The 109,310-nt window shown below is 44.1% G+C and overlaps 2 protein-coding genes across 17 annotated transcripts; both read left to right on the top strand.

Moving 5' to 3' along the window:
- The first annotated feature begins 2,467 nt into the window (after positions 1 to 2,467).
- AAK1 (AP2 associated kinase 1) lies at positions 2,468 to 90,945 on the top strand. Of its 14 annotated transcripts, none has more exons than XM_054804374.1 (22): positions 2,474 to 2,795; positions 2,915 to 3,246; positions 28,654 to 28,772; positions 30,758 to 30,866; positions 32,928 to 33,070; positions 41,512 to 41,633; positions 43,092 to 43,173; positions 45,118 to 45,250; positions 46,255 to 46,358; positions 47,346 to 47,425; positions 48,900 to 49,054; positions 49,163 to 49,443; positions 50,277 to 50,480; positions 53,383 to 53,612; positions 54,235 to 54,392; positions 54,791 to 54,907; positions 56,688 to 56,783; positions 68,810 to 68,911; positions 70,592 to 70,693; positions 71,466 to 71,576; positions 74,739 to 74,843; positions 84,714 to 90,945. In XM_054804374.1, the coding sequence occupies exons 2-22, from the start codon at positions 3,084 to 3,086 to the stop codon at positions 85,871 to 85,873; spliced, it is 3,876 nt and encodes a 1,291-aa protein (XP_054660349.1). In that variant the 5' UTR covers positions 2,474 to 2,795; positions 2,915 to 3,083; the 3' UTR covers positions 85,874 to 90,945. The 14 variants fall into 14 exon arrangements, with proteins under 14 accessions (XP_054660351.1, XP_054660349.1, XP_054660350.1 ...); XM_054804383.1 differs by lacking the exon at positions 84,714 to 90,945 and adding an exon at positions 76,432 to 84,693 and having other exon boundaries at positions 2,486 to 2,795; XM_054804376.1 differs by lacking the exon at positions 50,277 to 50,480 and having other exon boundaries at positions 2,468 to 2,795.
- Positions 90,946 to 91,976: 1,031 nt separating this feature from the next.
- NFU1 (NFU1 iron-sulfur cluster scaffold) lies at positions 91,977 to 107,121 on the top strand. 3 transcript variants are annotated; one of them, XM_054804787.1, is made up of 9 exons: positions 92,239 to 92,304; positions 92,555 to 92,767; positions 94,274 to 94,380; positions 97,155 to 97,290; positions 99,876 to 99,942; positions 100,777 to 100,891; positions 102,066 to 102,129; positions 104,387 to 104,561; positions 105,337 to 107,121. In XM_054804787.1, exons 3-9 carry the CDS (start codon positions 94,284 to 94,286, stop codon positions 105,382 to 105,384), a joined length of 702 nt encoding a protein of 233 aa, XP_054660762.1. In that variant the 5' UTR covers positions 92,239 to 92,304; positions 92,555 to 92,767; positions 94,274 to 94,283; the 3' UTR covers positions 105,385 to 107,121. The 3 variants fall into 3 exon arrangements, with proteins under 3 accessions (XP_054660759.1, XP_054660761.1, XP_054660762.1); XM_054804784.1 differs by lacking the exons at positions 92,239 to 92,304; positions 92,555 to 92,767 and adding an exon at positions 91,977 to 92,000; XM_054804786.1 differs by lacking the exon at positions 92,555 to 92,767 and having other exon boundaries at positions 92,180 to 92,304.
- The last annotated feature ends 2,189 nt before the right edge of the window (positions 107,122 to 109,310 follow it).

The raw sequence follows: 109,310 nt of genomic DNA, 5'->3' as shown, positions 1-109,310 counted from the left end.
TGATCAGCTTTTTCACTTAAAGCTTTCAGGCTCGGTTCCCTCTGATCCCTATGAAGGTCACTGGGGTTGCAGCAGTGCAGCTGAGCCTCATGCCTTCTGGAATAAAGAATATCATGAGTGTCTGCAACTGAGGACCAGCCTCTGTTGTGCTCCCCAAAAGGGTCACCAATGGAGTTCTTGTGCCTGTGGCCAGAATGTCAGGGCTCCATAGTTGTATGTGGGTCTGATGCTTGCCTGCATTAGACCTTGGTGCTCCCAGGTACTTTTTAAAAGTATTTTTCTCAGTGCCTGGTTAGGATGTTCAGCAGTGCATCTGCAAGCTCTCTGCATGGCAGTGGGCTTTATCTGCTTTAGTTGGAAATGAGTCATTTCCCTGTACTGTACAGAGATGCCCAATTTCCTTGGAAATTGTTCAGTTCTGTGGAGTCCCCAGAAATCACTGGTTATTGGACCCTTTTTGCACTGGGTGTTTTATCTCAGTCTTAATAGGTGCCTGGGGATCTTTCACAGGTTAGAGTAATTAAAAAAATTTAATTGATAGAAGCAACTGACTTTACCCAGTTCATATTTAATCTGAAGGGCAAGTGAACCTTTTGTACTGACCACTGGCAAGTCATCACATCCCCAAACCACAGCTGAGCAAGGTTTAATGCAGATTAAAGCCTGTTAAATGAAAAAGGACTGCTTTCATACTTGTGTTAGCTGACTGGCTGAAATGATTGTAGTTCCAACTGTGTGGATTTAGGGTGTCTTGTACCTAAAATGAGGTGCAATAGGAGCTGCAGCACCCTACAAACTAGGGGTGAATGATGAGGATGACTTTGAGGTTGGCAAGGTGGGCTTGTAGACCCTTACCTACAAGAACTGCTGAGAACAAGGATGATGGAAGAGGTAATTAACCATAATGAAGAGGCACAGTGGCTCAGCAGAAAAGCAACTGTACAGTGATACACTTAGACCTGTGTATCCCACATGCTAAATATTATCATCAGCAATTTTACTTGTTTATTCTGAGAGCCATATGCATCTTAAAAGTCTTCAAACACTGGGGGGGGGGGGGAATGACAATGAGGTCTGTTTACAATGTGCTGATCCAGTCTTGTTGGCATTGCTGGAAGCCTGTGCCCAAAAGTGATGCAGGAAAAAGAAAAAGGGCTGTGTGAAGGGTAAACATTTTTGCCATCCCACAGTAACCAGGGCCTGCCTAACCTATCCGCTTGGGACAGGAGCTTGTCAGCAGGATGGCTGTAGTTCTTACCATAAGACAGGAAATAATAGTCATTGGGAAAACACAAGCGTGCTCTGGGTTCCTCTTGGGCCCCAGCTGAGGGGAGGAAGGAGCACGGTGCTGTTGAGGCATCCCTCTGGCAGCCGCACGCTTGTAGGGCTTCTGTATTCTGGGTCACAGGCTGGGAAAACTAATTTTTGCCATTTTAATGTTTCCCTCTGCTGTTTGAAATCCCAGCTCTGGCCTTTCCTGTTAATGCATGTGGAAAGGAAAGGAGCCAGCTGCTGCAGATGCTGTAAGCTGGAAAAATCTGATTTCTGAGGTGGGGGGGGAATCTGCAAAAACCCTCAAAGTGCATTTAAAGGAAATATCATGAGATTTTAGCTGAACTAAACTTCTCTGAAGCCTGACTTGAGGACTTTGGGCTCTTTGGATGAGTTGTATTGCTGCTCATGAGCATCTTGCTGCAAACAGCATGAGGTACTGGAATGGGGAGGGGGAGGATGTAATTTAATAGCAAATCTAAGGTGCAGGCTTTACAATACCAACTGCTAGGCTTAAAGGCTTAAACCCCACTGAGTTTTGAGGGCTGGGGATCTCTCTAGTTTTACTTGAGGCTCTCAACTCAAGTGCTTCCTAGCAGGGCCTGTGTGAAGACATGCCTTGTATTTCAGCTCAAGCCCAAGATGTCAGTCACAGCAGGGGACTTTTATTATTATGACACGAAAATGTCAAGTTTAAGCACACTATTTCGAAAACAAATGTAAAAAGCCGCTGTCAGGTGTGGTGCCAGTGTGGGCCACGGCTCCTTGCTGACAGGATTTCTGCACCCGTCCTAGTCAGCAAGGAGAAGAAATGGCCCACGGGCACCCTCCCACGGCCCTCTGGGGACCCCATCCCTGCCGGCCGGGCTGAGGGTCAGCCTCCCCACCGGGCTCTCTCTCCGCAGGCCCCGCCAAAACGTCGCCCCGCGCCCCCTCCTCTTCTTCCCCCCACCTAGCCCTGGCGGAGCCGCGCTGCATGCCGGGAGTTGTCGTCCCAGCCGCGGCGGTGTGGCGTCCACGGCAATTACCGCTTGGTGAAGGAGAACTACAATTCCCAGGGTGCCCCGCGGCCGGCTGCGGCCATTCCGCCTACTCCTACTCTCTCCCCCCCCCGCAAAGGGGCATTCGCCCCTCCACCGCTCTGTGGGGAGGAGGGTGACGGCCGCGCCCCCGGGTGGCTCTGCCAGTGGGGGGGGGGGGGGTGAACGACATCCTGGGGCGGCCGGGCCGAGCCCAGCCCTCTGGGCTGGCGGAGGCGCGGGGGCGGTGCTCCCGCCGGCAGCCGGGACTTCCTGTGACAGCCCATTTCCTGGTCGGATGGGGCCGGTGGGGGGCGGCGGTGGGGTCGGTCCCTGACGGGCTCGGTGGCCGCCGGGAGCTCCGCCAGGCAGCGATGCGGGCCCCGGGCCCTGCCGGCAGGCGGCCCCCGCCGTGACCCGCCGCGGGCAGCCGGTGGGGCTGCGGCAGGCCGGCCCCTGGGCGCCGCTGCGGGGTGCATGGAGGAACCCCCCGCCCGCAGAGAGGTACCGGGAGGGGGGCCCTGTCAGTCCGGGCTGTCCTGAGGGGACTGCGGTGGCCCAGGCCGTGCTGTGGGGGTAACCGCCTTTCCCCTCCTGTTGTCCCCCCCCCTCTGGTTTTGCAGGTGTGAATCCTCCGGAGAACAGCGCGCCTGCTTCGCTTGGCCCCACAAGGCGAGCGGCCCCGGGTCCCCCTCGCCGGCCTCGGCCGGGCTGCAAGAGGCACAAGGAGGGGGCTAGGGACCTTAAAAATAACATCGCCCCCATAATCAGGCAGCTGCTCCCTCCTGAGAAATGAAGAAGTTTTTCGACTCGCGTCGGGAGCAGGGTGGCTCTGGCCCTGGATCGGGCACCAGTGGTGGCGGTGGCGGCAGCGGTGGCCCGGGCAGCGGGTACATCGGCAGGGTGTTCAGCATCGGCCGGTACCAGGTGACGGTGGACGAGGTGCTGGCGGAAGGTAAGACCCCAGTGCCTTTTGAAGAGCGCTCTGCCTTTGCTTCTTTTCCCTCCCCCTTTCCCTCACAAAGCTGGGAAGGGAGGCTTTGGCCTTTCCCGTGCACTCCGCCTCCCCCTTTATCCCTAGCTCCCCTAATATTTCATTGTCCTTGACAGACTTGCGATCCAGTGGCATCTGCGAGCTGACATTTCTGGTCTTCCCATATGTAAACCCAGTGTGGGTGTGCTGGATTTGGTTTGGGGTTTTTTTTAAATGCTTTAGAAATTGAGGGGATTTCAGAAGTTAATTGTTTCCCACCTTCCCTAAACTGGGAGTTTAAAAAAAGCTAAAACCAACCAAACCCAAAATTGTCAAATGTGTTGATGCACAACAAGGTGCTGTAAATAATGGAAGCGGTGGTCTTCACTCTAACTTTCTTCAGCTGGTTGCTTCCTTTCCTACCTTAAGTAGAGAGGAATAAAACACAGGAGTAAATTCCTTGTAGATGCACATAGGTGGACTGAGTAGAGCTAGCTATGATCTGGGATGAGGGATTTCTGTTTGGGGTTTCTGCAGGGGAAGTGGTAATCCCAATTGCATTTGTTTTCAAAATACAACAATTAAAGAACTAAGAATGAACAGTAGGGGTTATAAAACTCTTTACATGTGCAGTCCTTGCAGTGCAGCAAGCTGCTGGTGGCATTTTTTTTAATTGTAACCCGCACTGCTGCTTTAACTATCATTTTACGTTTCATTTGTTTGGGCTATGAGGGACCTTATGAATGGCTTTGGCCAGTAACCTTAGCCTCGACCTTCAGAGAGATGTTGGCCTCCTTAGCCCTGGTCCGTCTTCTCCGCAGCATCCTTTGCAATTTCAGTCAAAACAGGGTTTTGTTTTGGTCTTGTAATTGCGAAGGAGAGGGCAGCTGCTGTATGAGAGCTGAGTAGGAGGACCTGTGTTGGCTTTTACAGAAAGAACCCTAAAATGGAAAAGGGACTCTGCGTACGCTGTGTGCATTCAGGTTTGTAAAAAGTCACCACAGTGTACAAGAAAATAGATCTGTGACCGTCTTCCAGACATGGTTTCTGATCTGCTGCATGCTGAGCACTGAAAACAGTCCTTCAGCTAGTAACTATAATGATTTTATTTTTATTTTTTTTCCCCGACTTGAAATTTGCAATATAGGTTTGCCTTGGCTGATATTTCCAAGGCCTTTTTGGCCTTAGGACCTTAGGAACTATATGAGCTAAACCTGAGAAGCTGTCACAGTCCTTTTTTAATGCAGACAGGCCTCATCCTGGTAATAGGGGAAAACAGAGGCTTTTTTTGCTGATGAATAATCTGTTGGCAGGTTCTGCTCCGGTGCTGACAGCACCAGGAAGCAAGCCTGTGTGTCACTAGGCTCTCTCCAGCCTAAGCTACAGCCACCAAAGGTGCAAGGTGGTAGCACAGACAGTGCGGGAGAAGTGCCCCCCCCCCTCCGTACCTTGCTATCCTGGAGGAACTCCTGCTTGTGAGGCCTTTTCCCTGTGAGTCCGGGGTTCTTGGCTGGTTTCTGGGATGGAACATGGCCTAGGGTTGGCTACAGCTCTTAGATCTGTGCACACAGGCCAAGTGGGGTGCAGCAGGCCTGTAAAATAGGTGCTATGTTCTTTTCCTGCCCATGCTGCAAGGCAAAGGAAGTTCTTTTGGTGAAATGTGCTATGCAAGTATTTTCCTTGCGGTTAAACTCCCAGTGTGGGCAATCCGAAATACCTCTGCATGGTGGGTGAAGTCTCCAAGGGGACGAGAGCAAGAGGACATGTAGGTTTGCAGGTTGTCACCTTTTGATGGGAATGGAGGGATGAAAATGGTGTTTCCCTTATAGAAAAGGTAGGTCATCTGGGGAGTCAATGTGGGTTGGAAGTGCTGCAGCTTTGGATACTTCTGGCCTTTTGGTGTAGCTGCGTGTTGCTCCCCAAGTGCTGGTAAACAGCAATTTTTCACTGACTCAGCTGGAGACCTAGTGAGCTCTCGGCAACCTGGTCCCTGTGCTACTGATGTTTGAATCTTCGTCTGGAAAACTTTTTTGTATCTGCAGTGAATTTTGGTGGTTCAGCAGTGTTGAAAAGGCAACTTGTGAAGTCCTGGCTATTTCTGCTAAAAGGAAAATTCCCCTGGGAAGCACTTTGTGGGAGGAGGAGGAGTATCCTGTCTGGGAAAGAAACATCTCTCATCCCTGTTGCTTTAGAAGGGAGAGGAGAGGCCTCTGTTTTGGTGCAGCATGTGAAGCCTAGAAAATAAATGAGATGTAAAAGTGGCTTAAAAGAAAGAGTCTCTCAAATGATCATGGATGGTGTCGGGGAGACTTGAGTTGCAAGCCTGAGGAACTGGTTGAACCAGAACTTTTGGAATTAAAGTGTTGGGATTTACCTCTCTGTTTGTCAAAGCTGTGACTGGTCATCTTCAATTCTGCTGAGCAACTCTGCTGAAGATGACTGCTCCCTGGCCCAGGCTGAGGCTCCTTAATGCAGGCCCTGTGAAGTGTGCCAGATAGCAGATGTCTGCATGTGCTCGCAGTCTCTTGCGTAGATCCCCCAAAATATCTACTGGGGTTAGGTACACCCTCCACCCCCTTAAAAATAGTTGTATTTGGATACTCGCTTTCCTGGGCAGGGAGGAACATTCCTTCCTTTTGGAAGGAAGTAGATGGGAATAATATAGAAGGAACTCAAAAGGTTGTTTGTCCGTGATATGGGTGAATCAGGTTTGGTTTTTTTTTTTTACAAATGGTACATTGTAATAGGTGATTCTTAGTTGAGTCTTTGTTGTTGTCTTGCTCTAATCCATATAATAGCACAAATAATCTCTTGAAAAATTCCCCTCAAAGTTTGCGTGAGGATTAACTGCTGTGGGAGGTCAGCACTGCTGGCCTTGGAGTTCTGCAAGGCCAGGGTTAAAGTCGGCCGCATCAGCATAGTGTTCCAGTATGGGCTGAGGGGGTTGTTACCGACTTTAAGGTGACTGGAGTTTCAGGGAGCTGAGGTGAATGCCCAGGAGGCATTTGAGTGTGTGGGTGAATCAGACTACTGTCTTACTGTTTTGTTTATGAAAAGAAACCAAAACAGTATGATCAAATTGGATGCTGCTTTTTGTTTCTGCCTCTGTGTGTGTGTGTGTGGGGGAACCAAACCCCAAAACCCCACGATGACTACTCTGTGATGAGGACCAGAGCAGCAGAAACATTTAGAAGGACGTTGCCAGAAATCAGAAATTTGCTAAGGAGTTTGTGGGATGTGCAGGTGTGGCAGAGTACCACGAGTCACCTGTACTCCTCTGAGCTAAAACAAACAAGGTGGGGATTGCCCCAGTGTCAGCTTTTCAGAGGGCTGTATTTTGCGTTACTCTGTGTACCTGCAGGATTGTAAGAGAGTGCTGAATTCATCCAAGGTATGTAAGCATTGATGGATGTGTGTTTGAGCTAGGATTTTGTTTGTCTTGGTCTACTTCTAGCAAAAGATACAGTCTCTGTTTCTTCAGGTCTGTGAAAAGTCACTCTTTCAATTAGTAGTATTTTTCTGAAGGTGCTACTTGTAGTCTTTTCCCCTTAAAACGTGTAAGCTAGGGGTTTCAGGTTTAATAATTGTCAGATACTTCACTGAATTTTTTTCAGATACATGTCTCTGTGCTGCTAGCTAATGAATGTGTACCACTTAATTGTAGACATTATAAACCAATGCAAAATCAGCTTAAATTTGCCAGCTGTAACTTTTTACTCCATTTTGAAAAAACAGCCATTGTGAGGTTTCATCATGATTTTCTCTAGCAGATGTGCAGGCCAACGTGCATATGAAGAGCTTGGTAAGGCTGAGAATGCACAACCTGTGCCCAGTGGGGGAAGGTGGCAATTGTGGGCTAATTGCAGAGGAGTTCTGCTGCCTGGCTTACCCCCAGAGCTTCCTTTCCCTGGAGCATGCAGCACCATAACCCGAAATCACTCAAATTACATGTGAGCATCTTCTGAAATAACTTCACTTTAAAATAAACACATTCTGAGGTAAATCTTGCAAATTTGCATGATCCTCAACCCAATTCTAGTGTGGTTGGGTTCAAGGTATCACGCTGAAGTGTATTTTGTCAGTTATTGCCTTCTAGCTTCTGCCAAGTGCCAGCTGCTAATCAGCTGACCAGTGACATTTGGATTAGGAATTAAACTATTTCCCCTCTTGGAATGGGATATGCGATGTTTACCTCTTTTTTTCCCCATTTTCCTGCGTACCTTGTGAGGCAGAGTGTGTACACTGCGCTCTGCACTGCTAGGTAGGATATTGGCTCCTCTGTGTTTTAGTAGTCTGTTTTTATGAGTGTACAAGCCAGGCAAACCAGTGAAGAATCCCAAGTGAGTTATTTGGTAAATGTTGAGTTATCCCAAGAGCTTTGGTGCTTTTAGCAGCACAGATTTTGCTGGGGCAGTGTGTGTGCCATGTCCCTAGACGTCATCAGGAAAGAAAGGAAGGTGTTAGTGGATTTAACTGCGTAAGAGGTTGTATGGCCCGGAGACTTGCATTATCTAGCCTCACGAGTAAGTTTTATGCAACGTGTCAGAGAATGGGTCTGGGATTGTACGTGGGGGTGGCTGGTTTCTTACGTAACAGCTATATTAGCTAAAAGCATATTTAATGGCAGTGTTAGCCCTGTGTAGTCATGGGAGGATGAGTTTTTTGCAGTCATCTTCCCAGGAAAGAGCCTTCCATGTTAAAACAAAATAGTGTCTAATTCAAGCAGTCCTGGGACAGGCTAATGAAGTTGTCAATTACTTAGTATAAGAAAGCTTAGTTCTGGGATTCTGGCTGGGGAAAATACAGGGTTTAACTATCCAACTCAGGTCCCGCAGAAGTGTTCTAGTAGTTATATATGAACAGATTACTAACCTCTGGTTGCGACACCAGCAGTGACATTTTGGATGTAAGGAGAACATGTACTGCCATAATGTTTTTATTGTTGTGGGCCTTCTCCCCTTTGTACGGGAGCTTGTCAGCAGTTGAAGAGAGCAGGTGGTAAGTTATAAATGTGCTGAAGACAAGCTGGAATCCACTTCGGGTTTAGCACTTGCTGTTTTCCAAGCTCACCCACCTGCATTAATCATGGCTAATAAGGGGGCAGAACTGGCCAGGTGCACACTTGCATTGAGGCTGGAAGCTGCTTCCTTTGAAGGGGACTTCTTTTTTCAGTGAAAATAGTGATTTGGACAGACTGAGGCTGTACCTGTTGGAACAGCAGTTTGCCAGCTGCAGGGCTTGCTGCAGCTCTTCTGGAAAGTCACAACCAGTTTGCCTTCGTTTGTACTAAGCAAGTGTTTACTCATGTTTCACATGTGGAAGGAGACAGGAAGTCTCTGAGGAGAAACATGCCATAATCAAACTCAGTTTACAGAGAAGTTCTCCTTTGATAACAAAAGGTAACTGAATAAGTTTTCCAAGAAAGGATGCCTTCTTTTGTGAGTGGGGGGAAGCGCAGGATGTCCTTGTGGTGGTATCGTATTGGAAACATACCTCCTTAAATCAGATACTAGCTGCTGTACTTTTTTGACTGTAGGAACAATACTGACAGTGATTTACAAGCACAAGGAAAAGATTTGGAAAGGCTTAAGTGAAATGCAGTTGCAAGGTAATTCTCTCTCATTTGTGGCTTTTTATCATGATGGAAACTTTCCTTTTCTCCTTTTGTGGGAGGTCCAGGAATGGCCACTAAATGAAATGAAGGTTATTGTTAGCTGCCTACAGTATGATGCAGTAGGAGAGCTGCTGCAGCTCCTCTAATGTGAGGAGCTCTCACTACAGTGTTGCCAGTATCTGAGCCCTGGCACAATCTATGAAAATGTCCTTGCAGTCCTTTCAGGGCTGTTGGGAAATAATATACTGAGATACGAAGGTGAAGCAATGCAATGTATGTGTGGCCAAGTCAGGATTGAGTGCTTTAATTGCAGTCTTGTTTTCTCTCAAATGCTGCCTCTGTGTGTTTTAAATGGGCATGCTCATGGCACACGTGATGTGGGCATAAATTTACGCTTGCTCTGTGGCAGAACCCATCAGGACCCCGGGCCGCGTGTCACAGGATTGGATTAAAGACTTTTTTGGAACAAGATGCTCATAGCATCTGGTTTGCTTCGTGATTTTGCAGAAACAAATTACGTACTGGTGGCGGATGATCTCATAGATTAAAAATAAAAAAAGCCATCAGCAGCTGAGTTCCCTAAGCAGAGACTTTGTGTGCATGTACATTCACCCCACAGTGGAGCTGGAAGCTACCTGGTGCTGTGATGAGGTCAGGTAGATCTGATCTTCATTGATTCGCTGTTGGGAACATGCTGGGTTTACTTCCTATTTGGTATTCATAGGGCTGTAATAGGGAGGTGACCCCAAAATGTGCCTGTGTGAACTTAAAAAAGCAGTCTGGCATGCTGTTCTCAAGGGTGTGAGAGTAAAATACATGGTCTCCTGAAGCTATCTAATTGCACAGCTGTTATTCAGATGAAATCTTAGCTTGTATCTCCTTTACTTCTGTAAGCTAAATGATGCTTGTAAGGTTGACATGTGCTTTTGCTGCACAAGTCTAATGGCAGCAGTAAAATAGACTGGGAGCTTGTCTCTTAAAGAAGTGCAGAATGCTCCATGAGAAGCACAGCGTGGCCTGGTTCGTGTGGGCTTTCCCTGAACATCAGTTTCTCTTCAAAGGAAGATGAGCCCTTGGTTTGATGTGGCATACCTGTTTTTGTGACTTTACTGCTATCCTGGATTGCGTGTGGAAGCTATTCAGGTGTTGCGGGAGTTAGAATGATATCAAACTCAGACTTTCAAAGTGTTTTAAAATTCTTAAAATGAACACAAATAATCAGTGCTGACGTGAGAGGAGCACAGAAGTGCGGACCTATTCCTTTATATGCCTTCTCTGTGTGACCTGCCTGCTAAGGCAGTGACACTTTAGTTACCTGTCATGAGCCTCTGAAGGATTAATTGCTTTTGACTTGTGAAGTGCTTCAGAAATAAAGACCTTCTCTCCAGTGTTTAGCTGCTGCTTTGGAGGAGTGAGCTGGATCGATAGGAAATCCTTGCCTTATGACTGCAGTGTGTTCTCATGAAGATATTTGTGGCTACTGTTGATCCTTGGGCTCTGAGCTAGTAACTCTCTTCATGACCTTTGGCAAGAAGTATCTAATACCAGAGGATATGCAAATGATTGGTGGCATGAAGGATACGGTGAAGTTCTTAAAGAAAACATCCTTTTAAGTTAGGAGAAGGACCTGTTAAAGCACATGTGTGTATGCCTATACTTGTGTGCCGACACACCTACTCTTCTTTTTGAGTCGGATATTGTAGCACCTCTCATTAGGCAGTCATACGCATGGTGTGCAGGCAGTAGATGAATAACCAGCCCTCTGGGATTCAGCACAAACAGGCAGGAGATGTTGGCTGGAGGGAGGAGGCAGTACCATCTTTGGGGAGAGAGTTGGAGTAAGGGCAGGACATAAGCAAGGATGGCTCAGGGGTTGGGATGGAAAGGTTCTCCCTTTGTAGGATCCCCGTTGCTTTGGCTAGAATTCTGCAAATGTCCCATTAGGCAACTTACACACTTGAGAGGTACCTGCTAAACTCATCTGACATCTCTGTGCCTTAGTTCCCCTCTGCAGTGCAGGTGGCTTCAGCAAGATGTTTGTAACTGTGTTGGGGAGCAGGTGATGTGGATGCTAGCTGATGTGGGCTGAATATTCCCTGGGAATTTTTGGCAAGCACTGCTTGCAAAGGTATGTTCTGACTTAAGCTCTGTGGTGGCTGCATATTAATTACACCCCTTTTACAAGTCAGTGTAAGATGACACAAGATGCCAGCCCTGGTTGTCAGCTTGTGAGATCCTGCTGGTTCTAGTGTTCAGGGCGTTTTTTTATTGGCTATGTTTGTAAGGAAATACAAAAATGCATTGCAGAGACTGATGTGTGGTTTGTGGGGTGGCAAAGGATGCAGGAGGGACAGTGTGGCAGAGAGAAAGGGAAAGGGCAGTACAGACTTGGTCCTGGGATGCCTTGAGTGCATGTTTCTGGCAAGAAAAATTCTGCTGGAATTCTTTTGGCCTTTATCTGTTGCTTTTGAGTTAGCAGATGTACTTACAGATATGTGAAATGAGCTTACCCTTCTGTTTCTATACATGATTACCAGTTGTAGTTTGAACTGTTGTGCTGTCTCTGCACTTCAGTGAACACAGACCCTGTGTACTAGGTGTCATACAACTTGTGGTTCTGTGCGTGTTTATTCCTCTTCCCCCTCTGCAAAGTAGACGTACAGATGGTGGAAGAAAGGTGTCTCAAATTATTTTACAACTGGGAAACTGAAGCCCATGAAGATGTAGTGATTTGATAAGGGCTATGTAGGAAAGCAGTGACGAAGCCTTGTATTAAATGCAAATGTAACTCCTTGTCTGGTGTTTTTAACTACTGTGTCATTAATATTCATGTCACCATAGTATCAAGGAACTTTTATCGTGGACTAGGGCCCTGTGTCACATAATGCAAACATGGAACAAAGACTGTCCATGCTCCTGGAAGATGCCTGGCTGCCCTTGCCTGTGCCTGCTGAGGCTCAACATTTGCGTTTGGTACCAAAATAACCTTGTGTGCTGCCACCTTAGGAGATGTATTCAGAAAGATGCATCGCTAGGTGCAAGCAGCTGTGATCTTAGAGCTGATCATGATGTGATTATTAACACACAGTATCTTTTGAGACCACAGGAAACACACAAACTCAACCTTGCTCACAGCGTTCAACAGAACATGTGACAGGATTAAACGTGTATTGGATTTTTTTAAAATAAAAATGACGCTATTTTTGGAGTGGGACAGATGGTGGTTTTCTACCTTTTGGTTTTGTTTTAAACTTAACAACAGAAGAAGCACTTGCGTTGTACCTTTGAAGCTTTTTCTGCTATGGAGCAGGCTAGAAATGCATATATTGCTATATTATGTGTTAAGTTAGGATTCTCAAGCAGTTACATAAGTTCATTTGAGCTGATGAATTAAATCCCTAATAATTATGAGGCTTGCGAGTAACGGTCACAAGACTGCAGGCTCTGGACCCCTGCAACCCATTCCTGTTTCTGGACATGTGACAAATGAACAGGCATATGCCTATTCATATCTCTGTCCTTCCTCACCTGTGTATATGGGGGGAAAAACTCAAAGCCTGGTTTCATGCAGGGCTGATTTTTCTTCAATTTTTATTATTTCCTGTGCTGAATGATGGATACTGTGTGCTCCTGGCTGTACCTAGTGGTTCGAATTCCCCAAGAGCTGCCTGATGGGATGGTAGATACCTCTCTCCATGCTTGGCATGTACTGAGGAGTTGAAAAGTTCATTGCTGTCTTCAGGGTTCAATTAGCATATCCTCTTCTAGAGGAATATTACATAGTCCTTAAGTTGTGTTTTCCTATTACTCAGTGAGATGGCACTTCTGTGGCTCAAGAGTATATGGGAGACCTGAAAAGGTTGAAATTCCTGGGTTTAAGCAGAAGAAACTTGTTTGACACAAACCTCTATACGCTGTCGCGAAGCTCTTAAAATATCGTGTTAGCTGTAAGCCTGAGCTTTTCCAAGAATGTATGTATTAGGGTTTCTCTTGTGTTTTTCATGCTGCTTTACTCAGTAGGGATGTCTGGGTGCTACCATAGTAATCAAAATTCCTAAATGTCTAACTTGTCTGTTGCCATGAGCTCTCTTTGGATCCCTGCATAATTGCTTCCCAGAGTTTGATGTTACCATAGCACTTAAGGGCTCCAGTAAGGCTGCTCTGGCTGGTCCTTGCAAGCAAGTCCAGTTAAAAACCAGTCCCAGTCTTGGCCAGCTTTGTCTTGCTTTCTCCTTCCTCCCCACCTCCAGCTACAACCTGCTCTCAGCTCAACTAGATTTGGTTTCTTTTCTCTCCTCTCCTGTCGATGTGATTCACTGCTTCCTTGTCTTTCCAGTGAAGCTTTTCAGCTGCATGCAGTTGCTGTAGCTTCTTGCTGGCTTTGCAGTTCCAGTCATGTTCACTCAAAACCAGTCACGCTCCGCAGCATGTTTATGCCATTGATAATTTCACTTGGAGATGAAGGAGGTCTCAGATGCTCTTAGCAGCTGCTTGGAATAATAGCAGCTGAAATGTGCTTTTTAGAGGACTGACTGATAACTAAACAAATGATTTTTTTTTTTTTTTTATTTAAGATATGGGTTATTGATGACCCATTAATTTCCCCTCCTCTTCCCCCCCCCCCCCCCGGTCTTACAGTGGTACTTCAGGGACTAAAATTCTTACAATAGAGAGGGACTGAGTCTGCTTTGCCAAGTAATTTACTTGGAGGCAGTGTATCTTGCTGCATAGTAATAACACACTGCTCCATCAGCTCTGGGTTTCCAAGTCTGCCTGTCAGGGAAGAATCGAGTGGATGTACAAGACTGTAAAGCAGAGCACATGCCTAGCAAATCTACCCACGTGAACATCTAAAGCGTGCTTCCTGCTGTGAAGGCCAGTACAGTTCCACAGCCTTTAGTGAGTTGCTATTTGTTATGAAATTGCTGTCACAAATACCGTGAGACTTTAATATGCCTAAATTAAGGTGTCCAGGCTGTGTTCTGATGGTGTTTTTGGAGGATGGGTATTGCTATTTCTGCCCTTGGACTAGAGATTTTGAAAAGGGAATGTGGAGTTAATGCACAGGATGAATCTTGCCCGCTGATTATTTTAGGCTTCTAATATGCTGTCCCATGGCAGTGATTAATTTCCTTTCCTTCCCCTGCCCCTTTCTCCTCTTCTTTCTCTGCTACCTTGTGATTTACAGCTTCCTTTTTTGACTTTCTCCATGGAACAGGCTGGGAGTTGAAGGGATATCATCTAGGGGAGAGGAGTGGCTCTTAAAAGATCTGTAATGAGACAGGGTCCTGAAAGATGGAAAGAAATGAAACTAAACAGCTTTAAATCAGACCTATCAAAATAAAAGCCAGAGAAGTGAGGAAGAGGCGGTTAAGCTTTTTCCATGTCATCAATGCAGCAACAATGTGACTATATAAATATCTTGCGGTTGTGAATGTCGTAGCTAATAAACTAAATGTTCACCCAAAAATACTGCAACAATCCTGAGCCAACCGGTCTTGCTCTCCTAAAATTAGGAGAGGTAAAGGCCGTGCTTCTGTTCTGTGTTGGATGACGTTTCTGGTTCTATTATTTTGCACAATTTAGGCACTCATGGCCATGACTGCCACACTAATGTTAACTATGATGTCCTGCCTATTTAAAAAGCACCTAGAAGAAGGTGGAGCCTGTAAATCTAAATCTGTCTTGTCATGGCCTAGATATTGCAGCAGTGACACTAAGTGAGGGCCCTATAATGATGTTGGTAATATTGGATAATCACATTAGGATTCTCAGCTATAGTAAATCTGTGTAGGGCTAACTATGTCCCTGCTTTATTCTTGCTGAGAATCTGACTCACGAGCTCTACGTGAACTTGAACCTTTGTTTTACCTGAGGATAAATCCTTTGCTCTGTTCGATATGCTAGATGCTCTATGAAGGTTTGTCTGGTGGTATTTAAAGACTAGAGCTTAAGCAGTGCTACAGCTGGAGCTGTGAGAGCTACTGTTTTCTTGAGTTGGTAGTGAGAGGAGTTTCTAAAAAGCAGGGCTTTGCCTGCACACCTTGGGCTTTTTTGCAGTCTTGACGGTGTGTTGTCTGATGGATGCACGTGACTCTGGAGATATCTTTGTAGCTGGGGTTTTTTGTTGTGTGTGTGGGTTTTTTATTTGTTGGTTTTTTTTTTTCCCCCTTTCCCGGCTCCCACTAAATCAGTTGTGCAGCAGTTGCATGTTGTATCCGGCACAAAGCTGACGCAGATGCTGGGCTTTCTGTGCCCAGCAAACTTGCTCAGCGTGAAGCTGCCTAACAGATTGTTGCTGGCCAGCAACGGACGCTCCTCTTCTTTTAAGCCAATAGAACATGCTCATATGTGCAAGTTTACTTTGTGGAGACCAGATTCTTTCCAGCTCAAATGTGAGCTGTGTGGAGAATTTATTGCTGTTTAAAATGGTTGTCATTGGTGGAAGAGTGCAGAGCCTCGTGCCTAAACCTTGACACCTTTGAGCGTAGGGCTGCATGTGTAATTCTCTCTGCCACAGGCTGTCTGTGTGAAACAAGAGGATTTGAATGTGAGTTTGACCTGCTCTGCTCAGAACTGGTGTTGATATGAATGTGAACCAGGTGAACTCAGAATCTACCTTGTTTTCCTCTGGCAGTAGGACCAAACCTGTGAAGCCTTAGCCTTTGCTTGGAGGAAGCGAGTTGTGTGTGTGCTTGTTCTGCAAGGAGGGAAAGTGGGTTGGTGATTTTATGGGGCTGCTGCCCAGCAAAGCTTGAATTTTCTGCAAGAGTCTGTCCTATGCCAGGAGGATGCTATCCTTGGATAGCTGGACACACGCATGACCTGTGTCCATGTTCCTTGTATAGTTTATTTAGTTAAAGTGACACTAGAAATATTTATAAAACAAGAAGCTGTATTTCCTGTAAATTCAGTTGAACTCAGAGCATTCTTGCTTTTTTTTTCAGTTGTGTCACTGTTACAGTCTTATTTTGAGTATAGTCACTATTAAATTCCTAACCTTGTTGCAAGTATACCTGCTTAGGTGATTTTTCCACCTGCTTAGTATGTCATCTGGGGACATGCTGATTCTCCTGATATTTGCGCCTGTTTCAGGTTTCCTGTCTTGAAATACTAGGTGTCCTTTATGCTTTGTCTAGGTGCTCTCTACTTTCCCCACAGTTCTGAAGCACTGATTTGCTCCTACAGCCACATAAAGTGGTCAGAACATGGATGAAATTTGAGTGATGGTGACCATTGCTATTTACAGAGACAAAGCTCTTTCAGTTGGAGTTAGTGGTTTGCTTTTTTTTCTTGCCCTCAAGATAAATGTTACATATTCAGACTATTTAATTGGCGGTTGATGTTTCATGATCTGATTTGATAAGTTTCCCAGCGCAGTTCTATCTCCACTCCAACATGAAGCCTCTTAAAGTGCTGTTAGGGGCAATTCAAGCAGCTCAAAGGGACAAACTAACCCACAACTGAAAGCTTAGTAAACTAACCAGAATCTACACTGATTTTTGTTTTAATGGTGTTTAACTCCTTGTACAGGTGAATTTGGTGAGGTCAGACATTGAGAGCTGGATCTTTCCTCTTGGAAGTGAGCATGGAGAGCTTCCCAGGGACTGCTCCTGGACATGAAAAGGAAGTGTGGTGCTTTGTTTTATGCAGCCTCATAGCTCTTAGGCCTGTGTGGACTATAAGGACTTGTAGCTTCATGTTTTAGAGCCCTTGAGCTGAGGGAGAACCCCTGCAGTACTGTGCAGAGACCCTACTTTCCACCCTGCACAGACCAGTGGTTTCTATTGCTGATATGTAGAGTTTATCTTAATAGCTTGCTCCAAACACTGCTCTAGGAGATGCTGGGGCAGGCCTTGTAGATTGAACTAGTCCCTTAAACTTGGCACTGTAATGCTTTAGCATAAGTCAAGTGACTTAAAACAAAATGAAACAAAAAACAACTAAGTAAAGCTTGTTATTTCCTTTGAGGTAGAAAATCTCAGCTGAGAGTAGACCTGTTTAGTTTAGCGTTATTATCTGCTGTTCTCAGCTGGAGAGGCTGTTGGCAGAGGATAAGGGTTTTTATTTTGTTCTTGTTCGGAACTGGACTCTTTGGTTTATAACACAAACACGCATGTTGCTTGGAGCTAGAGTAACTTGGGTGTAGTAAGACCAGGAGATCCATATTCGGGCCTTCCTGGTTCTGCAGAGACTACTGCTTGTTCTGTTGTCTATGCAGTGTGTCCTGCATTTCAAGTCTCTGTTCTCATTGCTGCCTTCAGAAAGTCATTCGAGTTGCATTTATATAGCTGTGGGTTTCTGTGTATGAGCCGTTTCTGTTTCAGCTGGTGGCTGGGCACATCTTGTCACTACTTTGTGCTTGAGTTTGCAAGCTGTTGATGCAGCTTAGCCTAAGTAAAGAAAATCCCAGTTTTGTAGCCTGGATTGTGGGAAACAAACACCAATTATGTCCACGTTCTCCTGAGATGTGATGCAAGCCTGGGCCTCTAGGATAGGCTATATGTTTTCTGTGTGTGCAACTTGAGGGTGAATAATCTTCACTTATACGGATATAAAATAATGTGTAAATACCCTAATGTAACCAAGGGATTATGGAATTGGATGGGAAGGTGAGTCATAGGCATTAATTAAATCCCAAACTCCCAAGTGTCATGATGAACGACACTCCAACATGTTGTACTAAATCAGAAAAATACAAACACAAAGGAGAACATGAGTACAACCACTGCTGGTTCAAGTCTTAAAATCTTTTTGTGCTAGGTAATCTGGAAAAGACACTCTGGATAGCATACCTCCAGCTGGGCAGGAGGTTGTGGAGAGAAGACTGGCAGTAGCTTGTTGATGTCTGTGGTGTGTGGGCTAAGAATCTGGGGTTGAAATCAAGTCAATGGAGAGTTTGGCGAGACTTATGATGATGAGGGTAACAACACCCAGAAATGAACCGCTCAAGAGTGTGTAAAGAATGTATAAGTAGAGTAGTTAAAGAAACAGGTTAGACAGATGTGTCAGGAGTGACTATGGGCATTGTCAGTCCTGCCTATAAGCGAGAGGCTGAGTCAGGTGAAATCCCATGCCAGACAGTGACATGGTGATGCAGGGCCATGGTTTTTCAGTGGGACAGTCCTGTGTTGCTTACCAGCATCCTATTGCAACTTGGAGAGGGTGAAATGGGGCTGGAGGAAGCCTCCTGTCCGTTAATCTTGTCATCGTCGACCTACCTGCATTTTGACTCCACTGGGGCAAGAATAAAAGCCTGGTTTTTCTAATGTAGATTTTGTGTATTAGTCATAAAGCTATAAAACCACCGGAGAGAGAGAAGCTTGAAAGCCCAAAGCGCTCACCTCTTTGGATGCTGCTTAGGTGGAAATGACCATGAAAAAAGAAGAAAATACTGGAGGCCATGCTAGTGATCCTGCAGTTATCTATTTAACTGCAGTGAGTCTGGTGTCTCTCCTCGGGGAATACTGAAGTGTCCCTTTGCCTGCAGGCTTTATAGTAGCAGACTACCTCCTACTGCCTTCTAAAAAAGCAGAGGGTGTAGGAAATGCTGTTTGACTGTATCAGCAATTAATCTTTCACCAGACTGAAGCAAGCTTGTGAGTAACAGATCTAATGTGCACTTTTAAGACTGGATTCTTGGCAACAGTCAGGGCCCCTTCTCAGTACTGCCAGGTATCACAAACCTATAAAAATGTTTCTTCCTGTTGGTAATACGTTGCGCCATACTCAAAATGTAATGGGAGGGGTTTCTGGGTTAACCTTCAGTCCCATGCTGTTAGGATGACTTGCTAATCTCTCTTACTATGAGATGCTGTGGTTTGAGGGGTCTTTTCTGGACTTTCCCTAGTTGGATACCTGAAGGTGCCCTTCCAGCACAAATTTGTTTTCAGGAGACCTCCTGCAGAGCTCAAGGGTGTGAGCTGTGTAAGCAGGACCTTTGGCTCATACTGCTGCTGAGAGTAGTATGTTGTCACGCTGACCCATGCATTCTTTGGTCAGGTTCTTAATTTTTTGCCTTTTTTGTTAATCACAGGTTTTCATACCCTAGTAGCATCCTTTTTAAGACCATGACTTAGAGAACAGAGGATTTACTTGTAAATTGCGTGTGTCCTGACGATCTCCATCTCAAGGAAGTAGGAGCGGAGGTAACATTCCAGGTTGAACTTGGTAAATCATAGATTGTACTAGTGTCATCTTTACTTTCTTTGATGTAGCTGTGATCTTGGATGTTACAGCCTTAACGCAAAGTCTGCCTCATTATTGTGGCTTCTTAATTAAACCTCAAACCACTTTAAAAACTAATCTTGAGGGAGGAGTTGTATTTTTTCTTTAAAGGTGTTAATGCTAACATCTCTGTCTAAATCTTAGGGTGTTGTAGGCGCTTCATACAGCGATCCTGACCATTCCAGTTCCTTGTTATGCATCAAAGCAGAACACAATACAGTTTGTGGTGCGTTTGGTAATAAAAAGGGGTAATATTGGATCAGAAAACTTATTTTGGGGTGAAATGTCCTGCTCTGGAAACAGAGGTCGGAAGTGATGGAGAAGTTCCATCAGAAGGGGAGAAATGGGATTTGAAATTGTATGTTTTTTAGCAGGTATGCTGCAGTAATACCCTCCTGCTGGGCAATGGAAGAGTGGAATAAAAGATAGCAGAAAGAATATATTAGTGCAGATTAATACTGACGAAAATAGCACTATAATCCTAATGCCCATCAAGTTGACTAGCAGAACTATAAAATAAAAAGCCCATATAAAAATTAACCGGCAAATACTCATGTGTGTGTGGAGGGTAACGCAAGATCATCACATGAGACATTACAGTAAGGGACTGTTGCCCTCTGCTTTCCTTCCTGTTATCGCCGTGTTCTTGGGACCAAGCGTGGTGCTTTTTATAGGAGCTACTGGGTGAGTCTCCTCTTGACAGCGAGACTCATATTGTGATGCACAGTAACGCTTTCTAGCAGTAATGGGAAGTTTTTCTGAAGGTCTCTGCAGCTCAGCAGCCCCAGTGTGGTCTGAGGAGAGAATCCCAGGGCACCTTGGTGGTTCTTTTTCCCCTCTCGTACAGATGAGTCACTTCATCTTCGGTTTATAGGTGGGGAGAAGTGAGACTGGGTTATTCTTCCACCTTTGTTGAAAACTGGCACTCAAAGCTGTAGGAGAGAAGCACTCGAATGTGCCAGTGCTTTTCCCTGATGTGCTTGCAGAGCTTGATGCTAATGTTAGCTGAACTTGGCTATTGTCTAAAATAATTACAGATGATTGTATTGCTTAACTCTGCCCAAAGTGTTTTCCTTGGCCTTTTTTCTTTGCGGTGAAGGGTAAGTGATTCCAAAGTTGAGGTTTGCTGAAGCTATCTCTGTCTCTGGAAAAGATGCCCCAATATCTTGGTGCTTTATGATCAAGAATGACCATTGTGTATATACAACTAGGGAAAAACTTTTGTGTTAAATGACTGCATGTTGTACCAGCTAGAGAGAGGTGTCAGAGGTGCAGGATGGCTTTCTCAGTACAGTAGCAGAGAGAAAATGCTCCTAGTGTTGCCAAGTGATGATGTCCAGTGATGGGTAATGTGCAATGTCTGTGTGTCAGCTGGTTGTGGCTATGCCCATGGGAAAAATAAGTGACGGGAACTATGTTTTAGTAAAGCTTTGGGAATGGTGAGCTGCAAACATCCCGTGTAAGGGAGTCGATATGATTTTCCTGTAACTGGATCACAGCATCCTGACTTTGGGGAGGGAGGAGGGAATTGAGTGAGCCTGCCCCTTGTACTTAGGAAAGTAAATGCTAAGGAAGTTCTTCTGGCTTGTGAGATAAGGCAAAATATGACATAATTCTTGATGGATAAGAATCAGTAAGTATTTGGATTGTGCAAATGAGGAGTGGCTTTGTGCCTGGTTCAGCAAAGCACTTAAAATTAAGTGCCTGATAGCATGACCGGAGCTTAAAATGCCTTGCTGGCTGTCCCTGGAGGCTAAATATTCCTAGGGCAGTTGTTGAGGACATCTGAAAAGCACTTGGCTGTCCCTCAGCTTCAGTACTAAAGCACGGTGGGCTGCCTTTCATGCAGAGCTTGGAGGTGGATGAGATAGAGCTAAAACACAGAACGCTGGAAACAATTCAGTGGAAAACCACATGCATTGTTTGTCCAGCTCCGAGGAGAATTTCACCCCTGAAAAACGAAGTTTTTAGTGGCACCCAGAACGTTTATCAGGAACTGTGGTAATTCCAGATATTGTTAATTTGTTTGTAGAAAGGTGATGGAGAAAATCCAAAATGAAGCAGTGATTTTTTTTTTTTTTAAGTGGGAATTGATGATTTGATAGTTGGCTCTTTTAAGCCCAGTGATTTGACTAACTTAACTGAAAAGAGGAGTGATTCCTCCTCCTCCAACCTAGCTGCTTTTGGGTTATCCAACATAGCCTTGGGGGGAAAAGAGAGATGTGATCAAAGACAAAACTTGAAAATATTTGCAGAGGGAAGACACATTTGTGCAGTGGAGATGTTTTTGTAGCTGTTATTGCAGAGCTCAAACATGCAGCTGGGAGATCGTCATGCTACAGGTCGTGTTTGCTCCTGTGCAAACAGCACTTAACATCTCTGGGAGGTACTTTCAGCGTGGATTTTAAAAGGAGGTGTTCTGCCTAATTGTGGTTGGATAAAAGCTATTTGGGGAAAACACAGTGTACCTGCTGTCTCTTGCAGAGGGTGGTGGATCAGCATGGCAGGGTAACAGAAAATGCAGTGTGTTTTGGGAACACTAATGGCTTGTGAAAAGGCCTGTGGTCCTGTAGATCTGTGAAATCTAACCTGCTTTACTTGTGTGTACAGGGCAGAGTGTAGCCAGTCCTCTTCTGGACTATAATTAACTTGGGTGAAACGATTTGTTGAGTTGGTGCTTCAAACGCTGACTGACTACGGTTGAACTTGCTTTATTTTGGCTCAGCATGAACAAAACAGGCTTGTTGTGGGGGCCTGTTGTCTGGTGGGCACAAAACCTGCCTGCAGTAATACTTTGTTTTCTTCTCTACTGTTTAAATATTATCTGATAGGGTGTGCGTGAAGATCTGGAGCAAGACTTAAATGCAGCTCAAACAGCTGAGTAAGTGATTATGTGTGAAGATACAGTAATTGTGGTGGTAGGAAGGGAGTTCTCAGGACAAGCTATTTCTGATGGCTTCCCTACCCCAGCAAGAAGGACAAGTGGGTCTAGGCTGTGCTGGAGGGCAGTTGTGTCCATCAAGAGTAAGGTGCGCACTGTTCAGCATACAGTTTGTCTGTTGTAGCAGCACTTATTGAGCTTGGGTGATGGAAGGAGCAGCCCTGCAAACTTCCTCACCATAACATTAGTTAGTACAACTTGCTTGGAAGCAGCATCTTGTGCTTGTTTGCAGATCGGCGCTACTGGCTGCCCGTGACTTGCTGGTTGCAAGAGGATTCCAGGCTTGCAGTACACGTGAATTGCTTAAATGCAGCAGAGTGCTATCTTCTTACCTTGTGAGGAGCTGAGAGAGGGGGATCATGTGCAGCTTTGTGCTGCTGGTTTTACCTAGTTTAGAAGTGCTTGTCTGGCTGTGAAGAGTTCTGCATCCTGCTGAAATTACAGAAGGGCTGAAAATATAACTACTAGTGCTGGAAACTGGCCAGTACACTGACACAAATCTGCATGGAAAACTGCTCTGGCATCTATTGATAATTGAACTTGCTTTCCCCCCTCCCCACCCACCCCCAACTTATCCTAAAACCAGCTAGCAAGAACAACAGTCAGGCCAGAAGAGTGTGGCAAGTCTTCCCATGCTGTTGTAGAGGTAGATGCAGGCCCAGGTGCAAAAGACAGTGGTGTTTCCCAAGAGACCTCTGGCTCTAAGCTGATGATGATCACAATACTGACTGTGCACCAGCTGTTGAACAAACAATGTTAATATGTCTTAATGATGAGCATATAAATGACTTTTTATGTCTTAGAATGAGAATGATATTTTAGCTTCTGGTGGCTTGTATGGGAAAAGATTTAAATTTCCTTCAGAACTTTAAATCACAGGCACTTGTTTATGAATGCAAGGGAGAACTGTCCTCTGAGCTGACTCTCAGGCTTAGTTCTTGCTTCTGTCCCTTCTGGTGTTCGCAAACTCTCTGGATTTATTTATCGCATCTGAAGCCTGGACTGGTCTCTTGCCTTTTGCTTTCCATACGTGTACTGGGGAAAAAAGGCTCTACCATCAGAGACGTGAGGACGTTCCTAGTGCCTGGATTACTTTGCTTCTAAGCTCTGCCTTGTGCGTGACCCAGCCTCCCTGGCCACGTGTGGCACAGCTATCTAACTTCACTTGAGGCAGCGCAGGCTCTTGAGCTGACCTTGGTTGGCTTGGAGTTACACAAATCCTGGCATGTGTATCTTTTGTATTGGAGCTGGCATAATGCATTAGAGCTGGCAGTTTCTGGCTGTTGGAAGGGTTGTCTTTGCCGTTCACTGAGAATAGAAGTAAATGGTCCTGTAATGTGCATCTGGCAGTGCTTCATAATAATTACATGTCAGTTTGTCTTTGATCTATTTCCTTTCAACTTTGCCCAGATTTAGCAAAGTTGGGGGTTGGACTGGGATAAGGAGGGAGAAATTGGTTGTGGTCCGAGGCTCTGGAAGCTGAAAGGAGTCCTTGAGGCTGACAAGGTGGTGATGTTGTAGATAGGTAGTGTACAAGGAAGAAGTTAACCACTGGAGAGCAGCTGTTAGCAAGATAGTTGAAAGCTACAGTAAATCTATTAATATCAGTATGATGCTGTGAAAAACCATCAGTTCAGATAGGCGCTGGGTGACTCGTCTAAGCAAAACCTGCTTGTTCCATGCAGTGGTGACCAGGCAGACAGCAAGAGCTGGGCAGCACCTGTCTTCACTGCTGCAACCCATAGGAGAAGACATCCATCAGCTTTTGTGAACAGGTCCCTCTTCTACTGTGTAATGCTGTGTGGTAGGTGAAAGAAAACTCTTAAATCCATTAGAAAGTCTTTGTTAGGCAGTGTTAGCTGCGGTCCAGGTGCTTGGTCCCTTCCTGGGCCGTGCTGAACAGCATTGCTGTTCTGGGCTGCCTGATGCTACCAAGTGAAAATTTCAGCCATCTATTGGGTCCTCCTTCCCCTCTTCTTTGTCATACCTGGCTGAAAAACATGAGCTGGATTTTGTCTGCTGCTAACAACAAAGTTGTTGCTTTTGAGGTAGCTGTAGGAGTACAGATCCTTCTGGAACCGCTCTTTTAGCATGAATCTGAAGTACTGGCCAAAGTTGCCAATAAAAAGGTTTCAAGTGCTTCAAAATGCTTCAAGTGTATTAGCTAGTAACCTGCTTATACACCTTAAGCCCTAACCTTAAAACGCTAATGTGGTATAACTGTTAACCTTTTTTTGCAATGTGACAGTTCTGAGCGAGTGCCATTTTCTTTAGCAAGATGTGCAGTTCATGAGCAGTCTGTAATAAGCGTGTGAGGGACTTGAGAGGTGAAGGATAGACCAGAGCTCCAAAATCCTCTCTCAAGCATAAGAAACTTAAAAGGATATCTCTCTAGCGGTCTGTACCTGAAGGCATCCCTGCCATTTTCAGACATTCAGATATGCAGCACTTGTTGCATGAGAAACCTATAAGCAGATATACCTATAGCTCTGACCTTGGTCTGGAAAGACCTGCAGCCCGAAACACTCCTGGAAGGAGCAGGATTCCTGTTGTAGCTTTGATTTGCTCTGGCGCATGGATGTGATCAAGTCCTGTTTCTGTAAATACGCACACAATGTGTGAAAGCTGGTGGCCTGATTTCTCTGCCCTGTCTTTGCACCTGCTGCTTACTCTAGAAGTCAATTTGTAGGTGTAGGTTCTCGGTATTCCTAAAGTTGGTCCGTATGTCCTGCTAATGGACTTGGATCTTGTATTTCTGGAGGCATTTGTGTATGAGGAGCGTGGTGAGAAGCTGCTGCTGTTTGTACTCTTTCTCCATCCCTTTCCGCTTCCCTCATCCTCCTGCTGTTTTACTGAATGTTTCACAGTCCCATTCTCTGCGTGCAAAACTGGGAGTGCTGAAGCCAATTAGCAGCGCGAGGTGTAATAAATGCAGAGAAATTAAAATTAGGGTGGCATTTTTCATGATTTAAATGTGGAATGACTACCTGAGGGAAGTTAGATGTTCTTGATTATGTTGTGCCTTTCTGGACTAAATGCTGGGTACAGTCAAAACCTGGGGTCAGTAAATTACAGTTTGGAAGGAATATCGTGGTAACTGAGGCAATCAGACGAGGTGACATATTAGTTGTTTAGAATGGAAAGCTTTGCGCGCGCTCTCTCTCTCGTGGATGTGGATCATCCAATTTTGCTTCTCTGATCCCGAAGTCGCTTACTTTAGATTGCTGTGTAAAAAATTGCTCTACGTACTCTGATTAAATCAATACTTGTTTTCTCTGGAGAGAAGCATGCTGCTCTTACTAGTAGCAAAATTGTCATGCTTTAAGCTGCAGTCAGTGGGAGTTTAATAATAAAGTAACCAAATTGGTAGGTGTATTTGCAGACAAAATAAGTTCAATGATTTTGCACAGCTTCCATGTGTGGTGTTGTCAACTGAAGTTTGCAGGAGTAAAGGTAAGGGAGAGAAGGACACAAGGACATAGTTTTTCTATGATTTGTATAAGTAGTGTGACAAGTCTGCAAATATTGCAGGCTCCCTTCCTCTTCCTTGGATGTGGCTCCACCTGACGCACTTGTCTCTTGCTGCTCTGTTTGGAAGATGCTTCGGGCCATACTTCTGTTGGGTCCCTATGTGTGTATGTTGCAGTCCTGTACCAGACAGCATTAACTTAATTTTTTTTATTTTATTTGTATTTTTTTTTTAGATTCAGAATGTCTGTTTCCTTTTGAGCTTTCAGAATGGTTTAACTATGTTCTCTGTTGCATACACTGTAATTTTCTTTGCCAGTTGGCCCTGGTTTCTTGTAAGCAAAATAGCGAGGCTGCTCTAGGAGTGACTTTGTTAATTAGCACAGGATCCAGACTAGAGGAAAGGAATCTTGCCCAAAACTTTGCTAATGAGACATTAGCAGTTGGTCTGAAGAGGTACCAGTCCCGCTTCAGCTGAAAGCAAAGATTTAGGAGATCCTTGAATTTAGTGGATCTGCTTTTTTTTTTTCCCCCAAGTTGAATTGATCTATTTTTGCTGCTCAGCTTGTGTTTCTTTCTGCTGAGCGTAGTACTGTAAACAGAGATTCAGTATCCTGCTGGACTTCAGGCCTGGTGGGAGGAGCTGCAAGAAGGGAACTGAACACCTAGAGAGGAGGAGAGGCTTCTGAGGGATGACTTACTCTCTGATTTGGAAAGGAAAAAAAAAAATTAAAAAAAAATCTTGTGATTCCCAAAAAGTTTTGATGATGACTGAGACTGTAATAAAAAAGAATTTTTGTTTGTTTGTTTAATGCTTTCTCTAGATTTTATCTGTGGTCCATGGAAATATTGTACAGAAACTAAAAAAAAAAAAAAAGTCCAAACCTGATCTCACCAATGTTTTTAAAAAGTGTAATGTGTTAAGAAAGTAGGGACTGGGGAAGTGATGCTGATTATGATCCCTTATTTTTTACTGGCTCCACTGTGGGTTATAAGAGCGGCGGGGGGGGAATCAGAGTGCTGTCTTGCTTTTTTTCAACGTAGACATCCTTTGGGCTAAAGATAGCACAGCGGGATGTGCTGATTTGTTCTCCAGAGACCAGCCAAATGTGGCTAGGGTAGAACAATAAGGCTACTGCTGCGGGTTTAGGAGTTCTTAAAAATTGCTTGTATTCTGAGATGCTCTGAAGCAGCTTAAGGGAGAGAGTTGGGGGTTATTTTTGTGTCTGAATTTAAACACTGTGAAGAAATTAGGCCCTCCAGAACTGCACGGGTTTTAAAACCCTCTCTGGCAGGAGCAAGCAGCATCTGTATGGGCCGTGTCCCATTTTTCTGAATTTGAATATCCATTTTGCAGTCTGCTTATAGTTTTTAAGATCTTTAATTGAAGTCATGACACTTTTTTCCTCTTTTTTTCTTTTTTTCTTTCTGTTGCATCTTTTTGCAACTTCTGTGGAGCTGCTACCCATAAGTTCTGCTCTTAAATGTCAATGGGGCTTCCTTGGAAAATCTGGTCTGGTTCCTATGGCAAATTATGATGTGTAAAACTAAGGTTTTTGCATGCTAAGAGATATTTTTGTTTAACAGCTCTGCTGACAGGCGTGTTACTCACATGTGGAACTTCTGTGGTAGTTTTGGAAGATGAGCTGTAATGGGTGCCATAAAAGCTGTTTGATAACAAATGGAGAGGGTTATACTTCGACCATAGCAGCATTGTCTGGTCATTTGCTCTTTTTCAATCTTTTCTTAGTAAAAATAAATCCCAGTTTTAGTAAAAGCTTCAGTGGGCCTTTTTGCTATGGTGTTTGATTTGTTAACAGCTTGTAAGCACCAATTGTTGCAAGACTGGCATTGTCAAATGCAACCTATTTTAATGCTAAATTTTACCCAAATGTGGCTGTCTTGCTTGTCACATTTTACACGATAGGGAGGAAGTCATTTAAGTGCCAAATAACCATTAGTAATAATTATGTACAAACATGTCAAATATAAGTAGATAAATATATTGTTGATCTGGTCGTTTCTAGCAGCTTGTAAAGAATGGGGACTCACCAAAGGGCTGGAACTTTTAAAATGAGAATTCTTTGGGATGTGACTGGCTTTTTGGGGTGTGTAACTACAGCTCTGGGCGTAGTGGGACTTCTGAAGGCTATGGCAGCACCAAATCGTAACTTTCTATTGAGCTGATTCTTTAGGAATCCTTAAGCAACAAAAGAATTATATGCTGTAATGTCAGATAACGGAGAGCAATAAAGTGCTGTTAGGTTGTGGCATCGACAATGTCATTGTGCTTCCCTTTTTACCGTTGTGCAGCACTTCTCAGCTACTTGGATCCAGGCAACTCTTTGTTCTGGTTCTTTCTGATCTCTGGGAGCCAGGTGCGAAACTTTGATGCTGATATACCTCCATCCTCAATCAGCTTGCTATTTCTGTCCAGAACTACAAATGTAAAATCCATATATTTTGATGGATTGCTAACAGAGATGAAAGGCTTTCAACCTAAACAAGTCAAGTATGTCCTGGGAGTCCTGACTTTACTAATAGCAATGACCACAAAATGAATTGTGGGTGTTTTGTTGTGTGGTTGTTTTTTGTTTGGTTTTTTCCCCTCTTGTTCTTCTGTCCTTTTAAAAGCACTGATATCAAACCATACGTGGGAGATGGGTTTCTTCTGCTTCTTGCACAAATCAGCTTTGTAATGTAACTTAGGCGCTTCAAAAGTTGGGAAGCCTTTTAAGTTTAGGCCTTTAGTAATTCAGTGGATGATCTGTAGCTCTGATTTCTGTCCAAGGCAACGTTGCTGTTTATACTTCAGCTTTCTTCATAATGGAAATTCATGGAGCAATGAAGGACAAGGAACCGGTGTAGTTGGTGGTTTGTATGGAGATATTTAAATGTTAACTTTGCTTCCATTAACTGAAGATTTGCCCCCTTGGATTCCTTTTTGTTCCTAGAACTCTAGATAGAGTTAGAAGCTATGGAGCAAAGCGGGATGCTCCTGCCATGGCTCTGTTGGTAGCTGCTGAGTGCCTTCCCTGTTCTGACTGTACTCTGAAGGCAGATGGAAGCAGGGACAGGGTCAGAAGCAAGGACCAAGAGGTTTCTTTGTTAATGAATAGGATGATTTTGTCTTCTGCAGGTGGATTTGCGATAGTGTTTCTTGTGAGGACTAACAATGGGATGAAATGCGCCCTGAAGCGGATGTACGTCAATAATGAGTACGACTTGCAAGTCTGCAAAAGAGAAATCCAAATCATGGTAAGTCACCACTTTGTACTGGGGCCTCAGACTGGGAGTGGAACGGTGTGAGAGCCTGGGCGCCTTCTGCCTGTGATCTGTGTAGCATCATGCCACAAACTGTGGGTTTTCTTAGCAAAGCTGTCTTTCTTTCAGAGAGACCTAACTCTGGAGTTGTGACCATGTGAAAATCTCATATTGAGTTAATTAAGATGTAAATAAAATCATAGAATGGTTTGAGTTGGAAGGGACCTCAGAGATCATCTAGTTCCAACCCCCCTGCCATGGGCAGGGACACCCTCCACTAGACTAAATTTGTCCGCTAAATAGTTTTAGTGGAAAAGAAAAACATAGGAGATGAAAAAGCAGAGGGAATTTCAGGAATATGAGGGGAGGAAAAAACTACTGTCAACCCCACAACTTAATGGGAAAGGGAAGAGCTGAAGAGGTGAGCATGGCTGTGGGTGTTAGACTTCAAAGTCTAACAATCTTCAGTTCAGGGCTAAAGTCTTCAGCTTTTTAGACTTCATCAGAAAAGGCTGATGATTCTGCTGTAACCGTCTTTGAACTCAATTCGCTTCATTTGCTTCAGTGCATGAATGGAAGATCTCCATCCTGAAATGAATTTGTATCAACAGTTTGTAATCTTTTGGATTGGGATGACGGCTATCTCTGTATCGGTGAGGTTGATAAGTTAAAAGCAATGTTTGTGGGGTAGTTACTGCCTGGGCTTTTGAAACAGGGAAGTGTTTGTAATAAGCATGGGGATCTTTTTCTAGATCTGTTGGATATGAGGAGTTGCATGATAGGATAGCTATTTTTAATAGCTGTTTTAAACATAGTGTCTCTAAACAAAGAAAAAAATTGAGATTATCCCAATAGATTTGCTTAGTCTTGTTTGGAGCCTGGTAAGTATGAGAAGTGCTGCTTTTGAAGTTGTATTCAAAGGCATTGACGAACATTTAGAGCAACTGCGAGGTAGGGAAGGAAATATAAACTCATCATTCTGCTCATTTATGACACGAGGTATAGGTTTGGGGGCAGATGATCTTCCTATCAGAGGCTCTTACCTGTAGCAATTCTGGGTGTGGTTTTTGAAGTAGCTTTTAATTAGGTTAATACCTTTAAAGCTAACTTCGGGAGTTTGTGCGATAGTGAGGCTTTTGGGTATGCTTTGTCATCACCATAGCTAATGCTACACGGGAAAAGCAGAGATTAGATCTTACATCAAAGGTTTTAGCTGTGCTCACAAAGCTTGTTTACTTGGATTTTACTTGCGGGTGCTTTCCATTGTCTCTGTGTCTTTGGTGCCTCTTTGAAATGTGTAGCTAACCTGGAAAGTGAGGGCGAGAAGCATCCTTCTTACACAGTAGGTCTGTTTGCTCCTGTACTGAATCTTATCATAAGCACTAATCTTTGTCCTGAAGAACCAGTACATCACTAAAAGGAAATATTTTCTTTCCTAACTTGACGCAATAAAGAAGTGTTTTAAACTTAACTGCACTTTTTGCAGCCCTGCAGCTTTACAGCAGAATGTGGCCAGCAGAATCTTGATTTCTTTTACTGGTGAAGGGGAACATTGAACTGGCTATCACACCTGGGAGGGTGTGTGAAGCTGGCAAAAGAAATTACTTTTCTCTGCAGGTTTAGCATGTGTCACAGATAAGTCATTGGGTTGGCCACCACGAAACATCTGCCTTGTTCTCCCCTCTACGTAAAAGGCCCAGGCCATCTAAGGGAACATGCAAAAATCCGGACTGATCCCTGAACAAGTTTGTTCAATAGGTTGGCTGTTTCTCTGCTGTTTGTCTCAAATCCTTCTGCAAGGAAAACAGGTAGAGACAGACCTCAGGTTTGTTCGAGTTGTGCATGACAGTTAACCCAAAGGGACAGAAGCTCGCGCCTATACAGAAGAGCTAGGAAAGCTGTTCAGTGTAGAGGAACCAGATTAAAATGTTGCTCACTCTGTATGGCTGGTTTGTACTTTGAATTTGTCTGTCTTGCAGCGGGACTTATCTGGCCACAAGAACATTGTTGGATACATTGATTCCAGTATAAACTCAGTAAGCAGTGGTGATGTCTGGGAAGTGCTGATACTAATGGACTTCTGTCGAGGTGAGTGTGGGCTCAACGTATTGTTCACTGGTAGATTTGTCCCTTTTTGGCACTTGCAGGAAACTTGCACAACACCTGCCTTTAAAACAACCAAACCTGTTCCTAGGCCCGTGGCCTGAAGGAGAACCCTTAAATATATATTGCTGTTTTCTGTAGGCTGGTCTATACAACAAGTGGCTCTTCTGAAGCTGCCAGGCTGTGGAATGAAATTCTTCTTCACTTTGTCATTTTGCAAGCTTTTTCCACTTCAGCCTTACTTAGGATTGTTCTGGAAGAAGGTTGAAATGGAAAATATGAAGCCAAAAAGTATTCCTTTTACCTCTGACCTTTTTGCTTGGCTGTCTCTAGCTGGACAGGCTCTTCCAGTCTTTTCCAGCTGTCCCAAAGCTTTGATCTCTTGTGGCTAGGATGTGATGTTTGGAAAATGACGTGTATGTTGTGCTCAAATGCCTCTTGCAGGAATAGTGTTAAGCAAAAATAATGTTCTGGCCAGGTGACTTCAGAAGTCTGTGGCTGGTTTGGATGGTGGCAGCTGATGGAAATAGGTATTCTTGGGACTGTTTGGCTTTTAACTGAAGCCAGGTGCATTGCAGCAAGTAGTAGTAGATGCTAAAATGCCTTTAAACATGTGATTCTACGTACAGTACAGCTTTCTGTTCTGCCGTGCCCTCTTTGTTGCTTTGTTTGGATGCAGGAATCTTGACTAAAACCAGGGTTTGTTTGCTGGTAAAAGGAAGAACTTTATGTGTAGTTTTGCTGAAGGAATCATTACGTAAGTCCTCTGTAAGCTTAAACCTAAACCTCACAAGGAGAGTTGTAAGAAATAGGCCTGGCAGTGCTAGTAAATCCATACTGAGCTCCACGTTGGAGACCCCACTGTGGAGGGAAGTGCAAACCATAGCAATTCAGAACACTCTCCCTCCAGCTGCATTAGCCTCTCCTTTATTCTGGATTTTGGGCTGATGAAGTAAAATCCATCTTTCTAAGGTGTTTCCTTCCATCTGAAAGGTGGAGAGCTGCAAGGTGGTATTTCTCATGTGGCTTGCTTGTGCCAGATGCTCAGCATGCGCCTGCCTCCATCTCCAGTGTTCAGACTGAAGCACAGGAATTGCTGTTATACATTGGATATTCCCTTGTTACTCTCCCATTGTGTCAAACAGCATCCACACCAAATCAACGTGTCTTTGTGTGCAGAACTGAACTTGCTTTGAGTGCAAAATGTTCACAGCTGTACTACTTATTAAGCTGAACATCTCTTTTATACTGTGAAAATAAATTTTTCCGACACTTGTGATATGAAATGATAGTATTGCTTTGCCAGTGGTTCAGAAAGGAGTTTTTTCTCTGTGTATGTAGGGTGTTTTGAGGTGGGGGAGAACCTCTGTGTGGATTTTTTTGAAAAGGCCTTGACAGCAACGAAACCTCAAAGTTGAGGCAAATTTGAGACGACTCATTCATGAAAACTTGCTTTTGTTTGTCTAGAGTTTCCTTGTTACAGATGGATTTTTTTTTTTTGCCAGTCTATTTTAGCCAAGCCATTCAGTAGTGTATGGGTTTTTTGAGTCTCTCTCTTTTTCTCCCTCCTCTTGCTTACATGTGGCAAACTATTTTGTGGAGTGTAGGTACCCCAAATTCAGTCTCTTATTCCTCTAGTCTGACAAAAAGGTTATTCTGAAGAAGAATTAAAAAAAAGTGGCTTAGTCAGAATTACATTTGAGTGTTAACACAGCCAGGTGATGTGGGCCTTAAAAGGTAACTTGCTGCTCTTGAAGCATTGTTCAAAGACAAGGTGAGATGTAACGCCTGCTTGCAGATATGTAAAATCCCCGGGGATTTAAGTGAGGAAACAAGAACGAAACCAGATGAGTAAGCATATTGCAAAAAGCCTCTGGGGAAGGCTTGGTGCGAATTTTGAATTTGAACTCATGAACTTCTTGTGCACTGAACTGTGCAGCCACAGTTTGATGGGGAGTTAAGAAAAGGTATGTCTGGTAGGACATACTTAGACCAGACCTGGATTTGTGTACCTGCTCTGATTCTTGGTGTTTATTTCTACCTCAGGAGGTCAGGTGGTGAACCTCATGAATCAACGCCTGCAGACGGGCTTCACAGAGAATGAGGTCCTGCAGATCTTCTGCGACACCTGCGAAGCTGTAGCCAGGTTGCATCAGTGTAAAACACCAATAATCCACAGGGATTTGAAGGTGAGTTGTGGACTCCAGTAATGCAGCAGGGAGTGTGCATTGAGTCCTTAACGTGTCTGCTGCCTACGCCATGGCAGACGGGCTTTGATTACCAGTACTGTGTTTCTGTTGTTAGTAATGAGGAAAAGTGGGCATTAATACTTCTCTCTATAGGAAGATAAAAAAAGAAATGAGCCTCTCATTGCTGCTTACCATATGTTTACCATCTATAGATCTACTTAAAAAAAATACAAATGTTTGTGAATAATTCTGTTTTGCACAGGAGATGTGCCAGAATGTGTCTGATGAATTATTCAGTGACTTTCTACCACCTGAAACACTATTGATGTTATAAGGTAGTTCACAAAAAGCATGCTGTAAATTTGTTTCCCGGACCCACATTCAAAGGATCCCTCCAGAGATGTTGGCCTTAGGGCAGGAGTCATTCAAAGCTTTTGAAACTGTCCTCTAACTCAGTTGACCATGAAAGTGCATTGTAAAACTCTGCGTTCTTAGTTGGGAACAGAGCTAGGCCAATGGGGAAAGCTTTTGAAAAATCCCATGCCCGTAATCAAACAAACAAAAATACATTCCCTTTCCTCTCAACTAGCTTGTAGAATGCCTGAATAATATATTCAGACAAGAAGGAGGCTCCTGTGTACATTTGAAATTCAGATGTGCTTTGTGGGTCAGGTTCTGTTTTCGGAGCCCTCAACAGATGTTTGGGTTTTTTTGCTGCTGGCCATTGTATTATAGGAGCAAAAGAAGCCACATGTGCCAACAAGAGCCAGGTAGTGCAGGGGGAAAAAAATCCTCAGGGTTTGGTATGCTTTAGTGTATTTCAGGTGATTGTGACTCCACTGCTCAGCTTAAATAAATGAGACAAGTCTGACATGTATTTCTCTAGAGTGAAATGGGTGGAGCCTTACAGATTTGAGGCGTGGATTTAAAGCTGTTAAGATCAATGGGCATCTTGGAGGAGTTTGTACAGGCAAGGAAAACTGGGGTGAGAGGATGCGGCTTGGGAACAGGAACCTCTACAGTTGATGTTAACCCTGCTGTTACCTTTTTGGTAAATCCCTGGGGTTTTATAAAAACAAACTTATTGTGTAGCACATGAATAAATTCTGGGACTGATGGATTACTGAGTTGATCTTGAGTGTTACTTTCTACACTGAGTTGCAATTGAAATGGACTGTTATGGTCTGATGTCCAGCCCATTATCATAGAATCATAGAATGGTTTGGGTTGGAAGGGACCTTAAAGATCATCTAGTTCCAACCCCCCTGCTGCGGGCAGGGACACCCTCCACTAGACCACGTTGCCCAAAGCCTCATCCAACCTGGTCTTAAACACTTCCAGGGATGGGGCCTCCACAACCTCTCTGGGCAACCTGTGCCAGTGCCTCACCACTCTAACAGTAAAGAATTTCTTTCTAACATCTAATCTAAATTGACCCTCCTTCAGCTTAAACCCATTACCCCTTGTCCTGTCACTACACTCCCTGATAAACAGTCCCTCACCATCTTTCCTGTAGGCCCCTTCAGGTACTGGTAAGCCGCAATTAGATCTCCCCGGAGCCGCCTTTTCTCCAGGCTGAACAACCCCAACTCTCTCAGCCTGTCCTCATAGGAGAGGTGCTCCATCCCTCCGATCAGCTTTGTGGCCCTCCTCTGGACTCGCTCCAACAGCTCAATGTCTCTCCTGTACTGGGGCCCCCAGAGCTGGACGCAGTACTCCAGGTGCAGTCTCACAAGAGCGGAGTAGAGGGGCAGGATCACCTCCCTCGACCTGCTGGTCACGCCTCTTTTGATGCAGCCCAGGACACGGTTGGCTTTCTGGGCTGCTAGTGCACACTGCCGGCTCATGTTGAGCTTTTCATCAATCAATACCCCCAAGTCCTTCTCCTCGGGGCTGCTTTCAATCCATTCCTCGCCCAGCCTATAGTCGTGCTTGGGATTGCGCCGACCCACATGCAGGACCTTGCACTTGGCCTTGTTGAACTTCATGCGGTTCGCACGGGCCCACCTCTCCAGCCTGTCAGGGTCCCTCTGGATGGCATCCCTTCCCTCCAGCGTGTCGACCACACCACACAGCTTGGTGTCGTTGGCAAACTTGCTGAGGGTGCGCTCGATCCCACTGTCCATGTTGCCGACAAAGATGTTGAACAGTGCCGGTCCCAGTACCGACCCCTGAGGAACCACCACTCGTCACTGTTCTCCACTTGGACATTGAGCTGTTGACCACAACTCTTTGAGTGTGACCATCCAGCCAATTCCTTATCCACCGAGTGGTCCATCCATCGAATCCATGTCTCTCCAATTTAGAGACAAGGATGTTGTGCGGGACAGCGTCAAATGCCTTGCACAAGTCCAGGTAGATGATGTCAGTTGCCCTTTCCTTATCCACGGACGCTGTGACCCCATCATAGAAGGCCACCAAGTTTGTCAGGCATGATTTGCCCTTAGTGAAGCCGTGTTGGCTGTCACCAGTCACCTCCTTATTTTCCATGTGCCTGAGCATAGTCTCCAGGAGGGTGTGCTCCATAATCTTGCCAGGCACGGAGGTGAGACTGACCGGCCTGTAGTTCCCTGGGTCTTCCTTTTTTCCCTTCTTAAAAATGGGGGTTATGTTTCCCCTCTTCCAGTCAGCAGGAACTTCACCCAACTGCCAGGACTTCTCAAATATGATGGAGAGTGGCCTGGCCACTTGATCCTCCAGTTCCCTCAAGACCCGTGGATGCAACTCATCAGGTCCCATGGACTTGTGCACCTTCAGGTTCCTTAGATGTTCTCGAACCTGATCTTCTCCTACAGTGGGCAGTTCTGCATTCTCCCAGTCCCTGCCTTCTGCAACCTGGGCAGTATGGCTCAAGTATTTGCCAGTGAAGACTGAGGTGAAGAAGTCATTGAGTACCTGAGCTTTCTCCATATCCTGGGTAACCACATCACCCATTTCATTCTGGAGGGGACCCACATTTTCCCTTGTCCTCCTTTTCTCACTGACATACCTATAGAAGCGTTTCTTGTTCTCCTTGACATCCCCGGCCAGACTAATTTCTGTCAGGGCTTTGGCTTTCCTAACCTGCTCCCTGGCTGCTCGGACAGTTTCTCTGTACTCCTCCCAGGCTACCTGCCCTTGCTTCCACCCTCTGTAGGCTTCCTTTTTTTGTTTTGACTTTGCTCAGGAGCTCCTTGTTCATCCATGGGGGCTGCTTGGTGTTTTTGCTTGACTTCCTCTTTGTTGGGATGCATTGCTCCTGAGCTTGGAGGAGGTGACCCTTGAATATTAGCCAGCTGTCTTGGGCCCCTCTTCCTTCCAGGGCTTTGTCCCATGGTATTCTACCAAGCAGATCCCTGAAGAGGCCAAAGTCTGCTCTGCTGAAGTCCAGGGTAGTGAGCTTGCTGCACGCCCTCCTCGCTGCCCCGAGGATCCTGAATTCCACCATTTTGTGGTCACTGCAGCCAAAGCTGCCCTTGAGCTTAACGTCCCCTACCAGGCCCTCCTTATTGGTGAGAATAAGGTCCAGCATGGCACCTCTCCTCGTGGGCTCCTATGTCACTTGGAGGAGAAAGTTGTCATCGACACATTCCAGGAACTTCCTGGATTGCTTGTGCTCAGCTGCATTGTTCCTCCAACAGATGTCGGCGTGGTTGAAGTCCCCCATAAGGACCAGGGCTTGTAAGCGTGAGGCTGCTCCTATCTGCCTATAGAGGGCTTCATCTGCTCAGTCCCCCTGGTCAGGTGGCCTGTAGCAGACCCCTGCTATGATGTCCCCTGCTCCAGCCCTCCCTTTAATCCTGACCCATAGGCTCTCGGTCGGCTCCTCGTCCATCCCCAGGTGGAACTCCATGCACTCCAGCTGGTCATTGATGTAGAGGGCGACACCGCCTCCTCGTCTGCCCTGCCTGTCCTTCCTAAAGAGCCTGTACCCTTCCATCCCAGTGCTCCAGTCATAGGAGCCATCCCACCATGTCTCTGTAATGCCAATAAGGTCATAGCGTTGCAGGCACACACATCTCCAGCTCCTCTTGTTTGTTCCCCATGCTCCGTGTGTTCGCGTAGAGGCGTTTCACTTGTGCCCCCAATGAGGCTGACATTGACTGGGGTGGCTGGAATTCTTTTTGATGTATCTTCCCAGTGTTACCCTGTTGGTTCCTGTTGCATCCGGAGCCCCTGGCTCATCTCCTCTAGGCTTCAAGCGTGCTGTAGTGCGTCCAGCACGTCTCTGAGCAGTAGGCCGAGGGCCCTCGCCAGTGCCTCGTCCCTCCAACCTGGGCACATCATCCCACAACATGTCGCTGGCAAGCCTGATGTTATCCCCCTCTCCCTTCGAGCCTAGTTTAAAGCTCTGTCAATGAGCCCCGCTAGTTCCTGGGCAAAGATCCTTGTCCCGCTTTGAGAGAGATGAATCCCATCAGGGTTCATCAGGCCTGGTGCACACTACTGTGTGCTTAGATCAGTAAAGTTTGCGAGGCCTGGCTCTTGGTTGGTAAGCCGTGCCCAAGGTCAGAGAGTTGGCTCCTCTCTGCTTTGAGACGTGTTTCCCAGTTGAATATTGTATTATTTCTGTCGTGATGACCTCTGGAGCTCCAGTCACGATTGGGGATCTAAATACTACCACAGAATTAATGATTTAGATATCATCTGCAATTCCAAGAGAGGTTAAGGGCCAGAAAGTTTTTGTGTAAGGAAAGACATGCATCAGGTAGGTGTTCTGTTGGGATGAACATAACCCTGTCGATGAGTGGGCAGATGTTGGCTTTGCAGACATGGGGGTTGGAGGCTTTTTTCTCTTCCAGCTCTTTGATGTTGCTCTAACACTGGAGGTTCCTGTCCAGAGAGTTCTGCCAGCAGAAGGGATCGTGTGAATAGTCTTTAAGCCTTTTCAGACAAACGCAGCTGGATTAGTTTCAGCGGCCTGCGGCTGTGATTTTGAGTTAACCCAACAGGCTTTGCCTGAAGCAGGACAACCTCCTGTTGGCACAATCTCCAGCTGGTGGGAAGTGACCAACAGCACCTTGAAGTAGCATGCCTATAGGCAAAAGTGGGCATCTCACTGCAAATAAAGGCCACGAGAAAGATAGTGTGTCACCCCTGTGTGTGTTTAAGATTTTCCTTCCTGATCTGCTGGTTAACTCTCAGGTGCTGTGTCAGTCGGTCCCTGTGTGCTTACAGCTGAATGATGTGCTGTACAGGGTGTGATAACTTTCACATGTTTTGACTGACTGCCACAAAAACAGGAATATATTGGTGCTGTTTTTTCCTAAAAATTAGGAAGCCCCTCGCGTGCAGCTGTGCCCTAGTTAGGACCCCCATAGAGGCAGTGTGAGCCTGCTGGTACTAGGCTTGCCTTGTGCGGTTACCTTTCCTTGTTCTTGCAGGTGTGTTCCTCACTCTCAGGGTTCATAGGCCATTGCTACTGCAGGGCATTCCCTAAAGAGTTTATTTTTGTTCTCCTCTCTCTGGAGTAAGAACACTTCCTATATCTTTAGATTAGGCCTTTTAACGGCAAAGAAGAAATGGCCGAGCCTTCTTATGGCTATCTGTTATATTACTCTGGCCATGAAGTCTCTGCTTCTAAGTTGGAATCTATGCAGAGAAACTAGAACTGTCTGACCTCAGAGGAGTAGGGTTTAGTGAGGTGGAGGGAGGGGAAAATCTATCTAGGGCTGATGATAACAATTTACACAACTACCCTATATCTAGTGGCAGTTGTTTGCGTAACTTGTTTTATGTTTAACCCTGTCTTTCCAGTCTCACACCCTATAATGCCTGGTGCTCAAAGCACCAGCTTAGAGCCAACTTTGATTTCTACAGCTCAGAGCTTTATGCAGTGAGAGATCTCCCACTTCTACCTGTGATGCTTGTGCTAGTCTGAACCTATTGGGTTCCAGGAGTAGATGACTGGCTTGCAGATGTGTGGCTGATTTTTCTTGTAGTAAACACACAGCAGGATACAGCAAAATACTATGTCAGTCAACCCAGAGGATGCTGTTGATCAAGATACCTGTCTCCTTTCCTTTCCCTGCTTTCTGAAATAACCAGAAGGTTGTGCTCTCATGTTAAGGATTTAGTTTCTTCTGCTTTCACTTTAGCAAGAGTCCTCCTAGTATTGCACTTGTTTGTGGTGTGACAAGACAGTCACTTTGTGCTGCTGTTATTGTTCTGCCTTCCATCACCCTTCTTTGCAATGCCAAGTCTTCCCCTGATGCCACCAACAAGCCTTGGCCTGGAATTTGTTTGGACAGATCTGTGTTCAGAGCGTGAGGTGTAAAATTGTTCAGTCCTCTAATGGTAAACCCTTGTATCGACTATGTTAAGAATATGCCTGTGCCAAAATCAGTTGGTGCTCTTGGATGTCACATTGCATTCCTTTCTTTGCTATGAAATACTAAATAGGCTTTCTGAAGTAAATAGTGAATGGTGCCAGGGGAGAAAGAGAAGTTGAAACATCTCTAGGGAGACCTGAAGGTGCTGGGAAGCAGTCAAAGTGTACCTGGGTTGTGCATCCCTCCCAAATTGCTACCTGAACTTAGAACCACGAGCCTTAGAAGCCATTGCTCTCAGGAGAGGATAACGTGGGTTGGTTTTGCTAGTTAGTCTCATTCCTCCCAGTATGTGTCTGTGCAGTGTTTCTATGACTTCTGGCTTTAGCAAAGAAAGGCATTTGTTTCAGAGAGTAAAGACAGAAGCTAGCTATGTTCTGTAACTAACAAAACTTAAGGCAGCTCATTGTTTCCCTTAAAGAATTTTGTTTGGGGTCTAAATCAGACTTTTTGGGCATGTCAAAGACTGCAGCCAGAGTTTAAGCACTCAGCAATGTTGGAAACTGGGTTGCAGCTTTCAGAGTCTTTGACTGGAAGAAGGCACCTCCATAGTCCTTTCGCAAGACAGTTTTCTCTGGCCTGGCAGTCAGTAGCAGTAATTCTCAGGTACTTTATTTTGCTCTTTTTAAAATTATTTTATTTTATTTTATTCTGGAAGTTACTGACCAAGCCTAGTGGCTGGATAGTCCAGTGCTGATGTTTAACACAACTTGGAGGATGCATCAGTGAGAAGTCTTGTCAGACTTCTCAGCCAGATAAAGTGGAAGGATTCTTCTGGAAATGTTTGACGAGTATTTGCAGGGAAAAGGGAATAAGGCTGTCAGTATTGATCTGCTAGGGAGAACATCTGTGTGCAATGCTTTATTCAAAGCAGATGGATAGCAGAGGGGGGAAGGGGTGTTGTTTAACCCTTGGTTTCAAGTCAGCGTTTCCCCCCTCAGCTGCTCTAATTTGGCTGTGTTTTCTGATGCTTAAAATGCTGACTCCTCCTTTTTCTTTTCTTCTTGTGAAGATCATCCCTGATGGGGAGGTCTACTTCCAAACGGTTTTGTTAGCGAATACATATGTGGTGATTTTTTTTTTTTTTTAAAAATGCAAGCAGTATGTTTTATCTCATCGTTGCATCTGAGCATTTGACATTGATTGAAGATAAATACGTTAAAAATTGTGTGTGTTCCCTTGAAAGAACATGCTGTTAACGCCACCGTGCAGATGAGGAACTGGGATACAGGGATGCTCTGCCAAAGCAAAGAACTGAACCCAGGTTTTTCCACATCTGATGTCAGTGTCATAACATTTAGCTTTCCTAGGTGAATGCAGGCTAGATTTTTGTTAGTGCACGATTAAGTGTGAGTATTTAGGGGAAAGGCAGTGACTCTGATTTAATTTATTTTTTTCTCAGCAATCCCAGGTGTTTGTTTCAGCATTTGTTTCAGTTGTCTGATTCAAGCTACCAACTAATACTTGAAAGAAAGGAGTCGTCTTCTCAGCAGCCTGGAGGAACCTCTCCTGATACAACCACTGTTTAGGGAATATGGGGTACCCAACACATTCTGATAACAAGCAACTAATGTGGGAGCATAAGCTGACGTTTGGTTTGAATGAGACCTGAAGCGACAGATGAAATGCAGGCAAAGAACTGGAGATGTATTATAATTCCATAAAGTATAGAAGTGTGTATGCTGTCATCCATTTGCCTCCTCTCTGCCCACTAGACAGCGAGGGGATATCCCCTGAATAAAGCTGTGGACAGCTGGTATTAGCTGTCTCAAATTCGGATGCCAGACTGTGGGTCATAGTAGCTCAGGGAAGTTGAGCACTAAAGACACCGGGACCCAGTTCTTCTCCTGAAGCACACAGTAGTCTTAGAGGCAAGGTCATGTGCTTGCAAAAGGAGAAAGGAGAGGTGGCAGGATGGAAGGCAGTGTTACAACTATGCTTCCATGATTTGACTTCTATTTTAGGAGATGTGACAGAGTTTTGATGCGTATTTTCTTTGCTATCATATTATGCTTTTATGTCAGACGTGTCTGACATGTCTTCAGGCACTAAAAACTCTGGCTCATTTAAAGAAAACAAATGATTTTTTTTTTTTTGTCTGAGCGATTTTGTATTTGTCTGTGATGCTTGTAGGTTGAAAACATTCTGCTCCACGATCGTGGCCACTATGTCCTGTGTGACTTTGGAAGTGCTACTAACAAATTCCAGAACCCTCAAACAGAAGGGGTGAATGCAGTAGAGGAGGAGATCAAAAAGTAAGTGTGCTTTTCCTTTTCAAATCAGAGTTTGTAGGATAATTTTTTCTTGTGCCAGGACTAAATTTTACTTGGGCCTGTTGCAACAGATTGGATGCTGCTGCACAGAAGTGTCTGCCACAGGTAAAAAGGTGCCTGGGGGAAGGTGAAACCATAAATTGAGCTTGATGTAATTGCTTTGGACCAGAAAGACTGAGTGTACTAATGCAGAGAAGTTGCCCACCTTGACAATGTAGTGACTTGCTCTGTTATGTAAGAGGTCAGTCCATCTCTGTCCCTCATCTATCTTGGCTTGAGCTCCAGTACAGCAGATGACAAAATCCCTGTCCTCCATGAGCCCCTCGTCATAAATCCTTGCAGTGACTAAGGGAATGCATGGCCTAACTCCTCAGCTCTTCACAAAATGTAAGAACTTTGAGATGTTTAATGGCTCCTTCTCTTGCCCTGTGCAGGACCAGCTGTAGTGGTAGCAACTAGGTGCACCTTGATGCCTTTTAAAAATGGTACTTAGCTGCTACTTAGCAGGACCTAGACCAGGAATGGAGCAGACTCCAGGTCCTTGGTCTTTCTTCAGTTTTAACATCATCACTGCTGCAAACTCTCCAGTTCTGTTAAAAAAATGTTCTGGCTAGAAAACAGCATGTTAGAAATGTGTGCAAATGCCTCCTTTTTGTTAGTCTTCAATCACACCTGCACAGATTTCCTGGACTTGTTTGACTGCAGGTTTTAGAGCAGTCCTAGTCTGGCTTTGCAGTCCCTTTGGAATGCCCTGTTTGTACACTTATTAACAAGCCTACAAAAACTTTGCCTTTAGCAATGCTTTCCTGTGATCAAGGTAAATAGCATGCAAGGTGCCACAGCAGAGATTATAGCCCTACTGATAGGAAATCTTATCATAAGAGTCTCTTAAACTCTGGTGCAGTTTTCAGCTTTTCTATTTGTAGTGATTTGTTAAAACGAGGCAGATTCTAGCTATAGTTTGAGATGGAAAATAACCTTTCCTTGTTTACAATGACTCTGAGCAGGAGTCCTAGTATGGGAGTCTATTTATTAGGAGCCACGTATCCAGTTACAATCTTTGTAATACAGTTGGCCGAGGCCCCAGCAGTGAGGACATCACAGAGGACATTCAACTACTGACCTTGTTAACGCTCTGAATCCTTGAATGTTTCTGTTCTTAAAGTGACTGTACTGTTTTGTGAGTAAATTGCTTGCTTTAGAAAGGATCTTGGTTACTGCTTTGGTTTCACCGGGGAGTTTGCAGTAGTTAGCAACTGCCATGCACCTCTAACAATAATCTACTGTTGTTAAAAGATTTTCCAATAGATTGTCATCTTTAGTATCCCTTTCCCTAAAACGAATAGGGAAAGAGTGAATTTTGAATTATTTGGGAATGTGACACAGTGAAAATGTATCCGATGTCCATTTTGAACTCACTGATTGATCTTTCTGCTACAGGTATACTACGTTATCCTATAGAGCACCAGAAATGGTCAACCTGTATAGTGGCAAACTTATAACTACAAAAGCAGACATATGGGTATGTATAAAAAACGGCTTAATGTCATACAGCCAGGTTGCAGCTTGCTTTCATTACCATAATGACAGGGTAACTTTCTGGCTGGGACTAACCTGGTTTCCATAAGAGACTGGACAGTTTCTGAATAAAGAAGTTCCTCTGCTTGGTGTTTGTGATGGGTGACTGCTGACCAGGGTGGCTTGTGGATAAAGCACTCATGCTTCTTTGCATGCTGCCTCCCATGTGGTTTTAATTTAGATACATATGAAATTCCAGGGTTGAACAGTGCAAACCTGATTTCGTATTTTAAGAGTTAAACCAGAAAATTCAGAGTATTGTGACTTCTTGTGCCTGGGTTGGGTAGCAAGCATGTGAAATCAAAGTTACTGGTCAGAATTTAGTAGAGAGCTCAGAAAAATAGACCTTCCCTCAGGAGCAGTCGTATGCCTATCCTGGACAGTGTAATGCAGGTCTGAATTGTCAAACCTGGCCCAAGACCAAGCTTTTGCACTGCTGTTTCTAATGATCAGTGTGATCTTGCCACACTTTTCATGTTGAGAGCAAAATGCAACTGTGGTGTAATTCATTACTGGCTAACCTGATCAAGGATGGAAGGCTTCCCTTTAGTTGGGATGGAGATGAAAAAAACTCTGTGCTGTTTGTAGTGTAGTGGCAATTCAGCAAATAGGATGTGCTTAAAATGCTAATTCAGAGCATGTTTGTATGGATTCTGAAGCCCTGAGCTAGGAAGTAACAAGGCAGAAGCAGTCTAAGGAGAGTTTTAATGTATTCTCAATAGCTCTGCATCTGCATATACAAGAGGGAAAACTGCTGCCGTGACATCTGCTGGGAAGAGTCCTCTGTCCTCCCTGTGAGCTCAGCTTGGAGTCAGGAATGCAGCAGCTCCTCTGGGGCTCTTGCACCGCTGAGTTCAGCAGGAGGTTTGTAGAACTGGGCCCTGTACCAGTGCCGGATCACTCGAGAGACCCGGAGAGGGAAGGCCACAGCTGTAACAGCATGAAAGGATTGTCAGGGCCTCGAATGTACACTCCTTCCTGTGATAATGTGGAAAGGCGGAGACCTGAAGGCTCGAACGGCTCTTTTCTTCCTGGTATGGAAGGGATTCTGTTCTGGTGACTCGCTGAGCATTTCCAAACGAGCCTGTGGTGATGTGCACCGTGGGGCCTCAACTTCAAGGCCTGGTGCAGCGTTTGTCCCACTTGTAACCTCCCTTTCCTTAAATCTCATCGAGGTTATTTTCAACTAGATTGCAATTTAATTGTGAAATCCTATGACAAAAGATAGAAGCTGATGATGAGTTGCTTAGAATTAGGAAACGTTTCCCCCTCTCCCCTCTGAGATGGTGGGAGCGTTTCATAACTAGCCCTTTGTGCAAAACTTGTATTTTCTTTTGAAATAGGTGGTGGTTCTTGCTGTCAAAAGCAGCACAGAAATAGATGGAAGGGTGATATAACCTAGCAGCCTGCAGACTTATCTGTGTATCTCTCCCTGGTACATATTTAAAACAGCTGAAAGGTTGTTTGAACTTAAGCTTGCAAACAGTTTGGATTTTTCTTTGGCAGAATAAATGTATTAGGGATGATAATTACCATTTATTTTTGCTATTACTTTGCTTTTTCCTTCCAGTATGTGGCAGAAACAGGCTTTGCTTTTGCAGGTTACACTGTGTGTAGCTCGGGGGGGGGTGTAGTGATACTCACACAGTCCCCCAGGTTACAGATTCTCAGCCTAGCAAGGGAGAGCTCTTCATGTGTTTATCTTCCCATATAAAGCTATACTTGTTTTCAAGTCGGTTGCAGGGATGTTAAAATATAGGCCTGGCGTCATGCAGGACCCCTGTAGTAGAACAAGCTAGAGCACTCTCCTCGTTATCTGTATTTAAATTGTGCCATTCCCTGCTTCACTTCAGTTTGTTAAATCCTTTGCTCTGTTCTCTCTCCTCAGGCCCTTGGCTGTTTACTGTACAAGCTGTGTTACTTCACCTTGCCATTTGGGGAGAGTCAGGTGGCAATCTGTGATGGCAATTTCACCATTCCAGATAATTCTCGGCACTCACAAGACATGCACTGCCTCATCCGTGAGTGTCTCCGACAGTGGCATAATCTACTTCCGCAGAACTAAATAAATTAACAGAGGTGTTTTGTTCTTATAGTCCCTGCTCCTACAGTAAAACTGTTGGTGTTTCTCCTCTTTTAAGAGACTTGCTTGCACACAGCGGTAGATGAAGTGATCTTTTAGTAGCTTAGGAGATCACTCTTTGAAAGAAATTGCGACGAAGAGATTTTTATTTAGCTAGGCTGTAGTGAACTCTGTGGAAAGGCAGGAAAACAGACAACCATTTGGTTTGAGTCCTACAGAAACTTGCACAATAAGCCTATTTATGCAGAAACTTATTTCTCCAGTAATAAATTTGTTTGGATAAGGAACTGAAAAGAACCACAGTGACTTAGACTGGCGATAAGAATTCATCTTCTGTGAACTGAGAAACAGAACTGAAATGATTTATAAATAACCTACTGACTAGAGTGAATGTGTAATTAAGGGTACAATGCACTACTCTTGGCAAAGCTCGGGTAGCTCTCTTGTTTTCAGCGCAGCATTTGATTTTTATTTTTTTTTTTCCTAGCCACAATCTTGAATAACACAGAGTTGGATGTGTTTGCAGAGCAGCCTGGTATTTTCTTTACTTAAGCCCGGGTGGTGGTATAGACGGCTGGTCTGTCTTACTGCCCCGCTGACACACCAGGGTTGGATCAAGCTCTTTTTCCTGCGGGTTCACTTGGAAATGCAGAAGTTGAAACCGATGCTAATCCCTGACCAGGCTGGCTGCATTTCCCGTCCTTGCCCAGAGCCTTCGATAGCAGCTACAAATTGTTCATAGCTGTGTTGGAAAATATCTCCTGTCTATCTTGTCCCTTTCTCTCTGACCCTGACGATGAGCTTGGCCCCACTGAGCACTGACTGGATGCTTTGAAGGAGGCAAGGCAGCCTCTGGTTATACCAAATGTAGCTCTGCCACAAATGGCTTGCATGAGTCTGTCTGTTCTATTGCTCTGATATCAGTGTCTCTGTCTTTTAAAGGGTATATGCTTGAGCCAGACCCTGATAAGAGACCTGATATTTATCAGGTCTCCTACTTTGCATTCAGATTGGCAAAGAAGGAATGCCCGGTCCAGAATGTGCAGGTGAGTAGCAAAGGAGTGGACTGATGTAGGGCATTGTGGGAGGAGACTGGGGGTGGCAATTGCTGAATATTGAGCATTCTGCCATATTCTGTTGGTTGTTCCATAGTTCTGTAATTAGGAGGATTTTTTTTATTTTTTTTTAAATTAGCAGTGCTGTTTGAGGTTTTTTTGGGAGGGCAGGGGCAGGAACCAGGGCTTTGTTTCATATGTTGTTTATTTCTGCTTGTCCCTGATTTACCTCCTCACCCAGTTACCATGTGAGGCCAACCAAGAGATCTTGTGCATGCGAACATGGAAAATTAGGCCGAGCTTGTGAAACCGATTTGATTTCCGGGCACATTCATCATAGCATGTGTAATTTGTGCTGCAGTTGGTTTTAAACATAGCGGTTTTGCGTCTGCCGTCTGGCTGGGACTAGCCAACTTGCGTTTGAACAACATCACACCTTACACAAGCATTTGCCCCTTCTTAGTGTGTCTTTGTAGACTTCAGTTGAAAAATAGAGGTGACAAGTAGTTTCTTACGGTGTTACGGACATCTGTGACACGATATTTTATTTTGTTGTTTCCAGGTAAGAAGAAACTTTTTTTTTTTCCCCATGTGCAGGTGGTTATTTATGGTCTTTATGAATAAGACGTGGCTTTGGTACTATTATGCCTGTATTTTTTTTATAGTAGTATTAATAAGTATTGTTGCTGTTCTCCCCAGGTTGTCTTTTAAAAATACCCAGGGTGTGCTGTGAAACTTTGTGTTCAGATTCCATGTGTAGCAAATGGTCAAAAAGCTGAACCATATTCTTCCCTTTTAAAGGTTCTCCCAAACTACTGTCCCTTCGTGACATGAACATTGAGCGGTTTGTCCAGCATGATGAATAATTGCTTTGGAGATCCTCTAATCTCCCCGTTTCATTGCGATACTTTTGCCAATTATTTCTGACTCTGTTTTCTGCCCTCAAAATACAAAATCCTGTGTTTTTGGGATCCACAGAACTCTCCAATCCCCGCTAAACTCCCAGACCCGGTTAAAGCAAGTGAAGCTGCTGCAAAGAAGAGTCAACCAAAGGCCAGGTAACAGCATCTGCATTAAGTTCAGCCCTCTCTCTCTTTATTGTCTGTTCTCTTTCTGCTCTTTATAAGGAAAGATGCTTGGTATATTTAGCCGCTTCCTTGCGGGCTTACATTTACACGTGGAGACAAACACTGCAGTCCTGAGGCTTCTGCCTCAATGACATAAATAACCATTGATCTGAAAGGCAGAAAATGCAGATATTAGGGGAAATTTCTCTGCATGGGGGGGTGGGAGTGGGGCTTGGGTGATACTCAGCATGACTCAACAGCTAGGCTTTTTGTAATGAAGACATTACTTGACAGCAGCACTTGAAGTTCGTGCACTTAGATGAATCTCCTGTGTCATCTATCTGGAGGCAGTACCCAGAGTACCTGAGAGCAAAGTCAGTAGAAAGACTGCAGCAGGCCTGGAAGTGGCCCAAAGAACGCAAATCTGCTGAGAAAACGCACTGGGGACTATTGCTGTTTCAGTCTGACCCTCGGCAGATGATAGCCTGACCCAGTAATTACTGTATGAAATTGCTGTGATTTCTGCAAGAGTCCTATAATTTCTTCTGGGATGGGGGGACGCACATGAAAGCCCAAGCAGTCTCCATCTGAGGAGCCCAATTAGTGGGGAAACCACTGTACTGCTGTGGGTTTTTTTTCTCTTCTGCTGCTGCTTACTCTGCTTACAATACTGTGAAGGAGACTTAGAAATATGGCTAGACAAAACTTGTACATTATTTTACTCCAAAGTGAGCAGAACAGCAGTGGGCACTCCAAAGCCAGCAGTTTTCTTCAGACTCTGAAATAGGGCATCCCTCCTCCTGTCTGTCAGTCCTGGGAGTCTGCTTTGTTTGTCTAATTGAGTGCGGTTACCCTTACATTGGTAGAAAACTTAATATCTAACAAGCAAACGTATCTGCAGAAGGGCAAGGGTGGTGTCTGGCTTCTTGGCTCTGTTGCTCTGCATTTTTGGAGTTCAGTAAATATTGAGCAGAGATCAGAAGAGGTGCAATGACTTGAGTCTGGGGTAGATGTACTAAAGTTAAGGTGCTTCTAAAAATGGCAATGTAGACAACTCTGCCCACAGGTACCAGGTTTTCTTAAGCTAATTTATGTCCTTCATCTGCTCATCCAGAACTCTAAGTGGATTTAAACAATATGTTGTAGCAAATATTTGAATGAGTTAAGTGATTTTTACAAGTTCCAGCTGTCCAACAGGAGAATATGCCACAATTGGCAAAGAAGTCAAAATGAGTGTGTTGGATTAATTGTTGTGAATGCATCCGTTAAGTTTTACTGTGCTTGCAGTTTTCTGGAAAGAGTAGATATGTGTCTGGATGCCCACAAGTGTTTCACGTTTATTGGTCACATACTGCTAAACTATGGATGAGTTTTTAAACCCCTACGTATTGCATGCACCAACTATCAGACGAACAAAGGTTGTGCTCTTACTTCTCTTCCTTGTATTCCTTACCTTATTTTATAGACTGACAGATCCCATCCCTACAACAGAAACTTCCATAGCACCCCGCCAGAGACCTAAAGCAGGACAGACGCAACCCAACCCTGGAATTTTACCCATTCAGCCAGCTCTGACGCCTAGGAAGAGACCCACCACTCAAGCAGCCATTCAGCCACAAGGTGAAACGCTGTTTTCTTCCTGCTGGGCACTGTGTACCACAGGGCTCTGGTTCACCTTGATCTAACAAGGCTGTATTTTTTTTTTTATTTATTTATTTTTCCTACCAGTTGCAGGACCTGCTGCCCTGGGCAGTGGTCAGCCTTCACTCCCTGCAAGTGTCCCCCAGCAAAAAGCAGCACCTCAACAGACTCCGGCACAGCCACAAGCCAAGCAGGTGCCAGCTCCGCAGCAGGCCTCTCAGGCGCAGCCCCAAGTCCCTTCTTCTCAGCCCCAAGCCACACCTCAGCATCAACAGCAACTTTTCTTGAAGCAGCAGCTTCTGCAACAGCAACAGCAGCAGCAGCAGGCTGCATATTACCAGCAGCAGCAGATGATGCAAGCTCAGCAGGTAAGGTGTACGTGGCTGTGCTTGTTGCATGCTTCCTGTGCTAGAGGCCTGCGAGGCTGTATCTTTGCATTTATGGTAAGTCCCCTGTTTGTTGTGGGGAGAGGTGCAGTTTTTATGCATTTTCCAATGCGTCTCCAGTTCGCTAGCAAGATTTTTTGCTGTGCAAGGCTGGCATTTTTAACTGTCAACGTGGAAGACCTTGAGAGAGTTTTGTCATCTACAAACATAAAATAAGCAGTGCTGGTTAAGATTTTACAGCTCCAAGAGTGTTTCAGGATCTTGAGGTCAACACTCAGCTGATGAGCAGAGGGGTACAATTTCTCTTCTGCTCTCTTTGTGACACAAAGAAGCCTGGCATGTAAGATTCAGGTCTGGTTTTGTGGTAGACTGTGGCGATAGGGAGGCTTGTGAACACACGATGTGTTAGACAGGATGTGTCTAGATGACAGAGTCATGTGCTTAACGGAGGTCTTTATAGCAGCACAGATCTCTGCTAAAGCATATTTAAGAGATGAAGCAAAAGGACAGTAAATCTTCCTATCGTGGGGAAAGGTTTAGAATTGATAAAAATGGAGAAAGGAGTTTGGGACCACAGGATGGTCTGTGCCATGGGAGCCCCATGTGGGCAGGCATAACACAGAAAGGACCTAATGACAGACCAGAAGGCCATTTTCCACCACTCCTTTGCAGATGGTCTCCGAGCCATCGCAACCTATTACTGCTTTGCCACTTGCAGTGGCTGTAATCATTCCTGTGGCTGGCCCCGAGTTCGGGCGGTGGCACTCCAGTTCCCAGCTGCGCAACAAGTGGCTCAACATCTGGTTGTTTCCCAGTTCCCAGTGATGCAGCAAGGAGCGCCAGCACAGCAGCAGCTGATGCAGAACTATTACCAGCAGCAGCAGATGATGGCCCAGCAGGCAGCAATGCAGCAGAAGACAGCAGTAACAGCAGTTCAGCAAAAGCAACAAGCCCCGGCACCGCCACAGCCCCAAGCCCAGCAAAGTGTGGCCCAGCCAGCACCACCACAGGAGCAAGTGGTAAGAGCCTTGGGAGAAGGAACAGGGCAGCAGGATTTGGAGTACTGGCAAGTGGTCTCCTGCCAGGTCCTTTGTGCCAGGAACACCCCAGCAGGGCAGCTGGCTTTTTGGAGCCAGAGAGCACAGGCAATAGGTGCTCTAGGGGCTGCTGGCTCATTATTACTGAGTGGCAGATGTCAGCACTAACCCTGCTGCCTCAGAAATGTGTGCAGTTGTTTTGGACTGCTCTTTGCAGTGGGTTGCTGGACTCTGGAGTTGTGCTCTAGGTCCATAGAAAGAAGATGAGTAGAGGATGAGTAGAAAGCAGATGAAAAGATATAAGTAGCTGCTTAATGCAGCTTGTCTCTATCCCTCCCCTGTCACACTGCCTTGGAAGACATGTGATTAAACTGTTTTAAAAATTATTTGTACTTCATACGTCAGGATGGGCACCAGGCAACAGAACTTTATGTTGCTGCTTGTTTGGAAAACTTCCATCTCGTATTCAGGGCTCCGATGCAGAGGAAGGTGCCAGCAACCTTACTGGTTGTTTCTGGCATTGGGATAACTTTTTTCCTTAATGAATACTACGGAAAGGAGACTTTTCAAAGCACCATATCTAAAAATAAATAAAGCATCCACTTTACTAATCATCTGAACGTGTGTCCAAAATAAATGCTCTTTACTTAATGGAAAATATGGCTGTCTGCAGCAGGGAAATAGCCAGCTGTCCGCAGTGTTAAAGGCAGGGGAGCTGGGCCAGAGGGCAGGATCCCTGTTGCCAAAGTGTCGCTGCAGTACATGTGGGAGGAAACTGTGCCTTTTGATTTCATTCCTGCGCAATCCCATCCGCTCTTGCTTGTTTTTGGGAACTCAAAGGGATGTCCCTAACTCTAGTTGTGTGTTGGAAAGAAAGCATGTGCAGGCACCAGGCAAGAGGAGGCTGCCTGTTATTTTGCTGCGCCAGGTTGCATGTGTGCAAAGCAAACGGTATCTGATAACAAACCACTTCAGGTACACAGTATTTGAGTCCAAACTAAGGGTCAATTTGTGCTGCTTGTTCATGAGTTGCCAGTCATTTGGGACCTAATTCATCTCTTGAGCATGCTCCCTTTGAAGTGACATCAGGAATTAATTTGACTAATAAACTCCGTCGGCCAGTGACCTGAGCAATGCTGGGGAAGCATTGTTTGCTTTACTGTCTGATGTGTCTTAAGGCTCTGTCAAATTCACCCCCTTTGCTTTTGTATTAATTTTCAGCACTAAGCTGGTCATTAGGGTAGGTGGCAAGCTTGGAACTGTCATGTTCCTGATCTTGTTACTGATTTGCTGAATGATCTGGGGCAAGTCAGTTTATAGAAGTTGGTGGGAGATTTTCAGTACATGCAGACAGGTCTTGTATGATGCCCATTATTACCCCGTTCCTTTTAGAGGAGAAATGCCTGAAAATGTAGTATTGAAGTGCACCTCTAAAGAGCTTTTGCTGTGATTCACTAGCACAAAAACAGTCTTAATTTTATTACATCAGCTGGATTGAAAACTAGCCTTATCCCCTTGGAAGGCTGATCAGAATGGACATGTCTGGACACTTTTCCACTCCTGCGGCAGTCAGGAGGGGAAAAGCAGTGGTCGGCTCATTTAGAAAATGATACTGAGACATGGTCTCTGCAGAGCAGAGTCTCTGAGGAGAAGATACCATGCCAGGACCCGTCAAAACCTTTTCACATTGCAAGACTTCAGCTTAATAAGCTCTGCATTCATTTCTGCGGAGATTTTGGTGCTGCCTTTTTATTTCTCAGCACCAAATGTACTGTTCTGCAGTGACCTATATAGCAAGATGTAAGGTAGGTGCATTAGAAGCAGTCAGGTCAGGTTGCTTCTCAGGTGCAGTGAATTAGTCTGCCTGAAAATGCCAGATGAAAAGCAAGACAGCTAACCACTTGCTTGCCTTGCCCCACTGTAGTTAAACACCACACTGGGGATGTAACTTTTTGTTCTCATTGCCCTCTTTAGGTCTTTCCAAGTCTTTCATCTGTCTTCCTTGGTTGAAAACGGCCTGGGATGATATGGGGTGGGGAACAGGGAGCCAGTGCCCAGGCAGTGGAGGTGACACGCACAGCTTTCTGCTCTTTGCATCCTGGTTTTCCTGCTTTTAAATCCCACCATGATATTTCACTGACAGATTTTGAAAAATCCCATAATTGGAGGTGATGCTGATATTTATCACTACAAAACAATATTTCAAGTATTTATGGGTTTGTGAGTTTAACACAAGACTGAGGTAATGGAAAAATAAGATCAGTTTGAGGAAACCCCTTGAAGTTTCCAAAGGGTTCGTAGCTGGGCTGTCTTGGCTTACACCTAAACCAAAGGTGCCTGTTTTTCTCCTCCAGATTTTAATGACAAATGTTGCTCCTGTGGTCCTTGCTTTCTTGTTTGTTTCTTTTTTATTTTCTCTTCCCTAAGAGAAAGCTAAGAAAGCTTCCTGCACAAGACTTCTGCAGGAGGCCTGTACTCCTTTAGGGATTTGACCTCAATCACACATTATCTGTTCTTCATCTTGCCCAACTCCGTGTATCCATATGAGAAGACTCATATTATCTGATTTCTTTTTTTACCTCTGCCCTGGATCTCAACCTCTTTACCCATGAGCAAGTTTCTGAGACCAGCTAGCCTTTAATAACAAGTGCCGATAGAGGCTTTGCCTCCAGAGCTGCACCATAGACAGGGGAGAAAGTCTCTGCTTGTGCATTTATACTAATCATGAAATACTATAGACCAGCAAATTCCCCCCTGTTTTATTCCCCCTCCCCCAACAATCCCCAGTCTGTGACTTGAAGGTCAGATCCTCCAGCATACAGCTGTGTTTTCATCATGGCTGCTGCTCACAAATAAGGACAGAACATTTTACTTTCTCTCCTAGATGCAGGCACAAATGAGGCAACAGCAAAAACCTCAAACTACACCCCCTGCAGCAGTGCAAGGGCAGAAGCTGGGTTCTCTCACCCCTCCGTCCTCCCCCAAGACACAGCGTGCAGGACACAGGAGGATTCTGAGTGATGTGACCCACAGCGTGGTTTTTGGGGTTCCAGCCAGCAAGTCAACCCAGCTCCTGCAGGCAGCTGCTGCTGAAGCCAGTCTCAACAAGTCCAAGTAAGCGGCTGCTCACTTGGTGTCACAGGGTGTGGAGGGAGGGAGTGGAGGAGAGGAGGCTCTTCACAGAGATTTCCTAGGTGAAGCTATGAGATGAAGGTAGGCAGCAAACTCTGTGGTCTAAATGAGTCCTTGCCTTCCCAAGGCCACAGTTTAGGGCTTGGCAGAAAGTTGCTGAAAAACTTTCCTAAGGGCAGAAGTCGTCCTGAGCGCTTGACTAAGCCAGCAGGGCCTTCCTCTGGGTTACACAAGCTAGTGTCATTTCGCTGTTCCACCGATAGCCCTGGTGCGTGCTTCACACTCACTGCTTAGCATCAACACTTCCCCAGGAGTACTTGCTGGGTCACTTTAGAGTGTCTACAGGCAGGAAGCCTCCACATGGGCACAGCAGAAGCTTATGATGCTTGTTTTAATCCCTGACACCAGGATGCTCAACCAGAGTATGAGTAGGTAAGGTTAACTGGTCCCAGCTTTCTGGGAATGCAAGTTCAATAACTTGTGCTGAGTGTTTTTAGGTAGGAAGTAATTATAACGCAGTAGCTTGGACCAGCTCATAGTGCTGTCCAGAGGATTTCAGATGGTTTATTAATGACTGATGTTTGGTTGGGATGATCACATCCAGATCTGCTTCCACCACACCCTCGGGCTCCCCACGGACCTCCCAGCAGAATGTCTATAACCCGCCCGACATCTCCACGTGGAATCCATTTGACGATGATAACTTCTCCAAACTCACAGCTGAGGAGCTGCTGAACAAGGACTTTGCAAAGCTAGGTGACGGTAGGTTCACAGAGGTGGTTTACTACCAGCCTGCTCTTGAAACGGAAGATGGCATGAAATGATGATGCTTTTGGTCAGATGCTGCTGGGGTGCTCCCATATTGTCGTGGTCCTCTGTGCCTGTAAGAGCTAAATCCTTCCAATTTTCCTTCTCAGTCCCTGTCCTCTTTGCCGAGCAATTGCAATTAAAGGAGCATGATCCTCAAAGGTGCTCAGTACTTTTAAAGTGACCTTGATTGGTTGGTTGCAGAAGCAGAGTTTAAACTCTGCTTCATCTGCAAGTTCTGATTTGCAGGAGGGGGCTTAAGTCACGTACTGAAATAGCATCCTAAAAATCTAGGTAAGTAAGCAATTTTCAGAATGGAAGTTTGTCCCCTGAATTTGTGTCTGGCATTTCAGGGAAAGCTCCAGAAAAGATGGGCAGTTCCACAGAGAACTTGATTCCAGGTTTCCAGCCGGCTTCATCTGCAGCCCAGGCAGATGCCTTTGGTGGCTCTTCCTTCACCGCTGGATCAGGTGAGTTCGTGAATACGTCCTACAGGGCAATGCCCTGGACAGCACTGCAGAAAAATGGCAGCTCTTTGTCATAGCCCCTTTAAAAGGAATGTAAAACTGACATAAATTGAGCTGGGCCTTGGCACTGAGAACTACAGGATGGGGCTGGCCCTTCAGCAAAGAAGGGAAAGTAGGAATGGCACAGCTACTTGTCACAGTTGAGTAGCAGAGATGGGACACACCATCTATAGGCAGAGGTGAGAATTTTGGTGAGGGAAGAAGCTAAGTGAACCCTTTAAGTTCACAAGAAAGCTTCTTAACGTGTTGAAGTTCCATGCAGCTCGTAATTAAAAGTACAATATGTAGTGTGCAATAAGGGAATTGGACTCGAACATGCTGGAGGGTGTTCCTTGCCTGCAGTTGTTCAGGCTGTGTGAAGGAGGAGCAGAGCAGAGATGATAATGTCTCTGCTGCAGAATGAGGAGGATAGCAGAGAGGAGAGAGCAGGGAAAATCCTTAGGAGACAGCGCAGTTAGTCTCATAATTGACATGTTAAATGGCGAAGGCAAGAAGTTTTGCACTGGCTATGCTGTCTGGGTCCGGAGGCCAGGAGTCCTTGGCTAGTCTGAGGAGCTTTTTTTGCAGAGGTCTCTGCATGTGTGACCTCATCTGGTGTCTCCTTTGGTACTCGGGTACCAAGGTACTGCCATGAGCAACCCCTTCTATGACAAAAAAACTTGGTGAGTGCTGCTGCTTGTTTCTAGTTCTTTGGCATCAATTCTCACTGAAAGCAGCAGAAATCTGCCAAGCACAGTAGTGGAAAACTGCTTCCAGGAGCCCTAAATGCAGGTAATCCTCTCCCCCACCTTATGCAGCCATTGTTACCACTGACAAATGCAACTGTTTGATGCTTCCTCACTGAAGCGCACCAACCCTTGGTGAGAGGAGTCCTGGGAAGACATTGAAGAATCCTTTGTGGGGCAAGAAGTGACAAATCCATTTACGCTTATTTCTATTTATAAAAAGAGATTTAGAGGAGCTTATAACTGAGCTTGGTATTGTTGGCTCTTACCTGAGAATTGAAGAGTTGAAGTCGTGATGCAAGAGTGCTCTAGGGGGTTGCTTTCTGAGTTTGTCCAGCTGTTCAGTGCTCTGCAAACACTTTATGATGTTCCATCAGCCTTTGTGGAGTGATGTTGAATAGCAGCAGTTCCAGATTCAGCTGTAATGTACCTTCTGCAAAGCCTGCAAAGCATCTGCGTGTTCTGGGTTTTCTGGATGCTGTAGCATGTTCAATTATTTTAGCGGTTGTCTTTAAAATGTGCCCCTTGACTCTCCTGTCCTGTGGTTTGGCGTAGGAAGGTGTCTTGGAAACTCTCTTGGTGCTGACGCTGGGCTGGGCACTTCTAGCCCTTTTTCTTTCCTCAGAGACATAAGCACGTCTGATGCAAGATGCTGTATCTTTTATTTCAGTCAGAGGCCCAACATGGGGGCTGGCCTGGTGTGTGTCCTTTGTTAAGACATTTCACCTTTTGTGCCGCTGTAAAGCGAGATAATAGTACTTCCCCCTCAAGGAGTGTTTTGAGATCTGTGGGCTAAATTGTGTTAGAGCACTATGTGGTAATAGTTGGTTTGGGTTTTTTTCCTTTTCACTAGCAACATAAACTTGTTCTGAGTGTGCATGTATGTGTTCTTGTCAGGCTGTAGCTCTGTAATATTGAGCTGTGCCTGTGCTGAGATTTTGCTTAATGCTTTCTGTTGTTCTCTCTGTTTCACTACCTTTTCTCTTCCTGGTTACCAGCTGAAAAAACGAAAGACATTCTGAGTTTGGACACTAGCCCTCCTCTTCTGACTGTGCCTGATCCTTTCATTCCTCTCCCGTTATCCGACACGCCAGGTAACCAGAACTAAGTTTATGGAGGGGGGCACATTTGTCATTTGTTTTTTATTCTTAATCTTCCAGTTCTATTTCTAGGCACACCTGACATCCTGGGCCTTAGTGGTGCTGGGTGCCGACATGCTCTACTGAACTCAGCGGTAGTAATGACGTGTAGTGCTTTCTGCCATTTAATACCTGCCTGATGTGGGAGTGGTGCTGAGCACAAGAGCCCTTGGTTTTCGTGGCAGACCCTAAGGTTATTGTATTGGTTCTAATGCCAACAATGTTGATGTCCTTAAAAGTTCAGTGTTCAAAGCCAAAAATAACCACTGGGTAATTATCTGTTCTGACCGAAGCCATTTTCAAATTGATCTCCAACTTTAACAATAATAAAAACTACAATTTCAATCTTTCTTTCCCGTAAGAGTCGGGTTTTTTGGCTTCCAAGGTCTATTGCAACTAACTTGTACTTCATGAAGTACAATTTAACATATAACCCTTTCTGATGTGGCAAAATTTTCTAGTGCAGTTGGTAGCTATTCCTATTTACTTTGCAGTGCTACTCGGAAGTCTTTCCCTGCATTCACGTTTCTGACTGCAGCAGCCAACACTTTTTAGCACAAGATTATGTAACTGCTTAGAAGCTTATTTGCAAATCAGTGGGATTTGGAATATGGGAATGTTTTTTATCTTGGAGTTTCTCTAAGCCCTCTGAATGTGTGTGATGGGTCCCTTCTTGTCAGCTAGCCCCAGAGGACAAGTGCTCGTTACAGCTCTCACCCTCGTCATGGAATCATAGAATGGGTTGGAAGGGACCTCAGAGTCCATCCAGTTCCACCTCCCTGCCATGGGCAGGGACACCCTCCACTAGCCCAGGTTGCCCAAAGCCCCATCCAACCTGGCCTTGAACACTGCCAGGGATCCAGCGCATCCACAGCTTTTCTGGGCAACCTGTGCCAGGGCCTCACCACCCTCACAGGGAAGAATTTCTTCCCAACATCTAATCTAAATCTACCTCTTTTTAGTTTAAACCCATTACCCCTTGTCCTATCACTATGTGCCCTGATGAACATTCCCTCTCCAGCTTTCCTGTAGCCCCTTTAGGTACTGGAAGGCCACAATTAGGTCTCCCTGGAGCCTTTTCTTCTCCAGGCTGAACAATCCCAACTCTCTTAGCCTGTCTTCATAGCAGAGGTGCTCCAGCCCTTTGATCATCTTCGTGGCCTTCTCTGGACTTGCTCCAACAGCTCCGTGTCCTTCTTTGTGCTGGGGACCCCTGAGCTGGATACAGTGCTCCGGGTGGGGTCTCACCAGAGCGAAGCAGAGGGGCAGAATCCCCTCCCTTGACCGCTGGTCACGCTGATGGTGATGCAGCTGAGGACACGGTTGGCTTTCTGGGCTGCAAGCACACATTGCCAGCTTGTGTTGAGCTTCTCATCCCCCAGCACCCCAAGTCCTTCTCCTCAGGACTGCTCTCAATCTGTTCTCCACCCAGCCTGGAGTTGTGCTTGGGATTGCCCTGACCCATGTGCAGGACTTTGCACTTGGCCTTGTTGAACTTCATGCGGTTTGCATGGGCCCACATCTCCAGCCTGTCAAGGTCCCTCTGGATGGCATCCCTTCCCTCCAGCGTGTCGACCCACCACACAGCTTGGTGTCGTTGGCAAACTTGCTGAGGGTGCGCTCGATCCCACTGTCCATGTTACCCACAAAGGTGTGAAACAGTGCTGGTCCCAGGACCGACCCCTGAGGAACCACCACTCGTCACTGTTCTCCACTTGGACATTGAGCTGTTGACCACAACTCTTTGAGTGTGACCATCCAGCCAATTCCTTATCCACCGAGTGGTCCATCCATCGAATCCATGTCTCTCCAATTTAGAGACAAGGATGTCCTCAGCTCAAGCTGTGGATCACTGATGGTTTGACAGTAGAGGACCCAAGCTGCAAAGGGATGTGCTTGTAAAGATGGCATCTCTCCATGGGAAGTTAAGCAGTTGGGGGGGGGGGAATCTTCCCCCCCCCCTCCCCGTAACTGTGTGGAGCTTGCTTCCTTCTGGTTGATGCTCAAAGAGCACAAGAAACGTGTTTTGGTTCTAAAGGGATTTTACTCATAAATGCTGCAGTTTGAGAAAAGAAGCAGAACTTAGAGGCTTTCTCCCCTATGTGAGCACTTGCCAGGAGCTGGCCTGCCCAGCTATAATTTGAAAATAACCTACAAAAGGCAGGCGACTGCATGTTCCCCGTCTGCCCCCCAAATGCTACTGAATGTTTTGGTTTTCCTGACTTGAAGCCTGTCAGCCCAGACTACTGTTTAATTCTCTGCCAGTGTGCTCAACGCATACAGTTGCACACCAAGATGGTTGTTTCCATTGTTGCCTATTGCGTTTTGATATAGCACAACCATAGGAAGCAGCAGTCACAGCCTTAGCTGCGGGAAGCTCTGAAATTCTTTATAGTACAGAAACCACTGCAGAGAAATTGCCTTTCAGCCCTGACCTTCGGTGCAAATAATCAGAGCAGCAGTTGTCTGCGGTTTTTGTGGTACCAGGTTGTTCGTCCCACAAATCTCTCCCTGACGGGTTGCGTATCTTTGCAGGCAGGTGCTAAACCTTCTTTTGCTAATCTCTCTGCCTGTGTGTGTCTGGCCCTATTGAGTTCCGTGGGTGTCCTTCCATGGGGGCAAAATGGGGGGGTAAGGACATGCAGGAGATCTGGCTTTGGCTTCCTGCAGGTTCCTGCAAAGACATCTCTGATTATTTTTATTTTTTTTACATAAAATTTGAGGCCAGGAGCTCATGAATGTTTTCAAGGACCAGAGCTACAGAATTATCCTTAGCTTTGAAAACTGAGAGGCGTTGTCTGTGCTTGTAAACTCAATAGAACAGATAAAAATCCTGGATTTGGACTCAGGTTTTCAATCTGTGTGTCTGTCGTGCAGAACAGAGGCATCTTTGTTCTTCTGCATCTGCATTACCTGTGCAGAAACATCCCCACAGCAAGCAGAGAGGTCTTGGACGTGAGGGATGTGCTGACTTGCATGTGAAAGGCATTCTTTTAGGTGTGCCCCTTGGGTCAGTAGAGCTTGGATTGACTTTACTTTCTTGGTATATCAGCATCTCCAGTTGCGCCATCCAGGCTGCCTTAGTTTTGTGCAGAAGCAGCTGAATTTCTTTGAATGCTTGCTAAATATTTACTTTCTGTTTGGAATATTTTTATTTCTGAGGAAACCTTGATAGCGAATCTCATTGCTTTGAAAACATTTTGCGTCTGTCTTTTTATAGACTGGGAGCATGCATAGTCCTTTCAGAAGTAGAAGCGGGAGCCTTTACCCCTTGGTTACAAGAGCAGTGTTGTTCAGGAGGGCTTTCAGTACAGACATAAGTGAGGCTTTGATTTGGTATTTTCCCTATTTGTCATACAGAGCCAGTTTTGTCAGCTTTCTGTGCTCTAAACCTGTGACAGCTGAGGGTCTGGCTGAGAGCTCAGCTGCTTTTTTTTTTTTTTTTTTTTTTTTTTTTTTTTTTTTTTTTGCTTAAGCCACAAACTTTCTCCCTTTGCTGGCACCTGAGGGTACACATGGCATTGCTTGAATGTTGACCAAAGACCTCCTTGGGCTTTCCCACCTTTCCTCTGTATGCTCAGAAGGACAGATGAGCCTTTCTATCGCAGATTCCAAAGAAAGAAGTAAATGATGCTTAACACACGACAAATAGCCATAGGGTGCATCCCCAGACAGCCCAGATATGTTCAGATGGAGGATCGCACTGCCATGGAGCTATGGCCACCAGATGTGGCTTTAAATATGACCGCTTGCTTGTAGGTTTTGGTTCTGTGTAGTCAGTTAAATGTTTACAGCAAATATAAACCTTGGACAGCAGGTTCTAGCAGACTATCTATCCTGTTTGCGTGGATCACGGCACTGGAGATGCGTAATATACTCTTAGTAAGTGCTTCTAGAGAAGGGGTAACATAGCACACCCTACAGAAGGCAGAAGTACCAGCTCTGGACAATAATCAAGTGGAAGCGGAATGGTTTTCAGTATATTCCTCCTTCTCCAATGCATAATGGCTGTAATTCTTAATGGCATTGTAACTAGTAAGAGGAGCTGGCAAGAGGGATGTAAAAATACGGCAAAACATCTGTTAAAATAAGGGAGAATTAAATATTCATGCTGAAAACATTTTTCCTTGTGCATATGTAGGAAAGTGAGCCAAGTTCTTCTTAATAAGCTTATTGCATGCTTCACTGCTGATTAATCATAATGGAGTATTTGATCAGAATGGTAATTTTTCTGCTACGTGTGGCTACTTAATGTCTTCAGTATGAATTTAGCTCATATGAGCATGGGAGGCTAAATTTTGAACGGGGCATTCTGGAGACCTGAAATTAAACTGCGTTGTGAAGCTTCAAGGCAGATCTTTCCCTTTGTTGTTGAGGCTTCGCTCCATGAATAGTGCCAAGTCTAGAGTTTTTAAGCCCGTTATGTACAGTAGGTTTGGTTGCTTTTGACTTCATGTCTATTGGCATGAATGGACTTTGGACTCAATCCTGAAAACCTGTTTTGCAGAAGTATTTAATGAGAGGTTTGACCAAGAGCATGTGAATACTTCTGCTTTAGCCCCTGTCCCTCATTAACCGCTGAAATGGAAATGCTTAAGTGCTGTCTTGACATAGTTACCCGCACTCTTCAGACATCGGTTAGTGTCTGGCAAGGTTTTAGATATATCCTCTTTACTCTAGAAACAACTGCTCAGATAAACAAATTTTTGAGTAAGCAAAGGGTGGCCCCAACAAAATGCCCTCTGAGATACTGCCAAAAATATTCCTTCCCAGTTGTTTGAGGGTTGGTTGGTTGGTTTGGGGTGAGACAGGGGTGTCTCCTTCTTGCTCTCATTCCAGATAAATGTCGTTCTCCCAGGTACTCTGTGTTATCAGCAGTCCTGGCTTATCCACTCCTCTCTGCAGAAGAGGAGAGAGATGAGGTGGTGGGTGTGGGTCCTTGGCAGCAGAGCAAGCAAGGAGAAGTTGTTGAGCAGCAGCACTGAGGTGTAAGAGCTGAGAAAGAGAAGTTCTGCTCCTCCCTGTTCCTGGATGGAGGACAAACTCCCCCGTACTGTGGATTGTGCTGCCCTGATTCATGTGCGGGCTGAGCCCTTGTGTGTGCAGAGTGGTGGTAGTGGCCTGTCTGCGTTGCTACTGAGGAGTACAATGCCGTATTTGCACAATGACTCAATCTTTTTTTTTTACCCCCTTTCAAAACAGACCAGATTATTTTTTGCGAATTTACGCAACCATTTACTCCCTGCAATAATTCAGCATCTTAGTTGCAGCTGGGAGACAAATGTGTCTTTAGCGTAGTTAGTTATTTGTTTGAAGAACAGCAACACCAAGCGGCCTCTTCGACATTGTCTTGGCCATAACAGAAAGAGAGATAAGAGGAATTCCATGTCCGGCACAGTTAAGGAAACATGCAGACGTAGCTGGGGAAGGAAACACGGGTCAAGAAAGCACACCTGTGCCATTTAGGCACACACTGGATTCTCATTTTTGAGAATTTTTGCTTATTAAAGAGTCATTATCATGTTGGAGTTCTCTGAAGCTTTTAAATAGCACTCTAAGGATGATTTTTGGTTTTTTATTTCCTTAAAATACCCATGGACTTGTGAGGTTTTTTATGTTAGCCCGAGAGGATGCTTATCTGGGCTAAGGAAGTGAATAACTTGCAGTGCAATTTCAAAACAAAATGTGTCCACGCCCTTGGCCTGTTCTTAGAGTTAGCTATCAAAAATACGTGGCCCTGATCACCATTCCAGCTCAAAACATAATTGGCTTCAAAAATAGGAGTTTTAAGCAAAACTGGATTTTTCTCATTGTGTTCTAATGTGTGGCCTTCAGGAACCGGGTTCTGCAGGGCACTAAGGCAGCGTTGCGAGCTGGAGGTAGTTTCAGGCTATTGCAACGATTGAAGAACTGGGGGAAGAATTGTGAAGTTCAAACACAAGTCAAAACACAAGTTCAGCTGCTTTAACCGGGCTGCTATTACTAATGTAGGAGGGCTCTTATTTTTTGGCACAAAATACTTGATGAAATGTTTTTAATCAGCATAACTCTGTCTATCCCAGGCCCATAAATTCTGAGAAGATAACTGTATGCCCACCTACGTCAGGGTGTTTTAACAACTGTAAAAGAAAAACTGTGTTTCTACTGAGAACTTGTATTTGTACCAAGATGATACGTTGGGATAAAGTAGTTGCAGACATGCACAAGCACATCTCGATGTGCACTAACGATTTGAATTTACATCTTGAGTTGGGAAAATGCAAAAGGGGAACTACTCATCTAGTAACTTGATGAATTAATTGCTGTATGAGCTGAGAGTACAAAATAGTGTTTTGATGATTTGGAGCAACAAAGCAAATAGACCACTGGAATCCCAACTAAATAAGTGTAAACAGTTTCTAGTGTTGTTTCTGTCTGGGTTTTGAGTTTGATCCAAATGGGTATTATTTTACAAATATTTGAGATCTTGAAAGTTAAACTAAAATTGTTTGATTTTTGATCTCTTAAGGAGCCACTGTTAAATATTGTCCTACTATTCTCTATGGTGTTTACAAACTCAATGTGCATGTGTATTTAAAGCATGCCAATTGCTATGTTTTTTCCTTCTCTATTGGTGCTATATAAGAAACAATTCCATTTCACAGAAACTCCATTAGGAAAATTAAAGTCCAGTGCCTTCCCTTGATTAGTCAAAGTCCTCTGTTGCCGAATAATGTGCAGGGCTTCCTTTAATCTTTAATATTTGATTAATCAATAGGCAGAAATCTTCCTGAGTGACTAATCTATACCTATCTTGGTAATTTGCCCTCCCACTCACAGCACAGTTGACTTGTCAGGATTTTTACAATCTTGTCTTTCTTTCTCAGTTGACATCCGAAGAAAAGAACTCTGCTGTGTGCTCTATTGAGTTGTCTTTCTTTTTACTATTCCTCCACAGTACATGAGTGAGTAACGTTCTTACTGTGTGCGGTGCCTGGCTGGTGGACTTCTTTGGCTTTGAGATGTTGCATCTTGATTGTTCAGTGTGTTACCAACTTATGACATATTTTTGCCCTCTGTTCCCTTTTTAACTTGCAAGTTTCTCAGGAATCTTTATTCTTTCTAATAGCCTGCTCTAACTGAAAACCCGTTTGTCTCCCTTGTCTCTTGATTTATATTTTTTTTTCATAACTCTAGTTCTTAAAATGCTTTCTGCATATCCTTTGTCGCTTAACGGGTATATCGCCAAGGATAAATGCAGCATGCCAACTTACAGTCTTTGGCAGTGGTGGTGTTGCAGATGCAAAGTCTGTGCGAGTTGACTAATTGTAAAACTGAAAAATCAGGTTTGTGCATGTGTTAGAAAAGAAGGGATCTAGAAAAAGGTCAAAATTTTCTCACTGGGCTGTCCAAAGCTGTGCTCTTCAACCTACGCATGGGGTTTGAACTTGTTTTCTTGTCCCATGATATAAATCCATAGTTAATTCTGCTGATGCTAAATGGCATTTCTTCCTTTTTGTGTTGGTGCAAATCAGAGGAAAGGCTCTTGCTTTCATTCCGGAGGAAGTGATTTGGTTTTCCAGTCTCTGAAGCTGCCAGCATCTGCCATTTGGGGATGCCTCTGAGAGCTGTTAGCTGTAAGGCTCTTGCTTTGCTTTTTCTGCAACGTGTTTTGCTTACTCTGACTATGATAGGAAACAGTAATTTCTTACTGTGAGGAACTGGGAACTGAGAAAGAAAGGGAAATATTTGTCTAAAGGCTGCACTATGTGTCTGGGCTTTAGCTCTGGAAAAGGTTGATAGGGCACTTTTTAATCTCCCTTGTATGCTTTTAAGCTAAGACATCATCTTAAGACTTGCTAATGAGTCCTGCTTAGCCAGCCAGCGTCCTTACTAGCTGATGCAAAGCCGTAGCAAATGTGCTGCCACCCTGTCAGGACTGAAAATGGGCAAAGTAGAAAGCCCAACAAACAATGAAATACCAGTGAACAGATCAATCCCAAACCTGCGTCAAGCTCGCTTTCCCAGTGACCTGGAAAGCATCGGGAAGACTTTTGGTAGGCTGTCTGGGGAAGAGGATGCCTCCAAGAGGCAGCCTCATGTGGGAGCACAGTTATCGATTAAAGCACATGCTTCCCAGCTGGAGTTTGATAAAAGCCCTTCCTGAGAGTCCTTCTGGAGCTGTATGATATAAAATATCTTTGTATTGGGTTACATTTTTCTTAACCTTGTTTATCCTCTGGCTTGTTCATATGTCTACATATGAATAATCTGGATATATCTATTGGATTGGAGGCAGAAGAACCTCTGATGCTGTAAAATCCTGAATTTAACTGCATGGTGATTGCAACAGAATGTGTTTTGTCCTCTCATGCTCCAGTCTGATCTCTAGACATGCACAAAATTAGTTGCAATAGGCCCTGAAACTGCAGCATAGAGGAAGCTTCTATTTGTTAATTTCTTGTTCCATTGCTGGTTGCTGCATAACTGATCTTCTTTGCCATCATGACCACTTCTAAAACACAGCTTGTGATTGTGTGCCCACAGGCCTGGAGAGTCAAAAGAAACTGGTACTAATACTGGCAAAACATTTCTCTTGTTTTTTCTCCAGTAGAAGATCTTTGCTAAGGGGATGGCAGATGGGAGGGAGTGTTCTGGAGAAGTCCGTACCCGAGGCTGTAGCCTGAATTCATCTCTTTCTGCAAACGGCAGATACGTTTGCCTGCTGTTTGCTTGATTGGCGGAGTCTGCTCTGCATTGATGATCACTTCACGTATGTGTGACTTGGGACTGCTGTGCTTGCACAGCTAACAGAAACGAGACTGGTTATCCCAGTTTTTCCTCTTCTTGCACTGCTGTATTTCTTACTCATTCAAATTACTTCACATTGCTGGCATCTCACCATCTCAACTTCACTTGCAGGTGAATTTCTCTTGGAAATTAAAATTAAACTTCTGCTAGAGAATTCCCTTGGTAGCAGGACCCAAAATGCAGTTCGTATCATGGCAGACTGTTTTTTCTTTCTAGGTCTGCATATAGTTAAACTGCAGCTGCTTATGTTCATGTATAGGGAAACAGTCTAGTGTGCAGAAGATACCCTCCTTGAGTTACTGCTTCCGTCTTTGGAGCTATGGTGAAGCAGAGGCTTCAGAGCTGAGTTTACTTGCCATTGCAAAGGCATGTAGCATTCTTGGTCTTGAATGTCTGATGTGGATTCAGAAAAACTTCCTTTAGCACATGTATGTTTTTTAATGTGTCGTGCTAAAGAGACCAAACAACTCTCGTAGAGAAGGTATTCCTGCTAACTAATGCATAACCATGGATTTCGCTGGGCCTTCGCTAACTTTTCCTTTGCTCCTAGTTGAATGTGAATTTCCCCACCACTTTAAAGTGACTGCTGTTCCTTTACTTTATCTCTTATTCCTACAGGTTAGTACAAGACGCAACACAAAACAAACCAGGGAAATAAACTGTGAGGCCTCAAAATACTGAGGCATCCAATTTTTGTTACTTTTGATATCTCCTTTCCCATTCCTCCTGACACCATGTTTTTGTTGAACTTCTCAGCCTCACTCAAAAGGGATAAAGTTCCTTTTAATCCTGCACTAAGAGATGCAGTGGGTACCTGTAACAGCGTTGGCAGGTCAGCACCAAAGATGAAGCAAACAAGAAAGGAGATCTCGTGAGACAAGTAACAAAATAAGACAAAGAACTGCTGACAGTCTAAAGCTTTACATAAAACCAATTGAGCCCAGAGGATAGAAGGGAAAACTAACATGTAGGGAGGATACCATCACATGAAAAAAAGCAGGAAACTGTTGGGAAAGGTAAGGTTGGAGGAGGGAGACTTCAAGGAGCCAGACACTTGGAAATGGGATCATAAAAGGAATGATGACTGTCTGTATGGGTTTGAAGATACGGGTCGATGCACATGCCTTGAGAAGAGCTGAGCATTGGCAGACAGGCCTTCTGTAAGACTCTGCTTTGAAAGGAGTATCTTAGGCCTGAATCTCTGAAACATGAATGTGTTCACAATGTACACGTGTGTACATAGCTTACAAACTTCATCTCAAAGGAGGAGCTAAACCCAATTTGAAACTGCCCAACTCTGAGACGATCCATAATTTCTCCTCCAATTGTGTCCTGTGCCTTACTCTCTGGATTAATTGATTTAAAGCGTTGCTTAAGCCAGCGGTACTCTGGGTGGATACCTGTTACCTCACCACTTCCCTTCCAGGAAAAGGAATGGAGCATGTTCCCTGCTGGCTTGTCCCCAAGTCTGTGTTGTGTTATGGTTTCCCAACACACTATAATCAGTCCCATCCTCCTTAGCTCCCTTTTGGTAGCATCAACACCTTTTTTGTTGCCAAGCCCTTCTCCCAGCCTCTCCATTCATCCAAGGAAAAAGCCCTTTGTTGTGCAGCTGAGAAGCCAAGGATGGTACCTCCGTAGCTGGGGGTGCATTTTCTTTGGCAAATCCGATCTTTAAAATTGAGTATTCTTCACAGAGGTGGGAGGGTTTCGAGTACATTCAAGGCTGCTGTTCCCATCAGGTTTTTCCTTTCAGTTGACCTTCCTCAGGCCTTTAATGGTGTAACAGCTGCCTCCTGGGTTGTGTTTTAGGTTTCCTTCCCCTCCTGGTTGCTTTAGGGTGTTGGCTTGTGAAGTTTTTTTCATGGGGAGTAGAATTTGTCCTGCATTGGACAGGTAGTTCCAAAGCCACTAGACTATTATTTATATAGGCCAATAAAAAAAGATTGATATTATTACCATATATGTAGCAGTGCAATTTCAGCTTTTCTTTGGCTTTCTCAGCATGGTAAGTCTTTTATATGGCAGTATTCCAGAGCCTGTGCTTCTGTGCAGTTCTGAGCACATTTTCTTTGAATAACAAATAATAACACCAGCTTTTGAACTCAAAACGTAAAATATAGACGTAAAAACTTTGTAAAGGTATAGCTGTGGCCCTGCCACAGCTCATTCTAGTGTTAGATTATAAGTGCAGTCATTCCAACAAGTTGAAATGGCCAGATTTGTCCATGCGGAGCAAATTTTATCAGTGCTGTTTTACTGAAGGTGATTACTTCTAACAAATCCTGAAAATGTTCTTTATCTTCTTGTTCTGCGAAGAAACCCTTGTGAAGGCTAAATAATTAAGCTCATTATTGAAAACCTGGTCAGTACAATTGCGAAATCACTCATCCACTAGATTAATAACTGAGATTAGCTTTTTGCCCAAGCTATCTAAATTTCTTTGTATGAAGCATAATGGGAACCACAGGAGTTGTGCTGCTGAGAATGACATGTCTGATTTGAAACCTGATAGTTGAAATAATTAATTGGTAACTAGACAGCTGTTTAACCCAGGGGCAAGGTCTGATGTCTGGCACTGTAGTGTCTCAATGATTTCTGGGTTTGCTTAAGCTTTTACGGGCTCTAAGTATTCCATTCTTGAGCAAATAGGTGTTGTATACCTAGCTCTAGCACCTTGAGCTTCTGAGCATCTCTTGATTTCTTCTCATTATACAAAGACTAACAAAGACCTCCCCAGCATAGAAAGGTGAGAGGGGAAAAATTGCAGGTGGTATTATTATTATTATTATTATTATTATTATTATTATTTTTATTATTATTATTTTTATTATTTTTATTTATTTATTTATAATTTGATTTTCAGTGGGTCATGCTAAGCTTTTTGTGCTTTAGGTAGGAATGAAAGAACTGCATGCTATTTTGCAGTGGCTCCTTAGGGAGAGCAGCACATAGTGGGCGAGGATGTCCTCAGTTGTCTTAAATGACCATGGCCTGCTGGTGAATAGTTGCCCTCTAACATCTCCAAGTGATGGTGTTATTTGCACACAATATTGTGCAGATGCTCTTTTGAGGATGACACACTGGAGTATGAGCTGCTGAACTGAGCACCTGAATAATGTTGTCTTCTTGTATTTCTTTTTGCTTTTTTTCTCTGTTGCCTGCCTTCCTCCTTTTCCCGCTTAACCCAGAAAAACTGATTGAGGGACTCAAATCTCCTGAGACTGCGCTTCTGCTCCCTGATATCCTGCCTCTCGCTGACCCCTTCGGTAGCACGTCAGATGCTGTGAATGGTAAAAATAAACTCAGGGTGCCTCCTCCCCTCTGTCTTACATGGCATGTCTTGTCCCGCATGATAACTGCGCGTTTACCCCCGCGGGGCTCAAAACAGCCGCTGATGTTGGTGAAACGCAGTGTGCTAGGAAGTTATGGATTATGCTGAGACAGATCTGCCTTTTCTCCATGAGATTAGCATCTGAACAGTGAAAACTTTGGTGTTTGCATTTAAAATCTGGGCTTACTGATTTGGCACAATGGTTGTGCCTTGCGTGTTCTTCTGGTCTTGGTAGAAGAAAGTTAATTGTTGACTGAAGAAGATGCAAAAAGTCCCTCCATTTCTGATAAACGCTTTGTGTGTAACCATGGCCCAGGCACTGAGCCTGCCTGTCTCTCCATGGACCCTCAGCAGGATGAGGACGACAGCATTGCCTTTGACCTGGGGCATAAACCTGCTAGGCTGCCATGAGCCCAGATGCAACAGGCTCCAGGCAGTATAAAGATCTGAGTGTTGCAGAATCATATTTTGATCTACTTGCCAAATGTACTAAAGACTAATAATTGCAGGCTGCAGTTGGCTGCAATCAGATGCTTTTGTGGTTTTGGGTCCCAGCCAGGGTCCCCTGGTTAGCTGGTTGCAACTTTGTTGCTTTGAATAGAAAGGTAGGAAATGAGTCACCTTACCTGAAGACTTTTTCTCCCTTTTGCAATTTTTGGCAGTTGTCTGAATGCTCTTAGGTAATGATCCTGCAAATCACAGACATGCACGCTGCTATGCAAACAAAAATATTCATTAATCTGTCTTAGGTTGACCAATTTCTGGTCCTAGCATTTAAGTGCATCCTTGTTCTTTTAATTTAACTTCTTGGTCATTACCTTGAAGTTGGTCCTTGAGGAAGAGACACAGATGAGCATTATACCTGGCCGGTACGACTGTGACCATTATCTTCCATGTCTCTCCCCCTCCCCTTTATAGTTTCTATAAACACAAAACTTTCTACCCAGCCTTTTTAAACATCTCCTTTTGTATGCACATAATGGCCATCACCTTTAGGTCATACTGGGCCCTGGTGTTTTCAGTAAGACGTTGAGTTCCAAAACTTTGTCACCTCTCTGCAATCTTTGCTCCACTGGGCACTCAAAGTGGGGGGGGAATAAATCCCATGTCTTGACTTTTTACAAGCTTGCCTGGGAGTATGCTAAGAGCTCCACAGTAGGTATTTTAATGATCTGTTATTTCCAATGCAAGGGGATCCTTAAAGGTCAGTGTTTTCCTTTTGCTGTGTGGTGGGTTGACCCTGGCTAGAGACCAAAACCTTGCCACACAAACCTGATACATTCTGGAAAAGGATTTTGCAAAAGCTTGTAGTTATTTGCCCAGCCCCAGGCCGCCTGCTCAGCTGCAAGGCAGGCATTATTAACCTCCCATCCCACCCCCTGGATATTTCAAATTGGGCTTGCACAAATTAAATAAGAAAAATCCCACAGAAAAACTCAAACCCAACAAACGCTAATGTGTTACAGTGTTCCCTCATGATTAAATTAATGTCAGTCAAACTTCAGCCTCTTGTGGCTGCCAGCATAGCTGACACGTACTAGAGGGTCACTAAAGGATTCAGACAACTGCTTCCTATGCTGTGTCCTGCAAACTAACCTCTGGCTTCATCTCTGCTCTTGTGTTTTGCACATTTGGAAAGGAAAACCTGACGTAGCTGTTGAGAGTCTCATACCGGGCCTCGAGGCTCCATTGCCCCAACGCCTTGTGTCACAGACTGAGTCGGTTGCCTCCAACAGAACAGGTTGGTGAGGCAGGAGGGTGTTGGGGGGGCAGGGATGCATTGTACTGGTGTGGGCTGTGTAAATTGGTAAGCACTGTCTGCTTCAACCTGAGCATCTCTGATGCTTTTTCCCACCAGTGTAAACTGGGCTTGCTTGTGTGTCTTGTAAGTGGATGCTGCATGGTTCCTTGAGGTCAATGTTACTTATCTCCCTGTGAAGAACGGTCCAGTATTCCTTCAGCCCACCCTTACAGACCTGTGGGTGCCAGAGTATTGCCCCGATGAAGTGCTCTTGAAATCTGGAGCAGTCACTGATTTTTACCTGTTCCACTGGGACATGGTAGTAAACGATTCATGTCCCTTTCTTATTGGGAAAGCCTTGATCTGGCCACTCTTGCAGCAGATGGACTCAACATCTTTTCAGAGGTCTCTTGTGAAAACTTAGTTTTGCCAGAGAGTCCTCACAACCCTCTTTCCCTCCCCTTCTTCTCACCCCCTACTTTAACCTGTCACTTGTGTGGGATTTTGTTGTGGTATCCTCTGCGTTAGAGGGCAGTTAGCCCCACAGAACGTGTTATATGTTGCTAAATATGTTGGGAATCCCTCTGCCCTTGCTGCAGAGGAGTAAGAAATGTTTTCCATCACAAAAAATGGTAGGTTTTGTGCTGGCTTTGCATGGAAGCTCTGTTTGTACACTAAGCAGACAGAACGGGAACGTGAGAACATGAGCTTAACAACATTTGTGTCCTGTTTAATGCTACCTTGTGGCCTTTGGATGGTAACCTGGATTCAGACTCTCTCACTGGGGAAGACTCTCTGCTTGACTGTTCTCTGCTTTCTAACCCTGCTGCTGACCTCTTGGATGAGTTTGCTCCCGTAGCTTTCGCAGCTCAACCTCACAAAGGTAAACTCTCCCTCTGTCTCTAACACCTGGGATGTGGTCTTTAGCTATTGTGAAGTGAAGCTGATAGGGGTTTGCACAAGCAGGTGCTCTGACCTGTGTTCTTGTGGTGGGTTTCCCCACCCCAAGCCATTGTTTTGTTTTCTTTTCTTCCCAAGCTGGTGAAACTTGGAATGCACATTGAAGTACTAAGGGAAAAACGTAGACAAAAGTATTCACCTTGACTGTAGAGACAAGGTTTGTCAAGACGGGACATCTTTCATGGAACAGGGATACAGCAGAAGGGGTACAGTAGGCTTACAGGATAGGGTAGGCTTTTGTGTGCAACAACAGATTTGAAAGTGAATGCACTCTCGTCTTGCTTTTTGCACGTGGGATTTAAGACCTGGTTTTATGCTGCATTACTAATTCTGGAAAGGAGCCTGATAATCATCTATACTGGTATCACAGGTTTTTGAAACAAAAGGAATTTCTTTTTTGTTTCTCAGAGTTAATGTCTGTTGCATGTGACTGAGCTCTTTCAGATCTGGAGAATGTTTTCCTTTTCAGAGGTTATCAAGGGAAGGTTCTTAAGTCAAACTATAGTGTCAAAGAAAAGATGAATGAAAGTCTAAGTGCAACATCCAATTGAAAAATGGAACAGTTTCACAGTAACACAAAAAAGCAGAGCTGCAGAAGAGAAGCAGAACGTGTGTGGTAATTCCTAAGAGCTGCAGATCAGCCCTTGCAGTAAATCAATATTTGAGCTTGAGCAGAGTTGTGGAAATTGTGATGAGAGTTCTGTTCTCTTTCCACTAACAAGCAAGAGTAGAGGGCCCTGGGAAGCTGGGTTCTAACTCGGATGGCTTTTTTTTTTTTCCCCAAGCTGCAGAGTATCCAGATGAAATCCGAAATTTATTGCCTTGAAAAGAGAGGCCCAGAGCACGAAAGCTAACTACTGGGTGCCCCTTGACGATGGGTTTTGCTTAGCTCGTTTGATAAGTATCCCTATAGCAACAGAAAATGATCTGTCCTCAGAGGAATCACTGTAAAAACAGTCTGTAATCAATTTTTACACTTGATGGCACTTCAAAATGAGTTTGTGTTTTTCATAGAGCTATTGGGTTTAAACAAGCAGTTGTTCTAATTGCTCATTGCTATAATACACCTTCATGCCACTTTATTTTGAGTAAATGGCTTGAAATGTATGTCGAGCAGTTATTACTCCATGTCTGGAACATAGCAAAGCCAAAACATTGTTGGTGTGACTTAATGAGAAAATGAATTATCAGACTCCTGCATGAGTTCTCCCAGGCTGCCCTGCTGATCCCTCCGGGATGAGAAAGGCTTACATTTGATGAGGAAAGTGAGACTTCCGTTAGCAGGAAGGGGGAGCGAAATATTAAAATCTTCCAAAACTCTTTTATGACTTGTTTTCAACCCCTGCTTTTATAGCTTTGGGTGTGGTCATTAAGAGTACATCTGTCTCAATCTTTTTTTTTTTGTTTGCTTTCTTTATCTGATCCTGGCTCTGGTGAGGTACAGCACCTGTGGGGCCGATGCTGCTGGCTATGGCTACAGTCAGCCTGTGGAACTGCAATGCTGCAAGTTATCAGTGGGACCAGGAGGCCTTGAAAAAACGGCATGGATTAATGCTCTGACCATGCGACACCATCCTTTCCCTTGTACTTTACCAGGCTGTTTTCTGGCCTCTGAATTTTTGCTCAGCCTTCAGGATTCCTTAACTCACTGCGTGCATGTGAGAGGGGAGAATTTTTTCTGCTTGTGGTGATACATAGTCACCGAGGCGAGCTCAAATGCCTTTGAAGGACTTTTGTCCAAATAGGGACACTCGCCAGCCTTTTGCTCTCCTTAGGGAAAGATAGTCCGTAATTGAGCAGTGCTCCTTCAGTAGCTTCTTGTACAGCAAACTCCAGAGCTATGAGCAATTGTATGTATGACTGAAGTGAAATGGAAATATGATGCTTGCAAAGGCACCCAGGTAGGTTAAGAACAGCCACACATAAATAACTCCAGAGACAGAGTGATGACAAGGTGAGACTTTCCATTAAGACGAAACATCTTTGGGTTTTTGATGCTTTACAGGGTAGTCTTCTATAAAAATTGTGGGGTTTTTTTCTGGGCCTGATTCTCCAGAGGACAGTGTACTTTCCAGAAGTGGTTTCTTGCATCATCTCACCCCAAACCTGTTAGTATATTTGTCAACTTTAGGTAGAGAGCTTTTATTCTTGGTAGGAGTCAAACAGGAATGTTCCTGTTCCTCGGAAACCATCGACTTGTACATGTCCTTGCTAGGCTTTCAGAAACATTTCATGTAGTAATTGAGGACCAGACTTTGGAAGGTATTTTAGGTGTCTAAAATAACAAGTAGTGATGCACAGCAAGTGTGTGAAAGTCCCTAAAGGTATGTAATTGCCTGATAAGGCAGATAAATGTCTCCTCTGCTGTGGAGATTGTTGAAAGTGCCTCCCGCCAAGTGTCTAACTGCAGTTGACGTGGTTTGAAATCAATGGAATTATGTGCTAGAACTGCTCTAGGGCCCTTTAAAAAAACCTCTGTATCTAGTTACATCTTCAGGCATTTAAACTTCTTGGAAATCTGACTTCATATTACATTTCTTGTTTTATCACTGTAGGTGAAAGCTCAGGGGTTTTGTCTCATGTAGATGACTGGAATTTCTTCTGTGTGGGGTTTGTTTTGTTTTTTTTTTCCTTAGCCCTTTTCTTCCCCCTGTACGTGAGAGCTGGTAACCAGAGAGCCAGATTGCTCTCTCAAACCGTTTAGTACAGTCTGACAGCCACTGGATGATGACAAAGAATACCTTCGGTCCTTGGGAGCTTAAGCCCCAGGCTTTTACCACAGCTTTGAACTCCGCCGATTGTTAAGCCTTCAGATTGGCCAAATGTTATTTTGGTTCTCAGGACTTGGCTTGCTTTTTGTTTTGTATTGGTGTTTTTCCCCTCCACTTTTGTATTTAATTGGCTCTCTTGCTTCTTACCTTCTTTACCAAAGACTTACCAACTTTATTTCACCTTTTAAAATGAAACTCCTGCTTCTAAACCCTGTCTCTGAAAACATAAAGATGTTCTAACACTTCTTAGCAATTCTAACCAGCCTTCTCTGCTGTCTTTGCTTCTTTACTTCTGTTTCTCCTTTACGCTGCAGAAGATACTAACCTGATATCAGGCTTTGATGCTCCTGAGGGCTCTGAAAAAGTGACAGAAGATGAGTTTGACCCAATTCCAGTGTTGATATCCAAAAATTCACAAGGTAAGCCAGGATTTGGGGGTGAAAAAGGGAAGGAAAAAAGGAAAAGTTCTGGGGCACTGGTGCTGCAGCATGTGTCAAGTAATTCAAATCGTAAACTGTAAGATGCTGTCATTGTAGTATTTAGTGAGCCTAGTCTTTCTCTGATTTACATTGGCCTTGAAATTTCTCTAGATTATGTTGGCAAGAAGATTGCATGTCCGAAAAGATAAGACGTGGCAAGCATCTTTAGGTTCCATGAAGTAATTTCCACCAGGCTGCCAGGCAGAGCACACAAACATCTCTGTGGTTAAAGTACAATGGAGAACTGTGTTCTCCAACGTTATTTGCTGTTTGGGCCAATGGAAGGGAGGTCCTTCAGCTTTTAAGTGAGCTTGGCATGAGGTGCGAGAAAGGGAGATGATGATAATCCTTTATAACTCCAAAACTCCTGCTGAAAGTGAGGTTTTTCACTTCAGACTGATAACTTTCAAAGGTGCTTGTGGGAACTGAGTGTGAGAAGCTTGGTAGACAGTACCCACCTCCTTTGAAGAGCTTTGAGCAGAGTCCTTAGGACAGACTGGAAAGTTCCTCCTCTTACAGCATTCCTATCACCTAGATCACATTAACATGCCCTTTGCAAACAGTTCAGTCTTGTGTAGGGTTAAGTATAAGAAGCAGCACTATTTCCTTAAAAGAAGTAACAGTGCTGCATTCTGTAGCTCTCATAGGAACAGAAGTAGGCAGTGTTTTGCAGTCTGCTCAGTCAAATAGGTCTTCTCTCTGCAGGCAGGCCAGTGAAAGGTTTTCATTACAGCTTTTGATAGGCTAGCATAGGTTTAAAAACGTACTCCAGGGCTCCCTTTTTTGTTTGGTTTTTGGGTTTGGGGTTTTGGTTGTTTGTTTGGTTGGGTTTTTTTAGCTTGGCAGAACTTTGACTTCCCTAAGTCCCATTTTTGTTTACAGCAGGAATGTGCTGTATACCTGCTCTGCCTCTAATGCTGACTTTCAAAGAGTGGCGCTCATTAGAAAAAGCTCTCAGACATTAGAAACTCTGCTTCTGCTGAAAGTCGGAGGAGATTTCTACCGAAGTTGGGCCAAGATAGGCTACCTTGAATAAGAGGAGCATCTTTCCTTCAGTATCAAAGCACCAATTATAGAAAGCCACATGATAGCTCAACTCTCCTTGAAGTAGCTGGCAACTCAAAGATGCTCTTAAAACAGCAACTAATTTTCAAGATTTAAAGCTTTGAACAGTCCTTTCTATAGGTTGTGGGAGTTCTTGTAATTGCTTTGTAGATCCTTTAGTAAGGACAGAATTCTGCAGCTTGGATGTAAACCTTGGGGGGAAAAAGAAATGGTTTGGAGAGATTTGTTGGTTGCCATGATGTTTTTTCATGCAAGTCTAGGTTTGAGGGGTGGGGAGAGGGTGGATGAGCAAGCAGGGGAATGTTGTTGCTATTGTGATGCAAGTAATGAGAAGAGCTTGAGCAAATTTTCTGTTTTGCTTTGACTTCTTGCTTGCTTGCTTGCTTGCTTGCTCTCGAACATCTGAAACTGTCGTGTGTGTGTGTCCTGTTCAATACTGAATTCCTATCTCTCACACTTTCAGGTGGGCATTCTAGAAACAACAGTGGAAGCTCTGAGTCCAGTCTTCCCAACATAGCCAGGTCTTTACTGCTGGTGGATCAGCTCATAGACCTGTAGCAGTGACACAGTAGCAGACGCAGTTTCTGTAACGTACCTAATCCTCCGTTTTCATTTCCAGAAGAGTTACCTTCAGTTGTGGTTCTTTTGGTCTTCCCCCCCACCCCCAACTAAAAGAAAAACAAATCTGCCAACAGGAGACAGTCACCCACCTCTCTCCCTGTCTTTCCATGCCCTGGGAAAGATTCTGTCTCGGTTTTCCAGGTAGTCCTCTCTAAAGCTGGTAAAAACCTATTATGGTTCCTTCTGCACCTGTCTTTAATAGCCTATGTCTAAAGGGAGCACCATCCATAGCCGCCCTGCTGAGATGTACACATAGCACCGTGGAAAGCCTAACTGTAAATGAATTAGATAATCGTAGCTGATGTATGATCCCTGCATACAACAGACTCCTTTCTCCTTAGAGTAGTGCGTGAACAACTGTGTTTCAATCTTTGCATTTGTGTTTTTGGGTTTGTTTTTTTGTTTTGTTCCTGTTTTTTGATGAATGGGCAGGAGGAAGGGGACAGGTGAAATCAGTAGGGACGTCCCTCTCCTGCAGAACACAGGTTAGGAGAGCTGATGTTTCTATTCTAAATTGCCAGTATATGCTTCAGAGGAGGAGAAAGCACCGAATTCCTTTGAAGTAGTCTTGCCTAGTACCTCTGGTGATGGTGCATATGAAGAGAGTTTTCCGGACTGCCCCCAGCTAATGGTTTGCTGTTTAACAATCCTGCTTGTGAATGAACTGCGCTTCCTTGGGGGAGGGGAAAAAAAGAAAAGAAAAAAAAAAAAAAGAAAAAAAAGAAACAGATTGTTAAAGCTGCAAAAATGACCCTAAGTGAAATACAACAAGGTTTCGAACCAAATACATGTGAGTATGGCTGTGACTAGCATTTTGTTGACCTTTTTTTGGGTGAAAAGGGCATTGTGGCAGCAGCAGATGTATTTTCTGTGACTTCTTTTCTGTGTTTGACCGGAAAAAAAGAAAATCCCCCCCAACCTACTGTAAATTGTGTATGAAACAAATTGTCTTACGGTTGTTTGTCTATTTTTAATCTTGGTTTTAGTCAAGCATCTGGTATCTGTTCTGGGTTCCCCGTTTTCTCTTGTAACTGCATATAGTGCAAACCAGTTAAGTATGGAACCATTTGTTTCCGTAGACAAAGATTACTGTGGACTTTATTCCACTCTTCAGTCTTTGTGGAACAAGCATGCACTTGGTTCAGATGGTTTGAAATAAGTGCTGCTACAACTCGATGGGTTTTACCTTTTCTTTTTCCCTTCACATGCTTAGTTTTGTCAACTAGCTGGATACGCTAAACTTGTTTTCTTTGCCTTTTGGTCATGAAGTCCGGAATTTCTATCTTGTATTTGAAAGCTCTTTCTGAACAGAAGGACTCTTCCTCTGTAGTGGATTAATTAATAGCTTACTGCTAACCTTGTGTATGTGTATGTAGCTGTATTAGTAAAAGTGCAGTTTCTCATGTGCGAAAGTTTGAACGACTGAAATATGTATGTACTGACCTCTCGCTAAGAAGGAAAGAAATCAAAGTTCGTGACTACTCCTTTCCTATCTCCAGTCTCTCCGCTATTCCCCCACCCCAACACTTAGTTTAACAAATTCTGTAAATAGAACTACCATCAATTGTGTCTGCTCTACATTACTCTTCTTTTAAAACCTACACTTAATAATAAAAGTATTGCTTAAGTGTGTTGTATCATTACATGTGTATACTGCACTTTCCAAGAGAAGTTTTACATGAGAACTATGGAAATGACCTTAGTAAAATTGTGGATAGAACTCTATTATTTTTTTGTTTTATATTCCTAAAGCACAGGCAAGCTGGACTGGAAAACAAGAAGACGCTATAGATAGAAAGTTATTGTATAGTCAGATACTGAGATTATATGAAAAGAGAATGGATTTTAAAAAGTAACCATCTACTGTATATTAGAAACAAAGATTTCTGTGAATTAAAGTACTTTTAAAGAATGTTTAAGATTTTAAATCTAATGGCACTTGTTCAAGGGTTCTGGAAAAAATTATAAATGCACTGGGTTGTTAATAATGCTATTAAATAAGCAGATGTGAATGTTTATTGCTTTCTCAAGTAGCTATTCATGGATCTGGGTGGGAAATCCAATACAATGGAAGCATACATTTTAAGATGTCTATTATCTAGACCTCCTTCATCAGAAAGTACTTGCCACTTAATTGTGTAATGAATAGAAAATGCAAGAGAGGTGAAATGAGTGGATATTTGGGATTAATTTTAAGCTGTCCAAAAAATCTGACTGTCCCACAGGTGTTAGGTTAGTGTTGGTACGTTGCTTAAAAGTTGAGGAGTTTGTGTGAAAGCTGCTGCTGTGAAGGAACAAACTGAACTGTCACCCGGTGTCCGCATGGGTGACGGTTGGTCCCCAGCATCCCAAAGTGGTGTAAGAAGGATTCTCTCCTGTAATTATGCTTGGAGCCTTGTTCAAGCCCACAGGAGGTGCTTCTGTCCCCTGTTAAGGGTTGTAGGGTCGGGTGTTGTTGAGTAACAGAATACAAACCTACAGTCAGCAAAATCACTGCAGAGTGATTTTCCTCTCGGCCCGGTACGTGCTGTTCGTTCACGTTGGGATGATGGAGGAGCCTTTCTGCCCTAACGGGCTGGAGCTTGTAGTAGTGTTCTTGGCATTAACTGTTTTGACGGATTCTCCCAATAGGATACTACATGTGCAGCCACAGTACACGGAGCAATTTCCTTTTAAGTCAAGGTTGTGCGTTGGATGCAAGAGTAAACTCTGGGTTGGGGGTAGCAAGATGTTCACAGAACAGTTGGAACTTAGATGTTGGTTCTCGCTTACTCTGAAGGGTCTTGGGATTTGAACTGCCTCTGCCTTTGGAAATCTCCCCAGTTCATCTTGTAACCGGATGAGCACAAGTGTCACACCCACAATTCAGAGATCAGCAAATGTGTATTGTATCGACAATATCCGCTTGTTGGGAGCATCTGTCCCAAAACCAGGAGGTGCTGCAGCTTCCAAGTCTTCATGGGGTTCCTTGGGACTTGGCCAGGGCTGCAACCTGCTGAAGACTGAGAGATGGGTGGAAGAATCTTGGCACTGCTGGCTTTGCGGCAGACCACCTGCATCCTCTAACAGCCCGTTTACCACAAGCAAATGGCAGCTTGAGTGAATCTCTGTGTAGAGCAAAATTAATTTTAGAGGGGGATTCTTGTGAATGAATGATGGCATTCTTCAGCCTGAAAGCTCACAGCATATTGCCTCCAGTGACTTTCCAAACCTATGTTATTTAAAAATTGATTTAAAAAAAAAAAAGTTATTACGATGAAAGTTCAGATCTGATTCAGACCAAAGACAGAGTTCAGCAAGTTTTGGGGTATCCAAGCAAACATAAAATGTGGAGCATGTGGGCCTCTGACTACAGAAAATGTCATGAAGCCCGTGGTGTGTGCGTGTCTGCGTGGAGTGAGCTATTTTCTTTTTAGCCAATACATTTTCTAGTTCAGGAACTCTCATAGGAATTGGTCAGAGTTGGGGAGTAGCTGGCATGGATGTGAGGGAAGCGTGAGTGGGACGTGGGGGAGAGCTCTGGTGAACGAGGCTTGTCGGTTAACTTGGCTACCAGGAATTGGGTGAGGCTAGTTCCCGGGACTTCTCTGTGCTGAGCTGTGTGGGCACTGCACGTTAAAACTGCAGCACTCCAGCAGGAAACATAGACTTGGGAGCGGGGGAAAGGTTTTTCTTTGTATTTATTTTTTGTTCCTGTGTTGTCTGTTTTGATAACTGAAGGAAGCTGTGCTCCGGGGACAGCCGTGCCTGCGCACAGGAGCACACGCTCCACACGCAGCATCAGATCTCGTTGTTCCTTGGGATGACGGGGGGGGGCTGCTTGGCTGGGCTGGTTTTAAGGACATTACTGATGTGTGAGACTTGTGCTCCTGTCCTGCACAGGAGGGAGTTTAACCCCTAAAAACTCACCTTCTGTTTTTCTTGGGCAGTCACAGGCTGCATTTTAAAAGTGACTTGGGTATGTAACGCTTGGCTCGTGCACAATACAAACGGGGGGGGAAACCAGTCTCTGGTTGGTCAATCTTGTTCATAAACTGCTGGAATATGGTGTGCGAGGTCGGTGCATTTAACACCTTCCCTGTCTCACTTTGCACGGTGCAAACGACTGTACAAGTGTGCCAAAACTAGAGCATTAAATTCCTTATCTTCTGGATCCACAGAACCCCAGATCTGCTCCCAGCTCTGCCACTGTGCGGGGACTTTGGGCAGAAACGCTGAATTCTGCTGTCCAAATTGTTGTCCAGTGACATAGTAATGGTGATGCTGGCCTTTGGTGTTCTGCTTTGATACCTCCTTGCTGAAAGCACTGTACGGGGGTAGTTCTGAATTGTTTAATGACAGTGCTTCTAGGAACGGGAATACAAGGAAAAACCTCTGTCACTTCAAGAATGAAGGAATGAGAAGTCTTTTTGACCCATTTTTAAATGCTAGACTAGTAATCTTGCATACTAGTGATTGTGCTGATTTTTAGCTACCTGTTACCATGTGTCAAAACCTTCCTGACTTTTGCTTGATGAAAGCAGGAGAGTTACTCGGTGGAAGAGTAGCTTCAGACTCTAGGAATACCTCCGTCTCCCCTGACCTTCTTGTTTTGGGCTCTGCTCCAGAAATGAGATCATCATCTTGGTGACTGCTCTGCCTCCTTGCAGCCCCCTGTAATAGGGTGAATAAATCTTTTATAGCTTTCCTGTCAGTTATTTCAGTACTTTGCTACTTCAGCGCCCCGTTTTCCTTAAAAGATGGAGGAACTCCGTGTGTCAGTGCTGTAACTCAAAGGGTCTTTTCTCCAGTTCGCAATCTGAATACACACAGGGTGTATTCCTAGGGTACCAAGTGATAAGTGTTTTTATTACTAAGGTTCTCCCTGCAGAAGGGGAGCCTGAGTATAGTTTAGGAGTTGTGTCTTTAATGTGTATATCTGACCCTGGCACAAAAAAATTCTACGTGAATGTTGTACAGGGAAACCTTATCTATAAACTCAAGCTTCTGTAAAGATTTTTCTGCTGTAAAGCTTGCAGCTGTTAGGAGCGTGTGTGTTAAAACCTGAACATTAATTGAAAGCATAAGGGATGCTTCCCCACGCAGTAACACACAGATCTCAGGAGTCTGGAGGAGGAGGAGACAAAAGAGGCAGCTGCCTGTCAACAGCGTCCGTCCTGGCACAGGCTGATGTTAGGAAATGCTACCCCTGCAGAAGAGGCATCTCTTTTTGCATGAGGGGCTGTGGGTGCTTTGCGTGTTGATTCAAGCAAACCATCTGCCTGTATCTTTTCAGGCCTCTTGCATAGCATGCTCTTGGTGTGAACAGGAGCCAGCACATTGCAGAGAAGGGACAGGGCATCAAACAAAAAGGCACTGTCTTAGTTTCATGAGATTTGTCCTTTACCAGCCCACGGAGTGACCCTTTCTCCCCTTTTCTGTAACACAAAACAAAGCCGCCATGCCTTTTCACATGAAACAGGTCTCGGGTCTCAGACCTGCCGAAGCATCCATCGGCGCTGGCTAACTTAAATTCTCCATCATCCTAGAAGTTATGCAGCATGCGCCTCTGAAATGTCTGCAAAGCCTGTAGCTATGGCTGCTTATGGGAACGCACTGACCTTGTCTCTTTAGCTCTAACTACACAAAGAGGTTTGGGTTTTTTTGGTTTGATTGCACATTTCGATGTCTAAGCATAGCTCAGACCTTTTTTAACAGAGGAGATTAACAACTATGAGAGGAGATGTCCAAGCCGCTCTCTCTCTAGTTAGACACGCACCCAGATGTTAGCTAAAGTAAAATGCTGGCATGGCATTGTCCTTCTTGTTGCAGTGATGCTTCCATGGCTCCTTCTGGGACTTCCCTTTGCTTTCTGCCAAAGGAGACAGAGGGAACCCAAGAAGGTGGGAAAGAAAAGGTGCCTGAGACCGCTTACTGTGGGATGGTGTCTGGTAGCCAGGTTTCCTCCTTCAACATCAGGAAAATAGAACATGAGAGTGTAGGTGGTGCTCCTCTCTGGTCAGGAAATCTCCAAATTTTTCAGGTAACCCACCGTGTTTTAATATCACTGTGCCCATTGTTGTTGTTTTCAAGTCAAGGGCCTTTCCCTTCTTGCCGTATTGCCTAGCAGCTCTGCATGAAACCAGCTCCTGACTGAAGGCCAGAACGATTTCTGACCAAAGCATCGCTTTGTTTTTTCCTCCCGGAGTAAATCCACAACTCTTGTACTGGCCATAGCAAGGGAGAAAACTTCTTCCAAGCATTTGGTGCCTGTCTCACTTATGGTGGGCAAAGAGAGCAAGAAAGTATTGGGAAAAAGTCATTTTTTGTCTGAAAATAGAGCATTCTGCCTATTGTACAGTGCCTCCAAGTTCAGACACACATGCTGCTCCTGTCCTAAGCAAACGGGCTTATATCCTGCCAACCTTCCTCTTACTCTGTCCTAAACATCATCACTTACACAAACATAGGCACCTACTAAACACAAGTAACTCTTTAAAAAGAAAATTCTGATCAAATGACTTGTTTGCGCTGTTCTTGTGAAAAGTGGGTCAGTGGTTTGCATTGGCATAGTGTTCGCCATGATAAATGCCTTTTCCCTTGTTTTCCTGTACACTATATTTCAATGAGGACTGGGTAATTCAGAGGCATTTGTGTGATGTGGCAACCGGCCTTGCTCTGCTTCAGCCTGTACTCTCAAAAATCTGAATAATACCTGGTGAATATATAAGCAGCCTCCCGGAAGAAAACACCGCAGACTGCCGTTCCTGTAATCTGAGGTTAGCGTCTAAGGTTAAATCATTGCTGACAACAGATAGGCTTCAGGAAAGACAGATAGTATTTTTGTAGAGTAACTTACAAAATGTTCACCTATCTACACTGGCTTTGTTTAGCAGTGTAATGTATCTAAGTGAATAGTTTCCCAATAAATACCGATTTTGATGCCTATTGAATGACTACTGTGTCTTTAATTGTGAGACGTGACTGAGAATGGGTTAACTTGCATACATCTACAGATGCGCTCAAGAAACGGTGCCTTGCGGGCTGCGGTAGGTGTGCAAATGTCGATGATTAACCCGGGCAGAGTTTTAACCTGGGTGATGATGCTATTTTGTCACACAGGGTGGGGTGGTTAGTATCTCGCTTGTCCATCGGCCAACCCACCTCCCCACCCTCCTCGTTCTTCCTGCAATCATACTGCTTAGTTTTCACGTGCCTTTTTCCTATCCTTTTGCTAACACGAGTCCAATGACATACTCCTAACCTGCCAGTAGTTCTTTGAAGGTAAGATATCTTCTGTTCTGTCTGTGTGAGTCGTAAGGCAAAACCAACCCCTTCTTGGGCACTTGTAAGTGGAGAAGAGCGGAACAGCAAGCCTCTCCCCGCACTGGCTCGTTACGCTAACACAGAGGCAAGCCAGCTTGTTATAGTTCCGTTAGATACTTGATTTGAAGTCGTGGTATGGATTGTTTAAAATAATTTGTCTTGCAGTGGTTTAAAATAATGCTTCTATAGTCACCAGAATGCATTAGAAGCGATAGGCTGACCTTCATTCTTTGAAATGCGTACGTTGTTTTAGCAGATTGTAGGGCATCCCCGTGTATTTTACACGCCCCAGTGTAACTCCGTGTATCCATGGGATGGCTCACAGAAATAGGGGCTAAGCCAAGCTATAGACCTGCTTGTAGGGCAGCCAACAAGCAAGAGTGCAGAATGAAATGACTAAAATTGTCTGTTTGCTGGAGCTTCACTCCAGGCAGCAGTGTTAACGAAGTGCAAACCTCTCCGATGGTGGTGGTCGTCGTCGTGGGTGGCAGAGAAAACCTTGTGGAATGGTGCTGAGAGAGTGCTGGGTGCGCCCATTCGTGTGTCAAACGTCTTCCATCTCTTTCTGAAAACTGGTACTTGTGGTGTCCCCAAGCTGTGAGGCAGCATCGAGTTGCGTGTCAGTTTGTGTGTCGTAAATACCTTCCCTGGCATTTTTATTTTCTTTTATTTGCCCTCCCTCTCCTTCCCATTTTCCATGTGTGATGGTGGTTTAAATCTGAACGGCATGATGTTTCTTGTGTAATAAGCACCTTTCATTCTTACTTATGACTAAGGAGATGGAGCTTGTTGAGTAATGCTCTTTTCTTGCATTTTTAGGTCTGCAGAGGGATCCGGCCCTATTCCCAGTTGTAGCTCTTGAACTCTGTAAAGGACCTTCTGGCAGTGATGGACTTGCTTTGTACAAGGGTCAGCCTGAGATGCTGGAGGTTAAAACGCAGCACAACTCAGAGGCAGACTACTTAACAAGAGATGGTCCTTCAAGCAACAGCTCCTTCTACAGCAGCGAAGGAGAGGGGACAGACCACGAAGGAGATATTTTGGATTGCAGCGGGTCCAGGCCTTTACTGATGGATTCAGAAGAGGAGGAGGAAGCCTGCAAGTTGTGTGCAGGGTTCCTGCAGTCTGTGGCCAGGGAGAGACATGAGGCCTCCAAAGAAGATCCCCACTCCCAGTCTTCCCAGACTAGAGCAGGGGAGACGCTGTTCCCTGCCTTCCAGTCGCAAACCGGGGAGGTTTTTAACGAACCGGATGTTTTTGCCACAGCTCCTTTCCGAAGCTCGAGAAAAGTGCCCGATGAGGTGGATGTCTTTACCAAAGCTCCTTTTATCTCCAAGGGCAACATGGCTCTTCAACATCCAGAAGAAACGGATGTATTTCTGAGAGCCCCTTTCACTAAAAAGAAAAGCGTGGAAGAGTTGACTTCTCACAGTATGTCTACGGAACCGTTCACACCACCCGTTTTCCTAAGTCAAGGAGGCGATGTCCGACACAGAGCCAACCTGATGTTCCCGGGCCTGGATTTGACAACGCACGGGTCCATGGCCTCGGCGAGATCTCCATATCCCTCTGCCGGGTTTACTCAACCAAGCAATCTTCATCCCTCTTCTGTAAGAGCCATGGAGACCCATGAAAGCATCCCTTCTAAAGGCATGCTGCAGGAGCAGGGCGGCATGCCCACTGAGAGAAACCAGGGAGGACACGCGCTGCCCCAGGAAGCTGTGCTGGGCTCCGTGGTTAACAAACCTTTCCGTCCGCAATCCTTGTCAAAATATTCCCGTCACTACGGTCCAGAAGATGGGCAGGGTCTCGAAGTCAAGCCCATAGCTGCTTACAAAGTGGTTTCTCAGACCAACAGGCAGGTGATAGCAGGATCTGTCTCTGTTGCCCCTCTCTCTTCCAGGACTACAGAGCTGCCTGGCGGGGATCCCTTTGCTTCAGCACCATTTCCTTCCAAAGCGGGAAAGCAAAAGCCTTAATCTGCTGTGAGCTGGGAGGTGTGCTTCCCTAAGACCACCTCTCACAGGACCTTGAACCTCTTAGTTGAAATGAATGACATAGCAATATATATATAAAATAATTATTATTTTTTGGTCAGAACTCTATTTGCAGTGATATATAGTTGAACCATTTTAAGTTATGTTAGTCTGAACGCCTGGCGCTCAGGATCTTCGTATCCTTTTCAGTTGCTTCTTACCTTCCTCCTCTCACTGTCTTCCCTCCCATTTATTTTTAGATGCTTTTCCAAACCGGTAGTATTCCATATTTTCTGGTCCTGGCTGGGGAAATGCATTATAAGATGGATGAAAAGGTTTGTTAATTACAGAGCAAGTCAAGCGGGACTTGCTAGTGCTCTGGAAAGGAAGCGATTTCACAGGTTAAAGGGTTATTGCGACTTCTTTCTTATCGGCAGGGGCTTGTGGAAGAGAGCGAGGTCGCTGCCTGGCAGTGATGGCAAACCCGGCAGCCGTGGCTCCAGGGCGATCCTGTCGTGTGCGTTCGGTGATGCACGCACCAAGCGAGAGCAGTGCGGCCGATGCCTGGTGCCGGGTTTGCAGAGCGCTGATGGGAGCAGAGCCGTGGCTTCGTGCGTGCGGCGTTTCTTTGCTCGCTGTGGCGTGTAACACGTGGAAGTGCTTCTGCCCAGGGGTCCGTGCCGGAGCCCAGAGGAGTCGGTGGAAGGACCCTCAGTGCCTTCAGTCGCTTGTCTTGCAAACTCTCAGATGCAAAGCAATCTGTCAGGCTGTTACTATTGCTGTTGTTTGGAAAATCAAATGATCAGGCAAAGCTTTTGGTTTTACATGCGTATTTTCTGTCTGGTTTATGCCAAAGTGTAGGACCCAGAAATTTGCTTGTGGTGTTGTGAAGGAGAGAGCTGTGTATTTTAACAGTATTAAAAATACAGCTTACGGGAAAAATTTATTATGCAAACAACTCAATAGATGTCCTGATCTACATACCTCATTTAGTGTAATTCAGCATTGGCTGCAATCCGGTTAGACTGATTTATACTAGCAGAGAACTTGACTCTGTATCTGTAAATTCTGCCTTTTTCTTTTCCTGTTGATTAAGGACGAACCTAAACAAAAGCCATTCACGCTCCTTTGGTAACGGTTGCTCTACTTCAAAAATATCGTGGTCTCTACATATTCCCAAAGAGAAAGAAAACTTACCGTTTGTTCAGTCACTGATGTAGTGAATCCCAATACAGTTTTGAAGGAAAAATTGCCTGGGCTGGCAGTTGGGCAGAGACAAAGCAGACTTTGCTCCCCTCTCTTTTCAGTAATGTAAGGCAGAGATAAGAGTGAAACCTCCCATCTTTATTTTGCAAAATACCTGGTTGCATAAGTGTCTTGGATCTGCTGTTTCTGGCCTGCAAAGGCTACCTGTAAGCGTTGCCTGGCTTTCAAAATACCCAGTTTAGGGACTCCCAGTCGCTGATAAATCTTTGCGGTGCAGTAATCCTCCCTCCTAACGGGTGGTGGTGCTGCAGGGTGTCTCCCAAGAAAAAAATTTGGTGGTTTTATTTTTAAGGACTTGACATCTAGGGAAAAATTATCCCCATTGATTCCAGTAGCATCTGGCCAAGTCTCTTTAAAGCCTTGCAGTGGCCATTTCCCAAGGGAGTTTGTTCATTCTCGTGTGAGCCTGAGCCTTGCGTTGAGGGTAAAGGACACATTTTGCCTTTGGGAGTCTCCCATGAGTGGCTTTGAGTTCTTTGGGCGTTTGTAGGGGAATTGGAGCAATGGGTAGGTTGCTGAGATCAGGACCGTTTCTGATGTGTTCGTACTCGGAGAGAAAGTACTGCAAGTACTGTCAGCCAGGAGAGGGATCAGCCCTAGCTCCTCCTAACTCACTGGAGTCACACCCGGGAGAGCTTCTGCAGCCCAAAATAGACTTCAGTTTTGCATGGAAAAACGTGACACCGTCTCCAGTACCTAGCTTTGTCCGATGCCCAAATAATAAGCGTTAAAGGAATGCCACAGGCACGTTAAAGATGCATGTGAAGGCTGCTTAAACAAAGCAGAATGTTACGCAGTCCATGGCTGATTTGCTGCCGACTTTTAAGCCCAGCAGCGTTAAGGGGAAGATGGATGGAAAAACCCTGAATGCCAGGAGACGACTAATAGGAGTTACCCGTTGCTCCGTGTTTCCTTTCCCCTCCCCAAATTCAGTTCCCCTCCAAAGTATCTCTAGTTGCAAGAGATGAGCCAAATGTTCAGCTGGACGTGCTCGGCGCGAGGATTGCCTGGAAGGGAGAGGGAGAAGCTTGGACTGAGGTCTTAAAGCCCTGGGGTGGGAGGATACCTGCAAGCGAGGAGGCTACGTTGGCTGGCACAGCCCGGTTATTGGCAAATAGTCACCTGCCAAGCCCAGGTCAGGTCTGGGAACCTTCTGCCCTGCTCTGCTGCGCTTGGAGTTAAGTAATATTGGTGCATACTGCTGTTTTAGGGGTTTTTCTGTCTTCCATCACCACCTCTTGAAAACAGAGGTACTGTAAAGAAATTTCTGGGTTTCCCTTGTTTCTTCAGTAAAGCCGAAGCTGTTGTTTATTGTACTTTGTTGTCATTGAGTTTTCTCTTTAAATATATACCTGAAAGGCGGTTGGTTTTGTTTTAATTACGTACATATCCCGCCCCCCCCCCCAAGTCGGTCGTTGCTGGATTGGATGGGTGAGAGATGCCGAGAAGGACTGTGATAGCAAACTGTGAATTCAAGGGATACCAAGGACACTGAGCGTGAGGGCCCAGATTTGTTTCAACACGCAATCTGTCTCATGGCCGCACATGCAGCCAAGAGGCTGAATTTCACCTCAAGCCGTTAAATTCGCTCGGGAAGCTGCTGGAAGGGAGGTCAGGCCTTGGCGGTGCAGGGATGAATCTGTGGAACAGGGAGATGCTTCGCTGGAGCGAGCCGGTACTGTGTTGAAATAAAATGAGGGTTCAGTGCATTACCTCTGCTAAATCCATTCAGGTTCTCCTTCCTTTCCTTCATTTTTACTTGAAAAATTGATTTTTGGATAATTCTGTGAAACTTCTTTCAATGCCACGTCCAGGTCTCGCTGGATTAGCATTAGCATTTCCCCTTCACGCTCGGACCAGAGCCCTTTGCCTCTTGAGCGTGTTTGTGTCAGTGAGTTTGGACCTCGCAATCCTGCGCTGCCAGCCAAGGGAGAAAGGGGAAATGCACCGAGGATGCAGCAAGGAGTGTGGGCTTGTTTACAGCCCTGATTCGGGTCAGGCTGAAGTTCCAGCTAGCATTTTGACAGCTTTTATGTTCTTCAAGCACTTTACACAAAGAGCACCTAACCGTGCCCCAGAAGCTAGTGATCCTGCCAGCATATATCCAGTGCTTAAATGGTTTTAAATCTCTTTTGGGAGGTGGAGGCAGCTTGTTTGTATCTCTGCATGTGACCTATAAGGTAATGGGACTTTTGGTTATGGTCAGAAACTTGAATTTCAATGGCAGTTAGTCCGATATCCTTCTTATTTCCAGCCTGTATTCCTCCTAATCCTGCACTGCCAGCGCTGCAGCTTCAGCGTGATGAATTGCAAGTGGAAATTTCATTTCCACAGTCTCTGAAGCTTACTGTCTTTAATGAATGTGGAAGAATAATGCTAATTGTTTTCTTTGCCACACAACTGGTTTCTTAATGAAATAAGACCAGTATGGCCTCAATGCAGCGTTTTGAAGTCAGTTTTCTGAACAGAACCACTGGTTTAATTTTTTTTTTTTAAAGCTGTAGTAAATTCTGTTAACTGCCCTGGGTCCTCACGCACAGCCAGAGGGCTGCAGCCCTGCGACAATCTCAGATTCGTGCTGGGAAGGGGACTCGTTCTTTACCCATTGCCACCTTCAACTTGAGTGCACTTAAAAGTCTGTCTTCAAAGTGGTTAATCAGAGTTTCTGCATGCAAAGAAAAAAAACAAAAACCCAGTTGGCTTGGCTCTCTGCCTCACTGCCGTGACGTTTGTACAGCACACGTAACGGGACCAGCTGCTGCGGTGGTAACCTGCGCTTTTTGCAGCCTGCTGCAGTATTTTCGGGACTTTCCCCGTAGCTCCTCTCCCTTCTGGTCAGCTCAGCACTAGTCGTACGTGGTGTTAAGTTTAAGACCTTCGTCTCTTGAAGCCAGCGCACGCTCGGTCTGTAATGCACACTATGCATGGAGCACATAGGTGATATTAAGCTCGTTAGCAGCAAAGCTGTGTACGATGATCATGACACACAGCGCCTGAAGTGCATCTTCGGTGGGACTTAAGCAGGACTGAGCGAGAGCCGTTTAATTGCTAACTCTCAATCACTCCAAAGTGGTAATTGGTTACTTTAACTCAGCTTCCACCAAAGACTCTTGTGTTTGGGAGTTGAATTTTTAGTGGGGTTTTTTTTTCCCCTCATGGTGTGAAATCAAGGCCTTTCAGTACACCAAAAGACTCCAAAGCATTTTTACAGTAGTATCTTGACAGTGAAATCTTGTTCCAGTTCTGAAACACATTTTGAAACCTGATCAGCTGTGTTAGTGCTTCTAAAAATACGCCACGGCCCATAGTTTCCATTGTAGGTAGGGTAAATACACTCACACGCACCTAGAAATACTCCTCGGTGAAATGAGAGGGATAATGATGATCCAGTGTTCCCCGATCCCTCCTCTCCAACGGAGAAATAATGGTTTGCAGGGCTGGGGAGGGCAGGGTGCTTGTTCGGGGCCAGGAGCTCTGATGTAGGATGCGGCATCGCTACACGGCGACTCCGGCTGCGAAAGAAACTCTCGTTTCTGCACGGAGCAGGAAGCTGGGGCTGGAAGCGTCCGTGGTCTCCGTTAACTGTGACAAACAATCTGTGACTCGTGTCCGAAGAGCAGGGGTTCATTCGCACCGCACTGTTATTAAGGTAATTCTTAACAGTCTTGGAAGTACCTCTGACTTGGCAGATTTGATGGAGTCAAGTTTTGCACTCCAGGTGTGATCCTCTGTGTTTCTGGTAATCATTATGAAGAAATGTTCGAGTTGTAAACTTATGTACATTTTATTAAAACTGTATCTGATTACAATACACTTTCTCTGGTGTGCATTCCTTCTCCCCCCCACGTGCAAAATATTTTTGCCCGATACAAAGAATCTGGTTTCTCATGAGTTTTTCCTACTAAGGTACTGCCATCGGTCTGTCCCTACCCTTTTATCTGGCAGTTGCAAAGTCAAACTGATCTTATTGCTTTAAGCAGCGGCTTTAAGCGGTGGATATTCCAGTTTATTGGAGAGAAACCATCACGCCCAGGGCAAAGCTACAGCTACAGGCGGCGCAGAGCTATTGAGCCCTCCCTGCAAACCCAGGAGCCGCAGCTGCAAGAGAGGAGGTGCAGAACAAACCCATCTCCAAAGAGGATCTGCCCTACGTGAGTGAAAAGGTCCGTGACCGTGCGCTGCCGTGCCGAGCCGTGCACGCGTGCGAGGGGACGCAGGGGTGGCCAAGAATAGGTTTTTGGCAAAGCCCAGGGAAAACGTGCTTTCTGTGAGCGCAGCTGCCTGCCAAGGTAACAGCGACTCCAGCGAGGAATGACTGAAACGAAGGGCTGGAACTCTGTTTAAAGGACTTCGTTGGATTTTTACGTTGTATTAGTTAATCGTAAGAGAATAAGCATCTGTGATGGGCCTAATAAAGTGACAGGCAGGATTATAATCACACTAAGGGAGGAAAAGGCAGCCGTGGCACAGACACAAAGTGGAACCTCTTGCTGAAATTGCAAATGTGTCTTCTTCCTCCCGAGGCACACTCTTCCTCCTCTCGTTCCTTGTGCAGCAGCCCTGATCGTCGGCAGCGGCTGCCATCTGCAAAATCAAGAGCTTCCCTGTCAAATCCATATTGTCATCAAAACACAGACCTTACCTTTAACTTTTTCTGCAGCCACACCTCTGGAAGGTTACTAAGTGGCAATTTCCTGATGACTTGGGAGGGTGGGGGCGGGGGGCAAGGCTTTCTGTGTTTTACTGGGCTCTGTGGTAAAACCTGCTCTGCAGGGGACTCTTTGTACGCCCCGTGTGGTAACTCCCGCGGCTCCTTCCAGAGGGGGATAAACCATGCCAGCACCTGGGACGCAGTGTTGCTATGGTAAGAATTTTAAAAAATAAAAAAGTCACCCTTGGGGGTGGTGCCTTGGCTTTTGGGGTGGGGGCTATTTCGATATTTCTGTTTTTAGCAAACACGCTGCCTGCAGGAACCGTCCCCGGGCCCGCTCTGGCCGGGGGGTGCAGGGGCAGAAGCAGCTCGGGGCTGCAGGCGGCGCGCGCCCTTCCCGCCGCCAGGGGCCGCGGCACGCGCAAGGCGGGGGCGGGGCGCCGCGCCCGGCGGCCCTGAGGAACGCCAAGATGGCGGCTGCACGATGGCTCGGCGGGGCGGCGGGGCTGGGCGGCCGGTAGGTGACCGCGGGGGCTCCCTCGGCTCCTCCCTGCCCCGGCCCGGAGGAGGGAGCCCGGCTTTTTTTTTTCCCCGAGGGATCCCCTCTCGCCTTTTCCCCGCGCGGCTGAGGGGAGGGCGGCCGTGTCGCAGCGACCGGCACCGCGTCCTCCCAGGCCGCGCCGGAATCTTCTCGCTCTTCCCCTTTCCTTCCCCGCTGCCGCAGGGTCGTTGAGGGTGAAGTTATTGGTTTCTGCTTCTTCCCCCAGCCCCATTACAAAAGCGAGGCGTTAATTCCCCCCGACACGAAGGTGCTGAGGGCCTTCCCGTGATGGACTGTTCACCCCCCTGCGCACATAGGTGCGAGTAATGAGGGGGAATTCTCCCCGCATGTGCTCAGGACGGTCCAACGAAGAGTAATTCCCCCCCACACACACGTGCACAGGATCATGCAATGAGGGGCAGTTAACTCCGCCACACAGGTATGCTCTGGGCCAAGCAATAAGGGGAAATTCAAAGGACCACGTGGTGATGGGCACACCTCCTGCCCTGTGCCTGGGCTATAAAGTGGACTATAATCTTTATTCCCCAAAGCTAAAGTGAGAAAGGAGAGCTTTTCTTTTGGGGAATCTTTCTCACACATCCTGTTGTGGTCTCTGTACCTGCTATCAAGACCACAAAAGTACACGGGTAACGTGAGTCAGACCTTTTCTGTGTTTGTGTCTCCCTCGCTCGCAGCGGGGAGGTCTGTTTCATGAGACAGAGCTTTGCTGCTTCTCCCATGTTTGAGGAGTCTGGGGCCAGTGCTTGTGTTATCATTTATGGGCCCCTGAGAGAATCAGCCTCCTCTCCTGCAGATGCAATTCATTTAGTTTACCTGCTTTCCTCCTCCTGTACTTGATAAGGAAGAAAGAAACCAGATAATAATCCTCTACGTAATATTTATCTGTGCTGTGATACAAGGTGGGTTTTGGTTGCATTTTCTGACTTTGCTCTGAAATACCTGGATGCTGTTGACTGTGCATACAGTCACAGAAATCAGGTGTGCAAGCAAGTATTTCACTTTTCCAAGTTAGGCCTGTTACTTCATCGCTCTGCCTTGCTTTTTCTCTTAATGTTTTTTTGTTTTTTTCTTTTTTCCCCTCTTAACTGTATCTGAGCAGATGACACCACCCCTATTGTGACTGCTAGTGCGAATTATGTGGCCAGTATGGAGCAGAACCTCTTTTTAACTGGTCTGGTTTCATTCTGGAACAGTACTTGTACTGCAGTTTACTGAATTTCTTTATTCCCCAAAGGGAAGAAATATATAGAGGTGGACTGGGTGCTTGGTACATGTAGCTATTTTATCTTTTATCCAAATGTTGTCTTGTGGTTTGTTTGGTTTTTTTTCCTTCCGAGACTTGTTTGTGTAAGAGTAGCCATTGTATTGCCTTTTTAGCCTGTCTCCTACCTTCTGAGAGTCGGATGGGAGAGCCTTATGTTTGACCAGCTAAACCCATGGAGTAGAGGAGTAAATTCTGGCCTTGATTTAGCCTCAGGTGCTTGGGGTTGGATTCATCTCAGTTGTCTGTAATCTTGTGAAAATTAGGTATTTAGTCCAAGCTAGATTTCCAGGTGCTCACTACTGTCCAAAGGAAGACAAAAGGCTCCCTTAGGGTCATTTTATTCTCTTCTGTTATAGGTAAGTAAGGTGTTTTGTTTGTCTTTAGTGACTGTGAAGCAGTCTAGATTAATTTTTTAGGTAAATTGGAGAGTTATATCTATTTTGTTATGAAATGAGAGGGAGCACTGGAAAGGGGAAAAAGTAAGGGACATTTTGTAATCCAGCCTGCAAGCTTGCTATGTTACCTGAGAGGTGTAAGGTAGGTAAGCATCTTGCTGAGTTCTGGGGTTGCTAGAAGCATGTGAAATGCTCTCTTCTGTGGGGTAGTGGAGGAGTGCAAACTTGCAATTTGTAAGCTGCTAGTAAAATTATTTTTCTCTAGGTTCTGTCGTATGATGTTAAAAGATCATAATTTGACAACTCAACAGTCTCTCCGCCAACTTGCGCAAAAGAAACCATTTCTTCCATCTGCAGTATGGCGTAATGCAGGTAAACACTAGTCAAAAATGCATAGCTTGAGTTGTTATGTCTTGTGGAAATAATGAAAGCCTACTCTTCTTTCTGAGACCTGAGTGTGATAACATTTCCTAGGTGTTTTTTTTTTTTATGAAGTGCTAGTGCATTTGGACGTTTGGAGCTTGGGGAGAAGATGTGGATGGGTCGCTATGTTCTTGATTATACGTGTTTTTCTATATCATTCAGCTGCCAAGACTTACAAGAGGCTTTGCTGGTGCAAAATATTATTTGGGCTTTGCTGCACTTCTTAATTTCATTTCTATCTTAGTGTAAACGTATCCCTTGTGAAAGACTTTATGTTGTCTTCTGTCCTGCTTCAGCTGTAGAGCTCTGCCAGATAAAATTGCTGGCCATCCAGATAGAACCTAGCAAGGATGAAAGTGAAGCCTTTCATTCTTAGAGCTGCAGTATTTTCTTTTTTTAATTTTCTCCTGCTTGAATGTGCATCTGTGTATGGTGCATAATGGCATTCTCTATTAATATTACCTGCAACTTGGTATTACCCTGAAAAAGCAATGTTTAAGGTTGAGTTTCTTGTACCTACCTTTTTTTGGTAGGCTGTAATGCTCAGGAAAGAAAAAAAAAAAACAACCACCAAACACTGTGCTTTTGCACCTGCCTGAGGGATTTAGCAACCACTTTCCAATGCTGTAGTAGAAAGTCAAAACCAAAAAAATTCTGCAGGTGCTGTTGCATGGAATTTAGTCGCAAATGGAAATCTTATTTAAATGAGTCTGCTCAGGCAGAAGTTTCTTTTAAATTTTGATTTCAGAGAAGTCCAATCTTACCTGGTCCAGCACCATTTTTCCTATTTCAGTTCTAATCAACAGGCAGGCTCTGACAAGTAGGCTTAGTAGTTTACCTGCTTCTGCAAGTGTCCTACTAAAGCCGGCCTCTATTTGGTGTCTTCCTCTTGCTATGAGCAGGTTGCAGAACAGAATAATAAGCAGGTGTATACACAGCATTCTGTAGAGGGTTGAAAGAAACAATATAGATGTTTGATCTAAATACAGCCAGTTACTAACTACTGCATAATAAATTCCAAACTGGTTATTCACAGCTGTGCAAAAAACCCTCCAGGTTGATTAATGATTGAAAAACCTGGTCTTAGAAGGCAGATCTTCAGGTGCAGAAGGCACTTTTAAAATACAGCAGCTACCCACATAGGCACCTCTTCTGAGAGGTGATAAGGCCATTCCTGTTTCCAGGTGTTAGAGATGCTGTGCAAACAATGTAGGATAGCTGATAGTGACCCTGTTGTTTTCAAAAAATGGGCAGAGCGTACTCCATTTATGCCATCCAAATCTCCCATTGCTGGTTATTTGTAAACTATGCTGTTGTGCTGGATGTGATTTTTGGATGCCAGCTGGATCTGGAAGATAAGTAATTCTTCCGTCCCCATGGATAAAACTAACTAGTTGCTTGCTCCATCAGGATTATATTTTTCACGTTAAAACTAAATACTTCCACGCTAAGTCTTTTTTCCCTTAAAAGAAAAAAAAAATATAGCCTGTGCATGCTTTGCCATTGTGTATGTTCAAGTCAAATAGGTTGTTACCATGACAGACGTATGCAGTAACAATTTGGCAATTTATAAATAGCGTGATTTGTCATCTAATACTAGGGAGTCACAGGCAAAATGGCATTTTAGAAAAAAGAAAATGTCAGCTTTTTTTGCTGCTTTAAATCCCTCCATTGCATATTTTTTAAGTTATGTGAGCTTGTTTCTCAAGCATAATTTACTTACAAATAATCAGTTTCTAGACAATTCTGTTTTTAAAATGCATTTTTTTCTTTCCTGAATGTTCATGTATCATTGTGTTATTTGATGTGCAGAGGGAGGGAGAAGGAAGTAGTAGAACATGGGAAACTGTCCCTAACTGCTGTTCAGCTTCAGTGGGACATCAGGCATGTGCTGCGTGGACATACCTACAGGAGAATACACCATTAAATTTAGAGTATTACATTTTAGTCGAGATCAGGGTTTTTTTTTTTTTTTACACTCTTCTAGTGAAAGAAAGGCCGCAAAATGAACTTCAGTAAAAATCTCTTTTTTTTAACATCTTTACCAGTGAACCGTAAATAATTTTATTTTGAATTGGTTGGTCAGATCAATTTCTGGAGGATAAGTGATAGCATACAGTAATTTTTTACTCTGTGGAAAATATTATGAGCAGGGTGTGGTTAACTGTAGCTGTTATTATGCTTGTTTTTCTTTTTTTATGGTGCTGAAAAATGACATAAAAACCAAACCCCATAAATTGTGTATCTTGGAGAGGGGTAATAAAACTGAGTACGCTTTGAGCATGAAGTGATAATGCTGTAAGGGGTACGTCGTGGCATTTGAGGATCATAAAACCAAAAAAACTAAACACAACAGAGAAAGGAAGGTTGCATCTCTTGGCCTTCAGTAGAAAGTGAGGATGGTACTGGCCTTGTGCAGTCTTATGCCATTGCAGTAGGATGCTTTTTAGTAAATAAAAGTTAGCAAAAGAAGCAAAGACAAGGTTCCATTTGTCATCTTGTTTCCTGTGAGATAACATGCCAGTGTTCATCAGTCTTCATGTCAGTCTGGAGGCCACTGCATTGGTTTTTTTAAAGTATTATTGCTGCGCAGGCTGCTGTGTGCTGTAGTGCAGTGATCACCCTGGTCTTGGCTTGCTAAGTAATCAGGATCCTTGACTTTCATTTAAGCTGCTTAGGTTTGATTACGTTCTTTGTTGTCTTTTTGTTTTTTTAATTTCCAGTAAGATGCATGTTTATTCAAACTCAAGACACGCCAAATCCAAATAGTTTGAAGTTTATTCCAGGGAAGGAAGTGTTGGAGTCGAGGACTATGGAGTTTTCCACACCAGCTGCAGCGTTTTGCTCACCTTTAGCAAGGTATTATTAAACACCTCATAATTTGTTTGGGGGACCGGTGTGGGCTGTGTGTCTGCAACTGATGTTTTTAAGCACAGCTTCTGATCATTCTGCTCCTCCTTATACTCAGGAGCAGGTTGGCTGGATTTAACTTTTTTAATGCTGCTTTGCTTGTGCATAACATTAAAACTGGGAAGATTGTCATTACTATAGTAGTCTTCCTGTGTATCTGTACTCCCCACGTGGTATCATAGCAGAATGCATTATGGGCTAGTTTATGCAGCTGGATTGAGCGGTGTTATTAATCAGTATTTTTGAACAGTTGCTGCATCACTGGTGAGACCTCTGACCCCGGTTTTGCAAAATCATTTCCATCAGAACACAATTCCAGTAGTTACTTGGAAATCATGCAACTTCTTGGAATTGGGAAATAGACGGTATAAGGAAGTAAACAGTCCCCAAATACTACAAATTAAATGTAGTAGCTTGCTTGCTTTGGCAGATGTTGGTGCTAACCTGAACTTCACAGCCAATGGATTTTTCCTTCACAAAGGGTTTATAATGTTTTGGTCAAAGGAAAGCCAGTTTTGGCCCACTCTTTCAGGCTGGATCTATAACATCTCAGGAGTTGCAGCTTTCAATAGCAGAATGCTAATCAGAATGCTAATCTGGAATAAGAATCTCTGAGCAGATAATCGATTCGTATCATCTTGGTATAGAAGGGGTTTGGAGCACTGTCACAAGCCTCTCTGGGAATATTTGGAAGCATCCTTTTCTGCATGTTTGTCATTGCTTTCACATTAGCCTCTGAAAAGAAACTTTATCTGTTATGTGGGTGGAAGGGCTTCAGTTTGAGGGCGAGATCCAGAAATGTTGCAACAGGTGACCTCCGGACATCCCAGTTTAAGTCATCTTTGTGTATGTTGGAAGAATTCTCTGCAAAAGTAGAAGCTGTTTCATGTGACAGTCTCTCCAGGAACTGTAGGGTTATCAAACACGCAGCTCTGACGTTTCCAAAGGTCTCTTGCAGAGTTGTTTGAGAGCAAACAGGATCTCTACAAGCAAAGCTCTGTGACTTAAAAGTAATAAATACAATGTGAAAGGTTTTTGAGGACATCAAAACGTGTTAGCAGAATGCCGAAGCTGTAGGATCTGATTATGCCAAAGTGCATCAGGTTGCAGAATGCAGTTGACTGTCAGAAAGTGGCTTTTTGTTGTCACGTATCTCCAAATAGATGCTTTCATCAAAGGTGATGTATGTGTTAGAACGTATACCGTGGCAGAACAACTTGATTATGCACATTGTGCAAGTTAATGGGAAAAAATTGTCTACTATATATCATTAAACCCCAGATTATGTTTTTTTGTAAAAGGAATATTCATTTATTTTGAAAGGGAATATTCATTTTCCAAAGAAGTAACAAAAGCTTTCTGAAGGGGAGGGGGAGAATTATTTAATTCATCTAGGATAGTTTGATGCACTTGCCTAATGTAATTGTTTAAGTAACTTTTTAAAATCCAGTTGGTTTAGTGATATAAAAGCCCAGTACATGTATAACTGTTTCACATGTGGCAATTCTTTCAAATGGGTATTGTGAAATCTCTTCTGTCATTTTTCATCACGCATACCTTTATGATAAGATTTCAAATTCCTTCTTTCATTGCATTGTTGATGTTTTCCAGTCTTTCAAGACAATATTTTTTCTTTTTTTTTCTTTATTTCCTGAATTACAAAAACACTCTTTTACAGCCTTATGCTGTATTTAACTCTGGGTACTTTCTACTTTGAATGATTTTTTTATTTTACTCTTCAGGAATAGCATCATTTATTTATTCTGTAGATGAATTTGTTGGGTTTTATTTAACCATTTGTGGAAATTGGTCTTCACATTCTCATTCTGCTTTTTATACTTAAGATATTTTCAAAAATATGCTCTTTCTTATCATCTAAGTTCTTGTGTTGCTTTGGACGTGTGCTAATTTACCACCTGGTTGTTGGGTGCTGTATGGGGCCATCTCAAGCAATATAGTATGAATTTTAAGCCTTTACTAAATCCTCACATTTTTCATGTGCCGTACAAATGACTAAAAATATTGAAGGTTGCTTACAAAGCGAGTTGGTGTGTTAAAGCCTTGTGGACTGCCTGGCACTAAGCTTTTTATTTAATGGCAACAGAATTGAAGGCAGTTTTTGTTGAGCTCAATTACTTTAAATAACTTTAATCAAAGGAACATTCCTTGCGTTTGCACTAGTCCTACCGGAAACAATAGGTACCTACTGGTTTTGATGCTGAACAAATACCTTTTTTTATACAGAATATAATTTTGATTTCAAAGAACAACTGGAGAGAGAGTAATTCTTTCACACATCTTGTGGAAAAGTCCTGTGAGATGTGTTCGGTTTTACTATGTACACTGCTTCACAGCAGGATCTCCTGGCTGTTACTAAGCTGTAGGTGAAGTAACAGCGAGTTTCTCGTAATGGTCCTGGTTTTAGTGCTGATTTTTGTCTAGAAATGTATTCTAGAATAACACTTTTCTGTGACAGCTTAAATAAATCTTCAGGAGTTTGCCTGATGTGTTTGCATTTTTTGTTTTCTTAACAGACAGTTATTCAAAATTGAAGGAGTTAAAAGTGTTTTCTTTGGACCAGACTTCATCACTATCACCAAGGTAAATGGAACAGAGATTCAAATGTACTAAAAGATGAGCTGAGATTCAGCTGTCTAATAGGTGGCCATAGAGATGGTCTGGTCAAACTCTTGGGCATGCACAGTGAAAGTACCAGAGGCAGCATTCACAAGTGGCATAAAGGAAATTGCCTTTAACATAAAAGATAAAAAAAAATCACAGTGTTTGGATAAGCACTGGAATAGGTTGCCCAGCAAAGTTGGGAGATTCTTTGATCTTGGAAATGGTCAATATTCAGCTGGATGAGGCCCTGCCAGCTTGGAAGTTGGCTCTGTGTCAAACAGGAATTGGGACTCGATGACCTCCAGAGAAGGCTTCTGAATGAGATGACTGTATCACCAGGATGCAGTGCATTGCAGGCAGTGTTGGGTTTATCCAAGGCGTGGAGCTCGTGTCATTAGAGATAAGCTGTTGCGTAGTACCTGTGCAGTTATGCTCTTACTGTGTGAAAAGCACAGGGCAATTCAGTGAATGATAATTTGGCTCAAAATTAAATGGAACCAAACAAACTTGAGTCTTTGAAACAGTTTGGTAAAAATGTGTCAAATAATCTATTTAGGAGACTTTGTTTTTCACACCTTTTAATAGCATGTGGCTTGCAAACAAGGAAGTGTTTCTGTTGACTTATAAATTGAGTCTTGCTGAACTTTTTGGCAAAGCTGGACTTGACAAAATATGAATGAAATCCATGCATCAAATGTGAGAGACCATTACGATATTTTTAACGTAAGGAGAATCTCTGCATAACTTAGTAGCGGGCAGATACTCTGTTTTTATTCTTTTTTAATTATTTTATTTTTATTCTGATTCTCATAGGAGAGTGAAGACCTGGATTGGAACTTACTGAAACCAGATATTTATGCAACTATAATGGATTTCTTTGCCTCTGGCTTACCTGTAGTTACTGACGAGGCACCTAGGACAGATACAGGTAAATCAAACTCTTCAGGAAGAAGCCAGTATCTGCCTTTGGGTTTAGTTTTTTGTGACATTCAGAAGAGCCTCTGCTTGTCCCTCAGAAAAACATGCATGCGAATTTAAAGTGAAAACTGCTAAAATTAACAGAGAATTTGCAGAACGTGTATGTTCTAGTGGAAGCAATGCCGTGCTGTCTAAAGGAGTTGCTTATCCATGAATATAAAGCCTGGTTCTTATCTGCTGTAGTACGAGGAGTATATCTCCACAGGAGCTATGCTGAACTATGTGTTTTGGTGGTGCGAACCATGTTCTGTTATTCTTTGTGTGGGTGAAGTATTTTTGCAAGTACTGAGGCTGTCTTTAGAAAGCTGTGGGGTATTGCTGCATATCCTTTTTGTATAGGCACCTACAAAGATTTTCATTTCCCTCTTTAAATCAAAAAAGAATGCCCAGGCTTAATGTCTGGGTCTTAATGATAGGTTTATGGTCTTAAGTGAACAAGAAATAGTAAGAAGTCTTTTTCCAAACTGCACTAGAAAGTAATTGAGACTAACTTATAATTTAACTCAAGGGCAGTATTTTGTCATTTGCAACTTAAACAATTTTCCCAGTATTTTAAGGAAGATTATGACTACTGAATTCCTCTCTGCTCTGTTAAGTCTGGATTTAATTTCAATATTAATGTAGATTTTATTTTATTTGAAAAAGTTATCTTTAAAAACACTTCTGTGAGACTAATACTGAGCTTAAATTGCATCCAGAGCTGCTAAACCCAGACACATTCATAATTATCCTGCTGAATTTTTTAAGTTACTGAAACTTTCCTTGTGAGGACCCTGCCTTAACATGTGCATCCTTATTGAATGTTAGTTGTTGCATCTTTTTTTTTTCTTTTTGCATGTTGTTTGCTGTCTTGTAGAAAGTGGCACTACTGTTGTCTGTTAAGGCCTTTGCCTGTTGAGAAGAACTCTGAACCAGTGCAGGTTTTTGTTGGCAAAAGCCTGGGATGTAAATAAGGATAATGCAGAAAAAGATACTTACTCTGAATTAAGACTTCACCCTTTCGGTTTTAGTCATCTCAGCAATGTTTTTATGCTATTTCCTTCTGCTGTTATGGATATACAGTGTTAGTAATCCTATCGGAATTCTCTCCAAGTCCTGATTTTGCACATCTTTCTTTTCCCAAGCTGCATCAGAAGATGATGATGAAGTTGTACTAATGATTAAAGAACTGCTGGATACAAGAATAAGGTAAGCTGGGAACATTACTGCTAGATGGAGTGAGTTAGTCTTGGGATTTAGATTTATTTAGGGAACAGTGCGTTTTTCTTTGGGTATGTGTGATTTCATGGTTCAATACCTAGCGTGGGGGTTTAAAGTGCAAAACTGGCCAGAATCGAGAATGCTGTTTCCTCTAATTGAAAACTTTCTATCTAGTTTTCCTGTTTAAGCAAACTATGTGCTGAACAGAGTCCTTATTGCTGAGTGATTTTTAGAACAGTCTTACCCTCCAAAATGCAAACAGATCCATTAGGTTTAACCTGGCTATTTTTAAGTAGTGAAAATACCACATCTTTGCTTTACAGTAACTTTTTTCCTTCTGTTTTAATCTCTGTCTTAATTGTACTTGTCCTTCCCTTCCAAGTATTCCAAAGTAGTTTATACTCTTGTATCATACTCTAAAGGAAAATTTACTCGTGGATTTCCCTCGCTGTCTGGGCTTCAATGGATTTTATCCTTGCATTCTGTTGCAATTTTATTGGTATTTTAACACAGGTTGAATTCAGAAACTGGTGGTAACTAATGAAGTCTCAAGAGTTTCTATGGATCATGTTGTTTACCTGAAGTATATTTTTATGCTCATTAATTGCCTTCCAAAGTGAACTGAAAGGAATAAGCAACTTGACATTTTAGATGCAGGGGAAAATGTCTAATGTGTTTTTGAAGCTGTGATATCTGATGGCGACATCTTCCCAGCTCACAAATTACAGGAACCAGAAACTCACATGTGGGTCAAAATCACAGAATTAAGTTTGGTTTTGTTTTTTTTTTTTCAAAGTTGCAACAAACTTGGGATTTTTATTTCATTTTTTTAGATACTGAATTTTAAAAGTGATACTTAAAAATACCATTTTGGTTACCTGACAGCTGACACATGATACTGCTTAATTTTTCTTGAAAGGGAAGAGGGAGAAAAGCAGAAATAAGCTGGAATGTTTTTCCCAAGTGTACGTACTAAGTGTTGAAACGTGTAACCCAGGTATACTGTTCTATAAAGCCATGATAGAAAGTAACATTTGGGAGGTTCTGTGCTTGCTGGGAATGTGGTCATTTAAGCTCCGTATGGTATGTTAGTCCTTGATTTCCCAGTGGCCTTTCATAATGGTCACAGAATTTCTGCTCAAATTCCCTACCTTTTTCTTTCATTCATTCATTCCATTCCCCCATACCCCTTGGGGGACCAAGAGGCTGTTGAGAACATTAGCAGTTCTGTATCTTCATTTTATGGCAGGATAGTTTACAGAAGGTATATATAAACCAGTGGAACGTACAGAGCATTTATTGTTTAGTCGATCAAAAATATGTGCAAAGAAGTTGTCGGATGGAGGGAATTTAGATCTGAAGGGTCCCATAGTGTGTTTTTAAAAGTTAATTTCAAATAAGAAAAACGAAATTTTTAGTCATGTTCTTTGGCTTTATGGAATGGAGATAATTTGCTATGGTAAGTTGTTAATAAATGTGTCAGATTCATAGATTATTCTCTTAGGAGTGTAGCTCTCAAAAGAGTTATTTTGGAAATCAGTATAAAGAGCTTCTGTTAGAGTAACTTGATGGTTTTAGCTGGGTCTGGAAAAATGTTGCTATGGGGATACAGTTACAATGCTGGGCATTTGCTGCTTGCAAAAAGAGAAATGCTAATAGTACTGGGATGTGATCTTAGCGGATGCTGGTTTCTTCACTCGTCAGCAGGATTAAGCTTTTATATAGTTGGAGCTTTTTTCTGTCCTGTGTAAACTATGGCAAACTGCGTATTTATTTATAGATGCACTTAAGGGCTCCTTATCACTGTCCCTAGTCAGGTAACAGATGCGCATGTGTCATGTGGTGGGACACACACCTATTCTCTTTGGCACATAACTGAGGCAATCATCGTGATGTGGAGAGGGCCTCAAGGCAAACAAGTGTTTCTTTGCAGGCTGAATCAAGCTCTGCTCTAAGGTGCTTACCCTTGCCCCTAGAACTTTGATGATTCCTTCGTGTGCTGCTGCAGTCATTGCCAATACATTTTGCTTAATGTCCTATGGAAAAACAGTAGCTGTCGAAGTGAGAGAGTCCAACAAAGTATGAATTGTTGGAAATTTGAACCAGGTGGTTGTAGAGAAAGAGAGCTTTAGTTACTACATCTTGACAGTTCTTTGTGTGTATTAAATTGAGCTTTAGTAAAGATTTCTGGAAGGAAACACATTTCAGCTATACTTGCTTTAAATTGAGTATCGTATTCCACCAGGCCGACAGTGCAAGAAGATGGTGGTGATGTTATTTATAAAGGCTTTGAGGATGGGATTGTGCAGCTGAAGTTGCAGGGTTCGTGCACCAGCTGTCCCAGTTCCATCATCACCCTGAAGAATGGGATACAGAACATGCTCCAATTCTACATCCCTGAAGTAGAAGGCGTGGAACAGGTGGGTTGGTGAGATAATAGCTGTTTTCTTTTCAATGGAAAAGAAGGTCTTTGTCCTTTTCCAGCACAAACAGGTTGGCAGTTTAAGCAAAAGTACAGGATATATAGGTGCAATTTTTCCAAGTCAGAAGCTGTATCTTGGCAAAAGATCCAGAGCTCTGCAAAGTCCTGTACAGCCCCATGCACCAAAATCTGCTGGGCACTGCCTGGCAGGAAAGCAGCTTTGCAGCAAAGGACCTGGGGTCGTGGTGGATGCCAAGTTGAACTTGAGCCGGCCAGGTGCCTTTATGGTGAACAGTGGCTGGCAATATCCCAGGCTGTGCTAAGGAGGGTGTTGCCAGCAGGTTTAGGGGGGCGATCCCTCCTTGGACTCTCTCCAGTATGCCCACGTTCCTCTTGTACTGAGGAGCATAGAACTGGACACGCTGTGTTTGCCAGTGGTTATTGACTTTGTGGGATAATAAGGGACAAGCTTTTGTCCCCTAAAACACAAATTCTTTTGCCTTCTCATTAAAAATCTGAAACAGTGATTGTTCTAGTGGCCTTTGTAATAACTTGATCAGCTCCTATTATTTCAGCTACGTTTCCTCCTGGCATTTTTGATTGATTGAAAGTTTTCGTTACCTTTTTCATGTGACCATTGTCATTCAGCGATGTAGAATAACTGCTGTTCTCATTGGGTCCAGCAAGGATTCAATCTCATAAATTCTCTATGCAATCCTACAGGACTGAGAGTTTAAACTGTTTACCTAAGCTACTTCTGGATTTGATTTCAGGTTGTTGATGACGATGATGATGTGGAAAAAGAAGCAAATTCTACATGAGCTAGCATCATCTATGGCCAAATAAGTATTTACCTCTTGGTGTACGTAAACTGTCTTTGTGCTGAGGAACAACCAGATTTGCCTGCCTTTTCAGAAAAATAGTTGCACTTATATCTGTGAAAATGTATCATCAATTTAAGCCATTTGTCCACTAATTTATTAAATGCCTTGCATTCAAAAAAGAATCGTTTTGCTCTATGTTGTACTATGTCTTAAGAAAGAAATGTTGGGCTTTAAGAAGGGTGATGCATGTCTCCATTGTTCTTTCATACACAAAATTCAAGACTGAAAAAGAAGGCGGAAGTCAAGTTTCTTGGCTGTTTTTTGTGCAATAGGAATATTAAATGTTTATTTCCCCAAAACCCCTTATGGGGCATGCAGGACTGTCTGCCCTTGCTCTATAATTGGGAAATTCAGGAATGTAACATTTCATCAAGTCTTGTTAAAAAGCTTTTGAATTCATATCAGGTTTTTGTGTGAAAAATAACCCATAACTTCAGCTATTCATTTTAGAGGATGTAATATTGGCATCACTTGTGGAAAGTTACCTACTTGCTCGCTACCACTGCACAAACAATAGCAACAGAAAGAAAAAATGTGAGGTTTTTGTTACAAAAATAGTATCTTTTAAAATAAATGTTAGATGATGATGATCCTTATCAGGTTTAGTAAGTAGAGAGACTAATTAGCTTATTTAGAAGTAAAATTGTTCAGCCATGATTAGTGGTCTGTTTAAACTTGCAGAAGATGATTTCTCAACATAATACTCCAACATCAAGAGGAATGTGCAGTGCTTAAGGGCACAAATTACATTTGTAGGATAGCAAAGAGAATTAATGTGTTTACCTATGCCGTATCCTGTACATTCCTTCTGCAGTGCCAAAGAGCACAGTGCATGTGTAACTTGGCTGCCCTGGCTGAGTGAGGGAAGACGTGGCAGAACAGAACACATTCCAGTTTTAGAGGCTATGGGAAGAGAAATATTTATTGTTCTGAAATTGAAATACATAAATCAGGCTTTGCAAGTACTTCTGTTTACTTGTGCGTGTAGGACTTAATTTCTTCCTGGTGCCTGGCTTTAGCAGATGGCTTTGCTAATGGAAATACTGTTTCTTCTTTGTGTTGCCACAATTGAGCTGAGTTTGCGGTCATTATTTGGCTTATGGTTACAGTTGTATCCCCTGCATGCAAGGATTCAGCAGCATCCGGTGTGTTCCCCTCTTTTCACTCCTTCCCAGTGTAATTCCACTGAGTCCCTAAATGGGATCAATTAAGTCAGTGGAGAATCTTTTATATAGCATGTGGTAGCCATAAGCTTCATATTGCTAGAAATTTGAAAATAAATATTTTAGCAAAAAATTTCTTCATCTTTCACAGAGAGTAGTAACCCACAGTCATTGAAATTACCCACTCGGGATTTGGAAATTGGTTTGAAATTACCATGTTTTCTTTACCCTATTGTGAAGTGTGCAGTGCCTGATCTTTCAAGTGCATCAATGACAAAATTCCCCTTGAGGTAGGCTCAGACTAACCGAAAGAGAGCTTGTGCAAACGTTATTGCCACGTTCTTCGTCAGCAAACCATAGAATGGCAAGGAATGTTTCTGGTTTCTCAAAAATAGAGCTTTTTAGCTCTAATTTGTCAATTAGGCCTAATTTGTCAATTGAATGCACTTGAAGCTAAAATTTAAACAGCAAAGTAGCTGTTCCGTGTGGTAAATAAAATATGTCTCTTAAAGATGTGGTCTTTATTCTTCAATTAAGCAGTACTAATCTCTTCCAGGTACAGCAAGGATCCAGTTCTGCCGCTGTCTCTGTATTTCCCATCTTGTTTTTAATGGGGTTTCAATTTGTACAAATAGGACCAAATTAAGCCTGCATGCACTGAGGCTGAAGAGATTCCATGCCCAGCACGTATCCTGTGTGTCCTGAAGTTCCTCAAGCTCTGTCATGGGGAGAGAAGTGCATAATGCTTGCATCCCATCCTCTTTTACCTGTTCTGTCCCACTACAAAGTAAGCTCTTTAGGGCAGTGGTTGTCGCATTTCTACAGCATAACACAATGGGGGGGTCCCCAGCTGGATAAACAAAAGCAGAGGGGGAGGGGGTTAAGTGCCAGTTCTTGCTTGGGGAACAAAACAAAACCCAACTGTATTGGCAGCATTAACAGTAATGATAAAGTCTGATACTGTGACAGCCCAATGTGGGAAAATCGTCAGCCCAAATCATGAGGAGTTTCCATGTGAACCTTCCAAGCTCTGTCTGGAACAGCTTAGTTCATGGAAAGAATCTCTGTTAGTGGGAGGTGTCCCGTCTCCTACACTCACCCAAAAAACCTTTCGCATTCACTGACACTGAGGCAAACAGGGGAATATAGTAATATAGAGCATTCAACATTTAGCCTAGGAGTTAACGAGGTGGCCAGTGTCCTCTGTGGCAGCATGGTTTGTAATGTGGTGTTCTTGACGTTCTTTTTAAAGAGGACTCTGCAGTGAAGGAGCTGGGATGCTCTGCTGTACCATAATGCTCAGGTCAGCAGGGGTTTTTTCGACTGAAGTTTTTCTATAAATTGCAGTTAGTCATTACATTTAAAATAGTCATGACTGCTTGAAATGATTCTGGTATTTTTTTAAAGAAAAAAGGTACCTTGGTATTTTTGCTGTGCCATAGAGAAGTGCAAAAATACAGTTTGTCATTCAGCCATTTCTGACAGAGAAAACAGACAATCCATTCATGTTTCCTAAGCACTGTTCTAGCACTCTGTTTTACAGGAAAAGTTGATTACAGCTATCTGAACTCTTGTGATCTTGAAACTGTTCACAGGTGGAGATGTGACTTACTCCATGCTTCTAGGAGAAATTAGCCTGTTTGTCTATAAGGCAGTCTTCTCATAACACCGTAGCGTATGGTGTAAAGCAACCAACGGCCGCAGCCTTCGCTGACAGCATTTTTGGAGCAGGTACTTTCAACACAGTAGCAGGAGGAAATAGCTTGCATTACCTGATGTTAATATTCAAAGTGCATTATATCAGGGATCACAAAACCTACTCTTTTCCAGGAGGGAGAGTCTGCAGTCTGTCTAAAATTCAGGACTTTAGCCAGAACTTGTATTCCAAGTGAAGTATGTTGAGCTTAGAGGAGAAGGAAGTGGTTAATTTTTCCCCCAACCATGACCCCTTTCTGTTAATTTTAAAAGGCTTGCATGCAAGAGAGAGTTTGGGAACCTTTTCACATTTCTCCGCTTGGTAGGAAGTTGCACATCTACATCCACATGAACTATACATGGTGGTAAACCCATGTACTGTATGTACGGCACACCTCAGAATAAAGTAACAAGTTGCGTAGGAGAGAAATACTGGTGTTCACAGGGAAAAAATTAAACAGGCACTTCAGGACTAAACACAACGAGCTAAATTTCTGTTTGTGTAAAATTCTGAGGAATTTGCACCAGGTTAGTACATATGGATGGGTGAGTTAGCCTCAGGGATGAGGGATTCATTTTTATAACAGCAAGTGTGGTATAGGTTTAAGTTGTAAAGTTTGGTATTTTCTGTGGTGCTGCTGATGTGAACTATGTATTTTGGGAGTGTTTGTAAGGCCTGTCTGTGCTCCTTTGGTTCTGGGGCATCCCTCATTAGGAGTAGGGTCATATCCTTTCAACTTGTCTTCAGGTAATGCTATAGATTATTTTAGGTTTGTAGTGAATACCTTAAGAAATTCCATGAGTGATAAGAAGTCATGAACTGGGAGCTGCTGCAGGGCAGCAAAGAACTCCGCAATATCAAAATAAACCAGCGGATGAATCGGGTGTGCCTAGTCGATCAGTAACAGTTTGAACAGTGGCCAAAGCTGAGAGCAACATTTCTGTGCCAGTGTACGTCGTGCACGTTACTGGTGATCACCTTTCGATGGGTTAGTCGTTCCCTTC

This window comes from Grus americana, chromosome 26 (assembly GCF_028858705.1).
Source record: "Grus americana isolate bGruAme1 chromosome 26, bGruAme1.mat, whole genome shotgun sequence".
Lineage (NCBI taxonomy): Eukaryota > Metazoa > Chordata > Aves > Gruiformes > Gruidae > Grus > Grus americana.
The sequence above is the reverse complement of the archived record's forward strand: the minus strand, read 5'-3'. Positions and strand labels throughout refer to the sequence as shown.

Bases quoted from the DNA above. Each gene is read 5' to 3' on its own strand.
- AAK1 (XM_054804374.1), top strand. From the start codon at position 3,084: ATGAAGAAGTTTTTCGACTCGCGTCGGGAGCAGGGTGGCTCTGGCCCT. The intron at 53,613-54,234 runs GTAAGCGGCTGC...GATCACATCCAG, and splicing joins GCCAGTCTCAACAAGTCCAA to ATCTGCTTCCACCACACCCT. The intron at 54,908-56,687 runs GTGAGTTCGTGA...CCTGGTTACCAG, and splicing joins TTCCTTCACCGCTGGATCAG to CTGAAAAAACGAAAGACATT.
- NFU1 (XM_054804786.1), top strand. From the start codon at position 92,258: ATGGCGGCTGCACGATGGCTCGGCGGGGCGGCGGGGCTGGGCGGCCG. The intron at 92,305-94,273 runs GTAGGTGACCGC...ATTTTTCTCTAG, and splicing joins GCGGCGGGGCTGGGCGGCCG to GTTCTGTCGTATGATGTTAA. The intron at 104,562-105,336 runs GTGGGTTGGTGA...ATTTGATTTCAG, and splicing joins AAGTAGAAGGCGTGGAACAG to GTTGTTGATGACGATGATGA.